This window comes from Rhopalosiphum maidis, chromosome 1 (assembly GCF_003676215.2).
Source record: "Rhopalosiphum maidis isolate BTI-1 chromosome 1, ASM367621v3, whole genome shotgun sequence".
Lineage (NCBI taxonomy): Eukaryota > Metazoa > Arthropoda > Insecta > Hemiptera > Aphididae > Rhopalosiphum > Rhopalosiphum maidis.
Window position 1 is genome coordinate 5,279,282 of NC_040877.1, and position 144,179 is coordinate 5,423,460.

Here is a 144,179-nt window from a genome sequence, read left to right on the forward strand (position 1 = left end):
ATCTAACTATAATAAAATTACCTAATTAATATATATATATATATATATATATATATATATACATAAATATATGCATATACTTACATTTTACAGTAAAATCTGGGATTTTGTCATTATCGTCAAATGAGTTCATACTTAAATAATCTTCATAATTACAATAGCAAGAATTTACATTTTTATTTTCTGAAAGTTAAATTGAAATAAATAAATTTATACTATATATTTTGTAGTATTTTACTAAACTAATTAAATACTTAAGGAGGTGTTAAAAAATGTTTTTCTTTTTAATTATATTTCTTAGGAGAAAGTGAAAGTGAACGTTCAACTATTTTAGCTCTTATTTTACGTGTTTCTTTATTTTCTACTTAAGATACACCGTATTATTCTTGAGCTATATCTGTTCTACGTTTTGCTTTTTCATATAAATCAGATAAATAAATAACATATTTTATTTATGTTTATTTTCATTCGAAATTGTAATCTGTACAAAAGAGTTACTGCCAATATGAATTTGTTTTAAAAAGGTATAAAAATTATAATATTATAATATTATAAAACTCTATTCCAAATTTGATGACACAGTTTAATCAACATTTTCATTTTGCAACTATGCAAAATGTGAGTGATGATAAACATGTGTTCAAAAAATCAAAATAAATTCTCCATTAACTCCAGACTTAAAACAATTGTAAGGTCTATCATTATTATTAATTTTTACAAAGTTCTTCAAATCCGTAAATTGGTTTAAGTCGTACTATCCTATTATGAAATGACCTCCCCCCATGCCGACATGCGTGGTTATAAGGTATCCTGAATCCTGATATCGGTAATATTATGTTTTCCGTTATATTAGTGTTTCGTATATTATTTGCTACTTCAATAATTTTTAAACTAAATATAAGCTTTTCGTTAGGTTAATAGGTATAACTCTTTTAGTATTTTTTTTCTAAGGCAATGAAAAAACATCATATTGGCTTATTTTTTGGGAATAGGGAAAATCATTACTGAAGGAATATTGAAAAAATACGATTTAACTGCATTGTATAAAATCATGACGAAACATTTAAAAAAATAAAATTGTTGAATTATTTGTCGAAATGTCGATCACTGTGTTAAAGTTAATCGAATGATAAAAGATCAACGGAGAAAATAATCCTATCAAGCAACTGGCTTCTGCATGGAATACAAAATATAAAAAAAAAACAATCACCGGAAAATATAATCAAGTGTAAAATAAACCAAAAATATATATATTTTTTTATTATTATTAATATTGATTAATTATCATTACCAGTTTTAATAGTTTTACCTATTGTTCCTATTGTACATTTGTACCTATTATTAATTAGTTATTATTATTATTATTATTATTAGCATGATTCTATGTATAAAATATAATTAAAACTGAAGTTGTGAATTTGTGATGTACCTACCAGTCTACCATCATCATGTTCATTATACCATGTATTTGGTACGGTTAGGTTCAACAGTTTTGTTTTTTTTTTTTTTAAATGAACAGCGATTAAAATTAAATTAGTCAAATATGTACAATGTACATACAACATAAAACCATCTTACACAACAATTTCAGAACCACAATTTGTTTGTAAATTGGATATTTTATTTGGACGAACACGAAATTCAAATACCAGTTACGTAATAACAACTTGTGTCAAGTGACAATCTGTTGGATTATAAATCGACTTACTGTTTTATCTTTTATTGATTTATTTTAATTGCTTTACATAGAATTTAGGTTTTTAACTTTTTCTGGTTCATGGACCCTTTTAAAGTATAAAATTGTAGAAAATCAACAAATTTATTTTTGGGTTAGTTAAAAAAATTTGACCTAGAGTTTTCGATATTTCTTTGACAATAGAAATGGATAAAAAAAAAAATAGAACATCCGACAAGTAAATACTGTATCTATTAAAAGGTATCCAAGCCCTAATAAATACCAAACTGTATGACCATGCACCCAATGCATTGTCTGTTGCTACGTGGACCTGTCATGAAAAGGCAACAAGTTTTAAAATTTAAAACTTCACGCCAAAATATAACCTCGTTCCGCGATATTGCTCATGCCGAATCGGCCACGGTGATTTGTCCTAAACCCATAATATTGAATAAAGGTGGCCAGCTTATATTACTATTTAAGCATACTTTATTTAATACTTTTATTGCTATTAGTAATTTATTTTACTAATAGTAAATACGGTAGATTAAATTCGTTTTTATCAAAAACATAAAGCATTTTAATAATATTATTAATATTTAATTATTATAATAAATATATTTTTATTATTGTTATTAACTTTTAAGTTAATACTTTTTTATTATTTAATAAATATCTCTAAGAATTTTCGACACTTCCTCCCTCAATAAGTATTAACCAGATAAAAATTACTGTGATAAATCACCTTTAATAGCTGTGGATCGATGATTTTTTTTTCTATTTTAAAATGTGTACTGTAATGTGTAAACACACGCACACACACTTTATCATTGTAATATAAATACATTAATATTAATAATTTCTCTCAGAATCTAAAATAGAAAATCTTTATTCTTTAAGTATTTTTAATTACTGCAGATTATAAACGACGTATTATAAACACAATACCTGAATAGCACATAATAAATGATATATTACAATAGTCGCAAGAGAAACAAGACAGTTACAGTAATATAAAAATTACATCGAGTAAAAAAAAAAATTATAAAAGTAATTGCGGTGTATAGATACATTGTACACATTATATTAAACCTAAGACTGGAAATGTGTTTTCTCTTGTGTAAGTACATAATAAAATATAATAAATAATATATACATAAGTATAAAATATAACATACATGCAGAAGTTGTATTATTGTAATGAACTTGAATTATTATCATTTCTTATTTAAGCATATTATAATATATGTATATTAAGCACGTCATATTGCAAAATTACAAATATTTATGTACTTTATAGTTACTATATTATTATATAATAGCATGTAAATACATTTCTAACGGTGTTTATAACTATTCTTATAGTTTAAGTAGGTTTGGTCTGTATATTATGAATATTCGTGTAAAATATAAAGTATAATATATAATATAATGTCATAGATTTTGATATAAATTATCATATCCAGATAAATTATAACGAATGAATTTATCGGTTTATAATGCATTAATGCTACGTACACATGTAATCCATTGAACAGTGGTATACACTCACTTTTCAAGTCATCTTTTGAGATAATGTTATTTAACTGTATTCATTTGTATATATAACTTTGCGGTTAGAACAAAAAAAATCATCTTATATATTACTATTTTATATCTTAATGATTTATTAAATTTTTAGTTGCGAACAGATCTGTTCATTTAAAAAACCACTTAATGTATAAATAATGAATATTGTAAACTAGTATTTTTTTTCATTTTATAATTAAGCACATTTTACAATTTTGACAAGTTGCAGAATAGGGCACTATAACACTCTCTAAGTACCGCCCTTTGTCATATTATTTAAACTCATCTAAGTTTTAAATGGTTATGTATATGTAAACACTATTCGTTCGACATCTGTTGTCTGCCATTATACGTTATTAAACATCTTATAAAAGTGTAATATTTGGTCCCAGTTATAACGAATAGGACAATAAAGAATACCTAATAACTAAACGTAATGGAAGTGGATTTTTTTTGTTTTTTTTTTTAAATCCACCGCAAATAAATGTTAAAAGAAATAAAAATGTTAGCATACATATTATTCTGAAACCGTGGTTAACACGTGTTCCAGCGGACTGAGGGAATAATGCATCACGAGTGCAGCACGCTCATTCCAAGGCCGCCGCCGTGGTAATGCAATTTTCGCGGTGGCCCGTCGACATCACGTCAACATTGTTTGCAGCGGTCGGCTTGGAAAAAGTATTTGAGACTCTTGACGTACAGCGAATTGACGCCGATGAGGATCTTGTCCCACTTGTCCAGCGACGCCCTCCGCGGGTACGTCGGGCTGGCCTCCACCGCGCACGCCACGCCACGGTAAATGTCGGTGGCCACCAGCACGGGGCCGCGCACCTCGTACGGCAGGTACCGGATGCCCTCCAGCGACTCCAGCTGGTATTGGTTGGCCAGGCTGATCATGCGCGTGGCGTACGTTTTCAGCTTCTCGGAACCGAGCGTCCACGGGTTCCTGTCGGTGCACAGGGTGTTCACGTCCGCGGCCGCGTCGTCCATGTACTCGGCGGGCACGTAGCATCGGCCCAGCGTCTCGCTGTCGGTAACGATGTCCCGGGAGATGTTGACGATCTGCAGCACCTGTGGTACATATAAAACATGACGACGGACGGATGAAAAAAAATTCTAGAAAGAATTGTATGCTTGTGGAATATCAACGCGCTGGTGCTTAAGTAACGCTACATCATATATATATATATATTATTTATTGTACAATATAACATAAACATATAGGCACGAATAGGTGTAAAACAATTCGCGTTCACCGTAATATAATAAAATTATTTTATCTTTATTTTTATGAAAATAAAAAAATAGTTACGTTTTAACTATACTGTATTACTGTTATATTATATTTTGTATATATAATATATATTATATATGTATTAGTTTTAATTGAAGTTGATATAATATCCACGATAAGCTATGTATTTATAATATATTAAAAATTGTTTTCAAGCTTCCCTATCTCAAAAATGTTCTCACCATGTCCTATTGTCTTATCTTATTCGTACACCTATCCTAACACCTAACACGTTATCACATATTATATAGATACACTTTGTGTCAAGTGTGTCATGTGGTTTAAATATGTGTAAATAGCGTAGTTAAATTTTTTGAGCCCGACAAAAGTATTGCTCAATTCAAATAAAAAAAAATTGGGGTGTGCATGTTGAAAAATTATCCTTTATATTATATTATACACAATGTACACTCTCACCTGTCCCATCTGTTGTGCTTTTTTGATAACGAAATCATGCCTTGCGTCGTCGTCGATATTTACACCACACTTGTACATCATCACGTACACACACAGCGTCCCCACACTGCCGGCTACGTAGCTGGAGTACAACAGCAGGTCGGTTTCGTTTTGAACCATTTTACCATTCACGTCCCATCGGTAGCCGTCGATCAGCTCATAAAACGGTTTTCGGGGTAGATAAAACGATATCCGTGATATGGCCCGAAAGCACGACAGCTCCTCGTCGGTTAGTTCTTGGCGGTACCGTTGCCAGTCTACTTCTGGTTTCCGCGATGTTGACGTCTTCACATCGTAGTCCGCACTTCTATCCGCAAAAATTTCATCGATGAACCTTTCAATCAGCATCAGTTTCTGCTTTTTCACCCCAACATTCGGCTCGCTATCGATCATGTCATCTGTTACCCGACAAAATGCATATAATATGATCAAATGCAAACGTACTCCTGCAAGAAATACAGTGTAAGGTTAGGATCACAAATTAATATTTTTGATGGGCCGTTTTAAAAATTGAAGGAAGTATTTAGAATCTTCAGAATTTAATATAATTATTTTTACATGCACCACAAAAAGTAAAGGAAAACAAATAAGATGAAAAATGAAAACCTCATTTGATTTACCACTAAAATTTACAGTTTAAAAATAAATTTCTTCTTTGTAAGTCAGATATATTTTATATTTTATGATCTTTGAAAAACAATATATTAGTGTTCAAAAATTGTTAAGGCAGATTAACCATATTATACGTGTTTATGAGTTTTGTGAATGTAATAATAAGCGCATCGTGATCAAACTTATTCACGTAATAGTCGAATACATGCATTACTGCTGCAGTATTCCCGTCAACATTAAATATTATATATATATAGGGTATATAAATTAGGTATATATAAAGTTAAGGTCGATTTTTCGTGAAAAGATAATCTATATACCTGTCAGAAATTTTTGATCCACCATTAAAAATGAACCAGCTAATAAAATGGTATGAAAATATAACTGCAATACCTATATCATATATACGTTACATCATATACATCTTTTGCAATACAGTATATCATTTTTTATGTGATATATAATTACATCGTATTTGGGAATCAGCTCTGCAGTTTCGATATCGACAACGTTTTTAGAGCGATTTGAATTGAAATGTATATGGAACCTATATAAATAATATGTATTATACATTATACATAGATCCATATCTATATCGTATCGTCTACTTTGGATATATAAACACAATAATAACTCGATGACTTAAAAATAAGAAAATGCCTGCAGCAGTTGGATCATCTTCTATTCATAATATTTATGTACACAATAATATAATGAATATTTTACCTGCTGGAAAAACGAGACTGGCCACGTTGAACGATTTAGAAGCTATTTTGAGTACGTTTAAACAATGTCTGATGTCATTGACTGGGCTTGGAGACATGTCGCATTCGGCCGTCACAAAAGCTCGCATTTGCTGATTATTGTATTTCCAACTTGTACCGTAACGGAGTGGATAGTCGAACGTGTACGTGTCCGCAAGCCCGTAGGACTTGTCAAAAGCCATGCTGCCCAGGACGATTATCACGTTGGTGATTAGAAAGAACAAGCATTCTTCGAACGGCAAATCATCGGCGACGAATATGTTCAACGAGGTTTTTTCGTTAATGTGCCATACGTCGTCTTTGAGTGCTATGCGGTCGACCCAGCACAGGTACAAAGTCGGAACTATAATCGCGATCGCTGTCGACGTTGACTTTTTGACGAAGTAATTACCGGCACCGTACCATAAGAATATTATGACAGGGCACGACCACCAAAGGATGCAACCCAAATAGAACGTGTCTTTGCCCGGTACGGCTATGTTGTAGCCTTGAATTGCCGTCAGCGCTAAAACTAATATCGGTATCCAACGGATCAGTATGTAGCTTGTCTTATTGAAATTGAAATTGAAACAAGCCGGAGACCATCTTGTGCAAACCAATGCCCACAGTGATGTCATAACAGTTTGTATAACGAAAAACATGTACTCTTCAACGGGCACATATCCTATAACAGCTAAAATGTTTTTGGGTTTGTACATCCAGGCGTTGTGGAAGATTATATAGTTGTCCCACGGTGTCGTATAAACAAACGCCATCGTACAGACGAATGCAATTTTGAACAGTTCTAAGCGACTTATAAACGGCCATGTTATCGACGCTAACACTGCGATGACTGGCAGGGTATATATAAGATGCACGTCTATGTAAGTTAACATTTTCAGTATAGATGTTTGGTAAAACTGAAACAAGTACGTAAAAACATATATTAATCATAATATCAGTTAATTTATATGTATCAATATAAGAATTAAAATATACTATTATTATGTATTATAATATTAAAAACTACCATTATAATAATATAGGTACCTAGGTAATTATAAGTTTAAATTATTTTTGTATTACAAAATCGTCAACCATTGAAATCAAAATCAAATAATAATATTATTTAAAAAATGCTATACACATATAGTATAAAATTTCTCTCTCTCGAATATCGTTAAATTGAATATTTTTGGTTTTACACTTTATAATCACGTACGTTATTTTAATGCATTGTGCATTTTGTGTCAATTTTATATTCAAGAAAAACTAATTTATATACATTATATAATACGAGTATATTATTGCTTGAAAAATTATATAAATTTAATTATTAGTAAAAAATAGTAAGACCGTTAAAAACAGGATATTTATGGCACTGATGGTTTTTAAAGGTTACAGTTCTATGATAGTTACTATGATTTATGGTAAATCACAAGAATCGTGAAGATTCTGATTTCAAATCATAATTGTTGCTAAATCATAAAAATTGTTAAAAACACGTGGTTTTTTATTTCATCACGCATAGTTCATAAATAATCGTCAAATAAAATTTAATTTTGAGATAAAAGGATCAATTTCAGTTCCACAGAAAATTGCTTATTATGTGTAAAATAATAATTTATTGAAATATTATTTGAAATAGATTATAATTGTTGTACTAATTTTTTTTTTTTTTATTATAAAATAAATATGTGCATAAAAGTAAAATAAAAGAAACATAGGTTAAAAATAATTGATTTTTTTTAAAATATAGTTATTATTATAGCTACTAATTAAATTACCGTATGCAATACAAGATACAGTGGGTTCTCACATATAATTCAGTATTGGCCGTATAAAAGTCAAAAGGTGCCTATTATATTGATATTATCGAATATTATATAATAATATTATTTATTTATAATAATATCTTAACCTCCACTGTTTTTTTTAACCTTCAACTTTATATTCGCCAAAATGTTTGTAAGCTATATAATAAAGTCTATACAGTATATATGATGATAAGAATACACATTATATTTTTAATATTTATAAATTATAAATTTCTTATGTTTTTAAGTTTTTTGTACATGTCATCTACTATGTTTCATGCGTTTACATTTAAATCAGTCAACGCATAACATCATAAACTATTATTAATTATAAAGTTCTAAAAAATATAATAACTTATATAATATAATATTAATTTATATGATACGTATATGAGTATGTAATATAATATATAAATAAAATAAAAATATGCAAATACGTATAATGCGTTTATATTATTTAATACTGTGCAGTAATAAATAAAAACCAAGGTTGTACTTCGACGTAACAAGAAACAATTTTAATTACTGTACTTAACCTATTTAACTTAGTAAATTAACATGTGTAACTTATATAGTTCATCTAGGCACTCAGTAACCGTTAAAAAAACAATGGTCCGAAAACCATATTATATTTTCTTCGATACGAGTGTAATATAGTTTTCGAACCGCTGTTTTTCTGAAAACTGTAACGGTTGCCATGTGTCGTGATAAATTGGATGACAATTTATTTCGATACAAGATTTCGAAGACGATATAACTCGTTGTTATAATGTATTGATTAAAATAATATACCTACTAGAAAGTACCCACTATGTTTGTCACTATCGACACTATTATTGCATTAATTAAGTTCTAATTATTGTTATATTTATTAAGAATTAATTATCGAAAACGTAAAATATATATTTTAATTGCTTTATTTTAAACATGAAATGCGCTGTATTAATGTTTTTTTTATTATTTATCTATATTGCCTCATACGTTTTACTATGTTTTTTTGCGGCACTCCACTATTCGCTCATATAAGCTTAAAATATCTACTTATAACTAATTAATCATTGATTCGAAATTCAATTCTGAGTCGAATGATGAATATACCTATTTATTTTATTTACAATGATATTTTTATTGAACAATTTTACTTTTAAGAGTAGTAAAATAACATTAATCTTCGTCGCGGTAAAATTGGGTTATTTCGTGTTATTTATAGATATTAAATGTTTTTATTTTTTTCAAGTTATACATAATAACATTTGTGTTTATAAGTAAAAAGCAAGCAAATTTAATACAATAACGCTCCTTATGAGTTGATCTTATACTAATTTAAAAATACAGAAAATGTATTCTGACACAATTTTGTTTTATTACATTACTTAAAATTTTGAAAATTAATAAATAACGATTTTAGTTATTTTATCGCAATTCAAAAAATATTATTTGTAGGGACTTCAAACTTTTCGCTATAATGCTTATTACTATTTACTTTACACAATTTATTCAAAAAAATATTTAGGTCAATTTAAAGCTATTTATACCATGGACCTATTTAGCTATTTATTACATTATCCTATGGTACATCGGACATCGGTATTGACTCAATTAATAACAGTTAACTATAATAGATGAAATATAATTTTTATATAACATAGACAATTATTTTTTTGAAAAAATAAGTTCAACCTATTGCAGTATTATTAATAGAAAAACAATATTTTCTAATATAGCAATAAATATATATTATAATAAATTATCAATTAGAAAAAATAGACTGACAGCCCATTACCGATCAGAATCGTTTATCGTCGTATATACAATGATTTATCATGGAATTACAATTTTACACAATCATTACAATGGCCTACTCAATTATGAAGTACACTCGACCTCTGCAGTTATAACTGAACGACTTACCTGTTTTTTTTTTTTTTAATTTAATTATTTAAAAAAAAAATGTATTCCAAATACTTTGAAATTATTAAAAAAATACTTTGCTTTGAAATATGAAATTAAAAATGTTACTATTCAAAAAGTTAAAAAAAAAAAACTTAAGCTCCAATAATGAAAACAAATAGTAAAATTAGATATTTTATAATTTCTGAGAATTATGTAAAAACTATTAATAAGTATTTCAACAAAATATGTAATGGGTATTGCTGTCTACCTAAAAACTCCATTTTGAATAGTAATTATTAATTTATTATATAGTTTACAAGTTGTTATTATTGTTATAATGTTATTATAGTAGTAATTATATTATTATTTGCATATTGTTCTAGATAATATGAGCATCTCATATCATATAGAAATAATTTCAAATAAATTAATATATTATTATATAATAATCTTTTATTAATGTCTGTTATATAATTGTTTTATCAAGAGTACCTTATTTATTATTGTTTATATAATAGACATAATACAGGATAATTGGTAACTATTACTAATTATGCATATATTTACCTAGATAGGAATCTAGTTTAGATATTATTTTAATTTTATTTTATTAATGATTGATTATTGAACATAAGCCTTTGGAACATATTTTAATTTAATTACATAATGTATAGACTTTTAGTTTTTACGGGTTAATCAATTAATATCTTCTCTTCTAAAGTTTTTAGAGGTTTAGGTTTTTGATTTTATGATGCATTTTAATTAATTGCCATATTAATAATTTTCATAGCAATTATCAAAATTATGATAAATAATAATTAATAAAATAGATTGTACCATTAATTATAAATACTAGTATTTATAATCAATGATTGTACGTATAATCTAGCCGGAGACGGCGTGCATTTCAGCCTACGATATTTTATTTTTCGTATATAATATTTAATTCATCAATAACACAAGTTTACATAATAATCAAAATTACTAAAAAATTCGAATTATATTATAAATATATTATTACTGAATTATTTTATAATTATTATTAACTATGATAATTGATAACATATTGGTTAATAGCCTTAAAATTGAGGTGAATAAGTTCATGTTATAAATAGCTTAGAATTAGTCATAATATTTTAACATTTGTTCTGAGTTTAGAAAATAATAATATATTTAGTGGCAAAAAGTTTCAAGTCCGTATAACGGTTAATAATTTTTGAATTACAATAAAAAATTTAAAGTATTCGTTTGAATACCCAACGTTATTAAAATTGTAAATTAAAATGTTAATAACAAATTAGTGCATACCTATATATTTATCTGATTTTTTTATGACGATAAGAATGACGAATTTTGTTTAAATTTAAACTTTAAATGCTTATAACAAAAAATGTCGTGTTTTGTACTTTTAATATTTTTAAATTACAATAAGAAAACATATGTGTGATCATTTATTAAACTTACGATCTTTTTAACCGGTCAATTTTTTTATTAACACTTTAAATAAATACTTGAAAATTTGCTTATTAATACAAATGCTTATTTGTGTAAATATGTTATTGTTGTAATTAAGTATGGAAAATTATAATTTAAGTATAGGAAACATTTAAAGTTTTAAGATTAATAATTTTTAAATTGCAATTATTTATAATTTAAAAATTAGAATCATGTGATAAAAAATCGTTTTTTTACGTTTGAATATCCAATTTCAAAAAAATTTAAGCTTAAAAAAAATATTTCTGTAATATTACTAATTTTTTTTCATTATTCTTGTAAGGAAAATGTATATGAAACTTAATATTTTATTAAATCATAGATATGAATTTTTAATTATCAATTAATATATTAATTTTTATAATTTTGCAGGTAAATTTTATAAAAATTTTAATTTAAATGCTCATTAAAAATATTATAATTATGTATTTTTGTAATTCTTAAATAGGTAAATAAACAACTTATGATGAGCCTTGTATTAAATTTTCAAGATGTTTACTTGAAAATATAAATTTGATTATACATGGAAAACGTACTAAAAATATTAAAGTTTTAAAATACTCGTACATAAAAAACGTTTCAAAGTTGTAAATAAGCAAATATATACAATAATAAACAAAAGAGATACTTGTAATTAATTAAATAATACTTAAATTTTGTTAATACTCAACAAATTGTAAATATTCCATCTAAATACACTTATTGTTATAGTGTTATGTGTTTTAGTATTTTATGTGTGGAAACTAATTTTCATTGTACATCATTATTTCAATATTATAAATTCATTTTTATACGATTAACTATACTAGGAAGTATCTATATTGGAATTTCGAAGTGAAATTTTACGGAAAAATGTATGAAATATAAATAATAACATTAAGTAATATCGTTATGTAAAAATGATGTAACGTGTAATGACTAATTAATAGAATGAAAAATATAATTTTAATCGTTTTTAATATAATTTACTTTAATGACTTCACCGCTAGACTGTGAACTACATGCACTACTACTGTATATGAAAGTCTATTTTTAAAGATCACATAAACAGTTTATATACACGTATTATAATATAAAATACGTAAAAGAGGAAGGAAGTTAAATTTTTAGTATCTTACCAAAAACGTGGATGGTATTTTAACGGGCCACGAAAGTGTCTATACGAAGCATATATGTATGTATTTAAAACTTATATCGAATTCTATAAATAAGCCCATACAAATCGTGTCAGTATAAATTAAGAAAAATAAAACACTTCATATAGAATATTATTGTTCAAATATCAATTTTATAAATTATATACCTACAACTTAATATGCTAAGGTTTTTGGAGATTGTTTTAGATTAAAACTTTTTTCATTCAAAATCCACTAAATTAATAAGCAATAGGAATAGGAGTGTAGAGTGTATACCTGAATAATTATATTATATTAGTATAACTAGCTGATCTTGCACGACGTTGCCTGTTACAAATTATAAATGCCAATAGAATATTTGTTAAATGTAACACAGTTATTTGAATTGTTTCGATCAAATATAAAATACAAGCTTAAAATTATATCCAATTATAGTAATTAGTTTATTTTCCGTAATCATTGATAACTCTATTAAAACAAAAAAATGTTTTTTGAGTCAACAAATCTCTGTATGAGCCAGCCGCTCCTCTTTAAAATTTAAAAAATTTACTTTAGGATGCACATCTTCCCTTGGGTATAGGATAACGTATGTACTACATTTCAGAACCATAATTTTGATAGACTTGGCCGATACACACAAAAACATAGAAATTTTTCTTTTATTAACATAAAAGATTATTAAATTATGCACAATTGCCGTTATCGATAAAAAGATACTCAAAACTTACTATATGATAGTCAGTAGTTTTAGTAGTGTTAATAATGCATATAGAGTATAGATATGAGTTAATATTTTACTAACTTTTATGGTAGACTTGGTACAAAATGCTGGAATCAAATCAAATTGGTTTTATTAGAACATTTTTAAAGTAAAAATGTGCATTTACAAAAATCTATGCAACTATTGTAAAACTAAATACTTCGACATTGAAAGACATTATAACTACAAAGCTAATAAATACTTGTGGCTATATATAAAAAAAATAAAAAAATATTTAAATAACAAATTACCATCTCTATTTAAAATTTCTTGGTAAATATTATATAATATGAAAACTAAAGTTCAATAACTAAACAAATAACAAAATTTATCATACCTTATTAGAGGTATTATAATAAATACTAACTAGTTATATAATAAATATAACCTTTGAAAATAATTACATACAACAAATATAGCTCAAAAATAAAATAAAAATGTTTCTAATTAATAGATGCCATAGATTTTGAACTCTGTTATCATACACATTAATATAATTTTTAATATCGTAAGTGTCAATAATTGGATACTACGTAAGTTTTGTTTATGTTTTATAAGATAAAATTATAACGTAGCCGCGGTACTTAAACTAGATATTACCCGCATATTAGCAGTATCAGTTATACTAGCTAAACGTACAGCTATTATTTATATTTATATTTTTAACAATTCTTAAATAAATAGTTATTTTTTAATAGTGAAGTTATAAATTTAATTTATTATTTGAAAACACAATATTGACTAAAGGTATGTATTACATTTTATATTATTTCATTATAAAAACTCTGCTTTAACTTCTTTTGATCTTACGGAAGTGTGGATTAAAATTGTTTATTAATTAAATTATGAAAATTCATAAACACAGTCCGGTATTAATGAATTCAATTTTAAAACTTTTAATATTTATAAATTTTGATTTATTGGGTAAGTATGATTTTGTTCTTTTATAAGTCAGTTTTTAAAATTTATATTACTTTTTTTCATATTTATTTTCTTCTTATAGATATAATGTTACTGCGTAAATGTCCGCAATTGGTGAATGCTGACAATCACCGGTTAATATCGTTGTACACTAAAGTAATTGGTGAATGTTGGCATACTGATTAAATATTTGTACTATAAGTAAATATTCACTATCAAATTTTGACATTTATATAGAGATATTGGTGAATGTTGGTAAAGCCGATATTATTTAATCTAATCTAATTTAGGGATAACGAAAGAGTTATAACAATAATACAGTATCATGTACTATCAAGTACCTATGCAGAATAAGGTATTGTACAAGTTGATAATTTCGATAAAATGTTTTACTATACCTTACCCAAATACTCTCATTATAACTGGATAACCTCCGTAAATCATTTAGTATGATATTGTCATTCAAAATAGTTATATACTTTATTGTATACCTAACCATAAGCGCAAATAGTGTTTGAAATTTGGGGGGAAGGCTATAGATCAGGTCTATAATGGATACTTTTATCATTGTCCCCTCTATTTGCGCCTATATACCTAACCCAATCGATTATACACTAGAAACTAGTTTTCAGTGTTTAGACAAATTTTATTATCAATTACTGATGTACAAAGGGATCAACAAATTTCCTTGAGGCAATAAGATTCTACATAAAATTCATCAATTGGTGGACAAGGGTATACGTGATCTAATTGTAAAACAAAGTACACCACAAAAAAGTATGGTTGTAGAAATGTTGGCATTTTATGTAGTACACAATGTCATTACAGTTTATTGTCATATTGAAATGAGTAGAATAATTTTCCCCGTTTTTTTAAAAATAATAATTTTTTGTATAGTATAATAATCATAATTTAAATAACAATAAATACAAATATATGTAATATTATTTAATAATATTTCGTTGATTTAATTAAACATCTGTTGTTTTTATCTTATATTATATATCCTACTATAGTACTAAAATAATTTGTCCGAATACGTATCTTTTTCAAAATTAATCAAAATTACGTTGTGTATGTCAAAATTGACAAAAATCTTCATGTAAATGCCAACATAAATGTCTATAGTATCTTAATTTTTTAACATTCACCAATTGCGGAAATTCACAATATTAGATATAAACATGTAAAATAGTATTGATCTATACAAAATAAAGTTGCTTAAAATATTATTTTAACATTATTTACTAAGAACAAAAAAAAATATATATAAATATATTTTGTCTATATAATTATTAACATATGGTATATCAAATATAATTTAATGCCATGAATATGTTGGTGGTAAATATGTAGGAACTTCACTTGAAATTAGTTTAAATATTTGAAAAATATCATTGTATAAAGTTAATAATAATTTACGTAATAGCGAAAACTGTTAAGTCCCTAAGAATAATATCTTTGAGTAATAACAAAATAACAAAAAAACATTATTTTTTATTTAAATATCCAGTTTTGTTAATATCTATAACAAACTTGAAATGTCAACATAATTTTTAAGTAGGTGTTTTTGATATATTTTAGTTATTATAAGAACAACTTATATAATTATGAAGGATCTTGTATTACATTAGGTTTTTTTATTTAAAAAAATGTTTATCAATATCTACCTTTATAAAAAAAAGCTTAAAATTTCAATCATTTATACATTGTTCAAAAAAAGTCAAAATATTTTGAAAATCATATTATGTCTGAAATGGTTTTTTCGTTTTATATTAGGTACAACAAAAGAACAAAATCGATTTTTTTTTTGTAGTATTCTGAATGCTGATATTGCATAAAGATTTCTGGTTTATTTATTTATATTTCCCGATTATTAAAAAAGTACGCAGTGTTTTTTAATTTTGATGTTTTGAACAATAACTATAAATATGATTTGCTATTAGAAACTATCTTCGTTATTGAAGATTGAAGCGATTTTAGTAATTCAAAAGGCAAAGCAGACACACGTATACACACATATTGTAAAATCAATACATGCATTGCGTCACTATAAGTATTTAAAATATTTTAAAAATTTGTGTAGGACTTATAAAAATGCTCAAAGAGCAATATTTATCCAATGATTTTTAAATAAATATACAAGTTTTCAGAAGATTTCAAGAGCAATAACTTATTACCTAATATATTATAAAACAAATAATAATTATTAAATAAAATATTATGGTTTAATACACACACACACATATATATATATACATAAGTAAACATAAATATTGATGTTTGTTCTAATTATAACTGTATTTAAAATTCTAAACCATATAATTATATGAATTTATTACTAATAAAATATATTACTTTATATTTTAAATTATGATTGAAAATAATTAATTTATCAAAACTTTATAAAACTGTTCTGTTTATTTCCGGAATTTTTAGATAAATAACGTACGTATATAAGATACTATGTAGACGAAAAGAAAACGCATAACAAGTTTTTATGACATTATATTAATATATATTCCCACGCTGACGGGAATGGAATACGATGCTTTGAAATGTACCTACGTACCTACCTATTGATAGAAATAATTTATTTTATAATAAAAACTACGTTTATCGTAGGAAGTACAATATAGTTTTGTAATATTTACAAGCCCGTTATTATCACTAAGTAATTATACGCAGCTTTCTTATAGTATACATTACCTTGGTTTTATTATACTCGCACGCAAAACAATTTCGACGATTACGATAGATACGTGAAAATATACGTAAATATTTGTAAAATAAAAAAAACTTAACTCGACAGTTTGAAAATAATTGCGTGTGACTGTTTACCTCATAGGTAGTGATATCGGTCAATTATAATATTTATAACCAATTTCAGATCACTAAGTTTCATTAAAGGACGAAAGATCAACGCATATTATTATTATTATCGTACATATAGGTAGTGATGGACGCACGCCAATGTAGAATATAAACATAGTTTTTGTATTCGCATGGCCGCCGTTATTACGTAACATTTTGTGTCTATGATGTTATACTGTGTATACAATTTCCTCTAAGACACCTATGATGATGCCATAATGAACCGATTGCAAGGGCGTTCGATAATATAAAACTGAATAAAATATTGCTATTTTATAGGCACGGCAATTATATAATATTATGATTGTACCTATTTATAGAAAAACGTGATTAATAACGGCGGCGAAGGAAAATAATGATTGTATAGACGTTTGCTAATTTATACGATGATTTTATCTAGTAGATATATTTAATATAACACTTATGTCGAAAAATTTACGCGTACATTTTTTTAACCTTTCGGTCTAGTAATAGTTCGCAGCTCCGCTGCCTTAGAAATGGGGTGTGCAGTAAAGGTTAGGTTATATCCACCTAAATATAAGTAAATTAAACTCGACAGGGCAGATGATGAGGGTAAAATAAAAAGGACAATATTAATATAGACTCCAATTATTTTTATAAGTCTTTTTACGAACTCATCCTATATTATATACTTTTTCGGTCATCCAATAATTATAAGAAATACAAACCAAATCCTATAATACTGGGCTACATAAACAAACACGTAACATTTAATGAATCAATAGTGAGCTAATGGTCTCTTGGGCAAAATGTAGTAACTAATTAAGTTTTAGTGAACCATTAAATTTTATATGTAATTCAGCAATCAGAAAATTAAATATTTTAATAAAAAATTAAAAAGTGTTTTTATTAAGTGAGCTGAAAATGCATAAAAAATATCAAAATATTGAGATGATTTTAGTGCAATGTTTGTTTTGTATCTCAGACACACGCGTGACATAGACAAAAACACATTTACGTAAAATAGTTTTTCACGATTTTTGAGTAAAATCATTTATACTACAACAATTATATAGAATAATATATTTTTTTTACTTGACTTTATATTCGACTTTAAAATTAATACTAAGTTGTTTTATTAGTCTCTACAACGTTCGTGATGGATTATTTTACTCTTATATTATTCAAAAATATAAAAATGATTTTACATTATTGCGTTTTGTTGCACGTGAGCTAAAGAGAGGAAAAACAAGTAGCGTGCTGACATTTTTTTAATGAATATGTTGAATACAACGCATATCCTATTCTATTAAAATAATTAAATACATTTTTCATGCTTATTTTCAAACCTTTGTCTCATTACACATATTATTTTAATAAAACAATAATGTCAAACAACATATAATACTTTTAAAGAATAATGTGAATCTTGTTTATCGGATTTAGGGTTAGGTTCTCAATGTCCATTAAAAATAAAAAACAGCAACTTTATATAATGTTAAAATCGGCGCTTGGCTATTTTTCAAATACATAGTACCTGAAAAGTCGGGGTCTAGCTTATAGTTTCCAAAATATTACAATATATTTGTACTAACCTATATAATACGTCTCGGATCTTGTAAAACGTAATCATCGCAACATTCTTACTGCATATTTTAGGCTTCGCACTAGGAGGTACCTATACACATAAATAACATATATATATTTATATATATATATTATAAATGTTTTATATTGTATGCGCTCGCGTAGCAATAATACTGTGACAATTATGTCAGACAGTGTTGTAGTGGTATTTATTTTTTATTAAGTACAGTACGAAAGCACTCGTATTTACGATGATATTATGATTATGACGTTATCGTTATCGAGTACGATGCGATATTATTATGTGTATTATAATTAGTAATTACGGTATATTATGTTAGAAAAACGCATACGGACGCACATGCTATACAGGACCGCCGTATTGATGAACGCGGACGAGTTTATAGTGGTCGGTGTGGGATTTCTGGTTGGAAACGATGTCGGCGTGTATCTTGACTAAAGTCGGCATTCGGTGTGGCGTAATATCGCGCAACATTTGTTTTTATTTTAGAGCGCACGGAATGATGTATATATATACATAATATATATACGACTGTGGCGGCGACGGCATGACATCGTGTGCGCCACCGTAGCCGTATGTCGTCCCCTTCCTCATAAAGTCACCACTGCCGTGGTGCGGACTCGCACGCGAACAGACGACCAACCACTCTACCAGCGAGCCGATAATAAAATTCGATAAATAACTGTTTTGGGCACTTATTATGAAATAATAATAATAATAATAATAATAATTTAACGTCCTTTCCCGACTGCAGCTCGGACGCGACTCGCCGCGTCCAAAAATAAAATTATCGTAAACTACAAGTCTCACAGTATTGTGAGCACAATACACTTTACATTATATTACTGTGTACTGTGTACTCACAGATTTTAAACGTCACACCGTGCCGGCGATTCCTCATCTTTTCGTTTCTCGAACGAACGGTTGCGGACAATTTTATGATCGCGCGATCGTCAGTCGTATCTGTATCGTCGTACGTTTGGACGGTTTTATTTTTTTTATAAAATATCACTGAGGAGCGGCGCGTAATGTATACACACTCGTTGCGGTTTTATCGTGCGCCGTGTATTCAGTATATAATTATCGTGTCTACCTGCTGTAACCTTGACTGCGAACGTGAATTCGAAAAAACGGAAAAATCAGGTTGTAGAAGTGCCTATAACCGTCGGCGCGCGAGGGAACCGAATTTCGAGTAGCGATTCTGTTATGACCTTGTGCATTTAACAATATCTTCGAACAACTCCTTTCACCCCCGCCTACACGCGTAATAAAACAACCCTAAAAATAATTGCAAACAAAATGTTGTTGTGGGTGCGTAACAATAACAATAATATTATTATTGTATCGTCGCCGTTTTGAATTCCAGACGTCACTGCACACGGATATACATCACAGAATACGATATTTAACGTCATGAAATCATGACGTAGTATGCACTGCGGTTTTATTATTACTATTATTATGTTGGTGATGGCGGCATGTTGCGTCGTAGCTTGCAACCTATCGTTGTCGTGCAGTCGTGTGCAGTGCGAACGCGACGCCGGACAGTCGCCCGCGATCCTTTCCGAAATACGGTTTGAACAAAAACGACAATACGTATTTCGCGGTGACTTCCATGAGTGATAACTAAGCGCTGTAATTTTCACATACCTACGTCCGTATTACGGTTTAAACACAGCGCTGTATCCTTTATTTTAATGTCAGACCAAACATACGCGTTATAACCGAACCACGTTATATACCGTGCATACACTGCGATACCACAACAACGACTGCCGTTCCGGGCACCAGTCCAACGAGATACCCAGGAGGGGGATCCGCCAACCAAAGGTAATTTGGAATTCATCATAAAGTACGCTGCGTGCGGCTTGGTAAACTTGTGCACCGCATTAATATTTTTAGGTCAGCTGAATTGCATAAATAAAATTACTACCGGACTGCAGTCTGCGGGTTAAGTGATTAGGTTAATATATTATAATCAAATTAGTTATTGTTTATGTGTTTTTGACCTAAATCCTTGACTTATTTGACAGAAGTATCACAACATAATTATTTAACTTTTAAAATTGTTACCAAAAACACATGTGTGATTTCAATGTTTATAAACAATAAATTAATATCAAAAAGCATTGGGACGTAGTGTCGTAGTTAAACAAATAGGTATATCAAGTGATAAAAATAAATACGATTATTTTATTAATAGTACTTAGCTGTTAAAAAATATTCCAATCATCAATATTACTTTTAATTATTATTAAAAGTAGAAAATACATATCACTATATCAGTAACACACAAATATCCTACAGTATTGTTCCTGCTTTTACGTATATTATTATTACATAATAAAGTTATTTAATTATGAAACATTTATGAAAAACTTTGTATTGAAAAATATTGATATATTTATATTATATTGAAAAATATAAGACATTTTTTTTTTTTACTTTTATAATATAGCAATTAGATTTAATTTACTATCAAAAACCACTATCAAAGTTGAAGAACAGACATTTTTTTCCTATGTTTAGTGTAAAAAAAAAAAACCACACATTATTATAAAATCAATATATTCATTGCTCCGCCTAGAATCTAAGACGTGTTAAATTTCATTAAATTATAGTTTGTGGAATTCTACTGAACTTTTTATCCATTACGTTATAAATTACTCTAAATTAGCAAAGATTATATAGTATATTTAACATTTTAATCATTTTTAAAATTAAATTTATTAATTTAATTATTATAATCAAATTGTTTTTTAATAACATTGTGAGTTGAAAATTAACTAAATATTATTTTTCGCACAAATAAATGGCGACATACCTATGTATGACTTGTTGAATTTTTGTTCAGCTGTTGATTATGAATATATAGTTCAAATAGGTTCGATTTAAATATGTGGATATCCCAGTATCATAAATTTAATTAAGTTAATTTTAATGTTTTTAATTTATGTATAGACGTATAGAATTATTATTTGGGAATCAATTTATCTTGTATAACTTGGAAGTTGGACTCACTTTAGCGGTTGATAATATAATTATGTAGATACTGTATAATCATATCCACCTATCCATATTGTCAATACGGTATTGATAATCATAATACCATTGAACAACAACACAGCCCAATAGTCCAAACTATACTATATTTTTATTTTACTGAGCTGTATAGATTTATTTAATTTTCTAACTTGTGTATCTTTTATACTGAAAGCGATGGTGAAATTAGAATTTGGCGTTTAGCATTAGTTTTAAACTTAAATCAATAGAAAGTTATTAATTCATACTTCGTGGTTCAAGCTTATTATATTTTAAGCATAGTTAAATACCATTTGTAATTTTCAGAAAACTTCAGGGGGTTTTCAGAAATTTATAATTTAAAATTTTTGCATATTTTTTGGAGGTCTGGAAAAAAAGTTATTTTCAATTATTTCCTGATTTCTGATCTCTAATTATTAAGATTTTATACTTTAGGATGAATCATAAAAATATAATGAATATTGTGTTTACAAACGTATGGAGTTATACATACAAGGTGATTTTTTTAAGCATGCTCACACCATTATTATGCTTAAAGTATACATCTATTCAAATTTTGATTTTTACATAGTTTCAAGTTGTTAAAATAACGTTTTTATTAAAAAATTATATTTTTAAATATTTTTTAGTTTATGAGTTATAAGTATTTAAAGTTTAGATGCGCGGAGTGGAGTGATACGAGGTTACCCCGCAAAATGTTTGTCCACTACTCCGCTTATTAAAACTTTAAATATGTATAACTCATAAACTACTCACCCTAAATTCGATTTTGATGTATCAAAATACCCAGAAAAATATTCTGCTTTGAAATATGAAATCAAAATTATATTTTCATTCATAAAAGTAAAATACTTAAAAAAATATAAGGATAAAAATTATTTAAAAATATAATTTTTTAATAAAAACATTATTTTTTTAACAACCTCAAACTTTGTAAAAATCAGAATTTGAATACATATATATAATTTAAGCATAAAAATTGGGTAAGCATGTTCAAAAATCACCTTGTATATGTATATATATATATATATATATATATTATACAATAGATATACATATAACAACCATAGTATATAATGTATGTAGTAATTAACCATTATTTGTACAATTAAATGTTCAATATTTATTTTTAAATTTATTTATTATCTGCATTATTATGCCTACCTTGATAATTTTAATATTGAATTAGTCATTAATTATAATTTAGCAGTTATATGATTCTTCAGTGTTATTTTTAAGCGTATCGTTAATAATAATATTAATTTTCAACATTGTTATTTTATGAATACAACAAGAAATTAATTATTTTTACGCATTTATTGTTAAACAATAATATTTAAATATTGTTTAGTAAAGAATAGCTAATAATTGTCAAAATAAATTGTTAATATTTTTTAAAGTCATTGGAAAAAAGTATTTTTTTTTGAGATATTTTAAATTTTTAAATAAAAATATTAAAATGAAATGTTTATGTACTGTAAGTTATAACAAATCAATTTAATAAAATATTTTCGTAAAATAAATACTCGTGTTATATTCTATTATTGTATTTGAAGGTTTTTTTTTATCTTAGGAGATACTTATAAATTATAACGTGTAATAATATTTATCTAAGTAATAATATACATATTAGTTCTTACTATCTTGTGTAGAGATAAATAACTTGAGGTAGTTGCTCAACTATTGATCTTTATGCATCTTGTATTTCTTTTTAGGCTTATTTTATTAATTATGGTAATTTTTATTTTTTTTTTTATTGGAAAAAAACAAGACCCTCGGATTGAAAGATAATTTAATTAATTACATGATGTATCATTGTCTATTTATTCTTATTATTCTAAATTGTTTTAAATCTTGGTTTGAAGTTTGGCGGCTATGATAAAACTATGGTGTTGGATATTGACTGAGGATGATTGTGGAGGATTTCAGCTAATGTTTCCGGAAGGTTGTAACTTGTTCTGATGTTATGATAAATTCGGCATTCAAATTTTTATTTTAATATGGACTTAAAATGATAATAGACAAAAGATTATAGTCATGGCGTTGAAACACAGAAGACAAAATTATTTAATAGTGGATGCGAACATTCAAAAATCTAACATAAAGTACCTAGTAAGATTATTATTACAATATAAAAACATGAAAATTAGATATTTTAAAACAATTTTTATTTTTCAGACATACTTTTTATTTTATAATATAATTATAATCTTATGAGTTTTCATTGTTTTCAACTGACAATACTAGTAAATTGTAACTGAGTATAGGTAAGCAAGTACGCACTAAAATGGATATGTTAAATTTTAACTCATCATTGTATACGATGATAAACGATGTGAACGAAGACGGTTTTATTTTTTTAGTAACCAAGGTTACCAAATAATTATCTTAAGAATAGTATTATATTTTAACAATTGTTCGTATTATTTACTCCAATTATTTTAAAAAGTACTGAGAATTCTTAATTTCAATCTCCTAAAAATAATCTAGTATGTTATTTTAAATTTTCAACAAAGTTGATAATTAGAATATGTTTTAAAGGAAAAGCGTTTTCAGACACACGAAAAAAAAAATTTAAAAAAACACATCATAAAATTTATACATTCATTCTTCCGTTTCAGAACATAAAACTGAACAAGTTAATTTAATAAAATATAAAAAATAAACGTATTCATGAATTTATTTGCATTAAAAACATTTTATAGCAAGTATTTCAAGGTTTTATAAAAATGACATTAAATCTAGTAACAAAGTAGTGGATAGAATCTAAGTAAAAAAATCACAATTATGGACTTGCATCGAATTATACAGAGTGTCTCGTGAGACCCATTGTGATATACCCTAAAATAATGGAAGTATTATAATTCTGTTCAATATTTTCAATGTTTGGTGTTAATTCGTATGCGACAAGTCGTAGATCTTGATAAAATAGACAACATTTTTGTTGTTGCAACGGCGACTAGAAAAAAAAACAGTAAAAACTATATATTATTATATTATGCCAGTGACCTCTAAAATATTGCGTGACTGTTGTCATTGTGTATTCGAGTGAAAATGTATTTTTACGTGCAATTTTATTTTATTTTAATATTATTTTAATTAAACATAACATATTATATATACGTATATTTTCATGTATACATACTTCACATGGTATGCACAACTTTAAAAAAAAAAAATAGTTCATATTTTACTTAAAATTGTTTGTTATAACTTATAACTATGTGTTAGAAGTACAATAAGTATATCTAGTTAAGTAAAAATAACCACGTAATGACCGTGGTATGCGTGTATGCATCATACAATTTCGTTATGTAATCATAAAATGTGTTTTAACGATAAATAAGATTGTTTGTATAGCGAAACATTAATGTTAACATATTTTGTTTACTTGGCAGGAAATTTAAACCAATTTAAATAAATAATACGTTTATTTATTTCCATATTTAGGTAAATAAATAAATGTATTATTTTATTAATTTTATTTCACAATAACACATACATACATTATTATTATTTTATACATTTTATTTATTTCCGTTAATAAATAAATATATAATTTAATTCTATTTCACAATAGATAATATGTTTACTTAACATAAATTAATGATTTTATGCATTTCATAAACTTGCGATTTTAGTTATTACCATCACCACATAAACGGCCGAATAATTAAAGCTAATATACATCAACAATTAAAAGTGTGGACATTAAATGTATGTGCATGTAGGACAATATTACTGGTTAAAGAAACTAAAAAATGTAGTGTGTAGTGTACAAATTAAAGTGAACCCAATGCAAAAGATCAGTTATCTGAAATTTATAATAAATATAATATTATAGTTTATAGAATAATTTATAAGTTGAATAAATTGGTTAATAGGTTTTTGTTTGAATTGTATTAGGTACATTTCTAAAAATACGTTAATATTATCAACATTTAATCTTAAAAAACATTAATATTATAGATTGATACGCATGAAGTTGTGTCGTTTAGTTCATTATACCTAGCAATTAATAACTTAATAGCTTTAGATACTTTGTGAAGTCCTTTTAAATGATTATTCATAACTTCTAACGAAAAATGTATATTAATTTACAATTACAATTAATTTTACTTTGTACAATTTATTATGATTTTAGTCATAAAACTGAAAATTGCAAAATCTGTAAAAGAAAATACACATTTTAAGTACAGACAATTAGCGGGTCACTAGGGCAAATGTGATTATACTAATTAATTATATTTCTTTCATTTTATGCAAAAGTAATTTTTATATTTTACTTTTTGAATACTATAAATTTTACTTTAGTACTTTGGCTACTTATTGTTCTAGTGTTACTAATAAATCATACAAATAACAAATAATAAAATTTTATGAAAAATCTTATTGATAATTTACGATGTTATATAGGGTGTGGCAAAATATAAATACCCTCTCTAGTCTATTTATCCACCTCTATTTCTGATAACTGATCCTGTTTCTCTAGGGATTTTACCCACAATATAATCGATAATAAAGCTAGAATTACTTGGTGAGGAAAAAAATTAAATCGAGTACGGATCGCGTGTAGGATAACGCCTGCAGACTCTTGTGTACGAACATAAATTTTTACAGAAAAAGTGTGTAGGTGGTTTGTTTACACTATGGTTATAACTGAAATCACGCATAAAATAAAGTTTCCGCCCCTTAACACGAACACATACAATCCCTATACCATACTATGACCTTGATTATTTACAACACCATGCTGAAATTAGGGAGGGAGTTTCGCCAAACACTATAGGATTTTTCATATTTAATGAGGAGAATCGACAAAAATAACTATAGGAAATAATAATATCGATTCCTACATGAAATATGTGATTTAATTTTTTTCTAGTTACTATTGACAGTGATTATCACAATTGTCGGTATCATATAGGTACCTATATTATAAAAAAGTTTTACCAGAACATTATTTAATTTAAAATGTTTTAAGATATTTATATTGCTATTAGTTATTATTATTATTATTCAATCATAAATTAGGTAGATTGAATTAATTTTAACCCAAAACGGCGTTTTTGAAGTTATAGCCGTTATAGGTACTAAATATTTTATTATTCAATATCTCACTATATAAATCATATAATATTATACATTTTTATTAAATTATATAATATGTCATTACTGGCCTAGTCGAGTATAGTGTTAATCGATCCTTAGTCTAAAAAGTTAAAGATTAAAATTAATTGTCTAACTATATCCAATGAGTCCGAGAAGAGTTTATTGCAAGGCTGGGCATTAACAAGTTAATAAGTTAAATGTTAAGTTAATTTTAATTTATTAACTTAACTAGTTACATTTGGATTTCATTAACTTAACTATTAACTTACTAAATTTATTTTTTAATTAACGAATTTATTTTTCATTTTAAGAAATAAATTAAGTTAATTAATTTTTTTTTACAGTCACTATTTCAGTTAAATATTTTATCGTGAATTTATTTAGAAAACGAAACGAAAATAAATTAAATAAAACACATACTATATAGAAATACTGTATGTTGTATGAAGTATAAGTATTATAGTTTATAATTTAGTTGTGTGTTGATAAGAAATAAAGTACGCTAACGAATAAAAAAACAACTTTTTTTTAACTTTTAAAAAGTTTAAAAAAAATGTGTATTAACTTTTAACTTAACTGAGTTAACCAAAAATGCATTAACTTGCCCAGCCTTGGTTTGTTGGAATGCTTTTAGTTTGTTGTATCAACTTTGTAGAGTTAGTTTCAAGAAGGTAAATAACTCTAAATGAGTCTAAAAATGTATAATATTATATTGTAAAGAAAATAATTATTGATATTCGTAACCGTAAAAAGTTTTTGTAATATTATGTATTTTTCGAATTACAATAAAAAAAGATGCATTAATTTTCAATCAAATTGTATACAAAAAATATGCATCTGTATTATTAAATTGTTTTGACTAATCTATGAGCAATTTATATTAAAACTTATAATTATAGTGATCTTGTGTAAATTTTCAAGACCTTCGATCTTGCAGCACGAAATTTATGAAAATACATTGAAAAAAATAAAAAAAAGTCTTTTAAAACTATAAATTAAATATTTCATTAATTTTTTCTTTAGATTTTTTGATTATTTTTAATATTTTGTTGTCTCGTATCCTTAAGTACCAACCACTAAATTCAATATTTTTCCGATAAAACACACTCAAAATATTGAAATATTTTTCTGGGCCAATTTTTTTTTACATAAGGACAACTTTTTTACATTTATATACTTATCCCATCAAATCATAATAAATACACAAATGAAATAATGATAGTAAATATTAGTCTTCACCGCATGTAATATTATCTATATTTTGACTGATTTAAAAAAAATTGTTTTAACAATTTTTGTAAATGAATATATTGTAAAGAATTAGGTATTGTTCTGTAATAATGTATATTTTTAATATATATTATATCATAAATTGAAAAAAGAAAACGCATACTTAAATGTATAAACTTTATTCTATTTTTGAGTTATTAAAAACAAAGAAAATTTAAAATATACATTGAATTATTAAAAAAAATATTGCTAGGTAAAGCATAAAGTTAATATTTTACTAAACGTTGTGTATCAATCATATTACAATCATATTTCCTAATTAAACTACGTAAATTCAATAGAGTTTTGGTTCGACGATATATACTATTAAATCGACTTATATGACGTATTTCATACTTTTAATGTATAAAATCTTAAATAATATCATTAATTGATTATATTTCGTCAATTTCGCTTTGTGAGGAAATGTTGGACTTGATTGGATTGCATAATTAAGCCCACGGTAAATCTCAGTAGACGCTAGAATTGGACCACGTAGTTCTCTTGGCAAACGGTTTATAGCGTCCACCGATTCCAATTGATGTTTGTCGGCCAACTGAATCATCATCCGGGCGTATCTCTGCAACTTTTTATCTCCCATAGATCTTGGCTTCTTTTCCTGACACAAGATCCTAAGATCTTCTTTTTCGTCATCCAATAATTCAGTAGGGAAATAACATCGACCCCATGCTTCACTATCACGGACAAGATCTCGGGCAATGTTCACAAATTGTAATCCCTACAAAAAAATATTGCAAACGCACGTACAAATAATTTATTTTAAAAATTATGTTTTCAAAACTTACATTTCCTATCTGATAGGATTTTCTAATCAAATAATCGTCCTTTTCAACGAATTCGTACTTGTCAATATTGTATCTGTACATGATTATATAAACACACATTGCACCGAAACTTCCGGCCACAAGTGTGAAATATATCAACAAATCGTTTACATTTTTGTACAATGTACCAGAAAGATCCAATTGAAATCCATCAAACAATTCTTCAAATGGCTTACGAGGCAAAAGAAATGCTATTCTAGAAAATGCACGGAAAATTGCCAATTCTTCTTCTGTCAACTCAGACTCGTATTCCTTCCAATCGATGATTATTTCTTGTGGATAAGACTTAACATCAAAATCTGATTTTCTGTCAGCGAAAAGTTCGTTGATAAATTTGTAGCATAGTTTTAATTTAATTTTTTTGTTTTCAAAGTCTGATTCATCATCAACCATATTATCCGTAATACGAGTAAATCCGTATATAATTAATAAATCCAAACGAATTGCTAAATTTAAAAAAAAATTATCATTAAACAGTATTATGTAAGTTGATAATTTTATACATAAAAAAAACTCAACTTTATCATATCATATAAACAAATAATAATACAATTTAGATAACAACACTTAAGAAAAAAACATTTTAATAAATAAAAATGTTGAAAATGACTCCATTTTTTAATGTATCTAATATTAATTTAAATTCACGGATATTTGGTTTTAACTTACCGGTATGGAATAAATAATTAGAAGTGCCGAATGAATGCGACGAATCTAATAGTTTGATACAATATTTCAAGTCATCTGTTACAATAGAAGGCATTGTATATTCCGAAGTCGCGAATGCTTTAAACATCTGACCAATGAAACTTCTACTGAAACTAAACTGGTGTGGGTATATTAAAGAAAACGTTATGATCATACTGTATGCTTTGTCGTAACAATTTCCTGCCAAGACGATCATCGCGGTCGTTATAAATGTAAATAGTGCTTCTTCTAATGGTAAACCGTTGGCCACGGATACGTTTAAGCTGGTAGTTTTGTTTAGATGCCACACGTCTTCTTTCAGGGCTATCCGATTGACCAATAACAGGTATAAAGTCGGTATCGCGATCGCAAAAGACGATGGTATTAAATTTTTCACGAAATAATTGCCCGCGCCGTACCACATGACCATTATCACGGGAGATGCCCAACACATTATGCTTCCCAAGTAAAACGTTTGTTGTCCCGGGACGGCCAATCCGTAACCTATGGCCGTGGTGACGTTGAGCAGTAGGATCGGCATCCAGCGAATCGTCTGATAACTTTGTTTGTCATGGTTAAAGTTCAAGCATTGGTGTTTCCATCGAACGCAGAGGTAGGCCCACAGCGAAACGAGAACGACTTGTAGGACTACGGATATGTACTCATCGACGGGGATATTTCCTATAACGCCAGAAACTTTTTCGGGCGAATATGTCCGAGCTCCATTCAGGATAGTGTAGTTGTAACACAGTGTTGTGTAGAGTAGTGCTACGGTGCTTATGAATGCTATTTTGGTTGTTTCCATGCGACATAGAAACGGCCGGGTGATTAATGCCAATACACCGATAACTGAAAGTGTGTATTTTAAATGTATGTCCATGTAAGTCAACATTTTTGGGTATTAGAACTGAAAAAATAAAATCTTTAATATTATAGTGCTTTATATTTTCATTTTTAAGCGCAAATGAAAATAATTTATTATCCACGATTTCCAACATATTATTTATCCCAAGTTAGTATAATTATTGTTATAATTACTTTCTAAAATGTATTATAGTTTTAACAATAAATAATTATCAAAACGGCAATTTCTATTAGTGAAAATATTTTAAAATAGATAAAAAAACAACGTTTTGGTAAGTCACAAGGACTAACGATCAATAAATTATTTATATTTCTTTCATTTTATTTATAATTTATTTTTACTTTTAACTTTTCAAATATTATTGATTTTATTTTACTGTTCTTCATACTTTTGTTAGTGATGCAAATAAATTTGACAAAATAATCAATTATTAAATGTTGAATAAAAAAGCTTATGGGGAATTTTTAAGTCAAGCTGGCGTTGGTTTGTTATTCAAATAGTTTAAAAGTAATCAAAATATTTTGAGAATAGCGTTGGCTATAGTTAACAACACACGAATAGTTTCGAAAAGTTACCTACAAATAATATTTTTGAATTGCAACTTATTAAAAGTATTAAATGATCAACCTTTTTTATTCAGAAACACATATAGTTTTAATATGAAACGATAAAAACTTCAAATTTTAATAAATAGCACATAAATATTTAAAATACTTTAATAATAATATATTATACTTAAAATATTATAATATTACACATTTATTAACTGTATGTCCCTATAACTATTAATTTTTTAATATCAAAAAAATACATTGTTTTTCAAAAATTAGTTTTTTATATAATTTCCAGTTAAATCTTACTTTTATTTTAATTTTTTATGATAATTTTGAAAGGAACTGAAATTTATATTTAAACCCTTCGAAAGCACCAACTAGATGCCATTTAAAAAGTTGAAATTGAAGATTTTTTCTGCTATAAAAAGAATCTTTAGATGCCACAAAAAAAAAAAAAAAAACATCAATGTAAAACCAATGTAAAATTAGTAATAAATACTTCACTTATTGACTTCTACTATTATAAATTTAATATTACATTATGTTATATAGATGGTAACTTACTTGATACTTATATAGTTAAAAACTTTGACTGAGTGTATTTAAAATGGAAACACTTTAAATCAAATGTATTTAAAATACTTATCTGCATAATATTATAGTTAATATAAGTAATATAACTAGCGTTGACTACACGAAGACTTATTAAGTAAATGCATAGAGCGAACTAAAAAGTATTAATTTAAACAGAATTTTTTCATGGAGGGGAAGTTATCAAAATCATGATCTTAAAATTTATTTCAAAGGTGAAGGAAATTTATGTTAATGTATTAATTTACAATTTATTATAAAGTTATGGAATATATGTACTATAAAATATGAAGATCATAGGTGAATTTTACTAACATAAATTTTTATATTGACATAGTTCAAATAGGTAAATAAGAACGTACCGGATACAGATAATACCGGATATCCTATACTATTTCGTTTTAATTTTTATATTTAAACAATTTTTTTATTTCACTTACGTATGATTCCATTTAATAAATCAAGAAATTGAAAATGTAGGTCTTTAAAAACTTAATAATCGTATTTATCGAAGAAAAATATTAATCAGAGAATTTTCATCTATACAAATTCAATATTGGACAAAATGGATACCTAGTTTCTATACAAGTATTTAAAATTTATACGATCAAAGTAGTGGATCCAAATTTTGTGAGTAATTTTTACTCTACTGATACTTTTATTTAGATATCAATAAATTATAAACTAGATACTCATCTAATTATATTTTTATCTATCAAAATGTTCTAAAAACTGTAAAAATTCTATTTTTCAATAATAAAATACATGATGTCATTAAAAAAAGTAAGACAACTAAATAAAAAAAAATTATTTTTAGAAAATCTTTGGCTTAAAATTCTTTAAATTATAGTGTAAAAATAAAATTTTTTCATAAATTAATTTTTTTTTTAAGTTTACTAATAAACTTTGTGGTTAATCTATTTCTAAGTTCAATAAGTTTTTGAAATAATGAATGTTTTATGTTAAATGGATCACCCGGTACATATTATAATATCGTTAAATTCAGTAGCTGATTTATGTAATGTATCTAATGATATATAAGTACTTTATAATGCTGTAGGTTAAGTTGGACTAGTATTTAGTTTTAATAAGTACTAGGTACGTGGTACTCATATATAACGAATTGGCAGACTTAATGCAACGTTATAGTGTGTGGTCTAATAAATCATCATTTATAGGTATTATAATTAATAATTTAACATTGCTTGAACATATCTTAAATAAACAAACGATTGAATAAAAATTAATAATAAATCATTTATTTCTTTATTTGGAATTTTTTTCCCCTAATAAAAATGATAACCACCTGTTTAAACTACTGAGCTATTTATGACGGTTAATTTGACAACTAATTTTGCGAAAAACTTAAACCTATAACGATGTTTTATAGGTGCGTTTCAAATTATTTCCTATTTACTATATTGTTTTTAATTACATACATTTAAGACGTCTATAACCTTAATAATCTCGCTTTATTAGGTTACTTTTTTTTCACGTTTTTTTCATTTAATCTAAATTTGTAAAAAACGATATTTTTATAAAATATTATATTTTAGATTCTAAACAGATTGTATTGATTCTACAATTATGTGTTTAAGTGTGTGTGTGTGTGTGTGTGTTATGAATACATGATGAGTTATCGATAAAATTAAACTTTGAGGATGGTTTCTGGTAGCTAATTAAATCTAGTTGTTACTTAATTTTATAATCGTGTAAAACAAAATAAAATTTCCACAAAATGATTATATTATCATTTTCTATTTACAATCAAATTGTTGATTCTTACTAGTTGTTTTTTCTATAGATATCGGCTTAAAATTATTCGCTGGGTGGAAATACTTAAAAATTTGACACTTATCTTTTAATAAGATAATTGTTAATTTAACAACTAAAAAATATCTAAAGTAAATAGTAAAAATATTTTTTTATAAACGTTTAAAATTAGGATCATACAAAATTCATAAAAATCGCAAAAAATGGTTAATACATTATTGAAATTAAAATTAATTAATACTTAATTTTTCAATTAGAAGTTCATACAACTTTTTGTAAAAACATAAAAAAATAAGGGATAAAGTATTGGTTAAACAGCTCTGCTATACTGTATAATAGCCAATAGGTATTGTTTCTGCTCGTAATTTAGTAAGTCACCATAGTGTTGTGATAATGTGATGTGCTAAATTTGAAATTAGTGATAAATCATTGTAGACAAGAACGATTCTGAGTGAAGACGGTCTATCAGAAATTCTGACTCAGAATATACGTATCATATTTTATGATATATTACTATTACTATTAAAGTAATTTATCTTATACTAGTAATGAGAGAAATAGAAACCGTAGGTTAATTATCGATTAATTTTTTACTGAAAACATTATAATTGAAAATATAGATTTGTGTATACAATTAAAAATATGCGTTACTATAATATATATTTTAACTACACAAGAATAATATTTTTAAATTATAAAACAAGACAAAATCTTTATTCTTTATTTAAATCTCTAATGTTGTTCAAATTTCTTTTGTCCTTAAAAAAACTCTGTTGATATATTCATTAATCATACTTAGTTAATCCTATTGTATAATAACATTAAGCAAAAAAAAAAAAAATGCATAGTTAAATATTATAAATATAAATTTATTTTTTTGATAAATAATAACAAAGATATAATAAAATAAACAATATAAGAAAAAGTTTGATTTAATCATGATGCATTTAAAAATACTCGTATCGACTAAATATACTATTTCTTTATGGCCCAGGAATATACTCACAGATTACAGTAAACTACTTATATATTTTAAAACCAGCTTAAACTACATATTGCGTACTTTTAATATATAATGTCTTAAATAATATCATTAACTTATTATATGTTGTTAATTTTGCTTTGTAAGGAAATTTTGAACTTGATTGGATTGCATCAATAATCCGATAACGATAAACTTCAGTAGACGCTAAAATTGTACGTTGTATTTCTTGAGGTAAACGATTTATAGTTCCCACTGATTCAAGATGGTGTTTGTCGGCCAATTGTATCATCATTTTTGCGTATCTTCGCAACTTTGTTTCTCCCTTGGAGCTGGGTTTCTTTTCCTCGCAAAATACACACTGACATCTTCATTTTCAACATCCATGAATGCGGTAGGAAAATAGCATCGACTCCATGATTCACTGTCATAGACAATATCCTTGGCCATGTTGACCAACTATAGTTCCTATAAAAAATTGCAAACGTACATATATAATACAATAATTTTGAAAAACTTGGTCAAGTAAAACTAACATTTCCTATCTGATAGGACTTTTTAAGTAAATAATCGTCCTTTCCTACAAATTCATACTTGTCAATATTGTATCTGTACATAATTATTTAAATACACATTGCGCCAAAACTGCCCACTACAAAGTTAAGATATATCATTAAATCATTTTCGTCTTAGAACAATGTACCCGAGAGATCTAATTGGAAACCTGTAATTATCACTTCAAATGGTTTACGAGGCAAAAGAAATGCTATTCTTGAGAATGCACGTAAAATTGATAGTTCTTCTTGTGTTAACTTTTATTTGTATTCCTTCCAATCGATGATTATTTAAACATTATGAACATTTATATATTATTTTTTTAATATTGGTCCTTCATTGATAAACAATATAACATAGTTTATACAATATGATTGTGTAAATCAGTAATAATATTGATAATAGAACATATTTCATTAATATTTTATCGATAAATTATTTTTTTTAACTAAAAATACTATAAAGTATAAAAGTTTAAGCCGTTATCATCTAATATTATATAATATTTAGTATAACTCAAACGTACATAGTTTAAAGTGATTTTACAAATATAATTCAACATTAATCATTACAGATAATCGTACTATAAAATGAGAACTGAAACGGTATTTAGTAGGTAAAGTATAGTTTGTAACTTTTTGTGTTATTATAATTATGAGTATGTTGTATAAACAATATACGAATATAAAATAGTCGAAACCACATATTAAGATTCTGAGAAATACAAAAAATACATTGATTTTATTATTATAATATTAAGTGATTGTGTGTGTGTGTTTACCTACATCAAACGAAACATTTCGAAGTATAAATAATTTTCTACATTGAGGTTGGTTACTGATTTTTAGAAGCAATTTTGAAGATAAAGCTTGAAATGAAAAAAAAAACAACCAACAAAAAATAAATAACGAAACTTACGTATTATTATGAAAATAATTCAAATTTAATCTATCTTTGATTCATTTTATCTACCTATTATCAAAGCAATATACGAATCTAGGCCAATCAACAGTGAACTATAATTTAAAAATTATATTTTATTTTTTAAAGTTTAATAAATAGTAGAAACTTCATACTATTTTTTAATATTATGCTATTTATTTATTTATTATTAATCTTGAATGAAAATATTTTCTATTATTTACTTTAAATTTTGTTTTCAGATCCACTTAAATTTGTTGCGTTCAAAACGTTGAGAAAAACACCATAGATTATTTCGAGTTTATAACATCAGTGTTTCATAAAATAAAGTAAATTTTATTCAGAGTAATAAAATTTTGATTTTATTTTATATTAAGGTAAATTTAATTGTATCATATATTTTAAACCACGATATATTATAATATAGTAATAATAGTATTACTTTAATATGTACCGTGTTTTAAACCATATTTTAAACCATATGTTTAATAAAATAAAACCAATTTAGTTGTTTAAATAACTTAACTAGATTTACAAAAATTATTATATTATACCATAATTCAGCCTAAATTTTACCAAAATTTTATTATATTTACAGATTTCCGTCAATAGGTAACTAAGTTTTTAGGGAATCATTGCATGTTAAAGAAAAATAATATGTTTTATAATAGCGATATAATATGACGTCATATAATTTTTAAGATGATAACTATTTAAGTTCGTATAGTTTATCAATATACAAAAAAATAACTATCAATTTTTAATTTTGTAAATATCTATGTAATTATTCGAATAATTTTAAAAGTTTCTCTAACATTTATACATTAAAATACATTTATCTTAACGTTTAAAAATGTAACGAATTCGCAGAAAAAGATCAAATAATTTACAATATACTTATGTATTTTTATTCATTATTGGTACATATAGCACAATATTCCTTATCAATATAATATTAAAATCGTACATATTCATTGAAAATATATTATTGTCAAGTATTTAGTGATTATTATTGTTTGATTAAAAATACTTCGAAAACTTGATTTTTGATTTATTTGTTAATAAGCGACACACTTTGTTTTAATGGAAAACGTAATTTATAAACATTTTGTAAGTTATGAATATTATTAATACCTATTACCTATAGATAATGCTATAATGCTTTATCGTATCTAACTATTTTGAATAATTTGATCTTATTACATTAACCTACATTGTACTTATAAATTGTATTACATAATAATAGAATTATATTTAAATTTAAATTACGTAACTAAATTATTATTTCCTATAGTTTTATTTTTATTAGAAGTTGATAGCAATAAATCATAAAAACATACTATAGAATCATTTTTAATGACTTTCAAGTACTTTATACTTACACAAGTTTTATTCGTTGTTTAAATATTTACAAGTTTTTTTAAGCTTTTTTAGTTTAAGACTTTGGTCAAACTGGTTTAGGTTGTGTGATAACGGACAATAGTTTTGATTAAATAATATTAATTTATTAATAACATTTTAAATCAAACTATCCGTATAACTAGCATAATAATATAGTACGTATGTATACAATGCCACGAATACAATGATCCATTATACTTATATTATCGTATCCACATTGTTTTGCGTAACCATTACTATATAATTTATTGTTTATACATCATTAATAATTTACATTATGCAATGTACCATTGGAATAACTTATTATATGTATTTTTATATACTTCATAAAATCCATTATATACTCGGCTACATTAAAATGTTTAATAGAAGAAATCAGTTGAAGAAACTTAACATGTATTTTCTTATTGTTTGTTGATAAAAGGAGCTTAAAGTATATGTATCTTATATTGTTACAACTGTAGAGAATATAACATCACTCATTGTATATAATATATAGTATAGATTGAAAATATTCAATAAACATTATTTTTTTTTAAAAATAAAAAGAAAGAGAGAGAATATTACATTATAATAACGTTCGTTATATTTTAACCATAAATAAATATTTTACAATAATTGTTATAAACAGTTAAAATTAAAACAATGAATCAAAAAATTCACAAATGTATAATAAACACATTTTTTTATATAACTGATGTTTTACATTTATTGTAATTTAAAATTAAAATAAATAATTACCTACACTACTAAATTGCTAATTTATAGTCTAACTATGGATTTCATTCAAAAACGTATAATTGAACTATAAGTATTTTATAATTATATTTAAAAAATGTATTGGATGCTTTTAATGTAAAGGGTATTGAGTACTATTAATAATTTATTCCAATTTGATAATGATGCTCTGGTTGGGTAAATTGGACATGACTGGATTATTTTAATTAGTCCTCGGTACACTTCAGTAGATGCTAGAACTGATCCTATTAAATCTTGTGGCAAACATTTGATAGCGCCTACTGATTCGAATTGTTGTTTGTTAGCCAACTGTATCATTTTTGAAGAGTATTTCTTTAATTTCTTGTTTCCCAAAGACCTGGGATTTTTTTCTTGACATAGGATCCTTAAATCTTCTTTTTCATCATCCATGTATTCAGCTGGAAAGTAACACCGACCGAGTGATTCGCTGTCAGTTACGAGGTCCCGAGCAATATTCACGAGTTGTAAACCCTTAAAAACAAATTATAAATGTATTATTAAATTGAGTAAATCCCAATCACTAGTAGAAGCAAAAGATAAATTTATTTTTGGTTATAACCTATTATTAATTGTTTTTAAATGTTTTTAAATGTAAATATTACTCCGTTCTAACACATAAATAAAACATTTTTATGTAATAATTGTTCAAATAACTATCAACCTACTATACGAATAATAAATATTGACTACATAAGTATAAATAACATAACGCTTTAAAAAACATAATATAAAATCAATAATAAATCTTAATATGACAAGTAAAAATAAATATAATCGATAAAAATAAACTGATATAGTGGGGAATATCCAATATACTGCAGAAATTACAGGTGGCTATCAAAACCGTATTAGTTTCCTAGGGTTAGTGATTTGTGTGCGTCAGATGAGCGAGATTTAAACCCAATACAGGCGGCGTTCAAATTGCATGTTAAAAAAAGATCAATGTTTTAGTGAATTGCAAGTGCGCATTTTTAGGTGTACAAGTTCGAATTACGCGGGTAAAAGTTTGAACAAACGATCGGTTTTTGCTGTCCTGCACTATGTCTTATAGTAAATATAAATAGTTAATTCTATATGCTTAGTTGTAATTATGAATTTCATTAATGAGAATAGTAGATTAGCGAATAATGGTTACTGATTAGATATTATTTAGGATTATAATTTGATAAATATGCATAACTATCTATATAAAATAATAATAATAGAAAACATCCAGATTGACGATATAATATGATAAATAAAAATTGATTTTATTTTAGTTTGAACTTTTTATGTTTTATTTGAATACTTTTTTACAAATTGCACCGCAATATTAAATATATTATAGTAATACACGATTATTTTTATACTTATTTTGTATTTTATTAATTTGACATTTTTTTTGTATTTATAAATCTGATCATTTTTACTGAATATCAAACATAATGTTCGTATTTTGCATAAATCATTAGTTCTGTTGCTACAAACCACACACGAATTTGGATCAGTTATCGGAAAATGATATTCACACGCAATTTAAAAATATCGACGCTACTAAATACTTATACTGATTTAATCAAGTAATCGTAAAATATTTTATACAATAGTTTCAATATTTTTTACATAATAAATAATCTTTAGCTGAATTAATTAATTCAAATAGGCTTGTATGTGCATTATTGAACCATTTATAAGTATGGTTCACCGAAAAATAATTGTGCATCCATGTATTACAAATTTATGTTAGACAAAATTATATATTACACAGTCTTTACTCGACAGCGGTACTCTCAAAAATGCAAAGACAGTCCAAACTCAAGAAAAATGAAAAAATATTCAATATTTGAATGAAAAAAATATATTAATGATTAAAAATATTAATAGTATTTGAAGTTGATAACGTGATAAATATCAGTGGCTAAATAGTCGGAGGCGGACAAATAACTCAAACGCGAAGAAACGGACGGCTTCCGCTAATATTAAGCTTACATTTTTATAATACAAATTTCACACAATTGGTGTTTGAATTAACAATATAATATTTAAAAATAATTACAGCAAACACGCGTATAAGAAATAGCTTAGAGAAATTAATAGCCCCCCACATTTCATAAGAAAATAAAATTGAAAATTTCGTCACAAAAAAAAAAAATTCAATCTAGATAAGATAATAAGATATATATTTTTAGATATACCATAGATTATCTTGATAATGAACAACACGATAAATAAAATATTTACACACAAGTATACTACTAATAATAAATAAAAATATTAATAAATACCTATTCACGAACAATACTTACTTGCCCTATTTTGTATGCATATTTAGTCAAATAATCAGCTTTGTCGACGAGATCATTGATGTCATTACCATATCTGTACATCATTACATAAAGGCATAATGCACCAATGCTTCCGGCTACATAGGTAGTGTATAACATTAAATCGTTTTCGTTTCGAACCAACCTAAACTCAAGATCCCATTGGTAACCCGCGAATAACTCTTCGAATGGCTTACGAGGAAGAAAAAATGCAATTCTAGACACTGCGCGATAAGATGATAATTCAACATCAGTGAATACGGATTCGTATTTTTTCCAATCAATGTTTACTTCTTGTGGTGTTCTTTTAACGTCATAATCTGATTTCCTGTCAGCAAAAACTTCACTGATAAATTGTTTGGATAGCTCTAATTTGAGTTTTTTCTTTTTCTCGTCCGTTCTGTTATCAAACATTTCGTCAGTTACACGACAAAATGCGTACAGAATTATTAAATCTAGTCGTATACCTAAATTAAAAGATATTCATAATTATACAACATACACATATTGATAATAATTTAAATATAATAATAATACTATCAAAACTTTTTTTTTTTTTGTAAACGCGTAACTGATGCTTTAATTATAGGAATAGCTAAATGGAAAATATATGCACACAATATTAAATAACTCACATAGGTATACATTTTGAATTAGGGTAAATGATAATAATAAATTCATACAAACATTTTGTAGTTTTTTTAAATTTCATTCGAAAATAAGTTGTTTAAGTATTATTATGAGTATTATTTGTTAACATTTAAACCTCGGAGTACATTAAATATATATATATTTTTAATTCGATTATTATACATACTAAAGGTATACAAATAATATTCAAAAACAAGTTGTTTAGGTATTATTATGATTATTATATACTCGTATCAAAATCTAAACCTTGGAATACATTGACTATATATTTTATATGATTTGTTTATTATACCTACGAGCTAAAAATATACATATTTTATTTAATCTAAATGAGTAATTTAAAAACGCGAGTGTGTAAATGTTATTATATTATATCATTTAAATAAATTATTTTATTATAAATAGATATACCTAAAACAGTGGACGCCGCTTATAAGACTCACTTTGGGTCTTGGAACCACCACAAAGTGAGTCTTATTATAACCGAATGAATCTTATAGGCAAAGTGGGAAAAAAATGTATTACATACACTTACTAAATTTATTTTATTCTTAACGACGATCGACTTACCAGCATGGAATAAATAATTGGAAGTACCAAACGCATTCGAAGTATTTAAGACCTTAATGCTTGTCTTAATATCATGTGTCACGGCAGAAGGAGTAGAATATTCCGAGTTCGCAAATGCTCTTAACATCTGTCGAACGAATCTCCAACTAACACTGAACTGGTGAGGGAAATCCAACGAATACGTGACTATCATACCGTACGCTTTGTCGTAACACGATCCGGCCAAGACGACCATCAGATTAGTGACAAAGAAAAACAACAGTTCTTCTAGCGCCAACACGCCCGAGTCGTCGTTTTTAACGGTCATCCAATGAATCCAGCACATGTACAACGTAGGGCCCGCGATCGCAATCGACGACGGTATAATCTTTTTCACGAAAAAATTGCCTGCTCCGTACCACATGATCATGATTGCTGGGGACGCCCAAAACAGTATGCATCCCAAGTAAAACTTATCTTGTGCCGACACGACCATCGTGTAGCCGGCCGCCGTGACGGTGCTCAACAGTGATATAGGTAACCAACGAATCAATTGGTAGCTACGTTTGTCATAGTTGAAGTTCAAGCACGGAGTCGACCACAGGACGAACATCGTAGCCCACAACAAAGTGAGAACGGTTTGCACGACCACAAGTATATACTCCTCGATGGGTACATTTCCAATGACGGCTAAAACCGACTCTGGCGAATACGTCTTAACCCCATTGTATACATAATAGTTGTACAGTGGTACTGAATAGAGAACAGCTGCGGCAGTAATACATCCAATTTTGAAAATTTCCAATCGATTGATAAATGGCCGAGTTATTAACGTTAAGACACCAATGACTGGTATAGTGTACGATAGATGGATGCCTAGATAGGTTAGCATGTCGATGGTTTACGAATACTGAAAAATCGTGAAATTATAATAAATTAAATGTAATTAGTTACTTGACAATCGTAATAAAAAAAAAATTATAAATTATTTACAGCTAATATATGTGCATTTGTTGTAGGTACTTATATACATTTTAGAATAAAAATCGAATCGATTAATATCAATATTCAATAATATATGATAAAATATTTTTAAAAATTAAACACAATCAATTAAAATTACAATTTAATAACTGTATCGATATAGAAATAATAGCTGTTGATATTTTAATAATTATCGATAAAAATGCTCTTATTAACACAATTATTCGTATAGGTACTAAATATACTTACGATATATCTAATGTAATAAAAATATAAAATAAAACGAGTGTAAGTGATTTTTAAGTAAAATTCATTTTAAAACAATTAAGATAGATAAGTGGTTACACTTAACCAAATGTGTAAAATGATTTCCAATTTTATATATATTTTTATGTAGGGGATGATACTTTAATATGTATGCATTATTTTTTTTAAATATTAAAGTCAAAATAATTATTGGTTTATAGTTTTAGATAGAATTAGCTAATTTGTTTGGTAAATTCGTCGTAACTTCTATATTGATAAAAATCTAATAGGTAACATTTTCTTTTTAATAATCAGTAGGTACCTTTAAAGAATTTGTTACGTTCGCATTAAAAAAAGATAATGGTGCTAAATGTATTGAAAGTACCTATACATTATAATAATTATAAATTTGAATGTAGTGGTTATTACCAAATTTGAAAAAACTCAGAGCAATACGCAGATTATTAAAATATTATTATTGTATATAAATATTTTTATAAAATAGTATTTTAAAAAAATGTAACAAACAAAATATTTTCTAGTTCATCAAAAGTTAATAAAAAAAAATTAATATCTGTATAAAGAAAATATTCTTAATCCAAATCGTAATTTAATATTTCCATCAATAAGTTTAATACTGATTACACTTAATAAAACAACTACATAAACCAGTATAATTTAATTTATTTAAAAATATATATTGTATTGTTCCAACGTTTAATTTTCTCAGACACTTTTAGTATTACCAATTGTTTAATGAAAAAATTAGGGGAATTTAATTATGCTTGGTGAATAACCCTGTAAATAGCGACTACAAGAATTATGATTGCAATAATAATTGCTTATTGTTATAAATAATAGAGAATTATTTACATTTTTTAACTGGGATGTTTCACAATATTTTTGATCTGTAAATTATATTATTACTATAAATACATGAAACAATGTAGCCGATATGGTTAGTTTTATACAGTAATTTACGTTTTAACATTTTTAATGACACTGTAAATTTTTTTTTAATTTTCAAATTTGAATTTATTAATTAATATTTCAAGTCAAGAAAATGTAGAGCGAATAAAAATGTTTTGTTTATGAATATTACTTTATTTTTAAAAATTGTATAAATAATAATGTTTGAAGATATCAGAATAATTCAAAACATACCTACGTATAAATTTTGTGTATAAAAATACAAGTCCTTAGTCTGTAAATGTGAGAAGGAAAATATTATATAAGATGTAACTATAATTGAGAACGCAATTCGGATATATTGTGGAAACCCCACACTATATCACTATAGTTGACAAATAATTTAGTAACATAATTATATCATCTTATAAAATTATAAAAATTGTTAAACTTACGTGTTGGGTATACTATGTATTTTGACAAAAATTAAAACTATTGAATTTGATGAATTTTGTTAACAACGAGCAGAGATAAACTAAACTTTGTCTAGTTTACATACTCAATTATATAAAAAAAAAATTAACCATTAGATCGATAGTAATATTTAATGTAGTTATTAAGATAATAAGTACTTAATTTCTAAATTAACCTTTTATACCTATGTAAAAACATTACATCTATTATAGACTTTGGCGTGTGTCCCTATATAATTGTATATTTACACATTTTAATACATTGTAATTCTGTACGTAAAAAGTACATATTTTGCATGTTAGTTATATTTTGAGAATAAAGTTGAATCTAAGAACCCCCGACACGTCATGTCTGTCGGTGATCATTGACCATATTATCCTGACCAATACATAGACGACATTTTTTTTTTTGCGTTTTACTGAAAAAATCACGTTATATTGATAACTAAGAAGTTCTCATATTAAAAAAATGCAATAACTACAATTTTTAAAGACGTGGTCTATTAAATAATAACTATATTGGTAATTGAGATTTTCCCATATTTTAATTAATTATATTCCATACAACACTTATATATGTACGCAATAAAAACAATTTATTCTGCCTATTTAAATTTATATTTTATATATCTTGAATTTTGGATTTGATCCCAATTAAAGCTTCTTGAATATAGCTTGAATAAATTGTTTCTATTATACACATATCAAAAATAACTGGATATTTTATCAACTAGATACTTTAGAACAGTTTTAACTTTTCGATAACACATTAATAAGCATTATAAAATAAATAAGTAAGTAAGTCATACACAATAATAAGTTTGTAATATTTCCATTTAAATAAGTCAAAGGAAGTATTTGATTAATTTAATGCATAAAATATCAATAAAAATGGTATTCGTATATAAAAACAACCAAAATATAAATTATGAAACTCGTGATCAACAATATTTTATTAAAAATCCTGATAAATTAATTTTATAATGTATAACACAGTGCACTTTATATTATAATTGAATATACTTAAGTCATAATTAATATTAAAAATACATTCAGGGTGTCCCGCGAGGATTTACCCATTGTAATATCTCCTGAAATAATTGAGATATCATAATTCTGGTTTTTTAATAAGATTCACAAGGACAAGGACTACAAATATTTCATGTTTTAATTTATTTTTATGTTTTGGTAAAAAAGTTAAAAAATATATTTGAAAAAAATTGAAGATAGCCATTTTGTAGAGTTTTTTTTTTCTGAAAATATTGACGTTTTAAAATTTTAATTTCATCAATTTCCTGATTTTTAATATTCTTTCTAGTTTCGAAAAAACCGCGAATTATTTAATACGATAGTGCCATAGTGGTATCATTGTATCAAACATGTGGCCCGCGTGCTCGTACAGCTGGCGAACAGGTTTCAGTGTGGCTCGCAATAAATGTCATATTTAATTTCTTCAACATTGTTAAATTTTTAAATTAAGTTAATAACTATTGTACAAAATATCAATATGTACATTTTTGTTATACCTATTATTAAATACGGTTATATTATAATAATTATAATAAATAGATAAAACAAATGTATTTTGTTTACTTTGAATTTAGTAAAAAAAGGAGTTTTATCCACCAACGTATAAATACGTAATAGTTAATATTTTATGGCTTATTGGTAATTTGAGTATGGCATAATCCACAATTTAAATACCTAGTTTAATGTTTTGATATTATTATCTTGTCCCATTTTTTGACAAGACATAAACATAATAATTTCGCAGTTTTTTCGAAATTAGAAAAAATATTAAAAATCGGGAAATTGATAAAATTAAAATGTTAAAACGTCAATATTTTCAGAAAAAAAAAATTCTACAAAATGGCTATCTTCAATTTTTTTTTAAATAATTAAATAAAAAAATACATTTTTTAACTTTTTTACTAAAACATAAAAATAAATTAAAACATGAAATGTTTGTAGTTCTTGTCCCTGTGAATAAAAATACCAGAATTATGATATCTCCATTATTTCAGGAGATATAGCAATGGGTAAATCCTCGCGGGACACTCTGTATATAGCAGACGGGTAAATAAAATAATCTTAATTTAAAAAGTAAAAATAAATTATCAAACATTATTAAGCAATTTATTTTTATTGTACATTAAATGAAAAAGTAAGTGCTACATTATTTTAATCTCTTAAAATATTGTTCCTTTAAACTTATAATTTCATATTATTACACATGACAGATATAAAATATCGTCAGGTCAAAATGTTGACTATTAAAGTATCGATAAATCAAAAATTAAAACATTAATATGATAAATATTAGATGTTTTAGGATAAGTTATAATAGTTTACAACAAATATATAAGACTTTATTTTGTAATTAAACAATAAAAATAGTAAACACATATGACTATTGAATAGGCATAGTTATCTAGGCATGCAAGTGATTAACCTATATACTTCACATTAATCATAGTTCAATGAAAGTCCATTTAAGTAGCATTGGCGTAATTAGTGAAGGGGGAGGAGGTGGACCTTCTAATACACATATTTAGCCTCTCAATAAGTTTCCTAAATAAAAACCAAATTCTGGCATAAAACAAAATGTTGCAATGGGTTCGACGTTTAAAATAATTTTTGATTAAAATAACTTATAGAACAAGACTACTGTAACTCAAAATGCATCAATATGAGTTATGACTTTTTTCGAATAGTAAAAGTAAACAATTAGCTCAATATGATGTTTAATCAATTCAATAAAGTATGATTTTTAATTTACTAACCAAAAATAAAATTCAAAGTTATATTATATTTTCAATTCGTGGCGTTCTTACGCTAAATAACAATTTATACTTTTTTGATATGTTGAGACTATACTTAGAGTTTTGTTGGTGGGGAAATTTTAACTCTGGTTAATAAAATTAAAATTTGATCTAGTACTATTAAACCCAATGACTATAATGACTATCATGCTGAGAATGTGGGGTCGTCGCCCCTGTATCCTACTTCGATCATTAGTTTTCTAAAACTCATCTAGTCTCTGCAACTATTAAATCCTAGTTACATCAATGAAAGGTAGCCGGTAGGTACTATTTATGGCATGCATAAAATATATAAATTATAAGAAATATCTGTTTAGTTATTTGAGTATAAAAAAAAAATAATAACATATAGTATAACTATCTATATAAACTCACTAGATAAATAAATAATACATTAACTAAAGGTAAAATTATTGAATTATTCAAGAATACAAAATAATTCTACACCTTAAGAGATAATATAATATTGTCTGTTAATGAGACCAGGCTATTCAAATTAATTATACTATAAAATATATATTTAACTATTCTTTGATTAACTCCCATTATTTTTACATAACCTAAGGTTTTTCATGGTTTCAATATACCGAGTGCTTATAATGTTAATACTTATAAATATTATCACAAAATCTTTCCATTTCAATAATAAAAGCGTATTGTTAGAAAATTCAGACAAAACTAATACGTATCAACTTCGTCTATTATAAATGTCAATGAATTTTAAGACCGAACAGAATACACGATACTTTTATACCTAGGTAGTTTTATTGTATAATTGTATTTCTTAACGATTAATTCTATGATACTATAAATTATAATGAATAAAATAAAAAGTTAAAGTCATAAATTATAAAATATATTAGTGACCATTTTTATGATAAATAGGTTTAATAAATTTATTATAAAATGTTTTTATACTTAGTGAAAAAACCTAATATTTCTGTTTTAATAACTCCATATAATATAAATTATAATACAATTTATATTTAAACATAAACTTATACCACGTAATTTATGCTTTGAATGTAAAGTCCTTTGAGTATTATCATACATTTATGCAACTTTAATTCTTTGCTTTATTCGGAAATGATGGACAAGATTGGATACAATAAATGAGGCCTCGATATATCTCAATAGATGTTAAAATTAAAAGTCTCAATTCTCGCGGCAAACATTTGATTGCACCCACAGCTTCGAATTGATGTTTGTCAGCTATTTTTATCAACGTTTTAGCGTATATTTGCAACTTTTGATTTTTTTCTTTACATAACATTCTTAGTTCTTGTATTCCGTCATCCATAAATTCAGTAATAATCTAGCAACGACCCAATTTCTCGTTGTCGATGACAATATCTCGGGCAATATTTACAAACTGTAGACCCTTAAAAAAGAATGCACACATATACCTACCAATAAAAATAAAATAATAATATTGTTAAAAATAACTTACATTTCATATTTGATACAATTTTTTAATTAAAAAATCGTTCTTTTCAATGAATTCATATTTGCCAGTATTGTATCTGTATATGACTTCATAAATAAACAATGCAGCATAACTTCCAGCTACGTTTTTGTTATATGTTAGTAAATCATTTTCGTTCCGATATAACGTATCACTCATATCCATATCGTAACCTTCTAGTATCTCTTCAAATGGCTTACGAGGTAAAAAAAATGTAATTCTAGATAATTATCGAAAACTAGATAATTCATCGTCGGTCAGAACTGATTCGTATTTGTCCACTTCATGTGGTTTTGATTTAACATCGTAATCTGATTTTCTGTCAGAGAATTGTAATTTAAGGAAATTGTATGCAAGTTTTAATTTGAGTTTTCTTTTTTCCGCATTAGATATCGAAGTATCATCAATCATGACGTTATCCGTAATACGACCAATCGCATAAATTATTATAAGATCCAATCGCGTTGCTAAATTAAAAATATACACTATAAAATTCATAAAAAAAAATGCCTTATATACCTATCTATGATTTTAAAGTATAAAACAAGATTCTCATATATATTTGTTATAATTTAAAAATGTTCACGGGGACTTAAAACTGTTATGTACATTAATATATTTTATATACACAATGAACATTTCAAATGTTTTGTTTCCAGTAATGACTAATTGAATAATAGTAAAAATAAATTACTTTAATAGCAATATCGAAAAATATAACATGAAATATGGTTAGTGGTACAAGGTGATATACTGAAATATACCGTTTTCGTGTAGATTCTTTATTATGTACAATAATATAATTATTTAATTAAAATTTAACACGTCTCCCACAGTTATTTACTTGATTTTGACCACCCAAAAGTATCAACTAAATTCACTTTACTACCAGGAAATATATTGAAGTTTAAAATCAAATATATTTTTTCTCGTACATCATTACAAATCTTTATATGCATATTTCCTCTCAGAATCTAAAATATATCAGTATAATTTTTTGATTTATTATTATTTAAGAGCCATTATCAAAACAACTAAAGTACATCTACAAATCCATATTTATTTTCATAACACAAAAAGTTAGTTAGTACTCAGTAAGAAAAATATGTTACTCTGTTTGTGACAATAATAGTATTATATTATATATTGCATTAAATATAATAAATACTGTTGTTTACACTAAACATTTGATCTTTATGATAACTTACCAATGTGAAGTAAATAATTAGAAGTACCAAATATATTTGAAGTATCTAGTACTTTAATACATATTTTTAAATCTTCTGTGACAATAGATGGCATAGAATATTCCGAAGTCTCGAACGCTTTATACATTTGACTGATGAATTTCCAACTCGAACTAAACTGATGCGGGAATATCAACGAAAAAGTTACGATCATCCCGTACGCTTTGTCGTAACAATTTCCCGCCAACACAAACATAGCGGCTGTTATGAACGTAAATGAAAGCAAAGCTCAAAGCGAAATTAACGCGATCTGCAGGACAACTGACAAGTGCTCTTCGACGGGTACGTTTCCTATGACGGCTAACACTCGTTCGGGGGAATACGACCTGGCTCCGTTGAAGATACTGTAGTTGTAATATGGTGTCGTGTAAATAAGTGCTATGGCGGTTATGAATGTGATCTTCTACATCTCCCAGAGATTGATAAATGGCAGCGTTATTAGTGTTAATACACCGATAGCTGGAAGAGTGTATGTATGTGCGCATAACTTAACATTTTTGACGTCTTATAAAGTCTGAAAAATTAAAAAAGATAGTGTAAATATTTACATAACTACAACTTGTAAACTCAATATTCTCAATATTAAAAAAGAAAGTTATTGTAAAAAATATTGAACAATAATTCGGTAATAAAATAGTGATAATTTTACCTCGTTCGTAAAAACAGCGAGTTGCGATATAGGTACATCAATTTTTTTTTTAATAATACGTATTTAATGTTGCAATACGTACATCTTTGCTTAAATAATTACACTCACGAGTAATTTATAAATGTATAACAGTTATCAAAATATTTACGGTAATACCATAATCATCATGATATTAAATATTTTGTAAATTAATTTTCGATGTTTTGACAATAATATTCCGTGTTTCTATTGATAGTTTAAAATGTTTATACTATACATTCGCCAGAACAAAAGAAAAATATAAACTATTTACATGCGCAGTTTTTTTGCGACAAAACTGAGTTGCGAGCACATATAAAAAATTATAGGTTCGGACTAACTGTAACATACGTTTTTTCTTTGTAGAATTAGTTTATAATAAAATATTATAATTATATTATTAATAATAATAATAATAATAATAATAATAATAAATCTATAAAATAATACGAGATAATAGTAAACATCCTCAGACTGATTATACAAAATTTTAAAAATGGTTACCCAAATATTTGAAAATGTCTACTATTATTTATTTAAATTTGTTAATTTTAATTATATATTATATGTTGCTTAATATATTGTTCACGAATAAGTTCTATGGAAAAAAAACTATACACGAAACATGATTCCGTCATCAGAAAACCATCCATGCAATTGGAAAACACCGTTTATAATAATACTTTAAATATGCATTTTTATGATCTTGGAATCGGTCTATATATCACATAATAGTTTAAAATGTGTTTAAAAACCATACTTATACTTTATTTAACATTTAACTATATTTTAATAATTTTTTGTTTCATTTATTAACTACTGTTTAGGAGTTCGATATTTATTAAAAAATGATAAAACGTATACAAATTATAATGTATATTATTATATACGACTATTATATTATATTTTTAATATTTGTATACTATATTGTGTTTATTTAAACAGAAAATATTTTAATAGTATTACTCAACTTAATAAGACAGAGAATAATAATATTAATATAAATTGTATATTTCAACAATAGTATAATAATTTTAAGTTTAATGAATCAAACATCTTACATTTAATAATTCAGAAAATATATTTACTAACATGGTTGCAATTATGAGGATTTATATTTTTACTTTAAGACTAATAATAATTTAGAAAACTAATTTGAATGAAAATAATAACACTTATATGAAATAACTTGAATACTTTTAGACCATCTCTACAGTGAATAAACGGAAATAATTATAAACATGCACTTATTTAAATACAATTTAAAAAGTTTGAAAATGGAGGAGAAATTATGGAAACCACTTTAAATCTAAATAATTATCATTATATAAATGCAATAAATGTATGCGCATGTACTATTTTTTTACGGTTTATTATAAAAAAAAAGATCAATTGAATACAAAAAATATAGAGCGTAGGTGAAATAAATCATATTATTTTATTATTTGTTAACATAAATCTTTGAAGTACCTACAAAAAACGTTTTAATTTTAATTTAACTGATTTTTTTCATATTTCTAATTTTTGTGTAATTAGCCCCTTGTTCTTTGAAAATTTTAATTCAACATTTTAATAAAATACTACTGATACATGTGTGCCGAAGTGGTCTCGTTTTTTTGCTTGCTTCGTGTATTGCTACCAGGTAATAGGTAAAGGAAAATATATTATATTAATATTTTATTTCAATATACGTTTTGTACTCGCTATAACTAAGTGTCTTGTCTATATATTATTGACATCTAAATCCTCTTAAATTCTCCAGTTTGGTATTAATCTGTCACTAATCTACTGTATCAGTGATAGACAGCGTTTAAATTTTGACCACGTAATAACCACATAATATTCTAATCATAAAATAATAATTGAAGTAAGTTGAATTTTAATAATATTCTAAATCCATACCAATTATTTTATTAAAGTGTGCTAACAAAATACACAAAATAAATCTTTCGAAAATTGATCACTCTAAAAGATACTAAAAATTTGCATGTTTTTGAGCTAAAAAAAGCCACGATTAAAATAGTAGTAATTACAATAATATTGGTGCGACGTGTAAATGAATGACAAAAAAAACCTGCTCTACATTTTTCGATAGAATTGAGGTACATTGATGTACGTGGTAAACTATCTGACAACCATTTGCATCCGATTAATATAGTATCGCCGTGGTAACATTCCTATAAGCGGTTGTACACGGATCACGACTTTCTCTAGAAAAAATACAATTTGATCCATAAGAAGCTATTGAGATGCTCTCCGTTAAATTAGGAACAACACAACAACAGTCTCCATTAAGTTCTGTATTTCAAGTATCTAACTTTTTGTTTTTAAATGTTATCATAAATTTAGTACGGCGTAATGTATATGCAAAATTGGTACATTAATACGGTGGTGGTTACGGAAGACTTTTGGATCTAACCGTAGATACACCGACAATACGTCCAGTACCTATGCTTCGTAATATTATAAACAAATATGTAATTCTTTTAAAACTAACTAAAAAATTACTTATCTTATTGTTTTAAAGTTTTAGACGTTTCAGATAATGTTTATCGTCGTCAAAAATCAATGAAAAAATCAAAAATTACTAAAATACATACAAAAAAAGTACTTATTTATACGAAATATATAAAAATATGTAAAATAAATTTGTGTTTATTTCAATTATAATAATGTTAATCGTACACATTTTTATCAGATTTAAAATATCTCATTCCAATAAAAATATATATTTAAAATAAAATCCGTTCCCTATTAATTATAAGTTATAATACATATGAGTCTATAAAAAAAATTATATTACACGACTTCGTTTACTAAATTAAAATATGCATAATATATAAATAATTGTTTTTTTTTATAAACTTATCAATAATAACGACGTATGATGTCATATTATTTGCTTGTTATTTATACACAGAATATGATAAAAATATAATTATAAAATAAATAGATCATAGATACATTTTATTAAAACTTATTTTAAATATAATTTATTTATTGTTTCGATAATATAATAAATAAGCTTGCAATTATTACAAACACTATTTCATAATTAAAACAGTCTCTTTACAATTTATTTTTATGATATTTGATTAGTTAACTAATATTATAGAAAGTGATCTTATATCCAATATTCTAATGCAAAACATTTTTTAGTCAATTGTTTTCCAAATCAATGGATGATATAGAAATATTGATAAATAAGTAGAAGCTAACCAATCAGATCAAGGAAAATTGCTTTTTACACTTATATATTTTTATTTATAATTAATCGTTTGCACAGTAACACAGCCCATAAGTAATAGGATCATGGAGGTCAATAACTCCGTACTTATGAACTATTAAGATATTTTATGAGCTTACATTTACTTACTAGTTATTACAAGATAAATAGAGGGTATTACCTCCCGGTCATCCCTGAAATAAACACTGACTACGACTTCACTGAATGTCTGTGGTAGTGTTGTTTACTCCACGTTTGACACTCGTGTACAAATATAACAAAAAAATAATATTTATAATTGTATTATAAAGACATTATAGTCCGCAACACGCACATATTTGACAACAAACTGTCTACGGCGGGTGGGATTATACTTGTTTAGGCGATGACCGGTGTAATAATGACAATATTATGTATTTATGTTGATACGTTTTATACGTTTCCAAAAACAACGTAACATTATTAATTTTATATTTTCTACCCGCATGAATCCAAAAATACCATTGAACAGTATAGATTCGAATATTCAACTGAATATTGACAAACAATATTATAATATAAAGTACAAAATGCGTCCTGTATGGTCGTATAACTTTTGTCGGGCTAATAATAGAACACAAAGTTGAAATACAGGACAATCTAGAATCTAGATGTTATTCTTATAGTACATCTATATTAGTTTAACAGTTTACATATGCATAATGAAATATATAATTATTTTAATTTGTTATTAAAAAAAAACCTACGTGTGTGTATTTTTAAGTAGGTATACAAAAGATATAGAAAACAATATACTTAAAGTCGACAATAAACTGCTGTTATTTTATAAATATAATGGAACCTCGATAACTCGAATCTCTTTTTAAATAGTATTAATATTGATGTTTATTATGTTATAGATAATTGACAAAATGGTGGTAAAAATTATCATCATCGGAGCTGGGGTTGGTGGTACAGCAGCAGCTGCTAGACTTAGCAAAAAAGGATTTCAAGTAGAAATTTATGAAAAGAACGCATATAATGGTGGAAGATGTTCACTCATTTATCAAAATGGACATCGGTTCGATCAAGGACCATCATTGTATTTGATGCCCAAGATATTTGAAGAAACATTTGAAGATTTGGGAGAGGATATTAAAAATCATATAGAGTTACTAAAGTGTCCTTCTAATTACAGCGTACATTTTCACGACGGCGAAACATTCGAACTCACCACAGATATATCGAAATTATCTCGTTCTTTGGAAAAATATGAAGGTGATGGTGAATCGACATTAATTAATTTTTTGAGTTATTTAAAGGAAACTCATGTACACTATCAAAGGAGCGTCAAAGTTGCACTCAAGACCGATTTCCAACATTGGTATGATTTTTTTAATCCGAAACATATACCGGACGTAATACAACTGCATTTATTGGACACTGTTTACAACAGAGTTTGTAAATATTTCAAAAGCGACTACATGAGAAAGGCGTTTTCATTCCAGACAATGTACTTGGGGTAAATAAAAAAATATTGATTAATTGTACTTCTTAAAGAAAAAAAAATTAAGAAAGTGTTTATGTTTTTTAGAATGTCACCGTATGATGGTTTGGCACCCTATACTTTATTGCAGTACACTGAAATAGCAGAAGGAATTTGGTATCCGAAAGGAGGTTTTAACAAAGTTTTACAGAGTCTGGAAAACATTGCTGTAGAACATGGGGCCAAGTTCAATTATAACACCGACGTACAAGAAATAATAGTCGACGACAACGGAGTGGCGAAAGGAATTAAATTGGTAAACGGCGATGTAGTAAATAGTGACATTGTAATTTGTAATGCAGATCTCATATATGCGTACAACAAACTGTTGCCAAAAACGTCATACGCTGAAAAACTCGGCAAAAAAGAACTTACCTCTTCTTCGATATCGTTTTATTGGTCCATGAAAACTATTGTGTCTGAATTGAAAGTACACAACATATTTTTGGCCGAAAAATATAAACAAAGTTTTGATCAAATATTCAAGGATCATACGCTGCCCGACGAACCATCGTTTTACGTTAACGTACCTAGTCGTATCGATCCGACAGCAGCACCAGAAGGAAAAGACACGGTCGTAGTTTTAGTACCAGTGGGACATATATCGAATGTACCAAATATTGATTTTGATCAACTTGTGAAGAGAGCTAGGGAACAAATAATCGAAACAATAGAAAAAAGATTAAAAATATCCAACTTCAGAAATTTGATCGAACACGAGATAATAAATGATCCGAGAACGTGGCAAAACGAATTTAATTTATGGAAAGGGTCTATACTGGGATTGTCTCATTCATTATTTCAGGTTTTATGGTTCAGACCCAGTTTGAAATGTAAAATATTTGAAAACTTGTACTTTGTCGGTGCTTCGGTACAGCCTGGCACTGGTGTACCAATAGTTTTATGTGGTGCAAAAATGCTAGAAAAACAACTGTGTGATAGATTTTTAGAGGGTAAAGTTGAAGTAAACATGATATGGTCAAAGTGTGTTTCATTTTTAATCGGTCTCGTAGCACTTCTGATTTTTTGGTTTTTTTTCAAATTTTAATAATGAACAATGTATGCACTATGTATTATGTGTATATACATTTTAAACGTTTATCACTTTATTATTGTAATACTTTTGTTATAATTTTTTTAAATCTTTAACTTCATAGCCAATGTTTTCAAATAATTCAAAATGAACAAAATTTTTTTTTTTAAGTACACTATTTTTATGTATTTTTAAAATATACTATAAGTTTAAATTTCTTAATGTGAGTATAGTTAGAATACAATAATGTATTATATGTATTTTACACGTATAAACGTATTCCAAATTTTACTTATCATCATACATTAAATTTTAAGGTGTTGGTTAGTTTGAAGTTGATGTATTTTTTATTTGAACGTATTTTCATTTTTATACTTTTCTAAAACGTAGAATTTAATATTTTAGTAAATTTATTCATGTCATTTCAGTTTTAGCTTAAGTTACTATATTATATTAGTACAGATACATGCAAAAATGATTTCTAATCAAAATAACCAATGGTCTTATGTTTAATAATTATATACACATGATTTTTATAAAGTGTGCACAAACATTCACGTAAATGATTTATTGTTTTCGTATTTTGCTAATTTACAAAAATAAATGAGTTCATAATACTTGATTATTACAATCCTATAATTTTATCATACCCACTAATTTTAACATATTATGTACTCGTATATCGCCGCATACATAAATTAAAGTATATATTATATTATTTGGACTCTAGTGAGATTTACGAATCTTACATATTATTATTTATTACGTATGTGGCCATTAATTAAAAACAATTATTATTTAATCAATGAAAATGTAAAATATTAACACCTCCTATCTAGATTACAATCAATAACACTTCAAACGTTGTGAACTTATAACGAAAACCTAACCTGCAACACAACGATTATTACCATATTATATTGTGTGTTATTAAAACATGTTATTATATTTTTGTTATTCATAATTTATGATCAAATATTCTATAAAAGCTGTATACATAATATAAATTATTAATTCTATTAGTTATGAAGTTTTAAAATGTATAATCAACTGTTTAATGAAAAGTTAAATCACCTGTTTGCTATTAATGTTAATTTTATGCTAAAGAACACAGCACATCATATAATAGTAATAACGTGTACTTATAGAATGTATGGTAGACATAATATTTTATAGGAACAATAATGTACATTTTATTTAATGTATTAAGCAAGTAGTTGTGTGCAAATTTCCTCACCACCTTAGCTCATTAGACGACATAATTAGATGCCGTTTAAAAACATGAGGTATTACACATGGCGCGTTTTTTTTATTGTGGTATCCCCGTTAAGGCCTAATCCACACGTACAAATAGAGTATCAATCTTATCCACAGTTTCACCACCAAGACAATTCATGAATAGTTCAAAAGATTTTGTTTTTATGTGTATCTATATTGCATTGTGTATGTAGTTTTAAAATAGATTAACGCGGTTTATTATAATATAATAATGATACAAATTAACCGCGATCTGATTGCATGTAATGCATTTCAACTATAACAGTTTGAACTTTGAACTTTGAAATTATGGTGAATTAGTGGATTTAAGTTAAAATTAATAGAAAATACAATAAATTTTAATTATTATCAAATGCACGCACTGGTGATCTTTTTTATTTAAAATAATTTATTTTAATATTACTGTTAAATTTTTCTACTATTTTCATAAGTTATACGTGTCCATCTTTAGGAAATTTTATAAAATTTTCTGTAAAAATACAAGTGATTTTCTGATATTGTGGAATAATTTAACAATAATAATAAACACACAATCGAACAGATATAATCAATTTATAAACTATATAATTTAATTAGATAATTTTTAGACTAAACTAAAATAATTTAAATTGACACTTTATTTGCACTCAAGTCTTCATAGGCGCTACTACATGAAAGCACCAGATGTTTTATATACTGCTGCCTAGTGATTGCGGAAAATTAAACTAGTTAAACATAAAATAAATAAATTAAATATTGAAAAACGACCGAATATAACTGACGTAAAGTTATTGGCTGTTATACTAACACGTAATAATTTGTACTAGGATCTGTTAATATCAAAATAAAAATACTTAATTTATTAATTTTTTTTATTTTTTTTTTTAATTTTTTAATTTTTTTTAATACTTAATGTTTACGTTGATGTAACGCTTATGAGTTCTTAAATATACTAAAATAATTATAGGTAGTCTTATTTAAGTCCACCTATTCATTTATAAATATTTTAACTACAACTACTGTGAAATAATATTGATCTATATATTAACTATAGCATACGACCTGCATCCACTCCTTAATTATTTGACAGAGTATCTCTTCACACATTGTATATAATGTATTGATTATATAAAATTTAAAAAAAAATAAAATAATAAATTAGTTGAAAACTTAACTTTAAACACTATATTAAAACTAATTTAAAAAAACGTTAAAAACTAATTGGACACAAATTAAAACAATTCACTGTCGAAATATTACAATATAAATTAATTAACTTAGTCTTATTAAATATTTGCATTTACGTTGTCAACCAAACTACATAGGCATTTTATTTATAATTCATAAAAATAATAATATTATTTTTAGTTAGCGCAGTACCTATAACACAAATATTTATTTACTAGCCAACATAATACAATATCAATTTTATATCATATCGTGTGTGGTAGTTTATTTATTTTTTAAAGTAAAAATGAAATTCTAACAAGTATAACTCAATGGATTGTTAGATGTACACGATAACACTTATTATATTATTATGAATAGCATTCACATTTTTCTTATTCAACGATTTTGAATTAATTCTTTCTTTTTTTTCATCATCTTGTAGACATTATGATAATGGTTTAGTATAGAACAGATGTGTTCTAAATTCCACCTGCAGCTATACAGATTTCGAACAATTTATTTCCTCGATATCTGGAAAATAAATTATTTTTCGAAGGCTTGGAGACTTAACAATATATTGGCGATCCTTTCAGACGTGACATTTTAAATTTTAATTAATATCTCGTTAAAAATCATTATTTCCCAGTGAATTTCGTCATAACGTATCATAACGTCCACCAAAACTTTTAATTTTTTCATATCCAAATTAAAAGTAATTTTATACTATATTATAGTCTTTAGTAAATTAATGTAATTTGAAACATAAACATTAAAGCAGCATACCTATTAGAAAAAAATGTGATTACATTTAAATTTAATTGAACATTCTACATTGCTCTATGACATTAAAAGTTACATAATTTAAAATTGCAGTAACGGCTGTAGAAAATATAAGCCAAAGTATATAAAATAAATTTTTAATATTTCTTAAAACTTATGACATACAATTAAACATAAAAAATTCATTTTTTTGTGTTATGATAAAAATGGTAGACTATAATAGTTGAAAAATTTAAATATTACACGTTTTTGATAGTTAAAAAGTATATAAAATAATTATAAAATGACTAGTATGATGATAACGTAATATATAATAATAAGAAGTAAATGTATTCTACTCAACGTGAATTATGAATTTAAATTCAAACAGAATTTATGCATTAAACCGAATTAAATAATATACTTGATGCTTTTAATATATAAAGAATAAAATCCTATTACAATTTTATTCCATTTTGACAATGAAGCTCTAGCAGGATAAGTTGGACTAGACTGAATAGCAGAAACAAGCCCTCGATAAATATCAGTGGTTGCAAGAACCGAACCTCTTGTTTCTCGTGGCAAACACTTGATAGCGTCCACCGATTCTAACTGTTGCTTGTTGGCAAGATGGATCATCCTCGTAGAGTATTTTTTTAACTTCTTATCACCTAGAGACCTTGGTTTCTTTTCCTGGCATAATATTTTTACTTCTTCGTCTTCGTCGTCCATATATTCGGTGGGTATATAGCACCGACCCAATGTTTCGCTGTCAGTGACGATATCACGAGCAATGTTCACAAGTTGTAAAGCCTTAAAAAGTTTATACAGTTAATATGTATATCAACCTTTCACAAAAATGTTATGCTTACTTGTCCCATTTGATATGCTTTTTTTATGACATAATCGTAGTTTTCGACAAGTTCAAATTTATCGTTATCACACCTGTACATCATCACATATACACATAACGCACCGACGCTTCCAGCCACATACGTGGAGTATAATAATAAATCGTCTTCATTTCTGATTAACCTACCCTCAATATCCCATTTGTAACCTGCGAGTAACTCTTCAAAAGGCTTACGGGGCAAATAAAATGCGATTCTCGATAATGCGCGAAAACACGACATCTCCACGTCAGTCAGTCCGGATTCATATTTCGTCCAATCGATATTCAATTTTTGTGGTTTTGTTCCGACATCATAATCTGACTTTCTATCATGAAATAATTCGTTGATAAAATTGTTGGTTAATTCAAATTTTCGCTTTTTCTTTTCGACATCCAACTCGTTATCAATCATATCATCCGTTACACGACAAAATGAGTACAAAATTATTAAATCCAATCGAATTCCTAAATAAAAAACATTTTTTATTAGAAACAACATTACATATTTTAAAACACAATCGTATTAATAAATATATATAAGAAAATTTATAAAAACAAATAAACGAGTAAATAATTTAATAAATCTTAATTTAAATATGATTATGCGATTATAATTATTCAATTTAACATTAAAATTTCTCGTCTATTAAAATTGAAATTGTTTAATCGATTTAATTCAATTTGTATTTTGCATACACTAAATTGTATCAAATTGTAATCGAATATCTATAATTTAAAATAACTTTATATTAATCCATATATTGTAGACGATTTACAAGTCATTTAAATATCTTGTAAGTACAAAAAATAATAAACTTATGAATAATTTAATAAATTATATTTTATAGGTCACTGTACAATAGCATATAAGATGACCCTTCTATGTCCTTGTTTTAAAAATATATTTTAGGGGATTCATTCCTCCTACCACATTATTCAGTATTATTATCCTTACAAACTCTTACCGGATTGAAAAAGAAAACTGGCAGCGGTGAATGATTTTGAAGCGGTTGCAATAACACCAATACTCTCTTTTATATCTCCCGTCACGATCTGTAGCATATTATATTCTGATGTCGTGAATGCCCAGAACAGTTGACGTATAAACGCCCAATTAATAGTAAATCGCTGTGGATATTCCAATGTGTACGTCTCTATCATACCGCGGGCTTTATCGAAACAACAACCTGCCAAGACAACGATAACATTTGATATTAAGAAAAATATTGCTTCTTCAAATGGCAAGTCTTCGGCAACGAATATAATATTTAACATTGTCTTTTCGTTTATATGCCAAATGTTTTCCTTAAGGGCTATTTGATCTATCCAACACAGGTACAACGTAGGAACCACGATCGCAAAAGTACACGGTATTATTTTTTTTATGAAAAAATTTCCGGCTCCATACCACATGAATATAACCACCGGAGATACCCACCATAGTACACATCCCAAGTAAAAGGTTGACTGTCCGGGAATAGCAATTATATAACCTACGACCGTGGCTATGGCTAAAAACGCGATCGGTATCCACCGAATCAATTGGTAGCTGTGTTTGTCATAGTTGAAATTTAAGCACGGAGTTGACCATCGGACACAGAGCAAAGCCCACAGCGATGTCAGAACGGTTTGTACAACAAAAAACACGTACTCTTCAATAGGTACATGTCCAATAACGCCTAAAATGTCTTCGGGTGCATATGACCTGCCTTTCCTGTAGAAGATATAGTTGTTCAATGGTGTTGTGTACACTAAACCTATGGCACTTATGAATGCAATTTTAAAAATTTCCAAACGGTTGATAAATGGTCGAGCAATTAATGATAACACGCCAATAACCGGAAGTGTATACAATAAGTGGACATCTTTGTAGGTTAACATTTAGATGTATCACAGAAGCCAAAAACTGAAACATTAAAAAAAAACTGTTAGAGGTATATTAGCTTCGAAAATTAGAACAATGCTTTTAACTATAAATGATAAAAAATACATTTTAATATAATAATATGCTTTTTGCCTGTTTAGACATAAAGTTCCAAAAAATCATAAAATACAAAAGCATTATACTTACAAGTATAATATGCTATGTAAACTTGCACTTATAAATAAAAATAAAATTATAAAATAATCACTTCTATGCATATAAATATAATTCCATATTTAAAATGTTGTAATTAAAAATGCATACTATAAAATATATCAAATATACCGTTAAAATCTAAAAATTATTTAAGTTGTTTTATGACTTAAGATTTTATTTTAGTTTATAATTTTTTGATATTAAATGTAAGATATTAGTTACTATGTATTGAATTTGAAAGTTTCAAATTTTTACTTTTTACATAATTAAAACATAAATATTTATATATATTTTGAGAAAATCGATTTTTATTAGAATAATTTCAATTAAACAAAAAACAAACCAAAGATCAAGGAAAAGTTATACGCAAATTCATTTTTTGTCATTTTAAATATTTAATAATCTCATTTTTAAGTGTTTAAGAACTCATTTCAAAATAGTAAAAAATTAATTTTCAAGTTAACTTCACGACAAGTTAAATTATGTTTTATCAAAGTAATTTTATCCGATGATTAAAATATAATCAGTAAATTTGGTATAAAATAAATTTATTTTCAACTTTAATAGAAAGCATAAAATGCAGTTGAATCTCCTTAAAATTAAGTATAAATTAAAACAAATAGATTGGCGTTTTAAATAATTTAATTAATTGTGATACAACAATACAACATACAAATTCTATATGATGACAATGAAATCTATTATTTTCTTGAAATAGTATGTTATACAAATACTAAATTTTTATTTTAAAATATTATTTTTAGCTTTTAATATTAACACTAAATTGTAAAACCTAACCCATACTTATTTTTTTTTAGAATTCGACGAACTTAAAATTATTTTTAGCGTTTTGTGTTTCTACAACTAATGTAAACTATAGGAAGATACCACAATAATATACCACTTATCCACTGTTTTTCATCAGGGTTTTTCTAATCGTTTATCCACGTCAAATAAATCGCGTTCCATGAATCATAGTAATTGTACTATTGTGTAATTCAGATAAAACTGTTTAAGTATTATTAAAGTAGTGTACTTACGAAATACGAATAAATAACCACGTTGTTTTCAGTTTTCACCTTCCGTTGTCGTTCTTGGAATGATTTGTGAGTTTGTGATCGTTTTATCACCAAAGAAATGATAATAACAAAATTAAAAACAAGTAACAAAAATAGTAAGACTCGAGAATTGTATTATGAATAATTTTAAATAATAATAATAATTATATTGCATATACAATTAATAGTGGGCATACGGTGACGACAGGTTAGTCGGTATTTTTTTCTTATCGATATTGACAATATTACGCGTTTAATCATAAAACCCAAACAGTTGGGAACGGCTTTTATTAATAAACAAAATTAATTTTGATAATAAACATAAATGTACTATACACATTGATTTGATTTACGCTAAAACAAATTAATACATTAATAATTGTAAGTAAATTTAATTCCTGGATATTCTTAGTTGAACGATATTTTTTTTTTTTTTTAGTTATGTTCTAATGAAAATTAAAATACTAATGAGAACAATATAATATACTTTATTGGAAATGAACCCGGATTTAATAATACTCTCAAAATTATCGGGCTCAAGTGAAATGTCCCATTCATCGCCATCCCTGGTTTGGTGTCTTGAATGCATTTACAGGAGCAGTGCACTAACCTCCCTAAAAGCTGAAATATTAGGTGGGTGTATTTTTGTTTTATTAATATTGTTTGGACAATATATGTCAACACCAAGTCTGTAGACTACTGTACTATGATAATATTATACAATGTACTTATTGAATACTGATATAATATTAATATATTATAGTCCGTTGTAATACTGAATATATACTATTATAAACATTATAAAAATATTATGGTTGTATCGATAAAAATATACACTGTAAAAAGTAGGCATAGTAAATATTACAAAGGAGATTATTTATACTTTAAAAACAGCTCATTAGATAGTTTTATTTCTTTATGGACGGTTGCACAAAAAAAATCCAATATTTATTTTATTGATCCGATAGTTTATTGGCTCCATAAGTTTTATCGGCTTGATAAAATATTTTTTCGATGGATAAACATTAAAAACCGTTGCAAAAATCATTGTTTATATTATTTTATTATATTATATTTATTATATTTGTGAATATAAAATTATATGCGAGTTGAAATTGTATTCAATAATAATAAAAAATAAATATCCCATTATTATGTTGATAAACTTTCATTAGTTTTATTTTATTGAACCGATAAAACTTATTGGACCAAAATGGAGCCTATAAATTAATGAATCAATAGTGACTGACAGTCGATAAATTATTGATTCAATTATTGGCTCTGTGCAACGTATTTTAATTTGTATCGATTCAATAACTCAATTTATTGAACCAATATAGTTTTGTGCAACCGGCCTTTAATATTCACCAACAGTCTTCTTTGTAATCACTTTTAGACATTGAAGATCAATTTTATTATTGTTGTAAATATTGTAAATTGTAATAACATTTTAGATTTTAGATATTAATACACCGATTACGTAGACTGGATAATTTAATATACTATTTTTATTTCTATGCTCTATTACTCCAAAAATATAAATTTTATCATGAACATCAATAAATAAATATTATAAATTATTGTTAAGTTTACACACTCGCTAGCCGTTGCGTTGGCAATATATCAGAGTTCTAATGTACCTGCTTACCGTCACGTCACCCGCGTATTTGATGTATATATAATCACACAAGTTTGAAAATTTAAAACAAGGTGAACTTGGTTGGAATAACCTTATGACAATATTGTTTATACTGTAGACAGAAATTTCTATTCTTTATGAATCAGTTTTACGTGGCCGGCGGAGGTCTAAGCACTTGGACAAGCGGTTTTTTATTAATAAAAAAAGACACGTTTGAACGTTTGGTTTATGTATCTAGAGTAATATTTAATAAATTTAAAATGGTACTTTACTGAAGATAACAATAATTATTGTATACCTAATGAAGTTCGCTCTTGATGATGGTTAATTCCGAACTGCCTGTTATGTGTCATTTTAGTATTATATAATAATTTGGATAGAGTTGAAAAGTATTGAGTGTATATTTTTGTAATGATCAATTTTATAATGCGAGCATGACGTACAATATTTATATAAAAAATGTATCAAATGTTATAAATATATGTTACTTATGTTTCTCATAAGTAACTCTTATTGAATGTAAAAATCTAATATATATCAGGGGTTGCCAAATTGCGGTTCTCTTCATCGGCGTATGTGGCTTGCGGTCTTATTTACAAAAGCCAAAATTTTAATTTTTTTTTGCATACATTTATAAAAAGAAACATTTTTATTATTATTATTATTTTATAATTTCATATTTCATAATTTGATATGTTAATTCGATGTTAGCTATCTTTATTAATTTTGTGGTATAAAAGTACAGATTAGATAATTTGGCTCTTGATATAATTACATTTATATATGTGGCTCGCGTACATAGTCATGTTTGCCACCCCTGATATATATATATAATATATAAATAGCATTCTTTTTTCATACATATTTGAAGTTGAAATTTCAATAAAATTAAATATTTTAACAAAGAATAACAATATTGATAATTTTTATATAAGAAAATATATTCGTGGAGATTTGAAAATTTTGCACATATCATTATTTATTATATTGTATTGTTTCATATAACGGTGTATGAAATGCAGACGTTTTGATGTTTTAATAATTAAGTGACGATGAACTATAAAACAAGATTCAGGAGCTGTTCAAATTTTAACTGATGAGTGATGACCCTATTATAAAAAAAGGTAAGTACAATCACGTCTGTAAAAGCTGCAAGTCAAGCAGTCATTTGACAAGTACGTCAAAAGCGCGATCAGTTGCTCTATTATTATTTATCTTTAAATAAATACAATATCTTAGAAAAAATGTATTCTACTGTAGGTGTAGGTATAACTAATAATAAAATATATTACTGTAACAACAATACAAATATTTAGGTAATAAAATATACTTAGTAATAACTAATATCATAGAATTATTATAAAAACCTAACTTATATTTATGCCGTAGACATTTGACATTGTTAAAAATAAGTAATTTATAAGTGTAAAAAGAACTATGTGAATTTGTCTTAAATTTAATATTATATTCTGTTTTAATTAAGGTCAGAATTATGAGTTAGTTCGTTTAATGATAACTAATTTAAGAGGAAATATTTAAGTAAGCATATATAAATTTATATTGTATACCTCCCCCACCTAAAAAAAACCTTTTTATATTCAGGACCAATCAAATATCATTTTTACAGGCCAATTTTTTTCATAGCTCAACATCGAACAAAGATGATGTTGAAACTTCAGGAAAGTGCCAAAATTCATAATATACCCTTTCACTACATACATCTTCGAAATCTACCACTGTTCAATAAAAATTATACAACATACTGGATGCTTTTAATATATAAAGAATATAATCCTATTACGATTTTATTCCATTTTGACAATGAAGCTCTAGCAGGATAAGTTGGACTAGACTGAATAGCAGAAACAAGCCCTCGATAAATATCAGTGGTTGCAAGAACCGAACCTCTTGTTTCTCGTGGCAAACACTTGATAGCGTCCACCGATTCTAACTGTTGCTTGTTGGCAAGATGGATCATCCTCGTAGAGTATTTTTTTAACTTCTTATCACCTAGAGACCTTGGTTTCTTTTCCTGGCATAATATTTTTACTTCTTCGTCTTCGTCGTCCATATATTCGGTGGGTATATAGCACCGACCCAATGTTTCGCTGTCAGTGACGATATCACGAGCAATGTTCACAAGTTGTAAAGCCTTAAAAAGTTTATACAGTTAATATGTATATCAACCTTTCACAAAAATGTTATGCTTACTTGTCCCATTTGATATGCTTTTTTTATGACATAATCGTAGTTTTCGACAAGTTCAAATTTATCGTTATCACACCTGTACATCATCACATATACACATAACGCACCGACGCTTCCAGCCACATACGTGGAGTATAATAATAAATCGTCTTCATTTCTGATTAACCTACCCTCAATATCCCATTTGTAACCTGCGAGTAACTCTTCAAAAGGCTTACGGGGCAAATAAAATGCGATTCTCGATAATGCGCGAAAACACGACATCTCCACGTCAGTCAGTCCGGATTCATATTTCGTCCAATCGATATTCAATTTTTGTGGTTTTGTTCCGACATCATAATCTGACTTTCTATCATGAAATAATTCGTTGATAAAATTGTTGGTTAATTCAAATTTTCGCTTTTTCTTTTCGACATCCAACTCGTTATCAATCATATCATCCGTTACACGACAAAATGAGTACAAAATTATTAAATCCAATCGAATTCCTAAATAAAAAACATTTTTTATTAGAAACAACATTACATATTTTAAAACACAATCGTATTAATAAATATATATAAGAAAATTTATAAAAACAAATAAACGAGTAAATAATTTAATAAATCTTAATTTAAATATGATTATGCGATTATAATTATTCAATTTAACATTAAAATTTCTCGTCTATTAAAATTGAAATTGTTTAATCGATTTAATTCAATTTGTATTTTGCATACACTAAATTGTATCAAATTGTAATCGAATATCTATAATTTAAAATAACTTTATATTAATCCATATATTGTAGACGATTTACAAGTCATTTAAATATCTTGTAAGTACAAAAAATAATAAACTTATGAATAATTTAATAAATTATATTTTATAGGTCACTGTACAATAGCATATAAGATGACCCTTCTATGTCCTTGTTTTAAAAATATATTTTAGGGGATTCATTCCTCCTACCACATTATTCAGTATTATTATCCTTACAAACTCTTACCGGATTGAAAAATAAAACTGGCAACATTTAAATTGCCTTTAGTTTTTTTCTATAAATATACATAAATAATTTTTCTCTTGGTTAAAAAGTTTGAAAACTTAATACAAGATTTCTTAAGATTTTTTTATGATAGAGTTTAAAACAAAGTTGAACATAAATCTACAGTATATCTTATGAGCGTTTAAATTTACAATTTTGAGAAATTCGTCAAAGCCACAAAAACATGTAAAATATTTAATTATATAAAATTTATAACATTTTTTGAAAAAAATTGTTATAGCATTAAGTTTTAAAATTGAAAACATAATAAAATGTTCTTCATAAACAATGAATTTTAAGAGTTAAATCATTTTTTTTTTAAGTTAAATTACACTAATTTATAGTATTACTTATAGGAATTTCATGATATTTTTTTTTATTAAAAATATTTTTTTAATAATATATCTATACTAATTATTTAATAAGTTTGAAAATCCCAATTAGTCTAATGATCGATTCCAAAACTAATTAAACACTCTGTATATTAGATATAAAGATATTTATATTAAAGACTTTAAAAATAATTGTATTCTATAAATCAGTTTTAATTTTATGGTTCACTAAATAAAACAGTTAACCGTGATGTGGTGACCATCGGTCCTTTACGTCCCTATTTCACATATGTATTTAGAAGGCTTAAACCTATACTTCTACAAAAATTTGAAATCCACAAATTCTTACCGGCTTGAAAAAGAAAACTGGCAGTAGTGAATGACTTTGAAGCAACTGTAATAATGTCAATGCTCTCTTTTATATCTCCCGTCACGATTTGTGGCATATTATATTCTGATGTCACGAATGCCCAGAACAGTTGCTGAATAAACGCCCAATTAATATTAAATCGTTGTGGATATTCCAATGTGTACGTCTCTATCATACCGCGAGCTTTATCGAAACAACAACCTGCCAAGACAACGATAACATTTGATATTAAGAAAAAAAATGCTTCTTCAAATGGCAAGTCTTCGGCAACGAATATATTTAACATTGTCTTTTCGTTTATATGCCAAATGTTTTCCTTAAGGGCTATTTGATCTACCCAACACAGGTACAACGTAGGAACCACGATCGCAAAAGTACACGGTATTATTTTTTTTATGAAAAAATTTCCGGCTCCATACCACATGAATATAACCACCGGAGATACCCACCATAGTACACATCCCAAGTAAAAGGTTGACTGTCCGGGAATAGCAATTATATAACCTACGACCGTGGCTATGGCTAAAAACGCGATCGGTATCCACCGAATCAATTGGTAGCTGTGTTTGTTATAGTTGAAATTTAAGCACGGAGTTGACCATCGGACACAGAGCAAAGCCCACAGTGATGTCAAAACGGTTTGTATAACAAAAAACATGTACTCTTCAATAGGTACATATCCAATAGAGCCTAAGATTTTTTCTGGTGCATATGACCAGCCTTCTTTGTAGATGATATAGTTGTCCCATGGTGTTGTATACACAAAAGCTATAGTACTTAAAAATGCAATTTTAAAAATTTCCGAACGGTTAAGAAATGGTCGTGCGATTAACGACAATATGCCAATAACCGGAAGTGTGTATAATAAGTGGAAATCTATGTATGTTAACATTTAGACGTATTACAGAAGCCAAAAACTGAAACAATAAAAAAAAAAACTGTTAATATTAATTCCGAAAAATTAAAATTATGCTATTAACTAAATGACAAAAGATACATTTTAATATAACTAATGAGCGATCCGTTAACTCTAGTAATTTAGTTCTTTTATTGGTTATTTATTATATATTTATTATAAAAGGGAATTTATTATAATGATTTTCATTTAAAAATCTTAACAACATTTTAAGTAAGTTATTCACCAGTAAACTGCTGTGGTGGGCAAACTTGACAGTGATAATTATTGGAATTTATAAAAAATAAATTTTTTACTCATCATATTCAATAAAACATTTATTTTAGCATTTTACAATCGATATCATTTTCAAAATATTTTGGATTTTATTTTAGTTCTTTATTAAGACTAAAAAATGTTTTCGATATTTTTATAATTTTAGTACAATTCCAAAATTCTCAAACTGTATCTGTTATGTGATTCATCGAATTCTAGATTTATCATTTTTAATTCATATTTGATATCAAGTAGTTTTATAGACTTTAATATTTAGTAATAGGAAAGAAAATATATATTTCTAAAAATTATTAAGTACACAATCATACGTGCATTTATAAATGAAACATATACATATGTCATACGTTGTATATAATTATTACGCCTAACCATACAAAAATAAATCTGCATTTAAAATGTTGCAATAATGTAATTAAAACATCAAGCAAAATATCGGTTATAATACTTATAATCTAAAAATGTATTAAGTTGTATAATGTTTAATTAAGAAATTGTATCAGCTTATGAATTATTTAACTCTAAATATATTGTATTAGATATTACTTATTTTATTTTAATGTTCAAATTTAATGATATACTTGTGAATTTGATACAATTATAGGGAATAATGTAATATTATAAGTCACAGTATGACTAAGTTTATTTTAAAATTGATAACTTTTACTTTATACACAAGTAAAACAAAAAAAATAGATTATATATAAATAAAATTTTAAAAAAGTAGGTAAATCGCACCGTTTTGCTATACATTAGGTGTTAAATTGGTCAATATTATAAGCCTGTTAAATTTGAATTCAATGATATATTATTGAATAAGAAAAATAATTCTCAGCAGAGTTCGTCTATCATCAAGTGATATGTTCACTTTATATAACTTTTAAAGTTATTTATTTGACTTTTGGTATAATTATAGTAAATTGATATGATTTTGTCCTAAAATATTAAATATATTTTATTATTAATTCTTAATTATTATAATAATGTACATTTATACCATATTATATTAACTTATATAACTCAAAATGTAATAATATATTTATGTAAATACTGTAAAACAGTAAAAATAGATTCATAGTAATTATAAAAAGGCAATATTTTAAAATAAATCAAAAATGTTATCTCATATAGTAAAATTCATAATAATATAAAAACATACAACTCGATAAAGGTATAATTTTTTGCGAGTAATGTTTTTAAATTATAACAAAATAATTAACATATTATTCTAAATATAACTATAACATATTATAATTATTTTTTTTAATAAATTAGATCTTATTAAAATGTGTATACAAAATAATTGTCTTTATATATTTTTTTAGATTTATTTGTTCCAATATGAACTACATAATATAAGGAATCTTGTATTAAATTTTCAAAACTTAGATACAAAATTAAAAAAATTTGGATAAAATTCTAATTTCAAATTCTCATATAAAATAAAATTATGCCAATAAAATTTTAATACTTTTATAACCATATACCTAACAATATATTTTGTGGGATCTTATATTACATTTTTAAACATTTCTATACAACAAATAATTTTTAATAAAAATTTATAAAAAACATATGGTGAAAATTTCAAATTCTAATCACTTTTGTTAAAAATAAGATTTGTCTAAGAATTCCTTTTTTTCTTAATTTTTTGTTCGTTTTTTCCAGTTATAAAAATAAGTACTGGGAATTTTTCAGTTTAACCTCTCTATTGTACAAACTATTTACAATTAGATGTCTAAAAACATTTCCATTTTTGAAATCAAAGCATTTAATCGATAACTTATTGTGTATTCATGCACAAAAAAAAATACATCATGATAAAATGCATATATTCATTGCTCCACTCAAAATCCAAAACATAAATAATGCCTATAAAAATATAAATATTTCTTAAATCATCGTTCATAAAAATGCTAAATTAAAAATGAATTTCTTTCCACACGTAAAATTTTATATAATCTGAATGTACTAGGTACTCTTCAAATTGAATATCTAAGGCCACAATATTGTTAACGGATACAATAATCACACAGAAATACGTTTTTCCCCTTTTTTACTGTTTATATGTTTAGAAATTTAAAATAACTTTTATTGATATTTAATTAATTTATTAAAATTTGGACTATACATTTATTGGGTCAGTTAATTTTAAATAATTAAAAACAGTATTTATTTTTAAATTTTAAATTAAAAGTTTAATTTATTTATTTTATGACACGAACATAGTGATATTATATGATTTTTATAGAATAAAATATTCATGAAGTATGACGTATGACAAATAATCAAAAACAATATACAAAAGTAGTTTCATTTTATGATTATGCATAAACAATAACAATAAATAATACAAAAATATATGATGTATTATTAGTTAATTTTAGTTTTAATTTTATTAGTTCAAAAATGTACTCACCTTATATTTTAAATATTTATATTTTTAATTAGTGTAAAAAAAAAACAGAAGCAATTTAAAATAACAAAATAACAAAACACAATAATCTAGTAAGAAATCAATAACTATAATAATTTATTTTATATTATATTATAGTCTTTCAGTGATAAATGATTATATGAAATTAATTTTATAATTTAAATTGTTTTAAATGTAAATGCTTACCAGATTCCATAAATTTTTAAATGGAGGGGAACATTTTTTCACATAAAATTATTGATAAAAAAATTATAAGATAGATGTTTATTAAAGTAAACGTATACTATTTTACTGTTAAATGCTTAAATTAAGTATATTATCAATACGGATACAAAATTAAAGAGCAAAGGTGAACTTAATTATTTCTATATAATGACAAAATGCACCTGTAGATAAACTTTGATTTTAACTTATTTTACATAGATATATGAAAAATAATTTCCATTATGCAACGTACATAATTTTTTATCTACTAACAAACAAACAAATAATTGTAACACAATAGCATATATTCGATAGAATGTGTTATAACTCTCAGAATTCGTAATTCAAAAAACAGTTTGTTTTTTTTTGTTCCGATTTAAAAAAAATTGTGTTAGAAAATTTTAAACTATAAATGATATATAATTATAGACTATATTATGACAGGTGATATTAGAGAAATTAATATTTACGCAACACTATAGTAAAGTATAATCATTAATAAGCGAAGATAAATTTTAAAGCCATTTTTTTTTTTTTTGTAAGTGATAGGTGATTTAAAACCATTATTAAAATTATTGTTTGGTGACTAATAGATTAAGTGTAAAATATAAATCGTATAGAATTAATTTAATAATTTTACTCAGTAAATTTATATTTAAGGTGATATTTTGTGTTTTAATTTTTAGATAATTTAAGTTTTGTTGATAATACTCTTTTCTAAAAATTTTTCCGAAATGACGGCGTCACGCATCGTCAATCTTCAATAACAATAAGATACCATATATATTCTATATATTTCATGTCTATATTATTATTGTTACTTGATATAACATAAAAATCCAAAAGTAACTAGGTAATTAAGTTAAAATTTAAAATTTAAATTAACTTTAATTTTAACTCGTTAATGCCCAGCCTTGCTAAAATATTTTCAAATTTTTTTTTTATTTATTTATTCAAATTAATTGTTTCGATACATTTATTACAATGTTACAAAAAAATTTAAATAATTAAACATAAAAGTATATACAAATTGTTCGTACTCGATCGAATTTAATAAAAAACATAGATAATAAAATTGTTTGAATGTTTTTTTTAAAACAGCCTAATTTTGTATACAACAGCATACAATATACAGGATGTGTATATTTATCATATTTATATTACTATTTAATGCCTACAAAATGTATTTTTGATTTTTTCTACTCGACATTAACTCATGTATTTTTTTTTAAATTTTCGCTTCAATATACAATACATTTTGAATTTTGTAAATATGCAAATTAATAAATCAGTTTCAAACTATTGTGGTTCTTAAAGATTACTGACAAAAATCCAAAAATATGAAAAGGTAAAGAATATGCAATTGCATTGAAATCAATGTTTTACTAATAATAGTTAACTAATAATAAGGCTATAAATACATATTTTAAACACTCTACTCTCACTGTTAAATAAATGAGTACGTACAACGAAAATGAAAGATACCGCATAAAGGTAATATGGCAAACAACAATGCAATACGAATTTATAATAACAAATTGTGTTTTTCATAAATATAGAAATCATGTTAATTGTTAACATTTTTAGGACACGTTCTAGTCTGGACACCCTACGGGCCTAAATCTTTGTCCACATGTTCACAATATACAATTTTTAATTAGCGAATAGAGAAAATAAACGGAGAACTTTAATGCTTTGTACTATATTAATTACTATAATGTCATATGACTACTTTGTAATACGATAGCAATGAATAAGTAATCAATAAATTGTTTATGTGACTTTTACTTTTTTCTATTTTCCTCATTCCTTTTAGAATCTAAAAACTATTTTAAAAGGATTCATCAGTATCTAGTTAAGTAATTAACCCGGTAATGTAATGGTATATCTACATAACACAAGACACTTATTATTTCAAAATTTTTTAAAATTTTTATCATAGTTTTAAGACGTAAAAAACAAAAAAATTCTAAAAAAAATATATTTTTTTTATTTTTATTTGTTATAACAATAATAAATATTTTATAACTTTGTTTTCAAAAATTAGATTTTAGACGAGTAGTTTATGAGTTATATGTATTTAAAGTTTTAATGAATGGAGTAAAAGAATGATCCAGAGGTAACTCACAAAATATTGGTCCACTATTTCACTTTTTTAGACTTAAAATAGTTATAGCACTTAGACTTATAAGTTATATTTAATAAGCTAATTATTGAAATACGCAAAGTAATATTCTGCTTCGGAATATAAAATTCAAGATGCATGTATATTCTTTTAAAATAGTAAAAAAAACTTGAAAAATAAAAAATAAATTTAATTATTTTTACTGATTTTTAGACATTTTCTTTTTTAACCTTTAAAAAAATTAAATAAAAATATATTTAAAAATTTTAATAATTTTTGAAATTATTAGTTTCTTACGTTAAATTGATCAACCTATACAATAAGCATTTTAAATATATTTTTTGCTAAAAATATAAATAGTTTATGATGAAAATGGCGGTTAATTACACTTTTCTTATAGATTTTGTAAAAACTATAAATTATTACTTATTATAATCGATTTATTACTTGTTGATCTAAAATAGTTCATTTAATTTAAAACAATCGATTAAGTTTATTTTTGTTTGATTAACCTCTAGCCAATAACATACTAATTATTGTATAAATGATAAACCTTATCAATAAATTTATAATACTGATAATATATGATATGTTACGTTTAAAATTTCCTACCTATGTGTTAATAAGTAATATAAAATTATATAATTGTTTGGAATTTAATCTTATTAAATGTATTTACTTTATATAAGTTCCCATTATGTAACTAAATTATTATTTTAACTAAAACAATATATGATATATATTATATAATAATATTTTATTATATGTTTGTTATTGCTCAATGATAGATCCTATAATATTTAAAATTATTAAATAAGTACCTAATAAATGTAAAGGTTTTGCATAATTATATGCGTTTTCTTATCTATGATCACCTTTCAACTGTGGTTTTTGGAAGTAAATTGAATTATTACTTTTGGAAAAGATGGGGAAGGATTAAAATTAAAATCATGGTTACCTAACATAATTTATGCTTAGGTATTATTAGCCTAAAATATAAAAATAAACGTAATGTGGTACTTTAAATTGTTTTCGCTGCACAAAAAATATTACATCAAAATATATAATTTTTTTAATTATGATAAAAAAAATTTATCAATTATTAGGATACTATTTAAACATAATTATATTAACCGTTAGTTGTTAAGGCTATCCTTTTAACAAATTCGAATTAAAGAATAATAATAGTGAGTGTGGTCTTATGTAAAATTGGTGATAAAAAAAAAGTTTTTGTGTTATTCGTGTTTGAATTATAAAAAAATAAAGAAATCAATTTAGTAAAAATTCGGGTTAACATAAAAATCCCCATTTTCCTTTAATTTGTTGTTTGTTTTCTCGATTAAATAAAAAAGTATTTGAAATTTTTAATTTTAACCTCTTTAAAGAAAAAACTAGATCCAATTCGGTTAGAAACATCAACGAGTTAAATAATAAATAACTTTCAACTACATTCAAGTTTATTCATATTAAATGAAATATTTTCTCTCGTTATTAATGTATCAATTATTAAGATAAATATATATTGTAATTGTTTGTAATTTATTTTTAGACTAATTATATAACCACGAGACACTAAATAACCTGCTAAATATTATTTCTATATTATTTCATAATACATTTGAAAAAAAAATATCTATTTGATATTGATTGAGGAGGAAGTAGTTGTGTAGTACATAATATTTTGCTTTATGATCACTGTATTTATACAAGCAACAAATACGTTAAAGGCTTTCGTGAAACCTCGCCACGATTAGTTATGCTTTTTAATAAGACACAATATTATTTCTTCTGGTATTTTATTATTTAGGGCGTAACTCTTTTCGCCCAAAAATAATCTTCCTCTTTTTGTCAACGGTTTCACGTTCGACATTTTGAAAAACATCATCTCAAAGTAAGTTTAAGGGATATTTTGCATAATCCAAAGAACACCACGAGTAAATAATTATTATATAATTAAAGTGAAAGACATACTAAAATTAACACCTAAAACTTGATCATATTATTTGTTATTTCATAATATATCAATAACACTACTTTTATCACAGTTTAAGATATACAAGATAAGATTTATAAATCATATCCACGGTTGTAGATAATTAACCATCTATACTCACATATAGTTATACACTTATACTGAACAATGGTAATGTTAAAGTCCATTTTGTTCGTAATTAATTTTAAAAGAAAAAAAACCATCGTCGAGTACCTACATATTATGAATGTCGTTCATTGAAAAAGAGCAGTAGAGCTTACAAAGCTCAATCCCACTATCCCCAAAGAATCCAAAAATGTCTTACTTTGAAAAAAAGTCACAACTGAAAACATTATGTTGGTAGGTATACCGTAAATGTATACTGCATGTATATTACTATACTGAGTGTACATTGATATATATATATACATTTAGGTGTCAGGTCTATCTTCACTTGACCACTATGTAAATATAGTATTTTAAAATTAATGATAGTACTATTACAACACTCTTTTTTTAACCACCATCAGTGCGATAAGACCGTTTAAATATAAAAAAAATGTGATGGAATTTTTATCGGCACGCGTTTGAAAATCAAAGTTTAATTTTAATAATTATAATGAGTCATGCTTTGTCGGTGAATAATTTATCCTTTTAAAATTCTAGATTCTGATTACATCGCAAAGTGGCCCTTATTTATTGACTTGGATACGTCTAGATTAAACTAATACCTGAGTGCGTGGTGCGTCTCAAGAAAAAGAGATAGGTTACGTCTTAACGTAGCTCGAACTCGTCCCAGTTAATTACCTCGGGAGCACCGAGAAGAAATAAACTGGATTACACAACAAAAATATTAACTAGTACCTAATTATCATTTATTAATTTATTTTATTATTTTGGCTTGGATCTTTTACACATTTTAAGTTTGGGTGAGTGTACTAATTTGTATAATATTATTTTTATCTATTATAGTATTAATTTACACGATAGTTATTATCGAAATTAAAAATAAATCCTCCCCACCATTGCTACATAATAATTATGATTACTATGATCAGTTGTTGTCGTGAAAAATTTGTATAAAATTCTTAGATTTATAATATTTGAACTAATTTATTTTGTACTATTAAATTAATAGTCGATCGTTGATTCCTAGTTCCTACTCTTGAAAGTTTTGTCTGCAGATTGAGGAAGCACTCGAGTTATTGAATTACGTAATTTTTCGACTACGGAAGCACTTAAACTATAAAAAAGATAAAAATTAAAAACAGAACGCATTAGGTAACCTACTACCAGGAATGACTTACTTTTTTGTATTTTATAGTAAATTAAAAACTTAAATTTTTGTTCGTACATTAATAATATTCAGTAATATATCTGGACAAAAGAAAAAACTTTAATTTACAATTTTAAAAAATGTTCTGGTAGGAAAGTGAACCTAGTCGGTACTTTTGAGATTCATATTTAAAATTCCCAGTACTTCTCAAAATAATTAGAAAAGAAAATTAGGAAATAACGGAAAACTGTAAGTTTTAACAAAAGAGATTTTCTTATTTTGTAATTAATTCAAAAACAAACAGCCGTAAATATTTGAAATGTCTACTAAATATTTATACCAGCATTTTTCATACATGATATAATATCAAAAATATTATGAACTTATTTAATCTACTTATAGACATTTTAAATTATTGATTTTTACATAAAAATTTTGATAAAATTAATTTGGAAGAAACTCGAAAAATTTAAAAAATTAACAAGCTGTTATAATAATGGTTACCGGTTATTTTTCCGATTCAAAATTCCCGAATGAACTTTTTCCCGAACAGTATTTTATCCGAAAACCCGAAACCTTTTTTCCGAATCGAAATTACCGAATGACCTTATACCCAAATCGATATTAAAAGCGATAAATTATAATACATATAAAACATAAAAATTAGTCAATAAAATTAATAATAGCATAATAAATGCTGTAGTGTTATCATTAAATATTTTAAAATCGACAAATTATAAAACATATCTAGCCACTATAGAAAAGCTCCTAGTTATAATAAAAATTTTAAAAATTTTTATTTCAGGAACAATATCAGTCGGGAAAAAGTCGTTCGGGAATTTTGATTCGGGAAAAACAGTGGGTACCAATAATAATATTAAAATACATTTCTATGGTAGTAATTTAAATATATTACAATACGAGTATATACTTAATAATAGTTAGGTTAACGGATTGTCTTCGTTCAAAATCTTCTTACTGCCGTAAGATACATAGGCATAATTTTTATTTATAAATAATTTATAAATCAAAATCAGACAAAATTCTCTAAAATCACGAATATTTGCTATAATTTTGTAGTTAAAAAATTATAAAATGTTCAATTTTTATAGCTAAGGATTTAATAAAAGATTTCTCTTTAGTATTTTATACTGTAACTAAACAATCTAAAAATATATAAAAACAATAAATAAAGTTTTTTTTCATAGAAATTAGTATATATTTAAACGAAGTATATAATAATTATATTTATTTTATTGTAATTTAAAAATATTATTCAAAGGTACTTTAAATTTTTTAAATTTATTATTATATTTTATAGACATGATGATATTTTTAAATGCAAAAAGTTTTTTTTTCACTAAAACAATTAATTGGATTAGTTTGTTATCACTTATCAATAAAGACTGAATTTATATGCATTTTAAATTGTAAAATATGCATGCAGGCATGCACTTAAAAAAGTGAAAATACGCAAGAAAAAAATGTATAACATACAAAATAAAATTTTTATTAAATTTTAATTTCATAGTAATAATTATTATATTTATTAACATTATTTAAATTTTCATAAGCAAAAAGTATAAGATGTATAATATAGCAAATATGCAATACAAAAATACAATTTGTTAAATTGTAATCTAATTTGAATTATTAGGTAATACATTGTAAAAAATATTGTATTAAAATTAAATAGTATTCATTGGTGATATGAAAAAGAAGTAAGTACGATTTAATGTAGTATGTTAATTTGAAAAACAATAACTTATCAAAGTATGTTCCATGTTTATTTTTATGTATTATTTAAAATTTTGAAAACCTCACCAGAAATATTATATGGCTCAATTAATTTTCTAGTTGATGCCAATTTAAAATTTTGAATTTTGGGTATTTTAACGGTTTAAAAATTAATTGATAAATTACAAAATATTTTTTAGCAAAAAAATGCACTCAAACTACACTTAACTTGACTACAACGTAATTCTTACTAACAAAAGTTGTCTCGCATAAATGTATAGCAGTGGTTTTAATAATGTACCTAATATCTATGTATGTTGTTTCGGGTATTTTATCAACAAAAGTAAAATGAAATAGATAAAGCCACGTATCTACTATAAAACTCGTACAACCAACTTCTATGGAAGTTTAGTAATTTATTTATATCGTCCGAACATTCTTTGAGACGTAAAATATTTGATATTATTTATACCTATATAATCTAGGTTATTTTTTCAACACCTTGTTGGATCGTTAGATGTATATTTGAACAGCTTTTTGTTGAAATATGCAAAAATATGCAGTATACAATTTTGATATTTCATCAATCAATTAATGGGCACTCGTTTACTTCATGCATATGATGTTGAAAATAGCAACATGCATTTTATGCAAAATCTGATCTTTATTTATCAATCATAAACCTAAAAAACAAAAAAATCAGTCTCTGCTTGTCTGTACCATCTACAATATCAACAGAAACAACAAAATACCTTTAGAACCAATAACACACATCTCCATTACTCTTACATCAGACAGAAAGATTCTTCATAGTTTTAATAATCCTTACAGCACTTTAAAACTATATTATAATGAAAACACAGTTTTTATGAATAAATATTTCATATTAACTTAAGATTTTCTGTAATTATATAATTAAATTAAAAATAACAATTCAAATTATTTTTTTGTATAATTTAAAAGATATTGATCATAAAGATTAGAAATATGAATATTCTTCGCCACAACGTATATTATTATATACTACATATACACTATGGGTACATCCTAATAAATAAATAAAAGTTAAATAAATATAAGATTATTTATCATATGGTTTGTTTTTAACAAAAATTAATTATGATTATCAATAGCAATATAAATAAAAAAACTTATAATACAATTTTCCTGACAACGATTTTTTTATCACACGAAGTATTAATAACATTTTTAAACATTAAATACAATTTCTTAAATCAGAACAAAAAAAATATTTCTTATTAATTACACTTCTTATTATTACTATTTTATCTATGTTTTTATAAAATTATAAAATGTTATATCGAAAAGTGTTACAAACATTGGCGTGCACTCGACGGATGGCGGGTGTGTTTGGGAACTTTCTAACATTTTGTACCTAAATTTCAAGTTCCAAAATAAAAGAGCCGTAATTTATATTATGTTGTTAAATACAAATTAATTATTACTAACATATTGTATTTTGAAAATAAAATAAATAACTCGCAACATTTTTTTTAATTTACGAGTAAAAATATATTTTGGTATTAAAACGTTTGAAACGGGTAAAACGTATGACTTTAGTCAAAAAATCATGAACAAAAATAAAATTTATTGTGAATTTGGGACTAGTTAGTAATTAGTAGTTACAGTTACTGTTTCCAACTTTTATTAATTTTATATGATATTAATTTTTTACTTAATTCCTTGTAATGGCTATCATCCATCGGTCTACACTATATGGACCTAAATTTTAATTCATTTTCAAAATTAACATATATATTATCATAAACATGTAATTATTATGAAAATTATTCCATATTCACGAAAACTGTACCAACATTATTATATTTTAATAATTGTACCACTAATTAATAATTTTTAATTGAATCATATTGTAAAATATGCATGCAATGAAAGATACAATTGTAAACTTTAAATTATTACAAACGTCTATTGTCTATATCATAAATTGAGTACTAGCCGAGTTATCAGCATTTAATCAGTTAGAGTTACGTATAAAAGCTGTTTATTATCTGTTTTTTCGTCGGCTTTTTACGATATTTTAATTTTTAAATGAATTATGAGAATTTTTAAATATAAACATTTTACATAGTCACTTAAAAATTAAAATACCATAAAAATCCGACGAGAGAACACAGATAATGTTCTCACCTTAAAGTTTTATAATATAGATCATTTCACTCTAATATTAAATTTAAGCTAATCGTACAAAATTGATCCTACTGAACGAAAATTGACCATATTATACGTTTGTAAAACGAAGGCAACATGCACGAGGATGTAACGTCCTCTTAAAAAAAAAAATTCAAAATTCAAAAGGTTGTAGTTGAAAAAATAAATGGAATCTGTTGATAGATATCATATATATTATACTTAAAATAAATAAAATACTATTAAAATTGATACCTAGGAAAATTATCGTTTGATATTCGTAAATTTCACGTATAATCGTTTTTATAGACGGATCAATTAATAGTTTATCATTATCATAAATGTTATCTCGAACCCAACTTGAATGCGCCCATTAAAATACCAATTAAATTCTAATTAAGTTTATTATCCGTATGTGAGATTTTTATCTGATAATATCTTATTGCTTAAAAAAAATAAATAGTCTAGTAAATCAAAAATAAATAAATAAATAAATTTATAAATAGTATTATAAAAAGAAAAAAATAATTAAAAGTACCTAACTATTAAATAAGTAAATAAGTTTATAATATGTTGATTTAGATTCAATTATTAATGTAAAAGACATACCTATATATCATTATAATTATAAATTTGTCATTCTTGTATATAAATATTATAATAACAAAATTATAGTAATGTACAACCGTATTTAATAATTTATTAAACATCTTAAATTAAGAGCAGCTGCAAGTTAAGAAAAAGAACCAAAAATATTATGACCTACTAGAAATTGAAGTCTGTGTACATATATGACTACAAGCAGTATGCTATATTATTTAATAAATAAAATAGAATAATGAGGATTATGTAAAAACCAATTAATAATAATAATAATGAATAAGACTAAATTATACATACTAGTAAGTAAATAAAAGTTAACACTTAATAAACCTCAGTCTAAATATATAAATAACTTTTTAGGTCTTTTTATGCATTAATAAAGTACCTACCGACGAGTATATTCTTCGGTCTTTGTCCCATTTATAAACTATTTAAACAAATAGATATTACTAGTTGACATCAGATTATTAAAAATATCTAATTTCAATAATTCCATTTACGAATTTATTACTTTTAAATTGAACAAAAACATTATTGAATTAAACAAAATATACAACTAATATAAACTAAATTCAAACTAAAATATATATTACTATAGCATATACTTTATACTTAAATGTAATTATAAATAAGTTTTTACGGGTGGTCAACAACAAGCAGGGAGTTGATAGTTCCTAGTTATTAGTTACTATAATACGTCTGTATAGGTATCCTTTAAATAAACGTCTACAACATTATTATAAAATCAATATGTAAGTGAATTTAAAAACCTATAATGCATACTAACGAAGCCAAACTATGTAATTACAAGTCAGCAACTAAACATACTGTCAGTCAGAAACTACAATATAAAATTTCTACCTCTATTAACCACAAATATAAAATATATATTTTTTAATTTGTATAATTATTTTTTTTTAAATATTTTTATATTATATTCCTAAATAGTATTAATATTGATGTTTATTATGTTATAGATAATTGACAAAATGGTGGTAAAAATTATCATCATCGGAGCTGGGGTTGGTGGTACAGCAGCAGCTGCTAGACTTAGCAAAAAAGGATTTCAAGTAGAAATTTATGAAAAGAACGCATATAATGGTGGAAGATGTTCACTCATTTATCAAAATGGACATCGGTTCGATCAAGGACCATCATTATATTTGATGCCCAAGATATTTGAAGAAACATTTGAAGATTTGGGAGAGGATATTAAAAATCATATAGAGTTACTAAAGTGTCCTTCTAATTACAGCGTATATTTTCACGACGGCGAAACATTCGAACTCACCACAGATATATCGAAATTATCTCGTTCTTTGGAAAAATATGAAGGTGATGGTGAATCGACATTAATTAATTTTTTGAGTTATTTAAAGGAAACTCATGTACACTATCAAAGGAGCGTCAAAGTTGCACTCAAGACCGATTTCCAACATTGGTATGATTTTTTTAATCCGAAACATATACCGGACGTAATACAACTGCATTTATTGGACACTGTTTACAACAGAGTTTGTAAATATTTCAAAAGCGACTACATGAGAAAGGCGTTTTCATTCCAGACAATGTACTTGGGGTAAATAAAAAAATATTGATTAATTGTACTTCTTAAAGAAAAAAAAATTAAGAAAGTGTTTATGTTTTTTAGAATGTCACCGTATGATGGTTTGGCACCCTATACTTTATTGCAGTACACTGAAATAGCAGAAGAAATTTGGTATCCGAAAGGAGGTTTTAACAAAGTTTTACAGAGTCTGGAAAACATTGCTGTAGAACATGGGGCCAAGTTCAATTATAACACCGACGTACAAGAAATAATAGTCGACGACAACGGAGTGGCGAAAGGAATTAAATTGGTAAACGGCGATGTAGTAAATAGTGACATTGTAATTTGTAATGCAGATCTCATATATGCGTACAACAAACTGTTGCCAAAAACGTCATACGCTGAAAAACTCGGCAAAAAAGAACTTACCTCTTCTTCGATATCGTTTTATTGGTCCATGAAAACTATTGTGTCTGAATTGAAAGTACACAACATATTTTTGGCCGAAAAATATAAACAAAGTTTTGATCAAATATTCAAGGATCATACGCTGCCCGACGAACCATCGTTTTACGTTAACGTACCTAGTCGTATCGATCCGACAGCAGCACCAGAAGGAAAAGACACGGTCGTAGTTTTAGTACCAGTGGGACATATATCGAATGTACCAAATATTGATTTTGATCAACTTGTGAAGAGAGCTAGGGAACAAATAATCGAAACAATAGAAAAAAGATTAAAAATATCCAACTTCAGAAATTTGATCGAACACGAGATAATAAATGATCCGAGAACGTGGCAAAACGAATTTAATTTATGGAAAGGGTCTATACTGGGATTGTCTCATTCATTATTTCAGGTTTTATGGTTCAGACCCAGTTTGAAATGTAAAATATTTGAAAACTTGTACTTTGTCGGTGCTTCGGTACAGCCTGGCACTGGTGTACCAATAGTTTTATGTGGTGCAAAAATGCTAGAAAAACAACTTTGTGATAGATTTTTAGAGGGTAAAGTTGAAGTAAACATGATATGGTCAAAGTGTGTTTCATTTTTAATCGGTCTCGTAGCACTTCTGATTTTTTGGTTTTTTTTCAAATTTTAATAATGAACAATGTATGCACTATGTATTATGTGTATATACATTTTAAACGTTTATCACTTTATTATTGTAATACTTTTGTTATAATTTTTTTAAATCTTTAACTTCATAGCCAATGTTTTCAAATAATTCAAAATGAACAAAATTTTTTTTTTTTAAGTACACTATTTTTATGTATTTTTAAAATATACTATAAGTTTAAATGTCTTAATGTGAGTATAGTTAGAATACAATAATGTATTATATGTATTTTACACGTATAAACGTATTCCAAATTTTACTTATCATCATACATTAAATTTTAAGGTGTTGGTTAGTTTGAAATTGATGTATTTTTTATTTGAACGTATTTTCATTTTTATACTTTTCTAAAACGTAGAATTTAATATTTTAGTAAATTTATTCATGTCATTTCAGTTTTAGCTTAAGTTACTATATTATATTAGTACAGATACATGCAAAAATGATTTTTAATCAAAATAACCAATGGTCTTATGTTTAATAATTATATACACATGATTTTTATAAAGTGTGCACAAACATTCACGTAAATGATTTATTGTTTTCGTATTTTGCTAATTTACAAAAATAAATGAGTTCATAATACTTGATTATTACAATCCTATAATTTTATCATACCCACTAATTTTAACATATTATGTACTCGTATATCGCCGCATACATAAATTAAAGTATATATTATATTATTTGGACTCTAGTGAGATTTACGAATCTTACATATTATTATTTATTACGTATGTGGCCATTTTTTAAAAACAATTATTATTTAGTCAATGAAAATGTAAAATATTAACACCTCCTATCTAGATTACAATCAATAACACTTCAAACGTTGTGAACTTATAACGAAAACCTAACCTGCAACACAAAGATTATTACCATATTATATTGTGTGTTATTAAAACATGTTATTATATTTTTGTTATTCATAATTTATGATCAAATATTCTATAAAAGCTGTATACATAATATAAATTATTAATTCTATTAGTTATGAAGTTTTAAAATGTATAATCAACTGTTTAATGAAAAGTTAAATCACCTGTTTGCTATTAATGTTAATTTTATGCTAAAGAACACAGCACATCATATAATAGTAATAACGTGTACTTATAGAATGTATGGTAGACATAATATTTTATAGGAACAATAATGTACATTTTATTTAATGTATTAAGCAAGTAGTTGTGTGCAAATTTCCTCACCACCTTAGCTCATTAGACGACATAATTAGATGCCGTTTAAAAACATGGGGTATTACACATGGCGCGTTTTTTTTTATTGTGGTATCCCCGTTAAGGCCTAATCCACACGTACAAATAGAGTATCAATCTTATCCACAGTTTCACCACCAAGACAATTCATGAATAGTTCAAAAGATTTTGTTTTTATGTGTATCTATATTGCATTGTGTATGTAGTTTTAAAATAGATTAACGCGGTTTATTATAATATAATAATGATACAAATTAACCGCGATCTGATTGCATATAATGCATTTCAACTATAACAGTTTGAACTTTGAACTTTGATTGAACTGTGTGATAGATTTTTAGAGGGTAAAGTTGAAGTAAACATGATATGGTCAAAGTTTGTTCATTTTTAATCGGTCTCGTAGCACTTCTGATTTTTTGGTTTTTTTTCAAATTTTAATAATGAACAATGTATGCACTATGTATTATGTGTATATACATTTTAAACGTTTATCACTTTATTATTGTAATATTTTTGTTATAATTTTTGAAGTTAAACTTCTTTACGCAGGGTAGTGAGGAAAAAAAAAGCGAACGGGCGGCCGTACGAACGCAAACATGGACATGTCGTTGTGCGTAGCCGCGGATTATCGTAGCTGTATTTTGTAAACATGGGTTGTGTCATTAAACGACAGTATTTTTGGTTGGGTTATTAAACAAAGAATACTCAACAATAATGTTAATGAGATAAATATTTAGATAAAAACGGAATGATCGTCCGAGATGATTTCATACGGTCGTCGGGGCGGCGGTGCGAAGCGTATCAGTACGTCATATACATAATATCACATAATAATAATAATATTACGTATTATAATTTCTTTTCTTTCTTTATTATCCTCATTACCCCATTCTATCCATGCCTTACTTTCTTTTTCACTCACTCAGTGAGTACCGTTCAAAAGAAGTTTAACTTCCCGCGCGCGTACTGGTAACACACACACGAGTTTTTTTAAATCTTTAACTTCATAGCCAATGTTTTCAAATAATTCAAAATGAACAAAATTTTTTTTTTTAAGTACACTATTTTTATGTATTTTTAAAATATACTATAAGTTTAAATTTCTAAATGTGAGTATAGTTAGAATACAATAATGTATTATATGTATTTTACACGTATAAACGTATTCCAAATTTTACTTATCATCATACATTAAATTTTAAGGTGTTGATTAGTTTGAAGTTGATGTATTTTTTATTTGAACGTATTTTCATTTTTATACTTTTCTAAAACGTAGATTTTAATAATGAGCAATGTATACATTATGTATTATGTATTTATGTGTATACATTTTAAACGTTTATTAATTACTTTATTCTTGTAATACTTTTATTATAATTTTTAAAAACTTTAACTTCATAGTATATGGAATGTTATAGTTTTTTAAAATGAATAATATTGTATTTTTTTTTAAGTATAGGTATTATTATTATATATGTTTAATATATACATTGTATATACACTATAAGATTAAATATTCAATGTAAGAATAGTTATTATCTAAACTATATTATAATCATCCATACAACCCTAAGATTTTGGATAGTTTAAGACTAAAGAAGTTTTCATTTGAGCATATATTCATTTAGTATAATACATTTGTTGCTGTTAAGATTAAATTGACTTAAATTAATTAAGAACATTATTAATTCCTACATTTTAGAAAGGGGTAAAAATAAGTATTAAGTACTATTTTAAATTAACTTAAATTATATAAAAAATGTATAATACCCAAATATAAATTATTTTTATCTACTATACTTATAAATATTTCAATTTAAGTTAAAACTCATTTGATTAATTAATACTTTAAATTTAAGCTATAATACACTTAAAACTAAGCTTATTTTAAATCAGACAGATATTAAAAAATGAAAATGATCACTGACTTAAATTAAACCATATTAACACCATATTAAGCTAATAATTATTACTGCTGCATACTTTTACTCCTTATTATTCACAAGTTTTATCGGTAGATAAATCAACCCTCGTCCCCAAATGAAGATCAACAAACATAATATTATACATAGTTAAAAATTTTAAATTGTTACAACGTTGTCCGTTACACACACATAAAAATAAATAAAACAATACGTATATACCTATATATTACTTAAGTTAATAGACGCTATTTGTGATTTTGTTTTTACATATTCACGATTTTTTTTAAATTAAAATATATAAGACCTTAAATAACTATAGGTCCTAACATAACCTAACCTAAATTATAGGTAATTGAATATGAGAGGGTTATGTTAGGTTAAGTATAGGTTAGGATCACTATTATTTAGTTTTAATCGTTAGGGTCCACCAAATTGTATCTCTGATTAAATTAATTATGTTTAAAACTATGTATTTATTATTATTAATTTGGTTAAAAAAACTCACTTTAGTACTAGAACCATTATTTCACATTTGTATAGATTTATTTATTATTTTTATAATCATTATATTTCAAAAACTGTTAACGTTATTGAAAATATTTTTTTTTTTGAAATAATTATTATAGTTATAAAAGCACAAAAATATGATATTTATTGCTATTTTTTATCGTTAAAAATTTATGACTTAATGATATTTAAAAATTGATTAACGGAGTAGATTAGAGCCGTAGAAGTATATGTAATGCTAAATGTTGGTTCATAACCCTGCAGCGTATCTGAATTTTAAATAAGTATCTATAATTACTCATAAATTAAGTACTCGTACGAAATTTGTGTTTGTTTTTTGTTTATAAAAATACTCCAAATAATATTATGCTTTGGAATATAAAATTAAACGTGTATTACGTTTAAGTTGTACAAAAATGTAAAAAACTTAAATAATCATAAAAATAAAAATAATAAAAAAATAATTGTTTTTTTATTACTTATAAGTTTTAATTACCAACCTATAAAAAAAAAAAATATTCAAAATAATTATTAATAATTGTTGAAATAATGAATAGTTCATGATAAAAATATCACCTGATATATACTTATGCATAATTAATAATATTACCTATATTTACATAACATTTACTTTATTTACATCTAAGTATACGAATAAAACAAAATTATTTATTTTGTAATAAAGTGCCTACTATGATACATTAAACCTAACCATAAAATCAAACACCATAAATATACAGAGTGATTATTTTAATAATAAATACTCATTTTCATTTCAGTATACAAAAATCGAATTTCAAATAAGTAGTTATAAGCAAGTTTATATGAACGAAGTAAATAAGTAATACAGGCATAGGTACACAAAATTAGTGGTTTTCCACTACCTACTTAATTTTTCTAAACTTTATTTATAAACATTTATTATAATAATTTATTATTAAATAACTATTACTCGTTCGATCGATTTTTTAAACAAATCTCAGAAAAATATTCTGCTTTATGAAATTAAAAATGTAGGTACGCTACCATTACAAAAATTATGAAATACTAATGATAAAAATAGTAAGACATAAAATTGCTTTCAAAAACTTTAATATTTTTCAAGTAAATGTATTTATTTAGCAAAAATATAATTTTGTGTACCTACCATTCTTGTTGAACGTCTATCTACTGCAACCATATATGTGTAGATATCATTTAATCGTATCAATTTAATTTTAAACTACAACATGCAATAAATGTTTATGAATGTCTATAAAAAATAAATTATCAAGGGTTATATCATATTATTAAGTACGCAATTATTGTAGATAAGCACCTCTACATCAAAGTTTTCTATTTCTTTAATTCACGCTTAATAATAATCATAAACTCACAATAATTAAGCTTGGTACCAGAGATTTGTACGATAATTTCAAATTTATCCATATCAACATTCAGTAATTATTATGATCATCTTTATATTAATTTAAATATGTTTAAATCAATTTAAAATTGATTTATAAAAATTATACACAAGTAGATTATAATTTATAAAGCTAAGCCCACAGGTCACAAAGTGTAATTAATAATCATAATACACGCTGATTACTTAAAAATATATTGATAAAAATTATTATTTTTTAATTTAATTATTATGAAAAACTATAATATGCATATACATACCCATATTAATGTATTAGTATTACCTACGTAGGTACTTACTAATAGTAGGTACATTAATATTGAACAACTGCGCCAAATATATAGATTAAAATAGGTAATCTATATCTAAATAAAGAAAATTAACATTAATGTTATTCTATAGTTAAGTCACAGTAGTTTTAAAAAAAGAACGTAAGATACTAATGAGGAAAAAATTGAATTTATTGTAGAGACGATTCCAGGTCTCCAGAAATTTGGTTAGGGGGCCTTAGTTTTAACTTTCCTTATTATTCTTGCCATTTCCGTAATTTATAAATTATATAACTTATTGTATGTGTCTATGATAGCTAATAGTATTTTTTTTTAACAATATATAACATTTTATAAATACAGGCTTGGGGCGTGGCCCCTAGGAACCCCCAGGAGCTTAAGATAGAAACTATTTTCTATAAAATTATAAATATATTAATTAATATGTTTATATTAAGTTACAACTACCTACTACTTACGTTTTACAAATTAAGTAAGTACTTACTAAATATATTTTAGAGATTAGGTACCTATTTCCTGTGTAAAATTTGGAATAATTTAGAGGGCTGTATCCGAATTGGTTCCCATACCTGAAAATTGACATCCGAGAATTGGTTCCCGACAAATACTTTCGAAGATGCAAAATTAATAATTTTTAAGTATAATTTGAATATAATATAATATACCTAATAGGTATCATAATATAATTTTCTTGTATGCTATAACTAACCAATTGCACACTTATGTCCAAATAATGACTTGCTATTTTGCTTATGCATGATAATTTCATTATTTTGTTATGCATTGCTTTTTCAACTTAGGTTAAAAACTTGGTTGCGGTCGACTATGGGACAAGATCTTTTAGTTGGATTGGCTTTACTAAATATTCATAGAGATAGACACAGGGACATTCAAATAGATGAGATCATTGATATATTTGCAGCCACGAAAAAAAATAGACTATATTATATTCAAATTCAAATTCTTGAGCAATAAATAAGGTGATTTTTATTGTGTTGAATTTATTTTGGATTATAACTCAACAAATTTGAACCTGTGTCTAAAACCCTAACCAAATAAAAAAAAATAAACTATTATATTCAAATTTTTTTATATTTTAATAGCTGGGAGATTTTTGTATTTTGCCCACACCCTCCTATCCCCATGAAAAATTAGGTATCTCAAATACGTCACTGTGTCGCACATAAGTGACTTACTGAGTGACCGAGTATCCGAGTCCATACTTTTACGAAATGTTAAGAATTTTTATTGAAAGTCAAAAAGTATAAGACCATAAAGAATAAAAATAAAGTGTTAAATTGAAAAATTTAATTTTTTTATACCGTAATTGTCTCCGTTAGTAGTTCTAAATGTTCTATTACTTCTGAATTTCTGATTCACGCTTTGTTGTTGGTATGAAGTTCTTTAGGCAATTGCGGTGACATATCTTACTACAATCTGGGTATTTATAATTTTTTTTGAATATTTTTATTTTCATGCAATACAAACATTTTCTTATACGAAAAAAGTTAATTTTCTTCACAAAATTATGGTTTATTTACATTTTTTTAAAGACTATACGCACAAATTCTATGTAGGTTCAATCAATGAATAATATTAGAAAACTTTCTTATAATATAATATTCACTGAATGCTTGTGCTAATAGTTTCACACAATTAACAAATAGGTAACGCAATTAATTATTCTTAAATCAGCCTAATAAAATTTTATTTTTCAAAAAGATTGTTTTATTAAATAGATATTCCGAACTACTATAATTGTTTTAATTATTTTCCTTAACTTTATAAATGCATGGATGTAATATAATTTACTGATGTAGTCAGTGCAGCAACGCTGGAGATGCTAGGTGTGCAAAAATCCCCCGGACCCCAAATTAATTTATAATAATAGGCCAGTGGCCGAACTATTTGGAACTTTTTTCTAATTATAATGGTTACAATTTATTATATAACTCATCAGAATGAAAATTTTTTAGATTATAGTAGGAGCATTATTATTGATTATTGAATAATGTTAATATCGCTAATAATTACAATTCTGTGTATTTATAAATTAAATTATTTATTTATAATCTAAAAATAGAACGATTTGTATAAAATTAACGTAGGTCTAATAGTTTACCGTACCGCATTATCCGCTACACACGTTTCATATAAGTATTAAAAAAAGGTAATTTTTTAAGCATGCTAACTCCATTTTTAGGCTTAAAATATTTTCTCACTCAGACAGTCAGGCCTCACATGCAACAGATAAATACCTACTTTTACCTAAAATTATTATGATTTAAGTAGTCTTTATATTTTATTGTTATTTGATTTTATATTCAACTTTAATAAAAATAAAAATGTAAATTTTCAATAATGTTTAAATTGTTTGAGATAATATGAAGACAAATCGATGTCATACCCTCAAATAAATTTTTTTCTTTTGTTTTTGTAGATGATTTCACTCTAAGATTAGGTAGGTACCCAAAAGCAAAAAAAAAAAAAATGATTCTGCATAAATGCGTTTTGTCTATGTTATACATGGGCCAGAGAGAGAAAACAAACAGTGCACTGACATCAATTCATTGGATACTAACACAGTAAAACAATAAAATAAAAATAGTAATATTAGGTATATTCTAAAAATTAATTTCTATATTCAATAAATCAAATTTGAATCTAACTTTCCTTTAATAGGTTTTGACGAATTGAAACTTTCACCAGCACCATAGAAAAAATATTATATAATATACATGGTATATACAAAATGAGTCGATGATGGTGTATAAATAATAAAGTATTGACTTATAATGGGAATATTTATATATTTAGTTAGATATGTTGCTGACTAGCAGCAGGCAGATAGTAATCTATAAATACAAGTATTAACTATCAAATCAAATATTTATTATATTTTATACAAATATTTTTTACTTCCTATTTTGCTATATTTTAAGTTATTGTTTTCTATTATATTAAATATTAAAATAAATAATATTTGAATATTCATATATTATCATAAAACATAATAAAATCATAAATGCTAACTTGCCGACTACTATGTCAAAATAACAAATTTGTCGACTAAAATTAATCAGGTATCTTAATTTGTGGGGGGTAACACCTCTCACTAAATCCAGACCTGTATCCACACTATTTATAAATAGTAAATGGATACACTCCATATAAATAAAAATACTAACTAAAATACCTTTGATTAAACAATAATATGTCAAAATGCACTTTTTATTGAAATAATAGTAAAAAGTAAATAATATTTGTTAATGAAAATGAATGCATTTAATACTTTACATTATCATTATGGACATTAAATATTACTAACTTATTAAGTTTTAGTTAGTATGCTGTTTTAATTTCAGTCTTATACCGCACACAATAAAGAAATAAATTTGTTTTACACATATTAAGAATAAAAGTAATACAATGATATTTAACCAGTATTCAGAGTTTATTTAGCCAGAACAACCTCTACATCCACAATGCACACATTCCACAATTCGACCCTGAAAAATATAATACTTATGTAAATACCTTATATATTTATTTTAAAAGTTATATTTGAATATGTTAAATTATTAAGCAATTACTTCTTCTAATTTAGATTTTGGGACTCTGCATATACAGCTAGTACCAAAATTTGTATCCCTTGTTTGAATACAACGAAGACAACATAAGTTTTCATAACCTTGTTTTTTCCATTTTGCAATTAAATTTTGATCCGCAATTTTTTCTTGCAGGCAGAAATCGTACAATTCTATAATAAAAAAGAAGCTGATAATAATTTAAAGTATGCTTTAATTATTTTATATCAAAATATTAACTATAAAATTGTATACAGTAATAAATACAAGCAAACTTGATTTTTAATTATTATTGTTATGAAATAAAATATAATTAAATACTTAATTATTTGTTCAAGCAACAATGTTAGTCAAAACTAGATATTATATATTGACCCAAGTAATATAATATAATATATAATCTTCTAACTTAAAATTGTGTAACAATTTTTTCTTACTAAATAGCAATAGCGTAGAACTATGTTAAGTGATTTAATTTAAAACCCAACTTAAAATTGATACTTTTTTCTAAAAAAATTAGAAAATGTTTAGTACATGTTTACATATATATATTTAACAAAATATATAGCATTAAAACTTCAATTAAAATGATAAATTTGCCAATTTAAAACATTTTAATCTATTTACTTTATATTTTTTCTTGCAATATGGATTTGAAATACATTAAATAACATTTGTACCTATAACCTATAATGTAATATAAACAAACCTCTAGAAATAGCTTTACGTCTATGAAACAAATCATAAATATATCTTGATTTCTGGTTATGAATTTTGAAAATTGGCCACAGTGCTTCAACTTTACGTTTTCCTTCGTGAGATTCAGTTTCAGCTAAAAAATCACATAATGTAATATTAGTATATCATTTTTAGAAATATACTAAAAAAACTATTACTAAAAACAATTAATTATTATTTGAAATCAATATTAGCTATGGAGAAAAAAATTGTATAATTTAATTTTTTTATTAATTAACTGTTATTTAAAAAAAAATATATTAACTGTTTATAAAAATAAGGAAATTTTTTGATTATATGCAAGTTTAACAAGATAGGTGCAATTATCAGTTTTTAACAGACAAATCAATCATAGCGCTTTTATCAGTTATGGATGGCACATAGGTTTTTAAACAGTATGGTTTTCAGATATAGCTGACATTAGTTCTGTTTAATTAAATTTACTCTGAAATGGTAATACACTGTGATAGTTTTTATTTTTATATATGCATATGCTACAATAGAAAATTATTTTATTTCAGTCCAACAAAATAAAAATATATTTTGTGATATTTCTAATATGTCACCATTAATTTTTTGACGGTACTTTCACTGCACCTGACAATTTATTTTGGATTTAGTGGACTGGTGAATATTTATTAAAAAGTTAAGGTAAAGGTATAGTATCTAGCAACTGTCTATATTATTGTAAAGTTCTAAATATAGAATTTAAAATAAAATAAAAACATGAATTATCAATGTTAATGATTGATCAAATAAAAAATAATAAAATAATTTATTAAATGCAAGATAAATCTGAGTTTTATACTGATGAACAAATCCATATATATTGGACGTACACATACAAACACAACCATGCAAGTTACCCATACTTATACAAATAAAATGTTTTTGTACTAAATAATATTTTACTCATATAATCAAATGAACTGTGAGTAAATCATTTTTACTTTGCACACTTATACTAATTTCACCTAAGCCAAAATTTGGGGAATTGGTTAACTTACTATTTATTATTCTGTTGAATCAGTTAAAAATGTATTATGCATCAGACACAAAACTCTGAGCACGCCAATGAACCTTATTCATTAATTTTATAACGATTAAAAAAAATTTCCTCTGACATAGTAGTATTTTAATGGGTCTATATGGAATATAATGATGGACGATGTCGCAATAGAAACTTAACAACCAAGTATTCTTTGGGAAACAAATAGTTCTTCGAACCTACCTTCTCTCATTTTCTGTTCCAATTCTTCTAGCGTAGGTTCTATAAGTTCCCACCCATCCGGGGGAGGTTTACGACTTCTGCGAACTTTTGGCATACGAAGTGGCTATTAACACGTCCTAAATAAATTCGTGCACTACACAGAACTTTTAACACTAGACACAGTAGACACTAGACAGTTAGTAATTAGTAATTACAAATTATTAAACAACATCAATACAAATATATAATTATGAATTAATGCTACACGGCACACGCCGATTTCCTTAAGGTTTAAAGTTAAATAGTAAATACCTATCAATTGATAATAAATGAAAATGTTTTCCGGTTTTTCAATTCAGATAATAAAAAAAATGTTCAAATGCAAGGATCCAACCAATAGTCCAGTGTAGCCAGACCGTGTTTGAACGTTGTATAACGTTTCGATTGATAAAGAAATTCTCTTATTAGAAAAACGGGGGAACTAGGAAGTAATAAGCGGGCATGTGTACATGTGACCAACTACTACGCGACTTCTACTACTACAGAATTGTTTGAATAAAAAATATTTTACCTACTCGACAACAGCTGCTGTACAGCCACGACTCATGAACCGTTAAAATTTTAAAATAGAAATAGTAGTTTGAAACTCGGAAAATTATGTAATTTTTCTGAAATCTTAGCGGTTGCCGAGTAACGAGTGTCAAGATAAATTGGATGAGTTGTAATTGATGAAAAATGATTTCAGGCTATTATATAAAATGGTAATATTTAAATATTTTACATAGTAATAGTGTAAAAAAGCCAATGAAACCAATTAATAATGTATTATATATTGTATGTATTTAATATATGACATAGGTAAGACCATAAACTCAAATAATTGAGAAGGCTGTTTGACTTGGCCGCTTGGCCATTAGCACAACTGCAGATTATTAAATGAAAAATAAATTTAACTTTCATTTACCAGCAAATATTTATAATAGTATTTTTAAACTTAATATAATTTTAAATATATTTTATCTTTTCCGTGTAATGAAAAGGCATTTAAAATGTTTCACTTTTTACTACTTTTTTATTATATAAAATAATATTTAATAATGAGTATAGACAGCTAGTATAGTAAAAAATATACGATTTTTTTTTGGCAACAAATTATTTTAATCTATATTCTATCGTAGAAGATGGTTAACAAATATTAGTAGTATTAGGTACTATATAATTCTATAATAGTAATACCCAAATATCCAATAGGTAGGTACACTTATAATTATAAAATTTATATTATTATAAATTAATAAACAAAATAAAATTGTACATTACAATGATACAGATTATAACGCGGGAAAATATATTTATAAAATAGATTCCTATACGGAAGAAGTCGAGATTCTCAAGATTATTCTAACAGGTAGTTATGGAAATATTTGGGTAGTCGAAATAACATAGAAGTACCACTAGTACTAGATATCTTTAGAAACATATGCAAACAGTCTCCACTCATAATCTAATGATTAATACCAATACTACAGATATGATAATTCAATTTCTGTAAATCCTGAACGGCTGAACCCATCTTTTAAATTGATATGCGTGTAAGATGTACATAATATATTAGTATTATTACTATATAATTTTAGTTAATATTAAATAATAAATAGGCATTCCCGTCCCCTACCCAGAAATTTTAATAAATTAATTCAATTTACAGCACACGAATACACAATAATTATCAAAATAATAAATAGAAGTAATTTATCCTGTACGACCGGGTCTCAAAACCAGTTAATACGTCATGTTACGAGTTTATAACTTACAGGTAACATCATAATCTGGTTATTTTGTTTACATCTAACATTTAAGGTTTAAACATATGTGAAATGTGACGGTAAATGTACAGAGCACATAACATACACAGGACTATATAATTAATATTAATTATTATTATTAGTTATTACAGACTTTACATTATTCTTTAATAATTAACGAAAAATTAGCCCCCGTGAGCCGTGAAACAACGAAACAACGCTATATGAAGAATGTAAATTAATATATATTATTTAAAAAAAGTTTGCTAAAAATAGTTAGTCTATAAATAATATTTATAAACGAACAAAATGCATATCTTATCCTATTTAAAGATTCTCATCAACTGATTATTCATTGTGTTTGTTAGAAGAGGCAAAATAAATAGGTATTAGAATTATATATCTAATATATATATATGTATATGTTATTATACTCGAGTATAAATTTCCATTTTTTAAATTTACTGTTCTAAAAAAATTAAAATATTTTCAATAAAATCTACCACAGAAAAATATTGTCAACAATTAAAATGTACCTACTAGGTACGTTGTCTCCTATTATCTATTTAGTATATTTAAAGTACCTATGGTCAATGTAGGATATTTTCCTCCGAAAAGAAGTTTGAAAAAAGTATATTCTTACAACTTTTATTAGCCAACCACCTTAACGATCTTAATTAATTATACTAAAATATAAATATACTTTTTTTTATATATTATTGTCTATTTAATAGGTGTTGTTTCATTTTATAGTTCCATTGCAACTTGCAAGTGATGTAAGAGTATACACATGTATGTATGAATCATGCGGAATTTTACCATTATAAATTATAATAAATTTATGCATAGTTTAGGCCTATACGTACAATTTAGATAAAATACAACTTATACAAGTAAGATACGTTTAATACTTCTAGTTTGTGTTTATTTAACACTGGATCCCCTCCTTCGCCCCTAAAAGAGGAATGCCATTTTATGAGTGCCTCGGGGCGCCAAAATTCTAAATACGGCCTTGACAATACACATATATTTATGTATTATATTGTGTCTATTTGATTACCTAATCGTAATAGCGGTTCAAGTACAAACTGACAACAGAGTAAAGTCACTAACGTGTGTACTGTACGTCTGTACTACTGTCTACTGTCAGTGTACCTATACTTTCTGTATTACAACTAAAACATTATATTATTATCATTTTCGTGCGACCGACCAACCTCGTGGGTACTGGAAAAGTGGAAAACAACTACGACTATACGAACGAAAAGCAAGCTGTGCCGCGGTGGTTGTCGCGCGAGTTCGTGACCGAAGACCATTGACCACCACGCGCGAAAACATATTTACCGCGTGACGTAACGGCCGCCGATTGGACGAGCGTCTGCGGCTCACGCGGAATTTCGGATTTCCACATGCCCGACGGCATGCACCACGTCACGCACTCGGCTGCGGATCCGCCCGTCGCGCTGGCCAATATTATTATTATTATTATTATTTTTTTTCTCCTTTTTTTCGCCTCCATGCCCCGCCCAGTCGGCAGACTATGTAGGGTTCCCCGATCCCGCCGCCACCGCGTTCGTCACGTAACCGTACACCGAAACACGACCCCACCACAGGCGCGCGCACTTTAGTTATCCGCGTGTAATGTGTACACTGTCACTGTACGTCTGTATCGACGACGATAGCGCAAACGAGCGTGTTTTCCACGACCGTCTAGACCTCGTCCGCCTGTCCGCCGCCACCGCCGCCGCCGCCGCCGCCGCCGCCCGTCTGTGCGTACAGTGTAATCGAGGATATAATTTTATATCTATCAATCATTATCGTCGTCTAAAAATAAAAACCGAAATTTGACGAACACACTTCAATATGACGCGGGAATAATAATAATAGTACTCGTTTACGTGATAACTCGAGTGACATCAGCCACAAGTTCGACAAGGATATTATTCACATTTTTCATATCGTACGGTATATTATAATTATAGCATATTATCGTCGTTGTTCGGCGAAGATACCGCGTAAATCCACATGTACATTAAATGTGCGTACTCGATAGTGTGATACCGCCTGACAGTTGAATAGTGTGCGCAGTCCGCTGTGACGTTTTGTCTGTAAAATTATTTTCGTTCGACTCGCGGTCAAATTTACATTCACACGCTTCCGCTGCCAAAAGTGTTTTTGTGTGTGGTTGAGCGCGAGTGTCACACAGCAGGCTGCTGTCGTTCGATCGTTTGGCCGCCGTCTACATGGTTTGCGTGCGTGTCGTCGATAGTCGTGGCGCCAAAAAGCCAATCGTCGTCCCCGTCATACCCCTTCTGATTCGGTGGCGTACCTTACAATAATACTAATAATATCATACGAAACATGTCAATGAGTGAGTACACCACCCTTATATCTTGTCCTTTTCGTACCTATACTGTAAAAAATATCCGTTTCTATAATCTTTGCTGGCGTAAACTGAGATAGTCTGAAAAAACAGATGGTAGGTAGGTAGATGTTTTTACGACCCACAGATTCCTACCCACATATCTGGTGAATGTTTCACTCTAATATTAAAAATTTCTGTGAATATAACATCAATCCTATACAGCTTTGGAGGGTCTAGATCTAGAATGTTAACCATTGCATTTTAATCATCCCACAAATTGTAAATTTGTAAATGTAAATTATACTGAGTAATAATCACAGTACAATGTGTTCATAATGTTTAAAATAAGTTCAATAGTGAGTATTGTGAGTTATAGGTTTTAATAGTGTAAATTAGTTTAAATCACGGTTGTATAATGTTTACTTACATTATTTACATTGACATAAAATATAATACCTAGAATACTTGCATTCCATTGGATAGTACTTATATTGCACAACATGTTGTGTTCAATGCATTTTTTTAAATCTATACATAATACAGCACAGCTGATTTCACGATTGCCTGCATAGTTCTATTGAATGACAATACAATACCTACCTACTTTGATCCTATCATTATTTTTAAATTGATATTAGCTTATGATATTTAGGTTAGTTGTTTAAATACTGTATACTGTAGTTCTTATTAAACTATATTATAATCAGTAGCGTATTTGGGATAATTTTTCAAGGGGAGAGGGGCAAAATAGAATTATTGCTCGCTGTTACAATGTAAGGAAATTCGAATACAATAATTTTTTTTTATTATTTGATTAGGGTTTTAAGACACTGGTCCAAACTTGTTTAGTTATAATCCAATAAATATTCAACACAATAAAAAGCACCCTATTTATTGCTCAAAAGTTTAAATTTTAATACAGATGAGTCATAGGAAATCATAAAATAATTATAATATAAGGTCTATATTTCTTTTTTTTATGGCAGCAAACATATCAATTATTTCATTTATTTGAATGTTCCCGTGCTTATGAATATTTAGCAAAGCCAATCCAACTAAGCAATCTTGTCCTTTACTTGACTGCAATTAAGTTTTTAACTTAAGTTGAAAAAGCAAAGCATAACAAAATAATAAAATTATCATATATGCAAATAAGCAAGTCACTATTTGTAAAATTAGTCAGATAAGAAAATTATATTATGAATTATGAACTCAAATTATACTTGAAAATTATCAGTGATATGTGGTCATATAAGGAATAATCGAGAGGATAACATAACTTTATTAGGTATTTTATAGATAATCTTGTGATTTTTTTTCTTGATTAGTGACTTAAAATTTAAAATGAAATATTGGTTAATTTAATAAATGCAGTAAGATATGTTAGCTTTCCTTAAAACCGTAAAAAAAAAAGATGCCCCTGTTGCCTCCCCCCCCTCTTAAATATGCCACTGTTTATTATACTTGTTTGCTTAAGAATATTCAAAAGTTAGTTATTTGTTGTTTGTCCAAGATACTTATCATGATATAATTTGTTATTTGGATAATATAAACTTAATTTCTATTAGCTTGATGAAAAAAAACTTGGTGATAGATTAATAATTAATATACAACTTTATATTATGCTTGTCATAGAAACAAAAGCATAGAGCTTTTCAAAATATCTAGTTACCTAATTTAAAAAGAAACTATCTATAATTACTTAGTAAAAAATTAAAAACATGGAATTACTTAAATAATTTTAAAGAAATATCTTTGAATGGTATAGGTATAGGTAGGTAATAACAAGAATAATTTATACTTTATATATTTAAACTCACTTTTCTATGTATAGTAAAATAAATAAGTCAAAAGTCAAATTTAAATGTGATTAGTATTGAGTATTTCAATAGTAATTTATGTACATCTTGATATATATCTGTATATATTTTATTTCTATGTAGAATTTAAGCTTACATATTTAGATTTTTCATTTTTTTTAAAATTATTTTGATAATTAAATATACCTGTACATGAAATTTATTTCTAAGTCCTTTTAAAAATCTAGTTAAAAGAATGAAGAAACCATTGTTATGATTTAATCACCAAGTTAACAACTACCTATATCGAGCTGTATATAACCTTGTTCATGATATATAAATAGGTAGGTAACTATATTTTCACAGCTGTGACCTTGTATGAATGCATAATATATATTATAATAATTTTATGCTGATATTCTATAAATTTAAAATCATGTTTCATGTCTAAATATTTATTTGCATAAATTTAAAGAAATTTGTCTTAAAACTTTAAAAAATCATAATTTTTAAAATAAAGAAATAATTCTAAGTAAGTAGTAACCTTTATCAATATATAATAGATAGGTACCTAACCTAGATAGTTTTCTTACTTTTATGATACCAGTTGTATTGTTATTATTAGTTTCAATCGAGGTTTCAATCAAATTCTTAAGCCATTAATGTTATATTGTATTATACATAGGTACCTAGTCTAAATTATATAAAATAAAAATTAAATAAATTTTAACAATATATCTACCAACTGTGTTCGTAATAGCTAGAATAATGGGTACACTTTGGGAAGAGAGTAGGTTAGCTAGTTTAAAGGATTACTGAAACTATTAATCTACATTAAACTATAATTTGTGATAAAAAATTAGAAGAACATAAAAAATATTGTCTATGGAATTAATATTAGTTGAGTTAAGAGAAAATGAGTATTTTTTATTGATAAAATTTATAAATAATAAAATACAGCAAGTTCTGCAGCATGTAAATGTTAGATTTATTATGTAATAAATGTAATTGATTCATACACACAGTTTTAATATATTATAGTATTTAATTAAAATTAATTTAAATACTTAGATACCACAAATTTACCTAATCATATTATATTTTTATAATTTTTAATAAAAAAATTAGATAATTATTAAAACTACCAATAATTAATGATATTTTATAAAAATGTAAAATTATCTAAATAAATAAATTAAGATATATACCATCATATAATAATACAATGTACCAAAAGAACACATTCATGAACACTCATTTAAAAAAATTGTATTTTTCAATTAAGAAAAAAATAGTTTTATAAATTCTTTAAGTCCTATGGCAACAATGTATTAAAATAATGTTCTTATTGTGATTAGAGAAAAATGCAAGTTGTTGTTCAAATTTTACTGTGGGAAATACTTAGAGCGAATTAAATCTTTTGTTATCATTTAATTCGATTTTTATCATGTTAAATGGTCCGCTACACCAGCATTTGTTTTCTCTGTCTATCTCCCACATAATATAGGAACAAAGATACTCAATATTTCCACGATTATGACTCTCTGGTTCAGTTTAGGGCAAAAGTACCTAAAATATATTTTATAAAGAAGAATATTTCCTGTGCATTGACTGGATAGATTTTTAATATTTACAATTTTTATAAATATAAGTATGTTTTAATTTAAAATAATTTCAATTATTTTTAACCATTAATAATTTATTCAAAATTGTAAATATTTAAAATTATCCGGTCAATGCACAGAAAATACTCTTCTTTATAAAATATATATTATAGGTGCTTTTGCCCTAAACTGAACCAGAGAGTCATAACCGTGGAAATACGGAGTATCTTTATTCCTATATTTTATGTGAGATAGACAGAGAAAACAAATGCTGATGTAGCGGCTCCTTAATGAAAGTATAACTATATATTTTATCCTTATTTTAAATCATGTAATCATTGAGTTGTTACAATTTATTGTTTTATATCCTAGTGCTTCACCTAATATTTTAGAAATAATGTTGGTAATTACCTAAATTTTCAACAGTATTTAATAATTTAATTCTACATGGGTTTTGACATTTCTATCAAATTTATTACTATATCAGGTATACAGATATTGTGCTGTTGATTAGTTAAGAATTATTAATCCAAGTACTCTAATTTCTAATCTTATTTGTCAAATACATTTTATACGTTTTCCTACCATTCACAATGTAGTTTATTTACTCCGTTAATTGAACTTAAGTTTTTTACTATAGCTAATTTAATAAGAAATTTTAATTTTTCGATATTAACTCCGTCTGATTTAATATATTGTTATAAATCATAAAAGGTAATATGAATTAATATGCACTTGGTTTTTTTTTTTTTATATACGTTTTATAATAATCTGTCCTGAGCTCAATTTTGGATGTATGCTGATAAATAAAAAAATGTATAGGTTCAAATATTTAATTACGACAAACATTAAACATCGTTTTTTTTTTTTTTTTAGTCATTTGAACATTGCTTTATTAATTTGAAAAAATATACATGCTCATTATTTTTCTTAATACCTAAATAAATTTAGGTTAGGTTAGGAATTTTTTAATGAATGTTCTGAATACTGATGATGCTATTTTTTTAGTTATGATATTCCCAGAAATATTTGTTATTTGGTTTTATTATAATCAAGTTTGATTTGAAAACATTTTAAATATTTCATTTTTTATTTGTTAATTACCTTTTAAATCTATAAACCAAATTTTACATCTATTTATTACTTTTAAATTTAAATTTGTTGATAACCATTATTAATTTAATAACTTAAAAAATGTTTATTAAGTTAAGGTTAATTTTAATATTATATTGGTATCACATAAGGTATATTTAATAAATTAAACTAAATGTATTACCTTTTGTACCTTTTGTCAAATAAAAGTAATCTCAGCAGCAGTAGTTGTGGTTAATCTGCACTAAGTGCCACTTTTTTTAAATACAACTTTATCATTTTAACAACTGTCTAGCCTTGTATTTAGATATAAAATGTACATGGCATTATAACCTTTTAGTTTTAGTTTTTTAACATAGATTTTTATTTTAATAAAGTAGGTATTTAAAATTGAATAAATAGAGAAGTCAAACTATCAGGGTAAAATTAATAAGTTTAGCTAATCTAAGTAATCTTTTTATGAAAATCAACTCGTTTATCGTTTTTTTTTATTTACCAATGTTTCTAGATAATTTAAATTGTTTAACAACAACATATTATAATCCAATTATATATGACTAGTTTTCCTTGTGCACTTTGTTGCCCGTAAAAAATATATCAGTGTTAAATTTGATTTCTGAATGCTAACATTTAGCATAACACGTATGGATAATTAATATTTTTGGTTTTCTGAATAGATGATATTTCCAAAATTTCTTTTTTTTCTTTTTGTTTACCATTTAACGGCTGCATTTTTTTTTCTTCAAATAACCAAGTTTGATTTTTTTTTGAACCAAAAACCAATAACTCATAAAATTTCAATAGTATGAACTAAAAACGATGAAAATGTTTGGTACTGTCTTACTACATAGTACATAACCTATTCACTAAAATACAAATTTCTAATAATTAGTAACACAAAAAAATATCTTTGTATGCATAGTATTTGTTGATTATTTAAAAAATTAATGACTTGATTTTTCATTAACCTATAAAATCAAAAATAAGCTTAAAACCTCCTCTGTGATGTATTCTTTCATAAAATAAATAATTAGGTAGAATAATCGAATGATAAATACATTGCATGACAAAGATTTTCATTTTCACCTGTATTTATTTATGTATATACATAAGAATTGCGGATAAAAAGTCCAAAAATTAATATTTATTTTAAATATTTAAAAATTTAAAAATGTTTCTACACATTATATTATTATATTTTCGTATAACTAATAAAAATATTACGGAGATCCACTATAGTTAGGTATTTATAGTAATGACAAATTTATATTTTTTTATGATATATACTATTTTTTTTTTTTAGTTTTAGTTTAATTGACTTGTTTATAAATAAAATAAAATTCATTGTTTGTTGAAATGTATTTAGTTACAAATAAATTGTGATATTGTTGTTCTTAAGATATCGTGTGATAGTACCTATGTTAATATTTTTAAATACATGTATTTATACGTACCTATTAAAATTAATAATAAATTATAAAATTAATAAAAAAATCGAAAAAAAATATAATAATATATAATGTCTACAAACATTTTTAAATTTTTAAAATAAATATTAATTATATACCTAAAATATTTTGTATTTTGGGACTTTTTGTCCAACACTAAAAATGTGCTCGGATCTTTTGTCCAACTAAAAACTAAATCCAGACTTTTAGTCCAACTTTTTTAAAACGGACTTTTTGATCGATTACCTATACATAGATGTATGCCTATGTCACGTAGGAATAATGTAGCTTTCTATTGTTGAATGAATTTTTTAAATTGGTTCTGTAGTTCCAGATGTTACTTTCTACAAGCAAATCACAAACTTACAAACTTTACTTATTGTATAGATAGGTTCCCAATAGCTTTTAGAATACAATTTAATATTTTTTTGTATATTTAAAATAAACATTATCAGTTTACCCATATTATATTGGTAATTGGTACCTATTTTGTATGACATAAACATGTTGTTCACCTGTTAAGAATAGATGCCTATATTATACATTGTAAACTAATTATAATATTTTATATAGGTACCTGCTTATTTGTATTTTATTTTAGATAACTAAGTCTTTGAGGTTAATTAACTTCTCTTCGAACTTGGCTGTTACGTCAATACTATTAAATAATAATCAATTAATTTTTTTTACTTCCTAAAGATTTTGCAATAAATAAGATTTATTTTTAAATTATATCTACCTATACACACTTGTTGATAATAACTAATAAGAAATAATGAAAGGTGTTTCATATAAAAAAAGTGTAATAATATAAATTGATAATGCATATGAGTACAAAAACAAATTTATTATCAAAGAAATTACTTCTTTCAATCTGTTGTTGTTATAATATAGTGGTTAATGTTAAAAAAACCTATACCATGATATCAAACAATTATAAAATTCAATTATAAAGATTATTAAATACTTAGTTATTGTGCGAGATCCCAAGTAATTTTATGGTTTTTATAAAAACCATGTTCATTGTATCATCGATTAAATATACATAATTGCAATATTTATTTAATCTATTATTTATATAGATAGGTAACACAATCAATATAAATATTATTTAAAAAGTTGAAAATTGGTTATCAGGAAATAAAAACTTTCCCAATAGGCTAGTCTTTATGTAGGCTAATTAATTAATATTTACTAAAAAAACAAAAAGGTGTAGGTTTCCCAGATTTATATTAATATATCACTGCTAACTGTTTCTATTTCTAAACATGTAAATGTTAAATTATATTAATAATATATATTTAAATGTTTCAGATCATTGCAAAATGCAGAAAAAAGTGACACAACTAATAATTTTAAGACAAAGACAATTTGAATGTTCAAAATTATTAATAGTTTGTCCATGTGTGAATTTTATATTAAATTGGTGTTAAATAAGTGACTGTGGTTCAATTAAATTTTTTTTTTGCAATCATTACTTAAGTATAAAAAATTACAATGGTGGATACAAGAACATTAACTGAGTCAGCCGAGAAGGAAAGACAAGAAATGGAACAGCTAACTAAACTTATGACTATGAAATCAGCTCAAATAATTGTACAATCAAGAATGGGTGAAAGATTGCATACTTATTGTACAAATCAGAATAGTTCGGTGAGCATGATTACAAACCATTTTATATTAAATAAATTTAGTTAAATAAATATTTTTATAAAATTTTTTAAAAGTTCAGTTAATTAGGTAAACATTTTTTGAATAGAATAAACCTTAAAATTAATAAAAAATCTAGCCATTAGTTTTCTCAGGCATGATAATCAAAAATCATAGGGTAACTTTTTTTTAGTACACATTTCATAAAGTTGTGAGTTAGAATACTAAGTATGTATAAAATGTGTCCATATAGTTAAAGGTAAATTGGCCAAAACAAGACATCCTATAGAACTTAACAAAATATAATATGCAGTAATTTGATAAATATAATTCTAATATGTTGTAGGTGGAATCCAATCTTTATTTTATCCTGGTGATAACCAAAAATTAGATTTGGTAGGTTGTTTTATTGCGAAACTGATACTTCATTAATTATATCATTATATGTCTAGGTATAACATTATATTTTGGTATATTCTTGTAGAAAGGGAAAAATTTGGAATTAAATTATTTATATATGTATTCTTTATCAAATAGGTATCAATAAAAACTTAAGTTATGCTTAATAAAATCCTTTAGGATTTTTAACTACCTAATTCTCATTAATAAATTATACAAATATTTCTTAAATATGTTCATTAGGTATACATTTTTTAAACCAGTATATTGATTATACCTAACATATTGAAATAGTTATTTTACAATGTAGATCCCTACATATATACATTTAATTATTTTATTTTGTATTGTAACACTGTTACTTTAATATATCATTATCTGAAAATTTACTAAAACTTAAAGTATATTAGAAACTCTTATTAATTTTAAAATTGTTAGATAACAAACAATAACAACTGATTAGATAATGTTCTGTATTTAAAATGTAATTAGTTAACGCAATGTCATATATGACTAATTAATGTGGATAGTGTATTAGTTGGTTTACTAATGTTAAATAAAATATAAAATTGTATGTATGTACACATAATTTCAGTACATTTTTTTGTATTTTATTTGTTGCTCTTTTAATTTAAGCAGTTATTAACTTTTTTTTTTAATTACTTAAAAAGCAATATTTAATTAAGTTATTTTTCCTTATCAGAATCAAATGTTAAATTTTATCAAACACTGAAAATATGCAAAACAATATCTAATAATATTAACTATTGTTGAATAAAGCAACAATAAATTACTTTTATATTATAATTACATTTCATAGAATTTTTCACTTTTAAGTAAGATTTAGTTATTTTGAAATGCTTAAGAATATAGTTAATACGTAGGTATATAATAAAACAAAAATGTATTACAATTTTTTTTATAAATGATGAGTTTTTAATATGTTTTAATAAAGTTTAAAGAAATATAAACTATTAATGTTACATTAAATTACAAGTCAGTACAGCTAAAATAGCAAATAATTTCCTTAATGTATACAAATATTAATCTTAAAAATATTTATATTGAACTGTAATGTATAATATAATAGTCAAAGTAATAATACTAATTGAACTACTACATGAGTTTTATATAGTTTGTTTAATAACTTTACTGCTGGCCTTCGCATGTAAAAAATTTACAATCTAGTTAAATTTAATAATTAATCTGAAAAATTAAACATTGTATTACACAATAGACATTTGATAACCATCTTTACTCATACCTTATTAATACTAATTTTGTTCAAAGACCTAAAATCACTTATAAAATACAAAATCATCATGTCTATTTTACCACTCAAGTTATTTTAAAATAAATGAGTAGTTTCCTAATTTAAATCAAAACCCCTTATATAATATTACAAGGTGGCTGGATTATTATCTATCACAATAAATTGTTATGCTGTTCTACTAACCTACTTGTGCTATCTTTATAACTATTTTCTACAACTATAATAAACTATAATATGGATGCATATGGTAGTCTACAACTACTAGTACTATGTAGTCTATTTTCCATAACATACCAATTTTTTAATTTTTTTAATGTATTTAAAATATTTTCAATATTTATACTACAATAATTTAAATAAGCTTTTAGTCTTTATTTAATAATTGAATTTCAAATTAATTACATAGACAATTTTACTAACATGATATTTACTAAAATTATCAATTGTATTGATTGTTATAAGTTATATTTCTCCAACCATACAATCATTAAATAAATAAATAATAATTTTATTAACATTTGAGAATCACAATTAATTGGCTATTTAATTTGTTCTATTTGCCTGAATGACTAGAATAATAAGGCAAGTCTTTAAGCAAGAATTTTTTTAATTTAATAAACTCTAAAAACTAATATCAATAAATTAAAAAAAAAATAAAAGCAAAAAGTTGCTAACAGTATAGTTAACATTTAGGTCTTGACACTTAAGGACTATATATCCCAATACACAAGCTGAGCAAATATTATATTTGTATTATTATAATTATATTTTGATAATAGTTGTAAAAAAAATAAATCATATGTATCCATTTGTAGTTTTATTTTTCTTTTTTTTTAGTTTTAAATTATTTGGAGAACAAAAAAAAACTGAATTAATTTGTATTTATATAATTTTTGGACAAAAACACGTAGAACTGTTTTCCAAAACTTAATTATAACTATAAAACCAATAACATAATTTTTTAATATTCCACTTAACAATTACTTAAATGGTATTTGATATAATATATATTATATTATACATCATAATATTTATTTGCCCAATCATAACAGTAACACAAGTAATTGTATGCGTAAAATATATATAAAAATGTGATTTATACAAAGAACTTAACAAAAAAAAAATCAGTGATTATTGTGTTGTGTTTTATTCATTTTTTTATACGTTTTATGTTTACACTAAATCACACATTAAATTATTATGTCTTTATATTATATTTTAATTTTAATTAAAAATTAAAAAAAAAAACAATTAGTAGATCTTCTTATGAATATTAATTAAGTATCTTTATATTCATTTAAATAAATATATATATTATTTATTTATTATAAAATGTGTGGTATAAACTGGAACTTAGTGTATTCTTAATGTTTAAATGTACATAATTTTATCTAGTTTATTAAATCCTGTTAAGCAAGGTATAAAAGCCTTGAAAACAAGTTCACTATTGTATGGAATGTACTTTGTTTAAATTTTATTATTAAATAAAAAATGTTCATACAATCTTATGTTGACATTATATTATATTGTGTTATTTAATTTAATTTAACAAGTAGTGTAATTTATTCTTTTTTGTTTTTATAAAAATTAAGTTAATCATTACATTTATAATTTTTATATTGGCTACCAATATACCTACTAAAGTTTAATAATTGTTAATAGATCTCATGAAAGATGGGAAAACAATTATATTTTTATTGGATAACCAGAATAGCATCATAATGGAGAAAAATATTTTTTTTATTAAAAAATAAAATGTTTAAAATCTAAAGATAATATTTATTAAAATTTTGAAAAACATTAGAAAACTGATTGAAATTATGTAAAAATTAATAGATCTTTGTATCTCTATGATAATAACAACAACTGATATAATCTTAATTAAATAAAAAAAAAAATTAATATTTATAACTAATTTATTTTTATATTTTTTTTAATTGTAATAATTTAATTTAAAATGTGTTAAAATGTCCATAAACATTAAATTTGAATATTTTGGCTGAAAGAATTTGAATGATTTTTATTAACTATGAGAATTTATGATAATCATAATTAATTATAAAAGTCTAAATGTTTTGGTGTCATAAATAAGATAGCGATCTTAAGGCACAATTTCCCTGCAACGCCAAACAGTGGAATAGCACTGCAGGGAAACCGTATCTTTACAAAAATATTCACTAATAATAAACAAATTATTTATCTATTCTTAATTTATTTGTTTTCAGTAAAATTAGTTATCAAAACTAATGTTCATATTCTAAAAGTTATAACAAATGAATAATGTACGCCTAAATGAATAAATGTAGTATAAAACCATATTTAATAAACGCTAGGTATTAACTTGTTAATACTAATAATAATTTTTTTTAAATGTTCTATTTCAGATGAATGTTGCAATAAAAGAAATCCCAGACGTAATAACCGAAACAAAACTAGCCTTAAGCAATGGACTTGGAGATTCTGTTCCTTTATGTGTTGAAATATTTTTGAAAACTGTTGATGGAGATACGATGACATTAGAAACATGGAGTATTGGTTTATTAGCTGAAAGTGCCTTTGATCCCTTTTGTTCTCGACACTTAGTTTATACACTATATAACAGATTAGGAATTTTATTAAAATCATTAGTGTCAGTTTCTCGAGTAATACCAGCGTACCGATATTCAAGGCAACAATCACATGATTCTTTTCAAATTCATCATCGAATTTATGCTGGAGAACCTCAAGTTCATACTCTTGGTAAGTAAACTAAGATCTTGTATATTTCCATTTGGTGCAAAATTCTTATATTGTGTACAACATATTATTTAGATGCATAGCCTTCATATCTTTAAAATGACTATTTCATCATCTTTAAATAATTATTCATTTATTTGTTTTCATTTTGATTATAAAATGACATTCAAGAAAATTCATTAAAAACAATAAAAATTAACTTATAAGTTAATATTTACTGATTAGATGTAAATTACATAATAAAAATATATAATATTTCTACTTTTAAATAGTTCATAGTTATTCAATGTGTTAAATTCTTTAAGGAACCTTTTATTGATAATTTGGAGTTAAATAGTTTTTTAGGTAGTAGAACTTCACTTTTATACTTAATAATCTGATAATTTGGATTCGAATCTCAATTTGATAGTAATTATATGTATTTATAAAAAAAAAAAAGTGAGCAAGTGGGTATTGCTCTGCTGTATAGTAGAGATGGAGATTAGGTCACTGGTCTCTATAATGGATGTGTTAAATTTGAATGCAATGACAGGTATCATTGTATACGAAAAACGATTCTGAACGGAGATAATTTGTCAGTCAATGATAATTAGTAGGATATATTATAGTATTATTTATTACCTATATTTAAATTGTAATATATCATGATTTCAAAAAAAATTTTCATTTCATACGCTCATAACATTTTTTCTATATTTATGTTGGAATTTTATTTTACAGTTACTTGAAGGAAAACTTATGCATAACCTTGTATTGGGTTTTTTAACCTTAGGTATAAATCACAACAATTTCAACTTTAAAATTTCTTGAAAATTTTCGTGATTTTGATATACGTATAAATAATGATTTATTCATTATTGATCTAATTATGATTTAATATTTATGTGTAATTTTACAATCTTAAAGTTATAATCATTGATGTATAAATTATATTTTTTGAAAAAGTAAGTTTAGTACTTTCGATATTTTTATCTGCAAGTTTATATAAGTATAAGTTAAAAAAAAAAACAATAACAATATAAACTCTAATTGTATAATTATTGAATGTATTTTGAGTGAAATTTGTTTTGGTTATACAGTGAAATGTTTTTTTCTGTCATCAAGTAGAATATTTACTTCAATCTTTAACTTTAAAGGTAGTTTCTGATAACAAATTGTTCTAGTTAGAATATTGGAGATTAAAAATTACGAAAATCCATACGCTTTTCTTAACGTGTAATTGGGAAAAACGAAAAAAATAGCGATAAAACTATTTACGCAACATAAATTTTCTTCGATTTCTATTTTTTTTTTTAGTTCATAAAAGAATATTTATAGAGACTTGAATTTTTTCATCATTTTGACAGAATTTATTTTATATTATTATTTATACATATCGACATTTTTAATAATATTTAGACTATTAAGCTCTATTTATATTTGTACAATATATTCATACCATTCTACAGTATGTTATATTGACTTATACACTATACTAATTAATGTTTTTGAAAGTGTTTAGAAGGAATGAATTCCTTTTTCAAGGAGAAAGAACGACATTTTTAGTTCCTTTCGTGTTTCAATTTACACAGATATTTAAATAATTAAAATTAAAAAGTTAATTTAGAAGTTATAAAAGTATTTTAGTGTACAATACTCCAATGCCTTCAAATGTTCTTGTCGAGAGATCTGTTTCTACTCAATCCAATGATTCTAATGTAATGGCCGTTAAACATTACAGACTAGGTGATGAACTATTTGAAAAATTAGTTCTTTTAAAACAGAACAAAATTACTTTATAGTCTATTATTATATAATATTGATAAATATTGTATAAAAATAATGAATAAATGAAAAAAACTTTAGTCTATAATCAATATTATAAATCTTTTTACTAAAATAACTAAATAGTAAATTATAAAATAATGTATACCTACCTGTAAATATATATTATAATTGAAGAGTGAACTCAGAAATACGTAAATAATTTACAACGCTAATTAATTATTATATATAAATATTTTTTCTCATTTAACCAGTATTGCTATTTCTATAAACAGTAGCGTAACTACCCTCGTCAGCGCCCCAAGGCAAAATATATTTTTCGTCCTACCTAATATAAATTTGATTCTTTGACCTTTGTCATTAAAACTTTGCCGTGACCAAATATATGTTTTTTTTTTATAAGATTAACCCAATTACACAAAACCAATATTGTTTTATTTGTTATTTTGCCCCCCGATGCAACTGCCTGTTGCCCCTGCGATAAAAACGGCACTGTCTATAAAGTATAAATGTAATATATTATATAAAAAACATAGATGATTAATTAAGAATTTTTATTTTATTTGGAACTAAAAAAGAACCTCGTTTATTTTCTTAAGGAACGAATTCTTTTCTTGTTTCTAAGGAACGAGGAATGGAACGAATTCCTTTTTGTAAGGAATTTGTCAAACATCAGTTTTTGATAATAATTAATTTAATCCTAATTAATAGATGTGATTCATCCGTCCTATTTTCTGCAAATGGGTTTTTGTATACAATGATTTATGATAAGATTTAAATTTTACACATTAGCTGTAACTATAACGAGGTCTATATCTTATGTTAATGCAGCGGGTGATTCATTTGACACGTTCCCTCTTTTTATTTCAATAATGAAGTTATCGAAATCTAATTTTTGAAGCTTTTAATATATACAAAGTTTCTATGTTTTGTGTATCATATGTTTATTCTACAAACCTCTGTTTTCAAAATAACAACCCTGGTTTTTACTATTTATTATTTAGAAGTTAATTTTACTGAAATCAGAGAATATCAAAATCAGAATTCAAACGAGTAGTTTCTAGTTGTTAAGAGTGTTTGGAATAGGTCAATCTAAAGATAATATACTTTAGATATCTAAATAATTGTATAAGTAATATATAAGTAATTGTATATTACGATTGTATAATTACCAGTATGATACCTTATTATCACACGAATAAAAAAAAAACAAGACACAAAACCTACTATACAACAGAAGTCAGTTTCCCGGTTTTTAAATTTGAAATATTAATAAGAGTAACTTTAAGTTGTATAGTAACTTATTATAATATAGTTTTGTAGACAATTTTGCTTAAACATTTTAATATTATGATTAATTATACAGTTTATACGTGAACCGTGAACGTGAATACGTGATTATAATATAGTGACGAACTGACGAAAACCGGTATGGCAATATTAGTGATTCCTGCTGGCTGCTATACGCTTTTAAACAACATTCAAATGAAAACTATCATGAATAGCATTGACATTTAAACAATAAATTTTAAATAGCTTTATTAGACACTATATTATATATAATATATATATAAATATAACACATTCTACCATTTAAAATATATTTTTCTTAACATAAAATATTGTCATGTTTATATTATGTTACATTGGCGGATATTTAGTTGAATCTTAGTGACCACCCCGCACCTCCTTTCTAAACACAAGTATAACATATTTTACACCCCTCCCCTCCCCCGATAACCGCTTATGATTCTGTATTATTATTTTTTTCTCCAATTTTATAATACTAAAACTATATATTATTTATTATATGAGTAACATCATTTTATTCTGTTTTTTAAAATCATTAAAAGGAAAATTTAATTTGTGGATATTTTTTGTGAGTAAATCATTCGTTTAGATTGGCTCCTTCGAGTGATCGAGTGTGTTATTACTTATTATTATGACAACTTTTAAAGCAATTATTTATCACGTATTATAATTAGTACCATAGTTAACTATTTTGTTTATGTCGTTTTATGTATACCGCAGTACTATTTTACATTCTAAAACCATCCGTCTTTGTTATAATATATTATAACATTTTTCTAGTTTAAACTCCCGTCTCATTTATCAGAATTACAGATAATTCAACGTTTAGTCAGCTATGTTAATAGTAAAAAATAATTTAAAACTGAATCACCTTTTGCGTAGCATCTAGACGTAGTTAATTATTGACAATTATTGAATGGTCTATGAGAGATTTAAAAATATCTGTGATAATCTAAATTTTTAAGAAAATTATTTTTCGGTTATGTTGAATATTTTGTTTACGTTGAATTATCTCAAAACAATAATAAATTCTTTAAACACCAACGAATGTCAGATATATGTATTAGTTAAGATACATGGCTACTATACGTCGTTTAAATAATATAACAATTTCTACACTCGTATAAAATTATATTATGTTAGATTTATTTTAAAAATTATTTTGTGCCAATAATTATTAATTTTATTAAGCTTATTTAGTTTTTAAAAAATATTTAGCCAAGCAAAAAAAAATTCTACATAAAAATTTTCCGGGTACGGCTAGCCATCATGTATATTTATAATCTTAATCAAATCAAAAACGATAAATTTTAAAATTATACCAAAATAATACTTAACGATGCGAAACGAATTTTGACAGATTACATTACATATTTTTTCTTCTGTGAAAATTTAAAGTATATCTTAGATTAATTGTAAACTGTTCAAAATGTTTGATGTAAATATTAACATTGTTTAAATTTAAAAACAAGTAAACTTTACATGATTTATGAAACGAAATAAATATTTTGTGATAAAATGATTATTTCAAATACCTAATAAATAATATGTATTTTATTATTGTAATAATTAGAAAGTACAATCTTATATCATTTCAGTTAAACTTAACCGATTTTTTTACACCTCTATACTTTGTGACGTGGTGATATTACAGAGTACAAGCCATAATATAGTTACCGGTGATCATGACGTAATGAAAGAACTTCGAACTGACGTTTTTTTTATACAAACCTTATGCCTAATAACGTGAAATTATAATATAGTAATGTATACATTATAAATGTGTAATATTATTTAGTTTTAACGAAAATTGTGTGGAACATTAATTTGTATTTTACGTATTTAATGTCTCTTACTCATTATGAGGTCAAATGTCACGATGACACGTTTCCACTTTCACTTGAATTTTGTAGCATCCTAGAGTAGATGAATAGATGCTTCTTTCTAGTTTTCAGTTTTTGTATCTTATCTAACTTAAACCATGATTAGGTATTTAGGTATATTAAGTAAAAATATACAACTATTACCTTTTTTTTTTAATCGTATTTACTGTATATTATTTATTAGTTTAATTAAATTTCTTTCAGGAGAATTCAATATCAAACTGCATAGTATTACAAATAAATGTAATAAAAATACAAGTTATAATGCTATAAAAATATATTATTTAAGTAATTGTATAATGTATACACAACCGTGAACTTCAGTCTAAATAAATAATACATTTAATACGATGAAATATTGTACCTACATGCGATAAAGTATTAAATTCAATAGCCATTTAATTGAACTTCTACTGCAAATAATTTACAGGCGTCGTGTTATAAGCAACATTTATTATGACATACTTTTTTTTCTATTTATTTGTGATGAACCTTTTGATTAATCTATGCAAATGCTGTAAGAATTTTAGGCATATATATTTCTAAAACAGTTATGAAATTTCTTTAATACATAATCAACACTACGTACCTTATACAATATGTCTTATTTACGCCTAAAATATTTTTTTAAACTTTTCATCTAAAATTTTAATTTTAAAATAAAGTACAAATCAACTAGAACTACTCAATTTTATTTTAGGAGTTTTGAAGAGGGCGGTATAAATCTTTATTTTTTTGTGTTAGATGTTAGTATATATATAACCAATACAATATATACGGCAATCAGTGTGTGGCGTATTGACGTAATGAGTCTTATAATGTATTAGAGTTATATAATTTTAATTTAGAATAATTTTAAACAAACAAATAACAATATCGCATAATTTGTCGAGTTCCCTAACATAATCAATATATATTCCGAATACATTTCAATAACAATACTTCACCGCTAATGATTCGAGTATAGATAACTTAACTTTTTACAAGAGTTCTATAAATTTTCTGATACTGTAAGTCTTGTTTCTGATAAAAAACCCTCAACAGAGAACAGAGGTATATTTTGATTGCCTTTCGATTTGAAAAAAAAGTTTTAATGGAGGAGACTTACATAACAAAAATATTGCAGCCTGCTTAATATAGTATCTATAATTTTTCTCGGTGATATGCATGCATGATAAATTAATGCATTACAAAACAAGAAATAAGTTTTATGTTTTTTTATTTCTCGAACATGGTTCTTTCAAGAGTCTTGTGAATTTTTAATGATATAAATAACATGTTCTCGATAAGAATATGCTATGTGTTGCATATTAGTATATTACGCTAATATGTTAAAACATAATATTATAACTAAAGATGATTATAATATTTAATATTTTAGCGATTTATCGTATCTTACTAAGAATATCAGTATTAGTCAAGAAAATTGGCATCAAGATTATATTCATCACAATGTTGTATTGTGGTCTATACTTAGTTTATTTTGCTAGTTATTAATTATTCCGTGTATTTTAATATATGAATAATTTTCATGAATATTATAAAGAGGAAAAATGAGCTTTATTATTTTACTATTATGACTAAATATTGGTACATGTAATAATTATATTATACTATATATATATCGATAATGTCATGACCCGAAGTGCATCCAAATTATTGCCAATAAATTTGTTTTCATAGATTTTAGAGGTCGTGTTACACAATAGTACTAACAACTAAAGATTGACTAGTCTCCATATTCATTTCTAGGCTATTATTCAATTTTAAATTTTTAACGTATAGTGTATATGTGTCGTATGAATAATTATTTTTATTTTTACGTTTCAAGACAATAATATAATGAAAAGTCACATATTTCTATAATTATTATAACAAATATCACAAAAGAAAATTAAGGCTGCCAAAAAAATAATATGCACTAGTCACTAGGCGTGATAAATTGATATTTATGTTGATTTGTTTTAACCATGTTACAGGAAAAGAATATAAAGAATTACAAATTGGCCAAGTGTCAATGCCTATCGGGACCATTCAAGTGACAGTTTGTTATCGTACCTCTATGACACTAACGTCTCAACAAGATCCAATTATGTTGAAAAGTGATCATTTTCGAAAAGAGTATAGCCCACGACACAATCAGATAATCAAAACTCCAATGTAAGTTTTATTTTCATTATAATTTTTTCATTTTCATTTTAGTGGTTTCTAGAATAAAGTATTATTTTTGAACACATGTAATTAACCATTTGTGTGGCTAATGAAAGTAAAAAAAAAAAATAACAAATAATTATTATGTTTGAATATATTATCCTATTCTGGAGCCCAAATAATATTCTTACTGTTGTTTATTATTGTAATATAATTAAATATTAAATTATGTTCAAATTTAGTGATCAGTCTAGAACATACATCATGGACGATTGGACTGTGGGTGCATTTTCAGACAGTCTCGAAGAAAAAGTTAAGAATCTTACCCTATACCGTATTCCTGAGTTTCCAAAAGATACATTCATAAAACCTAGGAAACGAGCCGAATATTGGCCACCACACATGGTGCCTAGTAATCAATTACAAAAAGTCCAGGAATCGACTAATGAAAATAATAATTCAATAACATCTTCTATCCAAAATAACAAGAGTTCTGCAGTAAGCAATGCTGTGGTGATAAGCACTGGAGTTTCCAATAATGTCAATTCAGCTGAAACCAAAAACAAACTCAATCACTCAATGAATACATCCAGCAATGAGGCCATCAGTGATTTTATTTTGGTAGAATTGGTAATTTAATTAATGACTAACTTTACTTTAGTATTTTTTTTTTTTTTCATTAACATTGGGAAATTAAAAAATGTAATTGATGTTTACTGGTGTTTGTTATTTGATTTTAATATTTTAGTCGAATAATTTATTTTTTGTTACCTATATTTGTATGCTAATATTTAATTAATAATTTTAGGGTCAGTCTGTGAAACCTCAATCACCTGAAGATTTTTGTCGGAGACGTAGTTGTGACAACAATCCGTTACAATTTAAGCCTGCTGCATTTTCTGATTCAAATCCAAATATTGAATTGGCACTCTTCTATCAAAAATTTCTTGGTGCTCCATCATTAAAAGTTCGTCCTGATCATTTGAATGTCTACAACCACCTGTCCGAAATTGTTGAACAAATTAAATGTTTTGATGAACGTATGGAAGAATTTGACAGGGTAGTATTAGATTTATGCCACAAAGATGATGACAGTGAATAAAATAATTGAAAAACATACCCTCCGTAATGTTTGTAACAAGACTGACTGTCAAAACGAGTAAGAAGCTCAAAATGAATATGTACTTTATATGCATATACATATATATTTATATATAATGTATGTATGTACTATTTTTTTTAAAATATTTTATAAAAAATAAAACCAAGTTATAGCAAAGTTATAAATAATTCCAAAACATTACTGTTTTGTTTATTTTCTAAGCAAATGACTGATCAATGATTGATGAATTAATAAATTATTTATTATCCTCGCGTAGGGTGTGGTGATCACTAAAAATCACTTAGGCCTGAAAGTTCCTCCTTTTTGTTAAACATAAAAATAGTAATAAAGTTTTGCATTTATGTTTAATGAGGTTTAGTTTTAATTTTAATTTATTTTGTTTGTTTATATCATAATGTTACCTTAAATAATAATAATAATTTAACTTTTTTGTCTTTCTTTTTTTCTTTTTTCTTTTTTTTTGTTAATAGGCAACTTTTATACATTTTATAACAAAAAGTACTCAATAATATTATTAATATTTGTTTCTCATAAAATTGAATTTGGTTTTTATTTTATTCTAATTAATACAGGGTCAAGATTAAAAATTAATTATTTACTACTTATATGTATTCAATTGTCTTATTTCTTATCTAAGCCATTTAGCTTAATTATCAAATGTAATACTTCAATAGTAAAAACATCTAAATTATTAAACAACAGAATACTTAACTTATAGACCATAAACTATATGTATATAATGGGTAATTATTTTATCGAACAAAATTCATTATTTAAAAAATATATATTAATGTTTTTGAAAATATTTATTTTTGCTTAATTTTCTAGTTGAAATAAACAATTTTTTCTAATTTTTACTTTTTTAAATGACAATATATATTTTTAATTTCATATTCTGAAGCAAAATATTACCTCGAAGTATTTCCATTTATTAAAATCAAAAATTTGAATGAATAGTTGATGAGTTATTGAGTTTATAAGTATTTAAAGTTTTGGTGAGCGGAATAGTAGACCAACATTGTGGGGTCTTTGTACCATTCTACTCATCTAAACTTTAAATATTTATAACTCATAAATTACTCATCTTAGTTCTGATTTTTGTATTGAAATATTCAGAAAAATATTCTACTTCAAAATATGAAATAAAAAGTGTATGTTGTGATTCAATAAATGAAAATAAAATATTTTTTTTTAATTCAACTAAAAATTAAGTAAAAAAATATTTCCAAAAACGTTCATAGATTTTGAAATAATTAATGTTTGATAAAAGATTAACCTTGTATTTTTATATTAGTTGCCTGTTTCTTATTGTTTTCATTACTTTTAGTCTCTTTTTTTATTTTATTTTTTTTTTTATGTTTTATTTAAAATTATAGTCAATTGTTACTGAATATTGTTAACCAATAACACATTATGGATGTTTACATTTATGTGTGTCTATAGACTACGGTTTTTTAATCAATGCTCTAGACAAATATTTACTAAATGTAACTTTTATCAAACAATTTTATCTTTGATTCGGTTATTTTTTTTTAATCACTGTATACCAGATTTTTTAAAATAATCATTGATTTGTTACAAAATTATACTAAATTTTTGTTTTTTATAAAATTCAAATGTTATACAAATTGCAGTTAAAGTGTTAAACATATTCTGAATTTATGTTTCACATGTTAAGATTATGGCTACTACAATGATGTAGTAGTATGTAATAAATAAACGAAACAACATTAATATTTTATGTAGAATTTTGTCTTTTCCTTACTTCTTTCGCCCTTGTCAATTTCAATATGATTATACTTGATAAACTAATACATTTTTTAGTTCTTATCGTTCTTGTCTTTAAAATGTTTATTATTTCTACCATACAATTATGTATCATATTTTATCATAAAAAATAAGCTTATTATTGAGGTATATCCATGTACTAAATGTCCACTAATTAGATGTACATTGCACGAAAATATAATGGTCCAATTAATAGTGAATTTCTATTAGTGTGGAGTATAAATTGTTTTTTAATTTGTATGTCTTACAAACAGTAGGATATCACTTATATTTAAAAAATAAATATTTGTATAAATATATTTTTATAAAAAGTATGTTAATAATAATAAGAACTAATTACACAAAAATTAAATTAAAAATAGTTTAGTAACAATATTATATATTATATAGAAATTTCTTTAAATAATAGACTTCATAGGTACTAATACATTCTAATCTATTTTATACATTGATTTGTTGCACATGCAAAGATAATAATAATCCATACTTCAAAGTATAATTTATTTATACTATATACTTAACAGCAGTCTTCAACATTTCTGGACTCATGGCCCACTTTTTTAGGCCTACATTTTCGTGACCCACGTTATCTTTATAGAAAAACAAAAAAAAGCTAAAAATTGCTTAATGCTTTGTAGTGTTACTAACTTTTACTGTGATTTAATATAAAATATAAATTATATAAACTTAATTTTTATTTTAAAAGAAGATTCATCACGACCCAATTTTAAAACTCACAGGACTACTGCTGTATATGATAGTTTTTCATGTCAGTATTTAAGTAGTTAACTGAAAAGAAATGAGAATGGTTCTATAAGTATTTTAATTTCAGGTTACATCATTGGAAACACAGTACATTTTACATGGTAGCTATTAATCAACTATCCTTTCTTCAATACATATAAAGAACAAAATAAAATTCCCTTTACTTTAAGCCTTAAATTTGTGGTAGTGAGCGTTTGGTAATCTCAAATTAATCGTATACTTACTGATTCATTTAGGGCCATAGTTTTGACATGTACAAATTGTGTGCGTAGCAGTGGCGCATCTAGAAAAAAATTTCGGAATGGGTTACATTATTACAATATATAGGGACACAGGGTGATTCTTTTAACTTGAAACACTCATTATTTCAAAATATATTCATGTTTTTGAAAACATTTTTTTACATAGTTTCAAGTTGTTAAAAAAATATTTAAAAATATAATTTTTTAATAAAACCGTTAATTTTTAACAACTTGAAACTATATAAAAAAATGTTTTCAAAAACATGAATACTTTTTGAAATAATAAGTGTTTCAGGATAAAAGAATTACCTTGTATATACCTATATATAAATAAGATAAGTACAATCTCCCACTGGTGCGTAGTAAGTGATCATTAATATGTATAATTCAAAGTTAGACATATTCATATTTTTTTAACTTGTTTAGTAAATAATTAGTTAAATAACTTTAACATAAAAACTAAGTTGGAATATAAGTCAGTTCCAGGAATTTCCTAAATGTTACCTTAGTTAAAACTTAAGAAGTTGGTTTATTTTTATAGTTTAGTGTATAAATTAAAAAATTCATTTATTTAAATATGAATTAGGTTTATCTTAGTTACGTTTAGGTATTATATTTACTTTAAAAGTAACACTAACTAGTAAATGTCCAGCTTTAGTGTGTAACCACGAATTAAAATATACCTAGGTATATTTTAATTCGTGTGTGTAACTTAGTACAAAAAATATAATGGAATTCTCCCACACTTGCACACATATCAATTATACACTATGCGAGTATTAAGAGGATGTGTTGTCTCTGTCTTACTAATGTAGATCATAACAAATTTTCGTTCAGCAGAACACATTTTGTGAAGTGTAGCTTTAATATTAGAGTCAATTTACCTATTATCAAACTTAAAGGTAATAAAGTTATCCAGGGCATCTCTTAGGCTTTTATCGGTATTTTAATTTTTAAGCAAGTTACGAGCATTTTAAAGTTTTAATATTTTACATAACTATAACTCACTTAAAAATTAAGATATCAATAAAACTATGAAAGCCTACGAGATGCCCTAGATAATATTCTTACCTTTAAATTTGATAATAGGTAAAATTACTTTAATATTAAACTATTAAAGTTAACATTACAAAATGTGTTCTGCTGAACGAAAAATTGCTATGATCTATTTTTGTAAGACAGAGACAACATTGCGGGTAAAACGTCCTCTTAAGTATAAATTATAGTTTAATAGTGTTAACTATCCTTATTACCTGATCCAATTTCTGAAAACTAATTTAACTCGTCATAAAGATCACCAGCATTGTTGTTGACTTTATTACATTTTAAATAAATTTTTCAAATATAATATTATTATTTTTTTAAGATTTAAATAAATTTAAAATCAAATGTTGAAGGATTTAAACTTTAAATTAAAAAAAAATTAAGTTGCAAAGTCGTTTTCAAGTAAACTTTATGACAAATGCAAATATTTTATTACTGGAAAATATACAGGCTTGTAACCAAACCAAATTTTCAGGTGGGGCACCCACTGAGGTTCACCCCCCCCCAAATATTTTCGATTAACGAAGAAAAAATTGTTTTATTATGCTGCAGCACAATTTGTATTGCTAAATGTTATAACCCCCCCCCACGAATTTTTTTTGTATTCGTGCCTAGCTGAGATATATATTATAATGAAAAAGTTAATTATAATTGATTATAAGTGCAGCTTAGATAGGCAACCAAACGTACGGATAAAGTATTTATTATTTACCATACGAACTGCTAATACCATCGTATGGTCTTGGTACCAAAACATAGGCGAAGATTGGGGGGGCTTAGCCCCCCCCAAAAAGATCGAAAGCCTCCCCAAAATTATTGAACATTTTTAAAAGTCATTTGTGGACGGCCGGACGTCGAACTTATTTTACAACAATTGGCAATTGCCAAAATCTTGGAACTTTACAAAATATATTTTTTCCCGAAATTTAATCAATATAATAATTATTACAACATATACCTACTATAGTCGCGACGGATTGAAAAATTTAATAACTCTTCAATATTATATAGGTACATTGAAAAAGATATCAATATCAGTAGGTATTGAGAACGTTATTAATATATTTGCTAACCAAAATAGGTTTATTATACTAAAATAATAAAATATTTATTGTATTATAAATAAATTATTTTAAAGTACATATGTAGTTAGTAATGCGTATTTAGTAGGTTTTCTTTTTAGTTGGTAATTAGTTGGTTATTTAGTAGTTAACTCGTATTGGAGGTAATATAGTGGACGTCGCTTATAAGACTCACTTAACTCACACGCACAAAGTGAGTCTTATAACCGAATGAATCATATAGGCGAAATGGAAAAAAAAATTGAATTACATATTTATGAATTTTAATTTAATTTTAATTCACTTTAATACATATAATATTACATATTGCATACTTATTATTGAATAAATTTAAAAATTCTGATAAAAAAATTAAAATTATAATACATATTATATAAATTACTATATATTAATAAAAAATTATAAAAGATTTATAATGTATTTATAAAATAAATTTTAATTTTGGTTTGTTTCGAGTTATAAACTTATATTCCGAAAATATATTTCTCGTACTCATATTACAATAACGATAATTGCAAAAAATGTGAAATACGATAAAATTTGTAGTAAATACACATATTAAAAAGCATAAATTAAAAAAAGAAGTAACCCAAAAAATATGTAATTTTTAAAAACCAATTTATTTCTAAATTTTAACCAAAAATGTTTATTTTTTTACGAAATTTGAGTGTTAAAGCGAAGTGGTGAGGACCGAATTTTTTTATAATGTATTTGGATACGTCCGGATCGTTCCAGACGATTTTGAGTCTAACAAGCGACTGAACCTTGTATCTGTGAGTCTTATAAATGGCGTCCCTTGTATATATTGATATTAGTGAGGGGGTGTGAGGAGCAAAGCCCCCACGGCTTATTTTGTAAAGAAAGATTTAAGCCCCCCTAAAATTCAATCAAATCTCCGCCTATGTACCAAAACAAAAAAAAAAGAAACGATTTTTCGTTACCTACTCCGTAACTCGTTAACTTAATATCAGTAGTTCTTAGTTTATAGAACTCCGATGTCAAAATCGATTTTTAAAACCATCTTCTGCAAATACATCGATATTTATACATGGATTAAGCCAGTGGTCTATGCAGTGCATAACTTATCTACTATAAGCCATAAGGTTGTTAGAATAGCAGTCCAATATAAATATATCATATCTTCTTAGTTTATTTTTTTAAGTAAAATGTTACAGTTTGAGATTTGTAAAAAAATATCATTTAACATTATAGAATATTTTCAATTAATCATTATATATTATGCGACTGTAACTATTTTAAATTTTATTTGTTAGGTATCTTATTATATCTAATATATTTTAAATCATTTATTCAATAGATAACAAAAAACAATTAATGTTAAATGCAAACTAAAATTTTATGGTTTTTAATGGATTATAATATTTTTTCAAAAACAAATATGGCAAATAGCTAACTCCATCTTTGCCCCATCTTAAATCTAAATGGTGTATTTACTATTTACAATACCATTATTAGATCCTTCTGAACTTCTGGTTCTACAGAATAAACATCTGGGGACTGGCTAAACCTTTCTATAATTATTTCCAAATATAATTCTATTTATAATTACTGGTGCTATCTAGTATGTGATTAACCAAAATGTGTAAAAAGATTTAATAATTTAAACTACCTATAACCAAACTTGCTAAACTTAATTATAAACAATTTTGAACAAAACTTAACTTAAATGATAACCACCTAATTTACACTATGTTTCTAACTTTATATTTTATGAGCATCCTTATAGACTTATAATTAATACAAATATAATAATAAGTGAAATATAAGTTCATGTAACTAATTGATTATTTGTCCTATTACATGATCCATGCTATGTTGTAGTAAATAATTTGTTATCTCAATGACTAATTCTGCAAATTGTTGTACAGATTGTTTTTATTTAGATATTGTACAATAGCAGACCCTTACTGAGTAAAGCATAATGAGATTGACAAAGGTATTCTAAATAATAAAATATCACGAAACAAATGTATTAATTAAAATTGAAAATAGTATACAAGTTGATTTAATTACAGTACAGCTTCAAATAAATGGACAAATAAGTACAAAGAGGTAACATAATATAATCAAATACATAAAAAATACAAAACCTTAAAATAGTTCTTATTTCTTAGTATAATATGATATAGATTATTATGTATTATGTATATAATTGTATACAAATTATGAGAAAATATACAAAAATTCAATTTTATATAATATATTATTACAAATTAGTTAAAATAAAATTTTTACAATATTTAGATTTGAGATAAATTTCAAAACCTACCTTCCAAAAATTGTAACAATATATTTTCTTTATACTTGATATTTGCTATACCAGATTCACTGTACGGAATATCCCATGCAGATAAATTGGCATGAAATATTTTCATTGATCTCCGAACGTATTCTAATGCTTTATGAATTAAATTCCTATAAATAATGATACTGTAGTAAAAATAATTCACATTTAATAACTGCATTAATTTTTGTATAAAAGTTAAAAAATAGATGTATAAATAATATATATTACTATAGCTATGGACCTATGGTATTAACTTTAAAATATAAATAATTATAGAAATTGATTTATTTATCTAATAGTTAATACATAAGGAACTATATTTTGTAAATGAATAATAAGAATCATAAATAAATACATTTTAATAATAAACAAAGTTCATTGTAATGGGATAATGAATGAAAATATATAAAATATAATATTAATGAGCCATAATTAATGTAATTAATATAAATGGAAATATTAACACATTATATTAATTACCGGTTCTTTCTCATGTCTAGGTTGTTAACCATGATATCTGACATTTTATCCAATTCGTAAGCAACTTCTAAACTATTTTTGCCAAAGCGATCTTCTATTGCATTAAAACTTCTATCCAAATACATATAACAATTCTCGAAGTCTCCTTAAATTACAAAATTCAAAAATTAATAAAAAGAAAAAAATTTAATTAGGCAATAGTAAAATAAAATGAAAAAGAAATATACATACAAAAAAATAAATTATCTTTAAACAAAATAGAATTATTGATGTATAATGTTAATTGTTAAGTTTATAAACAAATACATTTTAAATAGACGATTAAAGAGCAATGGATATGTATATATATTTTTGTTTAGTAATGACTAATGAACATACATTTTAATAGTAATAATTTTTATTATATAATATTATATAATTATCTTACCAGCTAAAGCAAAACATTTTGCTAAACTATCTTCACATTTAGCAATATTTGAGTTTTTTTGATTTAAAACAAGAGTATAAAGTCTTAAGCTTTCAGAAATAACATTTATTGCTTTTAAAAAATTACTTGCCTCTAGTTGTTTCATTCCTAAAAAAAATATAAAATATAAAGGTTGACAAAGAATCAGATAGGTGGTACGTAAAATTTTAAAAATATTAAATATATAAAAACAATTATATTTATAAACATAAACTATTTTGATTTTTAAGTTTTTATTGTTTTTTATTATTCAAAATATAGTGTTCAAAAACATACATTTTACAGATAATTTTTTAATGTTATTCTATTTTTGAATGAAAACTGACTATTATATATTAAATGATATATATTTATATTTATTACAATATTTTATAATTCAAGATATACTAATAGGAATGTATATCTAATTTAAAGTTGTAATTAAATATAATATTGTTTTAAATTAAAATAATTTTTGTGGGGATATTTAGAGCGTGCACTGTTTTTATTCATAATTTATACAAAAGTTATGAATATTATTAATGATTAAATATCACTCATTTATTACTTATTAGTTATTACATTAATTTAAATTTATTCTCTAGTGACGCATAGAGTTAGAAGGTGGGAATTAAATATTTACTCGTCTCCTGCCTTCATGTGCCACTAGCAAGTCAAATTAAAATTAAAATGAGCGATAAATGATATGCATAAGCATTGCCATGGTGTATTTAATGTTATTTACTCTATGGTATTATTTAATTACACTCAAATTCAAAAAATTAATTGAATAATAAAATTAATATTAAAATTCATAGGTAAATAAATTGTAAAAACTAAAGAACTAACTAATTAGTAATTTGTATTCATTTTTAGTTGTTACTTTTACCTTTATTATAAGTTTTGTCAGCTTTAAGTAATCGTTTCTTAAAATCTAATGTTCTAAATTGTTTAAGGCATAAATCACAATAAACAGTGTCGTTCACATCTAAATCTGATAAAGTTGCTGAAATTTCATTGTTACACGATAAACATACAAGTCCCTCGACTATTTTAAAAAACATATCATCTTTTTGTGGATCCATGCAAATACAACATTTACAGTCAAAATGATATTGTTCTTTCAAAGAAGCCTGTCTATCAACTAATCGCATGCGTCGAAAGTTAGGTCCTAAAATTTTTTAAATTATTAACAACAATATTATTATTATAGTTAAGTATTATTGTATATTCACCATAGCAATTAGTAATTTCTTCTCCTTTGTTTATATCTCGTGAAGCTTTAATAACTACATACTTCAGTATATTACTAAAAAGTTTATTCCAATTTAAAAATTATTGAATTAAAAGTTAAGTCAATAAGTTTACCTTGAAAATATATTTGGGTCGCATGAATGATTTAATAAGCTTGAAGTAGGAAATATAGCTGTTCCAATACGTGGTTGCGATTCATCAATAATTGAAGTAAAGGATCCTGATTCATAATCTGACATCATATGAGTTGAAATAGCATTTCCATTACAGACTAATCTTGTCATATGATGTAGTAATTCATTGCCCACAGAACTTATCATAAAATTTGGATGTTTTTCAAAGAAATCGGTTTTCCTTTGCAAGTATATAAGCAAAAGAGTGGCAGTCTAAAATAACCAAATTATAAATGTTACATTTCTGTTCTTATAAAACATTGATTTAACTTAGTTTTAGTGGACTAATTGAAACAAAATTAATATTTTCAATAATTATTATTTCTTTTAAGTCATAATATTATAGTTATCAGAATCATAAGTAATTGTATTAATCTATCATATTATTGATAATGAAAATATATTAAATTTTTGTAAAATAGAAAAATTACCAGACTGTATTGATACAATTCTAATGATTTAAAATCATCAATATGTGTTAAAAGATTATAAATTTGTTCATTATTGCGGTTTCCTAGAGAAGTTTCTAATGTTAAACGTAAAGCAAGATGGGCAATGCCAATACATTTAAAAATTGATGTTCCCTGTTTACATTCCCAACGATGATATGAATTTTTTGCTTCTTGAAGACACTTATTATCACAAAACAAAATAGTGCAACAATTATCACATCTAAAAAATAAATGTATTTACTTCACATAATAATCTTATCGTAAAAATCAATAATATATTAGAAAGTTAATATCACTTACGGTATAGAATAATATTTTAATGGCGCACAACAATTATAACAAAATGAATTATAATATTCTGGTAGTAAAACAAATGCAAATGGATTTTCAAATATTAAAAGTTCCCCATATTCTATTTTTGTTGAAGCAACAAAATGTCTTCCTTTAGCTTCTGTATAACTAAAATAACATTTAGACATCAGTAAATAGATACATTTATAATATTAATTAACAATTCTCAATCAACATTTAAATTTACTTGTAGCTTGTAAGGCAAGGTAAAAAAGATTATTACATTATGCTGTTATAGTAAATTTTAATAACCTTTAAGAAAAAAATCATACCGATTTTCTGTCTTAGTCTTACTAAAGCATGTTGTATATTATAGCAAATATTATTTTTAGAAAAAACCATTGTATTGCTAGTTGAATATTAGAATAAATTGACCTAATATACAATTTAAAGGTAAGAATATTACTCATAGCCTCACATAGACGTTTTTTAATATTGTAATTGTCGAAGCAGGTGCTGACCCGAGCAGATATAATGTCCTTTTAAACATATAAACATTACATTTTTATTTGATACTGTGATATAGTATAGATGTCATAAATATACACTTGTATAAAGTATTGTTGTCAGAATATACTTACTTAACTTACTACTTATAGATATATAGTTAATAATCGCCATAATTACCATAGCTGTAATTTGGAAGATTTAAATGGAAGAGTTATTTCATTTTTATCCAATGTTTTTTTAATTAGATCTTCAGTAAGCATTTCATTGACATGCTCAACAGTATTTACATTAGAATCATTTTTATCATAATCCAACAAAATTTTGCACTTTTTGATAAATTGATCTATATTAATAAGATATCAATATTAATAATAAATAATGTTTGTATTATAAAATATTTTTTTAACGCATTACCTTCTAATGGTATTTTATAAATATTTTTTGATAATTCTATTATATTTTCCCAATTAGTTTTAGCACTTTCATATTGCTTCAAAGCCATTAAACATTCAATTTTACGTTTTAACAATTTAATAATTAATTGACCTTTATTAACTTCTTTTTCATTAATATCTGAATTTTCCAATATATTTAGACTATCATCAATATCTTTTAAACACTCCTAGAATAATATTAAACTTACACAGCATTTTTATTTTAACAAAAATATTTAAATAAACTATACTTGATATTTGTTTAACCTCAGGTACATAGCTGAACGGTTAGAAAACGCTAATGCTAATTCTATACTTTCACATGGTGCAAATTGAGCTGCTTTAGTATAAAGTTTACAACACAACTCTAGCCGATTCATTTTGAATTCTTCATTAGCTGCTAGCCGAGTTTCTTTAGATTTGGTTGAATTTTTTAGACTTTCATTAAATTTTGAATCATCTAACCATTTTTCCAGACAGCTTCTGTTATAGACATTAACACCACAGAATCAATTAAATACATTTATATTATAATAAAATAGTTGTAAAAAGAAATTCTGTACCTGATAAATTCATTTTGCATACAGAGATTTATTTTTTCATTATTAGCAGTCTGTTTAAATGTTTCCATAAAACTATTATTCACACCATAATGGGTTAAAATGTCCATTAAATTTTCCCATCGAATAAACGTGTTTACAGGCATAATTTAAATATATAATTTTTAATCTAAAATAAAAATTATATGCTCGTCTAGTACACTGATAGATTTTCTTCAGATTTAAGTCGTTCAGGGATCAATTAATATTCTATAATATTCACTCCAAACTCCTATATTCACGATTCAATAACACATACCGTTGTACCGCGAATACCTATTTTCATTATTATATTATCACTAAAAATATAATATATATTTTTTATTTAAAAAAAAATTTTAACAGAAACTTGACATCTACTAACACAGAACATCGAATTGTTAATTCTGTAGTTCTGTACTACAACTTATACTCATACAGTTACACGTATGGTGTGGCTATTACACGCCGGCTGGACTTCTGGAGACAGCGCCTCTTATCAGCAATTTATTTATCAGCAAAGCACAATCACAGCTATCACGACAGTTGCGTTTTTATCAAGTTATATTTATATAATAAGAACTTTTATTTTTAAATAATAAAATAGGTATAATTGAAAATGAAAAATATATAAGCTTATATCGGGACAACGGGACAGACTTTTAAAATACGGTACTTTTCCGTATAATACTATAATGTGGGACGTGTGGCCCTATCCTAATGAGTAGAATACAACATTACAGCCTTATATTTGTGTAATACGAATAATACTAGTAAAAAGTACTAGAATAGTAACATATCTTACTAATCAGAATATTATGATTGTCAAAATAAAATAATGCTCAGAGATCTGTTTATACAAAATATAACCGAATGTAAAATTACGGTATGTCGGTGTCGCTACTTTAGTAGTTTACCCGCCAACTATTACAATATTCCGGCGACGACAACGTAGCGCATGCGCAAACCAGATCGACGTTCTTATTGTGATTTGTGACTGTTGTTTTAACAGTGTTTTTGCACAGCAACGGCCGATTGGCGAATTACAATTTATGGACTACTGTGATAACTGATAATATTACGTTGTGATTATGTTTATATCTAAACAGCACGGACTAAGATATACACAGTAAACTCTTAAACAATCAAACTCAACGTCTAAGGCAGTACCTACACAATAATATTATACTCGAGCACAATGACTGTCCCGGCATTACTCCTGTCTCCGACTAGTCCGACTCGTTACTTAGTTATCTGTGCGACTCCGCGCTCGACAGTCTACATGCGTTGTTGGACGTAGGTTGCTGCATGCTCGTGCGGGAGGCCCATCGTCGTTCTCCGTTCCATCATTACTTGTCATTAGCTATTAATTTATTATCATACGAGAATATATTGTTGCAGTATGGGAATGTCGTACGCGCTAGAATTTAGTTTTCGCCAGTTGGATAAGTAAACAAGTTTACCAATTGGATTTGACACGTGCCAAAACGTGAGTATCGCGACTTAGAAATCGTGTTGAACGATCGTTATTCGGTCTATTAAACAATTACGTTCATGCGACTACAATATAATAATATTACGATAAATTTTGCACTCATAGGGCAGCTTCTACGGTGTATTCAACAATTGTGTATTAATGTAATAGTAGTGTGCTTATGACACTTATGTTCTTATTTGCTTCGTTTGCCGTTGTTTTTTTTTTATTCATTTTTCGTACCAGGAAATTTTGGTCTTTTTCTAATAATTAAAAAAATGCACTATAGTCCAAATACTATAAATAGCTTCTATAAATAATCATATTTACATTACCGGACTGGTATAAAAAAATCAATTACAAATCTATGAGGCTTTTAAAAAAATATATGTATAATACATCTATTGATATTTTCTTACGCTACTAAAAAAAGTCCCACTTCAAAAATGCATTATTTATAGTTTATAGACATAATAACAATACTTCACAATCTATTAAATAAATACGAAAAAACATGATGGAAGATTTACAAATTTTTACCTATACACATAATATCTAGAAGAGGATTATAGTAGTTAGGTAGTTCATGTTTTACATAAACGTACGTAAGGAGCCACTACACCAGCATTTGTTTTCTTTGTCTATCTCCCACTTAATATAGGGATAAAGATACTCCGTATTTCCACGATTACGACTTTCTGGTTCAGTTTAGGATAAAAGCACTTAAAATATATTTTATAAAGAAGAGTATTTTCTATGCATTGACCGGATAGATTTTTAATATTTACATTTTTTATAAATATAAGTATGTTTTAATTTAAAATAATTTCAATTATTTTTAACCATTAATAATTTATTCAAAATTGTAAATATTAAAAATCTATCCGGTCAATGCACAGAAAATACTCTTCTTTATAAAATATATTAAAGATGCTTTTGCCCTAAATTGAATCAGAGAGTCGTAATCGTGGAAATACGGAGTATTTTTGTTCCTATATTATGTGGGAGATAGACAGAGTAAAGAAATGCTGGTGTAGCGGCCCCATAAGGTCTTAATAATTCTACATTTAAAAATTTCCGATTATAAAAAATAAATTAATAGAAACACTAAAATAATATAATTTAGCTACGATGTAGATAAGATAATATTTCGTTCCGGCTATCTTAATACATAACTATTATATATTAACTGGCGATATGGAATAATTCTGGTGTTAATTCATAATTGTCATCCCCGACAAATATGCGGACATAATGTATAGTACTATAATACGCCTTCTCTTGCAATAACAATTTGTTTTCTATAAATAGGATTATTTCGGATATTCCGCTGATTAGTCCTGTAGTAATTTATTACTTAAATAATTGGTATATGGATGCCCGTCACCACGACTATAAAGAACTTTATAACTTAATAATCGTGTCTGTCACTAATGGATTTCCGCAAGTGTGACATGTGAATATGCGATGGTGATACTTTTCCTTAAGTAATGGATACTGTGGTTGTGATAGCTAGTCAACTAAATACTCATAGTTTTTGTTTAAATATTATACCAACTACTAAATGTTAAGTAATGATATTATTTAATATTTAAATATTATGAGTTTAAAATAATTAATGAAAAAAACACGTGTATTGACGTATTGTATATAATAATATAATGTATTAGTATTATTGGATATTGAAAATCTCATGATTAACTGTTAGTTAATCATGGAAAATCTATAGTAAGTAATACTGGTAATAGGTATATTTCAATACTTGTATTTTCTTTAAGTACTGTTCAATAATCGATGATATCAATACGATTATTAAAAAAGGATAGTTTTAAAAATCACAAAAGGCACTCTGCTGTATTAACTTTATTTTATCTATTACAAAAAGTGATTAGATAGAAAAAATCACATAATTTTAAAACCATTACTATATATTTCATTCATAGCTTGGGTCTGAATTTAAAATATCTGTTATATATTAATTAGGAGAATGTTCTATTTGTGAAAATAATATGATATATTTTTTATATTAAATGATTACCTATGTAAGTACAGTCAGCACAGATTCGTTTAGATTTTAATCACACAATTATTCTTTATTTTTTTTTTTTTTTAGATAAATATGTATGTTTTTAATAAATATTATGGTTATTATAAGTAATGTCCATACTCCATAGTACATAACTAACGTATTACAAACTAAATAAACATATTACTAAAGTTTATATAAATGTTATTTATAATTCACCTAGGTCCTAGATGAATACAAAAATATGTAATAATTTAATTTTAACTCCTTATTATCTATTATTAATGTAGTGTGATTAGATATTTGTGAAAAATAGTTTTCTTTTATTAGACATATCTTAAGACTAACTTGAAAAAATATAACAAAGGATATTAGTTGGAAGCAATATTTAAACAATTTATTTATAAGCGCTTGCAACATAATATAACACGTATAATGTGCTAACTAAGATAGTAACTAGTAAGGCATTGAGCTATAATTGTGTTTTTATTTTAGTCCTATTATAATATAAGATTGTGCATGCATTTAATATTTAAATTGACAATGGTTTTAAAAATATCATCTTGATTAGGAGGTATATTACAGACTATAAAATAATGTAGTATTTGTTACTAATTATAAACTTAAATTATTATAATAATTTAATTTAGTTTAATATTGCACAATCAAGTGGTTTATTGCTATCTACCTAATTACAAATAATAATAATAATAGTAATAGTTCTTATTATCATTATAGTTAATAGGACATAGTTATGGTACATATTTACAATTAAATTAGGTATATAAATAATCAAAGGATTTTTTTATAGAGATGATCTTCTAATAAATATTTTTTAATTAGATACTTGTTTATTTTCAATTAAACAGATAAATTCAAAAATTTTTATGTCACGTGCAAAATAATCTAAAAAAAATTAATTGATTGAATGGAATAAAATAAAATATATATTTTATAACACTCAGATTTTTAAAAATACGCTAAATGCTGGTCACAGTAAATGAATTAACAATTTAGTTCTACTCCTGATAAACCTAGTAATACTTTATTACTCGATAATTTTTTTTATTAAATTTATAATTTTTGTTATAGGGTATTGATTGGATTTTTGAATTGATTAATATAACAGCTATAACTTTAAAAATCAGTGATTTTAACTTCATTGAATAGTACATTTTAATTCACTATAATGGGAGAAGAAAAGTAATATATTTTTAAGTTGTTAGTACTTTATTTTTTTATTGATTATTGTTTAATAATATATTTTTTGATGTACATGTAGTATAAAACTAAATGAAAAACCAATACATGTATTTGAAATGGATGAAATGAAAAATGAAAAGGAAACATTTAATTGGGCTGAGGTAATTTTACTGTAGTAATATTCATCAATGTATAATGTTTGAATACAATTGTGTTTAGTTTTTAGCTTGTGTATCTGTGGCAACTACTAACTTACATACAGGATTTGCTTTAGGATTTTCTGCAATACTTATACCACAACTTGAAATATATACTAGTGATATGGGCAAATTAAGCAAATCTCAATGTTCCTGGATTGGTGAGAATCGTTTTTTTTTTAAGTTTTTTTTTAATTATTAGTGTAAGCATAAATTCTTGTTTTATATCTCTGACCATAGTTCAAGTATATTTATTTTGAAAATTAATAATTTACATTTTTATTTTATGGCTATAAAGAGGTGAAATACTTATTAATTATGATTTATCGATAGCATAATATAAATATGATTAGTAAGCATAATATGTCTTAATAGATTTTATTAAAAATTAAAATAAACACAATGGAATATATGTATATTATATATTTTATTTTATTAAACAAAACATTCAAATTTTCAATATTTGTGAATCATTTTATAATAGAGTAATATTATTGGACTAACAATCAACATATTTCTTCTACTTTAGCCTAAATGTTTAAAATAATGTTATTATAATATACAACCATAAATTATAGTAGATTATTTATAACATGCATTACTTATTGATGTTCTAAATTGTATATATTACTAAGACATTTTATTTACTATTAATTTATAAATTTAATGGTTATTGATAAATCATTTATTAAATTTATAAGGATTTTTTTCTATATATAACTTTTCAGATGTTCTTATGTTTACATATAGCCAGCAGTATTTCAATAGCTGCTCCATTTGGATGTCTATTTATAGCTTTTGCACTGGACAGAATTGGTCGTGTATCCACATTTAAGTTTTCTCTATGGCCATGTTTTATTGGATGGATGTTAATTGCACTTGCTTTTAATCCAAGTATTATCATCGTTGGACGATTATTGACTGGTTTTGCAATGTGTATGATAATTCATTAGTTAAAAATTTAAATATATTTACAATACCATATTCTATTTCATATTTAATACTATATTTTTAGCTGTTGGTACAAATTCGGCCAATGTATATATGGCAGAAATATCTAGTCCAAAACTTCGAGGTTCCATGATGTCAATAGGTTCTGTGATGTTATCTTTTGGTAGGTAATTTAATTAATACACTTTTTGAACTCAAATGAATAGCATAATGAATAAATAAAATATTTATTAATTTTCAGTAAACTCTATATCTTGTAAAATAATTATTAATTTTTACTGTGATTATAGTTATTTTTTTATTTAAAAATTATAGCGTATCAAAACATTCAAAACTAAATTATTTTTTTATTTAGGAATATTATTAATGTACTGTACTGGGTTATATCTACATTGGCGTATAGTTGCATGGATAGCATTTGTTGGAGCATTTTTACCCGTTATCATGACAGCATTTTGGACACCTGAAAGTCCTGTTTGGTTAATTCATAAAGGACAAGATGTTAAAGCTTTAAAATCTTTAAAATATTTTAAAAACTCTAAATATGTAAGTTATTTTCAATTACATTTTTTACGATTGGTATATTTTTATTTTTGAATATTGTTATACATTTATAAATTCAAAATTGTGTTATTTAAATTAAAATATTAATATATTGCTTTTACCACAAATTTTGTTTTTATAGAGTGTAGGTGTACAAGAAAGTTTTAATGAGATGAAAAATATCAAAGAAAAAAAAGATTTACTAATTAATAAAGATATTGAAAATAGCAATGTATTCAGACGTATTGCTTGGCATTTATCCAAGCCAACAGTTTTTAAACCTGTCCTTTTTATGACTGTATTCTTTGTTTTACAACAATTTACTGGAATCTATACATTTCAATTTCATGCTGTTAAAATGTTGCAAGTAATTAAATAATGTTAAATATTGCTAATACAATTTTTTTATTAATTTATTGTTTTAATATTAAAGGAAGTTACTCAAGGTATCGACATAAAATATGCTACTTTACTGTTTGGGTTGTTTAGGTTCTTATTAAGTTTTGTGGCAACAGGAATGTTACATAATTATGGTAGACGTCCACTGTGTATGATTAGTGGTATTATCATGGCAATTACATTGCTTGTTTCTGGATTATGTTTTTATTTTAGAACTAAAGGTAATAATTTATATTAAGTTATGTCTAATAAGTATATAGTATATATTCTTTCTTTTATTTTTTATTATACATAATATTTAATTATGTTTGTTGAGTGTTCTTGTAACATAATTTTTATATTACTTTAATCATTTCTCAAGTTAAGAGATAATATATACAATGTACAAAATACATTTTAAAATAAGTTTCTTAAATATTACGAGTACCAACTTAATTTTATTAATAGGTATCACAATGAACAAACTATATTATAATGATAAATGTATCTGTCAAATTCTGGGATGAATAATATTAAAAATATATGATACTAACATAAATAATGATTTTAAAAACAAAAAACTTTACTGATAAACATTTAACAACTACACTTACCTTGGTACTAATTATAATCATTACATTCTATTTTTTATTTATTTAATTATTTTAATTTATTTTAATTATTACATACTAAAAAGGGTATTTATTTGTTATTGCCCTGTCAGTACGCCGCATAAAATTAATCGCCCTGCCACTTGTGTTTGTTATCACCTGACCATAAATAAAATAAACAATATAATAAATAAATAAATAATATGTATTATTAATAATAAAAGGTTAAAAAAATAAATGTTTTATACTTATAAATTAAAAAAAAATATGTATAATTTATCAGTAAGTATAGGTATAATATTTATTTTATCATAATTAACAAGGCTGTGAATTTAACGTACCTAAAAACTATTAAATATGCATGCATATTGCATTAAAAACTGACAAAATATGCTTAAAACTATACTCTAAAAATTCTTAAAATATGCAAAAAAAAAACTATTAAAATTTAACTTTTAATTTTATTTTTTATTAATTTTAGTTTAAATGTTAGTAATATTATAAATTGGTATGATTGCATGTGTATATGACTTATCAGGCTTGACTAGTCTTGATCTTCATCATATACAAGGTCTATAAAAAATATATGCTTAGAATAGAATATGTTTTTACTTAAAATTATATATTTTATACCTTTAAAGTAATTATTGCATTGTACAATCAACAATTTTTATCATGTACTTGTTGATATTAGTAAATTAATTTAATCTCAACTTCAAGAGTACAATAGTTAATATGTCCATTAATTACCTGATTAAAAATAGAATAGTACAAAAAAAAGCATTTATACAAACAAGTCATTAGAACATGCATTTATATGCTCCAACCAGTCCAACTCATGAAATGTGGAAAATATGCAAAATAAGATTTGGTATTTGAACTATAAATAAGCCAAATCAAATTTTGGCCAAATGCATTTTATTATATGGTGTAGCAAAAAAAACATGCAAATGCATTACATTCACAGCCTTGATAATTAGAATGGAAGTCAGAACTCAGATATATATTTTAAAATAGTTTTAAATGTATCTTGTTTTCCGAGACGTGTTCTCCATATTAATTTTGTTGAATAGGATTCCAGAAAATTTCTTTGTTCCACGACGTTTTTTATTTCCCCATTTAGCAGAACCCCACTACCGCTCGATGTTTTGGGTGTGTGCCCCTTTGTTCAGATCAACAAAATTATAGTAGCTATAGTTAACAGTATTTATGTTGGAATCCCGCTTGCTGCAAATTATTGTAAGTTTTCCAACAATTTGACAATATTATTTATTGTGCCTGGTCTTATATTTTTTTTTGATTATAGGTCATTGATCACGAGCTAAATATGATAATTGTAGGAACAATAACGGCACACTATATGGCGGGGCTATAACAAACAAGTACCCAAAAAAGATATTATTTTTTTCAAGAAAGTGATTTTATAATACTACCTTAACATGTGATTTAAGGGGAAAATGTCTTAAACAGTTAAACAATAAACATATAGTTATGACCATGTATTGAATATATAAAAATTAATGATTTATGTGTTTAAAAAATTCTGCCATAAGGTATAAACCATATTTGTAATTAATTAAAAAAGTGAAACAATAACTTAAGTATTATGTTCATGTAAAGTTGGGATTAGTTAAAAGTGCAAGCATATTGTTATTATTACTTGCTAGAAAAGTAGTAAATAAAATGTAGCCACTAAATAATAACTTCACTAATTCACTATCATAATTTGGTAGGTAAATAAAATTAATATAACTACAATTAAATGTCAAAGACTGAGTAAGTTAGTTAACATTTTTGTGCTATTATCTCTTGAAATTTCCTATGCTTTTTATTAATTATTAATATTGTTAACCATAACTATTCAGTTTTAAATATTTATAGTTTAATTATATTTATTTGTTTTGATAGGTGATAATAGTATTATTATGACATGGGTATCTTTATCGTGTATGTTACTATACATTTCGGCTGGCTCTGTTGGTATAATGCTGATTCCCTGGATATTGCCCAGTGAAATGTTTCCAACTGAAGTTAAAGGATTATTTCTTGGACCAATTATGGCTTGGTGTAATGCAGTCATGTTTGTAGCTGTACATTTTTATGAAGATCTTAAAGGAGTACTGGGCGGTATGCTAGGCATTTTGTGGTTCTATAGTTTCATATCAATACTAACAGTTTTTTTTGTATGGTTGTTTATTCCTGAAACACATAAAATGAAATTATCTGAAATAGAAGATTATTTTAAAGATAATACCATATACTTATTAAGAAAAAAAAAGACTGTAAAAAATGAACAATTGTAATATATTGATATTTATTTTTATTTAAAATGAATGTTGTTAATTGTAATTGCAAGTTACTTACTTTAAATACATAAACTTGATTTTACTCAAGATAATTACTTCCTTTCAATATTAAATTAAAATTCAAAAATATTTTTTAATTCGAGCAAATAAGCCCGGTAAGCTAGTTGGCGAACGCAGACTGGTCTGTAACCTGTATTATATAATTTGGCCCAACATTATTTTTAAGAATAAATAAAACAGACAAAAATGCATCTTATAATATGATGAATGGTAAACACTGGATAATACACAACATTTATAGTGAAAATTAATAAATAATACAACTTGTAGTAATTAGTAATTAAGTTGAATAATGTTGAGTGGTTTGAGCAATGCTAGTGATTATTTTAACTAATATATGTACTGAACGTCACAATTATTTTCACATAATGAAATAATAATACTTAATACTTTACTTTAAATTTACTTTTTAACAAGTAGGTAGTATTTTTATTAGCATGTATATGTATACTCTAAACCTAAACATTAATCATAACTTATACAAAAGATAGAAATAAAATAATTTTCTTTAAACAATTTTATATTTTATGTTATATACTTATAGATATACTATTAAAGATTTCTAAATGTATTGTTTTTATACAGTTTTTATCACCCAATTTAGAGACGTCATTCAAGTGTTTCATAAGTCCACCAAATGGCATACCAACCCAAAATAAAATATTAATCAGGTTAATGTGTTTAGATTGTAGTGTCAATTATATAAAAAATAGTTCACTTCTTTAGCAATCGCTTGCAATTTCCTAATATTTAAGACAAATAAATTGAATCAAAACATGTGTGTTTTAATGGACCAACTCTCAATAATAACTACAAAAATGAATTTTTATTATTCATGACATTTTAATATTGAAGTTTCAAGTGACTATAGATTTAACAAAGTTATATTTATGTTTCAAATTTTTCAAAATTAAAAAATTAAATAAACATCTTGGCAGTTATTTAAAAAAAAAAAATTGAAATAGACGCTTTTAATATATTAGTTTGCTATTAACATTTTTTAAACTATTTTCCAGTTAGGTACCTATTACTGAAGAATTAATATTATTTATAATTAAATTATAATTATTTTAATAGTTTTATTTTAACTGATTATTTCTAAAAAGTAACGTTAGGTACAAAGGGATAACATTATATTATTTTATTCACTATCACCTAGACCACTTTTATGATACTTTTAGTTACAAAGTTAACCAGATAATTTCTATCTACACTAGCTGATTTTCTATAATGTACACCTATCATACATTCATATCCTTGGCAAAACCTAGGTAAGAATATTTTCTTGCCACTTTGATTACAGAAATTTGTTAAGGTGGTAGCTCATTAGCCTGGATAAACACATCTTTGTATATTGTGAATTGGTTCAAATTGTAAAATTAACGAAGTCTGCTCTCTTTTGTTTCAATTTCATTTTTTTTTTTTTTTAGATATAAATGGCGTTTATTGAAAATTTACAATCTGTACATTATATACAATAAGTAAATATGATAAGGCATAGTAAAAAATATAAAAAAAAAAAGGCTTTGAGTAACGTGAAGGAATGCTCGCAGTCGAGTCGCCTTTTACAATGAAATAAAATTTGTATGGGTACTATAAATGTATTTTATAGGTTGAGAAGATCTCTGCACCAGTTGCAATTAAGATGCCGTGTGGGGTTGTCAGGAAGAGTTTTTGAGGCCAATTGAGAGATCAGGTGGTTGCGGTTTCATATAAATTATTTTATAATTTTAAGATTAATTATTAGTAAGTATTACTCTTAGAACATACGGAAAGTCACATCTTATCCAATCTACATCAAGAATTTTTTTAAACCTAACCTCCTTTTTTTGAAAAAATCGTTCTTTAGACAAATTTTT

The 144,179-nt window shown here is 25.3% G+C and overlaps 11 protein-coding genes and 1 pseudogene across 23 annotated transcripts; 4 read left to right on the top strand and 8 right to left on the bottom strand.

Moving 5' to 3' along the window:
* Positions 1 to 2,628: 2,628 nt before the first annotated feature.
* Positions 2,629 to 19,917, bottom strand: LOC113549964 (bifunctional lycopene cyclase/phytoene synthase-like). 7 transcript variants are annotated; one of them, XM_026951507.1, is made up of 5 exons: positions 19,679 to 19,917; positions 18,801 to 18,883; positions 6,333 to 7,269; positions 4,956 to 5,440; positions 3,890 to 4,315 (listed from the first exon to the last, which is right to left on the bottom strand). In XM_026951507.1, exons 3-5 carry the CDS (start codon positions 7,243 to 7,245, stop codon positions 3,890 to 3,892), a joined length of 1,824 nt encoding a protein of 607 aa, XP_026807308.1. In that variant the 5' UTR covers positions 7,246 to 7,269; positions 18,801 to 18,883; positions 19,679 to 19,917. The 7 variants fall into 7 exon arrangements, with proteins under 7 accessions (XP_026807313.1, XP_026807308.1, XP_026807309.1 ...); XM_026951508.1 differs by lacking the exon at positions 19,679 to 19,917 and adding an exon at positions 19,154 to 19,653; XM_026951510.1 differs by lacking the exon at positions 18,801 to 18,883.
* Positions 19,918 to 20,334: 417 nt separating this feature from the next.
* Positions 20,335 to 56,349, top strand: LOC113549968 (phytoene desaturase-like). Of its 3 annotated transcripts, none has more exons than XM_026951519.1 (4): positions 20,335 to 20,644; positions 36,253 to 36,387; positions 54,612 to 55,213; positions 55,286 to 56,349. In XM_026951519.1, the coding sequence occupies exons 3-4, from the start codon at positions 54,624 to 54,626 to the stop codon at positions 56,283 to 56,285; spliced, it is 1,590 nt and encodes a 529-aa protein (XP_026807320.1). In that variant the 5' UTR covers positions 20,335 to 20,644; positions 36,253 to 36,387; positions 54,612 to 54,623; the 3' UTR covers positions 56,286 to 56,349. The 3 variants fall into 3 exon arrangements, with proteins under 3 accessions (XP_026807320.1, XP_026807321.1, XP_026807322.1); XM_026951520.1 differs by having other exon boundaries at positions 36,253 to 36,339; XM_026951521.1 differs by lacking the exon at positions 36,253 to 36,387.
* On the bottom strand, positions 28,452 to 31,890 carry LOC113549966 (bifunctional lycopene cyclase/phytoene synthase-like). 2 transcript variants are annotated; one of them, XM_026951513.1, is made up of 4 exons: positions 31,753 to 31,890; positions 29,752 to 30,676; positions 29,044 to 29,528; positions 28,575 to 28,976 (listed from the first exon to the last, which is right to left on the bottom strand). In XM_026951513.1, exons 2-4 carry the CDS (start codon positions 30,659 to 30,661, stop codon positions 28,575 to 28,577), a joined length of 1,797 nt encoding a protein of 598 aa, XP_026807314.1. In that variant the 5' UTR covers positions 30,662 to 30,676; positions 31,753 to 31,890. The 2 variants fall into 2 exon arrangements, with proteins under 2 accessions (XP_026807315.1, XP_026807314.1); XM_026951514.1 differs by lacking the exon at positions 31,753 to 31,890 and having other exon boundaries at positions 28,452 to 28,976; positions 29,752 to 30,661.
* Positions 38,157 to 44,368, bottom strand: LOC113549967 (bifunctional lycopene cyclase/phytoene synthase-like). 2 transcript variants are annotated; one of them, XM_026951517.1, is made up of 4 exons: positions 44,268 to 44,368; positions 41,695 to 42,583; positions 40,456 to 40,940; positions 38,240 to 38,641 (listed from the first exon to the last, which is right to left on the bottom strand). In XM_026951517.1, the coding sequence occupies exons 2-4, from the start codon at positions 42,563 to 42,565 to the stop codon at positions 38,240 to 38,242; spliced, it is 1,758 nt and encodes a 585-aa protein (XP_026807318.1). In that variant the 5' UTR covers positions 42,566 to 42,583; positions 44,268 to 44,368. The 2 variants fall into 2 exon arrangements, with proteins under 2 accessions (XP_026807319.1, XP_026807318.1); XM_026951518.1 differs by lacking the exon at positions 44,268 to 44,368 and having other exon boundaries at positions 38,157 to 38,641; positions 41,695 to 42,565.
* Positions 48,106 to 51,580, bottom strand: LOC113555425 (annotated as a pseudogene).
* A 3,421-nt stretch (positions 56,350 to 59,770) lies between the features above and the next one.
* Positions 59,771 to 62,229, bottom strand: LOC113548676 (bifunctional lycopene cyclase/phytoene synthase-like). Its single transcript, XM_026949680.1, has 3 exons — positions 61,314 to 62,229; positions 60,329 to 60,813; positions 59,771 to 60,269 (listed from the first exon to the last, which is right to left on the bottom strand). Exons 1-3 carry the CDS (start codon positions 62,227 to 62,229, stop codon positions 59,868 to 59,870), a joined length of 1,803 nt encoding a protein of 600 aa, XP_026805481.1. The 3' UTR covers positions 59,771 to 59,867.
* Positions 62,230 to 66,515: 4,286 nt separating this feature from the next.
* LOC113548061 (bifunctional lycopene cyclase/phytoene synthase-like) lies at positions 66,516 to 72,731 on the bottom strand. Of its 2 annotated transcripts, XM_026948718.1 has the most exons (4): positions 72,671 to 72,731; positions 69,042 to 69,979; positions 67,337 to 67,821; positions 66,876 to 67,277 (listed from the first exon to the last, which is right to left on the bottom strand). In XM_026948718.1, exons 2-4 carry the CDS (start codon positions 69,952 to 69,954, stop codon positions 66,876 to 66,878), a joined length of 1,800 nt encoding a protein of 599 aa, XP_026804519.1. In that variant the 5' UTR covers positions 69,955 to 69,979; positions 72,671 to 72,731. The 2 variants fall into 2 exon arrangements, with proteins under 2 accessions (XP_026804520.1, XP_026804519.1); XM_026948719.1 differs by lacking the exon at positions 72,671 to 72,731 and having other exon boundaries at positions 66,516 to 67,277; positions 69,042 to 69,954.
* Positions 72,732 to 77,901: 5,170 nt separating this feature from the next.
* LOC113548062 (phytoene desaturase-like) lies at positions 77,902 to 85,492 on the top strand. Its single transcript, XM_026948720.1, has 3 exons — positions 77,902 to 77,918; positions 83,755 to 84,356; positions 84,429 to 85,492. Exons 2-3 carry the CDS (start codon positions 83,767 to 83,769, stop codon positions 85,426 to 85,428), a joined length of 1,590 nt encoding a protein of 529 aa, XP_026804521.1. The 5' UTR covers positions 77,902 to 77,918; positions 83,755 to 83,766; the 3' UTR covers positions 85,429 to 85,492.
* Positions 85,493 to 93,999: 8,507 nt separating this feature from the next.
* LOC113548611 (protein BUD31 homolog) lies at positions 94,000 to 96,649 on the bottom strand. Its single transcript, XM_026949577.1, has 4 exons — positions 96,344 to 96,649; positions 95,084 to 95,206; positions 94,381 to 94,547; positions 94,000 to 94,296 (listed from the first exon to the last, which is right to left on the bottom strand). The coding sequence occupies exons 1-4, from the start codon at positions 96,435 to 96,437 to the stop codon at positions 94,246 to 94,248; spliced, it is 435 nt and encodes a 144-aa protein (XP_026805378.1). The 5' UTR covers positions 96,438 to 96,649; the 3' UTR covers positions 94,000 to 94,245.
* Positions 96,650 to 99,773: 3,124 nt separating this feature from the next.
* Positions 99,774 to 121,140, top strand: LOC113561043 (autophagy-related protein 13 homolog). 2 transcript variants are annotated; one of them, XM_026967227.1, is made up of 6 exons: positions 99,774 to 100,498; positions 107,750 to 108,088; positions 112,142 to 112,496; positions 119,431 to 119,611; positions 119,845 to 120,232; positions 120,411 to 121,140. In XM_026967227.1, exons 2-6 carry the CDS (start codon positions 107,933 to 107,935, stop codon positions 120,702 to 120,704), a joined length of 1,374 nt encoding a protein of 457 aa, XP_026823028.1. In that variant the 5' UTR covers positions 99,774 to 100,498; positions 107,750 to 107,932; the 3' UTR covers positions 120,705 to 121,140. The 2 variants fall into 2 exon arrangements, with proteins under 2 accessions (XP_026823028.1, XP_026823029.1); XM_026967228.1 differs by having other exon boundaries at positions 99,775 to 100,498; positions 119,845 to 120,223.
* A 6,777-nt stretch (positions 121,141 to 127,917) lies between these two features.
* Positions 127,918 to 132,699, bottom strand: LOC113547839 (SET and MYND domain-containing protein 4-like). Its single transcript, XM_026948372.1, has 12 exons — positions 132,557 to 132,699; positions 132,245 to 132,476; positions 131,974 to 132,181; positions 131,737 to 131,902; positions 131,059 to 131,217; positions 130,738 to 130,978; positions 130,248 to 130,519; positions 130,115 to 130,188; positions 129,769 to 130,050; positions 128,862 to 129,008; positions 128,435 to 128,579; positions 127,918 to 128,082 (listed from the first exon to the last, which is right to left on the bottom strand). Exons 1-12 carry the CDS (start codon positions 132,697 to 132,699, stop codon positions 127,926 to 127,928), a joined length of 2,226 nt encoding a protein of 741 aa, XP_026804173.1. The 3' UTR covers positions 127,918 to 127,925.
* A 977-nt stretch (positions 132,700 to 133,676) lies between these two features.
* LOC113560570 (facilitated trehalose transporter Tret1-2 homolog) lies at positions 133,677 to 142,257 on the top strand. The gene is made up of 10 exons (XM_026966524.1): positions 133,677 to 134,060; positions 137,164 to 137,274; positions 137,354 to 137,435; positions 137,494 to 137,632; positions 138,222 to 138,407; positions 138,487 to 138,585; positions 138,778 to 138,968; positions 139,108 to 139,332; positions 139,399 to 139,585; positions 141,863 to 142,257. The coding sequence occupies exons 2-10, from the start codon at positions 137,261 to 137,263 to the stop codon at positions 142,255 to 142,257; spliced, it is 1,518 nt and encodes a 505-aa protein (XP_026822325.1). The 5' UTR covers positions 133,677 to 134,060; positions 137,164 to 137,260.
* The last annotated feature ends 1,922 nt before the right edge of the window (positions 142,258 to 144,179 follow it).

Excerpts from the sequence above, each read along its gene's own strand:
- LOC113549964 (XM_026951512.1), bottom strand. The coding sequence starts at position 7,245 with ATGTTAACTTACATAGACGTGCATCTTATATATACCCTGCCAGTCATC. Across the intron at positions 5,441-6,332 it reads CAGTCTCGTTTTTCCAGCAG|GAGTACGTTTGCATTTGATC; the intron begins GTAAAATATTCA and ends TATTTCTTGCAG. Across the intron at positions 4,316-4,955 it reads AAGCACAACAGATGGGACAG|GTGCTGCAGATCGTCAACAT; the intron begins GTGAGAGTGTAC and ends TATGTACCACAG.
- LOC113549966 (XM_026951514.1), bottom strand. The coding sequence starts at position 30,661 with ATGTTGACTTACATGGACATACATTTAAAATACACACTTTCAGTTATC. Across the intron at positions 29,529-29,751 it reads TAATTATTTATTCCATACCG|CAATTCGTTTGGATTTATTA; the intron begins GTAAGTTAAAAC and ends TTTTAAATTTAG. Across the intron at positions 28,977-29,043 it reads AATCCTATCAGATAGGAAAT|GGATTACAATTTGTGAACAT; the intron begins GTAAGTTTTGAA and ends ATTTTTTTGTAG.
- LOC113549967 (XM_026951518.1), bottom strand. The coding sequence starts at position 42,565 with ATGCTAACCTATCTAGGCATCCATCTATCGTACACTATACCAGTCATT. Across the intron at positions 40,941-41,694 it reads CAATTATTTATTCCATGCTG|GTATACGACTAGATTTAATA; the intron begins GTAAGTCGATCG and ends CTTTTAATTTAG. Across the intron at positions 38,642-40,455 it reads ATGCATACAAAATAGGGCAA|GGTTTACAACTCGTGAATAT; the intron begins GTAAGTATTGTT and ends TTTGTTTTTAAG.
- LOC113549968 (XM_026951519.1), top strand. The coding sequence starts at position 54,624 with ATGGTGGTAAAAATTATCATCATCGGAGCTGGGGTTGGTGGTACAGCA. Across the intron at positions 55,214-55,285 it reads TTCCAGACAATGTACTTGGG|AATGTCACCGTATGATGGTT; the intron begins GTAAATAAAAAA and ends TATGTTTTTTAG.
- LOC113548676 (XM_026949680.1), bottom strand. The coding sequence starts at position 62,229 with ATGTTAACCTACAAAGATGTCCACTTATTGTATACACTTCCGGTTATT. Across the intron at positions 60,814-61,313 it reads CAGTTTTCTTTTTCAATCCG|GAATTCGATTGGATTTAATA; the intron begins GTAAGAGTTTGT and ends TTTTTTATTTAG. Across the intron at positions 60,270-60,328 it reads AAGCATATCAAATGGGACAA|GCTTTACAACTTGTGAACAT; the intron begins GTAAGCATAACA and ends AAACTTTTTAAG.
- LOC113548061 (XM_026948719.1), bottom strand. The coding sequence starts at position 69,954 with ATGTTAACATACATAGATTTCCACTTATTATACACACTTCCGGTTATT. Across the intron at positions 67,822-69,041 it reads CAGTTTTCTTTTTCAAGCCG|GAATTCGATTGGATTTAATA; the intron begins GTAAGAATTTGT and ends TTTTTTATTTAG. Across the intron at positions 67,278-67,336 it reads AAGCATATCAAATGGGACAA|GCTTTACAACTTGTGAACAT; the intron begins GTAAGCATAACA and ends AAACTTTTTAAG.
- LOC113548062 (XM_026948720.1), top strand. The coding sequence starts at position 83,767 with ATGGTGGTAAAAATTATCATCATCGGAGCTGGGGTTGGTGGTACAGCA. Across the intron at positions 84,357-84,428 it reads TTCCAGACAATGTACTTGGG|AATGTCACCGTATGATGGTT; the intron begins GTAAATAAAAAA and ends TATGTTTTTTAG.
- LOC113548611 (XM_026949577.1), bottom strand. The coding sequence starts at position 96,437 with ATGCCAAAAGTTCGCAGAAGTCGTAAACCTCCCCCGGATGGGTGGGAA. Across the intron at positions 95,207-96,343 it reads GGAACAGAAAATGAGAGAAG|CTGAAACTGAATCTCACGAA; the intron begins GTAGGTTCGAAG and ends GTGATTTTTTAG. Across the intron at positions 94,297-94,380 it reads CAAAATCTAAATTAGAAGAA|GGTCGAATTGTGGAATGTGT; the intron begins GTAATTGCTTAA and ends TATATTTTTCAG.
- LOC113561043 (XM_026967227.1), top strand. The coding sequence starts at position 107,933 with ATGGTGGATACAAGAACATTAACTGAGTCAGCCGAGAAGGAAAGACAA. Across the intron at positions 119,612-119,844 it reads CAGATAATCAAAACTCCAAT|TGATCAGTCTAGAACATACA; the intron begins GTAAGTTTTATT and ends GTTCAAATTTAG. Across the intron at positions 120,233-120,410 it reads ATTTTATTTTGGTAGAATTG|GGTCAGTCTGTGAAACCTCA; the intron begins GTAATTTAATTA and ends TAATAATTTTAG.
- LOC113547839 (XM_026948372.1), bottom strand. The coding sequence starts at position 132,699 with ATGCCTGTAAACACGTTTATTCGATGGGAAAATTTAATGGACATTTTA. Across the intron at positions 132,477-132,556 it reads ATGCAAAATGAATTTATCAG|AAGCTGTCTGGAAAAATGGT; the intron begins GTACAGAATTTC and ends TGTCTATAACAG. Across the intron at positions 130,979-131,058 it reads TTAAAATATTATTCTATACC|ATGTGATAATTGTTGCACTA; the intron begins GTAAGTGATATT and ends TTTATTTTTTAG.
- LOC113560570 (XM_026966524.1), top strand. Across the intron at positions 137,633-138,221 it reads ATCTCAATGTTCCTGGATTG|CCAGCAGTATTTCAATAGCT; the intron begins GTGAGAATCGTT and ends GTTTACATATAG. Across the intron at positions 139,586-141,862 it reads TTTTTATTTTAGAACTAAAG|GTGATAATAGTATTATTATG; the intron begins GTAATAATTTAT and ends TTGTTTTGATAG.